This window comes from Papaver somniferum, chromosome 1, assembly GCF_003573695.1.
Source record: "Papaver somniferum cultivar HN1 chromosome 1, ASM357369v1, whole genome shotgun sequence".
In the NCBI taxonomy this organism is placed as follows: Eukaryota; Viridiplantae; Streptophyta; class Magnoliopsida; order Ranunculales; family Papaveraceae; genus Papaver; species Papaver somniferum.
In genome coordinates, this window is record NC_039358.1 from 238,686,215 (window position 1) to 238,789,978 (window position 103,764).

The 103,764-nt window shown below is 36.8% G+C and overlaps 4 protein-coding genes, 1 non-coding gene and 3 pseudogenes across 7 annotated transcripts; 5 read left to right on the forward strand and 3 right to left on the reverse strand.

The window, feature by feature from the left end:
- The first annotated feature begins 1,237 nt into the window (after positions 1 to 1,237).
- On the forward strand, positions 1,238 to 13,795 carry LOC113320866 (probable mediator of RNA polymerase II transcription subunit 37e). The gene is made up of 3 exons (XM_026568762.1): positions 1,238 to 1,254; positions 11,847 to 12,037; positions 12,168 to 13,795. Exons 1-3 carry the CDS (start codon positions 1,238 to 1,240, stop codon positions 13,793 to 13,795), a joined length of 1,836 nt encoding a protein of 611 aa, XP_026424547.1.
- A 925-nt stretch (positions 13,796 to 14,720) lies between these two features.
- On the reverse strand, positions 14,721 to 18,077 carry LOC113320894 (E3 ubiquitin-protein ligase RGLG2-like). 3 transcript variants are annotated; one of them, XM_026568806.1, is made up of 11 exons: positions 17,887 to 18,077; positions 17,023 to 17,091; positions 16,679 to 16,910; positions 16,470 to 16,583; positions 16,287 to 16,384; positions 15,912 to 15,991; positions 15,711 to 15,816; positions 15,453 to 15,580; positions 15,218 to 15,365; positions 15,058 to 15,117; positions 14,721 to 14,949 (listed from the first exon to the last, which is right to left on the reverse strand). In XM_026568806.1, the coding sequence occupies exons 2-11, from the start codon at positions 17,080 to 17,082 to the stop codon at positions 14,866 to 14,868; spliced, it is 1,110 nt and encodes a 369-aa protein (XP_026424591.1). In that variant the 5' UTR covers positions 17,083 to 17,091; positions 17,887 to 18,077; the 3' UTR covers positions 14,721 to 14,865. The 3 variants fall into 3 exon arrangements, with proteins under 3 accessions (XP_026424591.1, XP_026424579.1, XP_026424584.1); XM_026568794.1 differs by having other exon boundaries at positions 17,023 to 17,117; XM_026568799.1 differs by having other exon boundaries at positions 17,023 to 17,272.
- Positions 18,078 to 19,619: 1,542 nt separating this feature from the next.
- On the reverse strand, positions 19,620 to 20,654 carry LOC113273766 (uncharacterized mitochondrial protein AtMg00810-like). The gene has a single exon (XM_026523383.1). The coding sequence runs from the start codon at positions 20,652 to 20,654 to the stop codon at positions 19,620 to 19,622; it is 1,035 nt and encodes a 344-aa protein (XP_026379168.1).
- Positions 20,655 to 26,477: 5,823 nt separating this feature from the next.
- Positions 26,478 to 44,433, forward strand: LOC113273777 (annotated as a pseudogene).
- Positions 37,756 to 37,838, reverse strand: LOC113342145. Its single transcript, XR_003356429.1, has one exon. It is a non-coding gene; the product is annotated as a small nucleolar RNA R11/Z151 (small nucleolar RNA).
- A 24,859-nt stretch (positions 44,434 to 69,292) lies between the features above and the next one.
- On the forward strand, positions 69,293 to 77,425 carry LOC113320952 (heat shock 70 kDa protein 18-like). Its single transcript, XM_026568857.1, has 4 exons — positions 69,293 to 69,571; positions 69,980 to 70,987; positions 75,217 to 75,405; positions 75,815 to 77,425. The coding sequence occupies exons 1-4, from the start codon at positions 69,364 to 69,366 to the stop codon at positions 77,239 to 77,241; spliced, it is 2,832 nt and encodes a 943-aa protein (XP_026424642.1). The 5' UTR covers positions 69,293 to 69,363; the 3' UTR covers positions 77,242 to 77,425.
- A 2,558-nt stretch (positions 77,426 to 79,983) lies between these two features.
- Positions 79,984 to 87,443, forward strand: LOC113320975 (annotated as a pseudogene).
- A 3,104-nt stretch (positions 87,444 to 90,547) lies between these two features.
- LOC113320963 lies at positions 90,548 to 100,352 on the forward strand (annotated as a pseudogene).
- Positions 100,353 to 103,764: the final 3,412 nt, after the last annotated feature.

Here is a 103,764-nt window from a genome sequence, read left to right on the forward strand (position 1 = left end):
TAGTTGTGCTAAGATAGAGTCGATTCTCCTTTAAACTTTGGTTTCTTCTTCTAAACCAGGTTAACGACTTAAAGACTTCATTGGGATTGTGAAGCCATACCGATACTACTTTCTCGTAGTTGTGTGATATGATCTTGTTGTTTCTATCGTACGAGTACAATTGTAATAATTTGCTTGAGATTGATATCTACGATAGGCAAGATATAAAAGTAATCACAAACACTTCGTATCATCGTTTGTGATTCTACAATATCTTTTTTCGCTGCGTCGATTAGGATTATTGTGAGGTGATTGATAATACTAGGATGTTCTTCGGGAATATAAGTCTGTTTTATCAATTGTTCGTGTTCACCTTGATTTATCAAAAGACGGAACAAAACTCGTATGTATATTCGTGGGAGACAAATTTATCTATTACAATAGACTTTTTTTGTGTGATACAAATTTTTTTATTAAAGTCTTCGACTTTGGGTCGTAGCAACTCTTAGCTGTGGGTGAGATCAACTAAGGGAATCAAGTGTGTAGTATCCTGATGGGATCAGATACGTAGGAGCATAACTGTACTTTGGATCAGTGTGAGATTGATTGGGGTTCAACTACAGTCCAGACCGAAGTTAATTTGGAGTAGGCTAGTGTCTGTAGCAGCTTAATACAGTGTGTGTTCAATCTGGACTAGGTCCCGGGGTTTTTCTGCATTTGCGGTTTCCTCGTTAACAAAATTCTGCTGTCTGTGTTATTTCTTTTCCGCATTATATTTTGTTATATAATTGAAATATCACAGGTTGTGCGTTGTTCAATCAATTAGAATATCCGACCTTTTGGTTGTTGATTTAAATTGATTGACACTTGGATATTGGTCTTTGGTACCATCCAAGTTATCTCTCTAGTATTTGATAAAGACTCGCAGATTTCTATTTTCTTGAGTATATATCAAATAGAGAGATTGAGATATAAACTCTTTGATATACTTTTTTATCTAGATTGAGTCTGACTGTCTAGTTGATTCTCTAGAAAGTATATTGGATTTTTTCCATAAAGATTGCTAAGCGAAATATTGGGTGTGGTTGTTGTACCCCCACTTTTTCAATTGGTACCAGAGCAGGCAAACACTCCAAACCTGATAAGTTTGTGATTGTTCGTTCCTTAAAAATTGTTCCATGGGAAATTTCTTTGGAAAACTTGCTCTTGGCATCTGTAACGCACGCCAGAAGTCCTTAAAGATTACTCAAGAATTATTATGGCTAAAACATCTGGGTTCACATGATAATCTCATCTCATCTAAAAAGGAAAATTTAGATGATGAGAACCAATCTAAAGGAAAAAATAAAAAGAAGGAAAAATTGAGCAAACGTTCGTCACCCTCAAGGATATGGACCCTCAACAAGTTAACTCTTGATCTCTTTGAGCAATACTATCGTAATGGATCAATTGATAAAGATCTATTTAGAGCGTTCGAAGGCGTTTTTAATCTCTTAGAAAAACTTAATTCTGTTAAGTCTAAGAATCCTTCCAAAAAAAGTTCTGTACATGTTAAATCTTCGAATAATATTGTATAGATCGGAAATCAGAAGAATTTTCCTTCTAGCCAGATCAAACGAAGGATAGGAAGCTCTGACTGCCCTGATTATCATCATTACGTTGATTAGATCACGGGGACTGTTCACGCATATAAACCAAAAATGTTGCATGAGAATTCCTTTGCACATTATGCCTCTTGGTAACAAGCCTGGCACTACTCCATTTGTATATATCTTGGAATGGGGCAAGAATGGGGCAAGAAATGTTTTTTACATCCATAATCTCTCACAAAAGTGTATTGTCACGTGATGCATAACCTTTGATGTGCAAATGGATAAGAAAATCCCATCTTCCTTATGTGGGTCGTGGTTCACAAACGGGTCCAAGCCCATTTTTGGTCTTAAAAAGAAGAAGTTCGCGCACCCTCTTCTTCATCATCCGTCCGCGTACGTGAACCTCTAGGGTTTTGTGTGCTTCCTCCATTGAAGCCTTCTTGAAGAAATTGAAAGAAAGGGTGTTCAAGATTCACTCCAAGTAAGTAAATTCCTCTTGTTCATTTAAATTTCTTAGATCTCATGACGAATTCTAAGGGCTCAAAAAGAAGCTCCAAAAGGCCAAATACCTCTAGCATGGATTCTCCTTGTGACCAAAACTCTCTTAGCATTAGGTTTGTGGATAATTCTTGTGATAAAATTTTTGAAAAGATTTCATCTAAAGGTTTTATCCTAGAAAAAAAATTGGATCTCTCTAATGGGCATGAATAGGATTTACCTTTCTTTAAAAAATTTAAGCTCGGAAATATCTTTGATGGTCATGGTAAAGGATTTGATTCTCTCACAAGAATTTTCTATGCCAACATTCATGATGTTGATCTTAATAAGATGGAATTCAAATCCATGATAAATAGAAAAAGATTTCTTGTTGATAGAGAATTAATTTCAAAGATTACCAACATTTCGTTGGGAAACGTGCGTCTTCCTAGACCAAGTGATGAACGACCATCATGTGATGAAATATCTCTTGGGCTTTGTGGCAAGAAGGTAGCTTGGAATCAAGGGAAGTTTCTTACCAATGATCTTAGTATTGGGATGATGGTATTTGGAAAACTTGGTATCTCAAATCTTTGTCCCTCCATAATTGAGAATTCTTGGTGGAGTCATGAGTTTGCGGAATTGGTCTATTTCCTTGAATCGGGTGTTCAAAGTCTCGATATTTTTGGTTTTATCATCTTTCAAATGACTTCGATGACTTCACCTATCAAGATGTTAGGTTACCCTTGCTTGATTAGTCAAATTTTCCTTGATCGTGGTTTTGATCCAATTGGAAACTCTCTCGGGGTTCCCAAACCGATTCACCCCTGTACCTTCATATGCATAAGGGAGAATGTGTACAAAAGACAAAGAGATGCTTCACTTAACGATTGTGACCCTACCACCTTGAGCCTTCTTCAAAAAATCCACAAGGGCGTGTGTAAGGTCGATTCAAGGGTGAAGTGTGTACAAGAACAATTGTCATTGATTGCAACTAAGTTTCCCGAGCTCAAGGAAGAGTTGAAAACAATTCAAGCATCTTAGAGTATTTCCGATGAGGAAGACAATGAGTAAAAGATGATCTTATTGCCTAGTAGATCTTCTATTTTCTTTCTTTTGTTTAAAATAATAACTAAAGTTTGGAATAACCATTATTGTGATTACACATAGCTATGTCCAACGTTTTCATCTTCATGTTTTTAGATTTATTGGTTTAAATTCTAAATTTGTTGGAAAATGATTTTTGCAGTATTAATCTTTATGGTTTTATATATTTCAATATTGTTATGGGATATGTGTGTTTACGTCCGTGAACTATGATTGTCCTATACCTTGTCAAAAGTAAAGTCTTTCGTATGTCGATATGCATGTATTGATAAAAGAATGAATAGAATTTTGAAAAATACAAAAGTTAAGCCTATTATGTCAATTATTGATGGAAGATAGGTTAAAATATTTTATTTGAAAGGATTATGTCTATTGAATGTCGTTTTGCGAATAGTGATGGAAAATAGAATTAATCCTTGTGTATTCCACAATATTGATCTTCCCTGATCCATATTTTATATATTACCGTGAGGCTCCGTAAACTGTCTTATGTTGAGCATTGAACGACCAAGTTGATTATTTTTATGATTAGCTATGTTGTTGTTCCGTGAGGTACTTTATGTCGAGCATATTCAACTAAATTAATCATATTGTTTGGTTATTTAGTTGTTGCTCCGTAAGTTTTCTTATGTCGAGCATGACCAATTAAATTGATTACTTTTGTGATTAGTTTGGTTGTGTATTTCAATTAGATTAATTATGGGTTCTCTTGTGATTAATCAAATTATGTATTTTTAAGTCTCCATAAGTTCACTTATGTTTGAGCATTTTTCGATTAAAGTAATCATGGGTTCTCTTGTGGTTAGTTTAATTGATTATTTTGGATTCAAATTCATACTTGTATGTGATTTGTTATGTCCAAAGAAATCCTTCTTTTCTTTCGAAATTAAGGTCGCTCTTGTTGTTCTTTCGGGAATGACATTTTATGAGGGAGAGTTCTTAATTGAACTTGTGCTTAATTGCCAAATCTTTGTGGGGAGTGCGGCTGTGGAATATTATAGGGGTTATCTTGTATCTTTACAAACTCCTTGGTGAATGCATTTAGCTTCGGATTTATGATTGCATCTAAATAAAATGATATATCTTTCGTCAAGAAATGTCTCTTTCGGAAATTTCATTAGAATCCCATTCTTGTACCTTTACCAATTTCATTGACAAGAAGGGGGAGAATTAATATGTAGTTCACACTACAAATACATATGGTTTTCGGATCATTATATAAGGGGGAGTGATTTCCATGTGAGATGGAGTATTGACTAAGGGGGAGTGATACATATCACCATAGTATTGTTGTTGAAATTGTGATACAATTGAACTTTAACGTTGTGTAATGATACTATGACACTGTATAACAATGATTAAGAACTCTTGTTTTCTCGTTGTTATAGCTACAGATTTCAACAACGATGATGCTGAACTTGCAACCTTTGGGATTATTGGAGTACTTAGAAGTGACGAAGATTTCAAGTAATGTTGAAGATTAGGCGTACGGAATAGGATCTACAAAAGTTAATTTATTTATTTTTTGTATTCCATATGTATTGAAAGTTTTGTCACTAAAATTAACAAAGGGGGAGATTGTTAGAGCATTGCTCGGTCGAACTCGCATGCGTTGCTATCTCAAGCATGTTTGTCAATGTTAGTGATCAAAACTATAAGTCTTGATTTCTAGTCTACTATAGCTAAGGTCTCGAACTAGGATCGAAAGTGTAGTTGAGCTCAAGAACTCTATGGCAATTATCATATAAGATGAAGGATTACTCAAGGAACCGGTGGATCTTCATCGACTAAAAGGTACGTGGAGACTTGAACTTATCTATCACTCAAAAGTCTATTTATATCCTATCGTATGACAAAAGTCGTTTTGCTATATAGACTTAGATTATACATATTTTCTATTTCGAGCCGAGTTTATCTCGCCTATCTATTTCTCGAAATATGTGTTGGTAAACTTTCTCTTTAACCAAGTTCATCTTTACCTAGTGACGAAAGTCATGACAAGTTTCAATCACTTTCAAAATTGCTTGCTTTGACGAAACAAAGTTTGTAAATAACAACTATAAAATATCAACGTCCTCTAAGAACGTTTCAATGATTGAAATGAGAGTTTAAATTATATAACCATTGGAGGATATAAGCATTATTGTGGAAACACATATATGTATAAGTTCTTATTCCTTGAACCGAAGTTTGCGAACTTTGTTGATAAAGAGAACCGGCGTGGTGGCGTGAGCCAAGCCGCGAACTCCGTCCGCGAACTGGCGGAAGTTCTCGTCCCGAGAATTTCTGCTGGAGTTTGTGAACTCCGTCCAGGAACTTAACTCCGCGAACCCAGTCCGCGAACTTGAGTAGGTAATATCTAAAAACGATGTTTGTGAACTTATTCTTATATAAACTAAGGAATGCAAATTGCAAACCGTGGATATATAGTTCATGAACCGATTCCAGTAAATCAAATCGTTTTTGCTACGATTGTGTCTTGTGTAGTTACATAATATTTCCTTGCAATTGAACAACTCTCTAACTAGTTCATTTTAGTCTTTTGAACTAGTTATGGTGAAGAAGAATATGGTGGATATAAAAGTGATCATATGGCTAACCATTTGGTTGACTATTTTTGAACCAACAAATGTACAAGTTTTGGTACGGTTGACTATTTGAAAGACTATATAAGGGAGAACTCTAGCAACTGGGAAACCTAATCCCCATACCTTCTGTGTGATACTAGTTGTGCTAAGCTATTTTCGATTCTCCTTTAACCTTTGGTTTCTTCTTCTAAACTAGGTTAACGACTTAAATACTTCATTGGGATTGTGAAGCCAGACCGATACTACTTTCTCGTAGTTGTGTGATCTGATCTTCTTGTTTCTATCGTATGAGTACAATTGTAATAATTGGCTTGAGATTGATATCTCCGATAGGCGAGATATAAAAGTCATCACAAACAATTCGTCTCATCGTTTGTGATTCTACAATATCTTTTTTTCGTTGCGTCGATTAGGATTATTGTGAGGTGATTGATAATACTAGGTTGTTCTGCGGGAATATAAGTCCGGTATATCAATTGGTTCATGTTCACCTTGATTTATCAAAATACGGAACAAAACTTGTAGGTATATTCGTGGGAGACGGATTTATCTATTACCGTAGACTTTTTTGTGTGATACAGATTTTTTTATTAAAGTCTTCGACTTTGGGTCGTAGCAACTCTTAGTTGTGGGTGAGATCAGCTAAGGGAATCAAATACGTAGTATCCTGCTGGGATCAGAGACGTAAGAGCATAAATGTACCTTGGATCAGTGTGAGATTGATTGGGGTTCAACTACAGTCCAGACCGAAGTTAATTTGGAGTAAGCTAGTGCCTGTAGCGGCTTAATACAATGTGTGTTCAATCTGGACTAGGTCCCGGGGTTTTTCTGCATTTACGGTTTCCTCGTTAACAAAATTATGGTGTTTGTGTTATTTATTTTCCGTATTATATCACAGTTTGTGCGTTGTTCAATCAATTAGAATATCCGACCTTTTGGTTGTTGATTTAAATTGATTGACACTTGGATATTGGTCTTTGGTACCATCCAAGTTATCTCTCTAGTATTTGATAAAGACTCACAGATTTCTATTTGCTTGAGTATATATCAAATCGAGAGATTGAGATATAAACTCTTTGATATACTTTTTATCTAGATTGAGTCTTACTGTCTAGTTGATTTTCTAGAAAGTATATTGGAGTTTGTCCATACAGATTTCTAAGCGAAATATTGGGTGTGGTTGTTGTACCCCCCACTTTTTCAATATTGTTAGAGAATTTCTCGGTCGAACTTACAAGTGTTTCTATCTCAATCTTGTTGTAAAATTTTGTTGTCAAAACTATATCTTTATTTCTAGTCTATAATTAGTTAAGTCTCGGACTATGATAGAAATGTAGTTAAGAAACAGAGGATTATGGCAGTCATCATTGCAGTCTACCGTATGAAGGCGAAGATCAACTGAAGCTTTTAAAGAATTTCATTAATAAAAGGTAAGTGAAGACTGAACCACCTATACCTCAAGTTATATTCACTTTTCTATCATCTGAGACGATGTCGAATAACTATTTATAATAGTATGCATAAACAAGAATTTCGAGTCAAGTTTATCTTGATAATTTCTTGAAATATAATGACTAATCTTAATTGACATTTGTTCATGCTTGATGAATTTCGGTTAAGAACAATTTATTGTTCAAAATCAAAATCATGATTCAAGTTTTATCATTCGAAAATAGCCTGGAATACTGATATGTGTCATTGATGTTATTCGGGAATGCTTTGAATCGATTTAGAGAGAAATATAGTACTACTATAGATTCAGATACAAGACAATGGTATCAGTCTTACAAACTGGAAAAACTGTTACACGTCTGAACCCGTTTTAGATGTACTCGTACACGTAGCGGAGTACCTATATATATCGACTTACAGATTTGTGATATGCATATTCTTATGCACATCATATGGAAATCTTTTTAACTCGTGAACCGGATTGGTATGAATACTCGTATGCGAACCATTCTTGAATTGTTGTTACGGAATCGGAGTGAATATCCAAACCGGTACGCGAACTAAAACAATTCTGTGTTCCTGAACTTGGTAGCGTTTCCAAACCAGTACCCAAACCGATTTAGTTCTGTATACTCCGGAACCGGCGACAGTCTTAAGATCCAACTAGATCTTGTTTATCTTTGATAGACTTTTTATTATCCAATTGATAATATCAGCATCACTTTATAGTTACTCTTTGAGTTCTATACGGATTGATTGCGAATATGGAAATTGGTTATTTAGGTAATCAAGTTTTTGACTGATCTAACCAGAAAAAGGAGTTTATTAGTTTAAACGAAAGAGCCTTTGTCAACAATTCAAAATTATCTTTCATCAAATATTGAATAGAGTGGTTACCAAACAGATTCATTCTTTTTCTATTTGGAATACGATCAAAAGGAGTAGTGGTTCACATGCGTGACTCTGGAAGTTGAAGGCGCAGGGATACTGAGGAAACTATGTAGTTAGGGTAGTCTACTTGGTCTCAACTATACGAAGTTGGCATTAGATTTTCTATAACGACTTAATTTTGAGAGCATTCAAAATAGCACTAGGTCCCAGAATTTTTCTACATTTGCGGTTTTCCCGTTAACAAAGTCTTGCTTACTTTACTTCAACGTTATAATTGTCTTATTATAATAAAGTAAATTACACTTGTACGTTAATCCGAGTTACTTGACATTGATCCTAATAGTCAATCGGTTTTATTATCGTAACTATTGTCAAGTAAATATCTTGTTGTTGTATTGACTCAACCTCGTCCGTAGACAATCACACAAGGTAGTCTGTAGACAATCACACAAGGTATAAGACTTATAGGTTGATATTTAAAAGATTATGGTGTATTTGGGCATCCTCGACTTTTCAAAATGAATCGATAAAACATAACATAATTGAAATTGAGTTCCAGGGCAACAAAACTAAACCAAAACTCTGCTCAAATCAGTTTCAAATTCCGGCAAAAACTTTTTATAGCTCAATTAGATTACTTTCAAACTGCTGATATAACTTGGAATAACTTTGAATAGATCGAATGAGATCAATTTTTTCTTACTGAGTAACCTTTCTTTGTGCCTCTTCCTTCTTCACCATCTTCTCTTATTTTTCTAAAACAATAAGTTAATACTACCTCCGTTTAAAAAAAAAATAGGCTGGTTTCATTTAAAAAAGGTAAGTTGAAACGGAGGGAGTGAATTTTAATTTTTATCCTTCAATACGACTAACATGGGGATAAACAAAAGAATTTTTCTTTTTGACCCACAAAGAAAGGCTTTGTGAAGAAAAGATAGTGAAACTGGGGTTCTAGTAGTAGTTTGCTAAAGCTTTTAGGGTTTATAAGTGTAGTTTATTGGTAAACATTGATTATATTCGAGATAAGCATTGATAGATAATAAGATTAATTCTGTTTGTGACAACTAGCGATTTTCTATCTATATAATCTAAGACGTTGAGTTTTTCTAAGATATGGACTATTGTCAGATCAGACATCATTAACCTTACACGTGTATAAGGGTAAAATGTTCATCATTATATCATATCTTTTGAGGAGAAATTGACCTAATTGACCGGGAAATTAAAAAAAAATTAACGGTTTTGGATGAAAACATGGATGCAGGCCTAGGTTTGTCTTTCGGGTTGAAAACTAGGCCTATTTTTATATATATCTCTTCAAAAATCGTGAAGGTTGTATTCAAAAGTTGATGATCGTGCGGCATTTTGAGCTGTCCTTCTGTTTATATTTGATCTTTTGTCACTCGATCCATCATGTCTTTCTTCATTTCCATTAACTTTAAGAATAAAATTCCCATATGGTGATGGTCAGTGCTGGGATGAAGATGTGAATTTGTTTGTGATGAAGAAGAATAAGGATACCTAAGCTATTAAGAACATTTGTTTCATAAGGTGATTCCTTTAGTACTTGATATCCATTCAATATAACAACATTATATTAATTTATCTTTTCGAAGATGTGGAAACATGCTTCGTTCTTGAAACTCAAACAGTATTTTCTTTAGGAACAATCGTAGGCCGATACTTGTTAACCAATTTTTCTGGATTTTTTATAGGATACAATCGATATGTATACTAACCAATATATGTTGATTTTCTCGTGTTTTTGGCGAATGAAGAACATCAAACTTGAGTTGCCATATGTAGGCGAACATATTAGCCGATTCTGATTTGATGTTCTTTAAAAAATCAAAAAATTTCATGTTTTGACAATTAGTTAACACTAGTTAATTTTATAACTAATATGATTAAACAACTATGAATTGAGTTATTTAACACTAATTAATCAGATATAAATTAGACATTAACAAAAAAATAGTTGAATATGAGGTTTTTTATTCCCACTTTGAAATGATCCTATTTTGTAATGGTAACCTCAAATAGAACGGGTATATCTCAGATTAACCAGATAAAATTTTGAGAGATTGGATAATAAGCTGGTGTGACACTGGAGAACAGACAAGTTATGGCAATTACTGCAGGATTTACTCTTTGGCACATATAAAAACTGAGGTGTGCTGTTACATTTCATAATGCGAATGTGCAGGTGGATAATTTAGTGCATCAGGTTAGAAAGGCTATTGTAGAGTGGAAGGAGAACAACATAATTAAGACTGGCTTTAAGGATAAGCTAGAATAATAATATTCCAGTTGTGCCACTATGGAGTGTCCCACAAACAAATTTCATAAAAGTAAATTTTTATACACCCTTTTCTAAGGTAACTAAATGTATGGGACTTGGATTAATTGCTTTTAATGATGTAGGAAAATTCCAAAAAGCCTGGTGTATCCCAGTAATAACAGACGATGAGGAGCAGGCAGAAGCATTAGCTGCATATGAGGCTACAAAGCTCGCTAGGAGGAAGCTGATTCCAAACATTCAACTGGAAGAAGATGACCTAAACGTTGTTAATGCTTTGAACGGCAAAGAAGGATCCTTGAAGTAGACAAGTAACTCTATTATAGAGGGATTGTCTTGAACTTCTTAAATATTTCAATAAGTGGTATGTTTCTTATGTTCCCATGAGAAACAAACAGTGTAGCTCACGAACTAGATAAAGAAAGCTAGCGGTAACCAGCTTTCTTACCATGTATTGATACTCTGTTGCTCCAGTTTGGTTAGAGTCTCTTAGTAGAGAAGAACTCTATATTAACAATTGAACTCGATATCAGTTTCCTTTCCTAGTAAAAAAAATTTATTTATTTCGTGCCTCAATTGTGACACCAAATTTGATCAATGACCCACATGGCCTAATATTTCCATTGACCTAAAATCTGCGACGTGAGCCTAATTTACTAACGTGCGCTACGTTTCTGAGCCTGCGTGGCTTGAGAATTAACTTGTGACCCAAAATCTACAGCTCCCAAAACTTCCAAGTCTGAAATTCTGCTTAGTTCCCCAAAATTGACCATGTGACCGAAATTTCCTCACTGAAAATCTTTTTCAGGCTAATTAATTAAAAACTACAGTATATACCTTCTAGTGATCCAAGATCCGTCTCGTGGCCTTAAATTTATCCGGAGACCAAAAATCTGTTACCCAAAACTAATCTGCATATAAAAACTATATTTGTCTGTGAAGCTGCTCGCCATGGGCGTGACCGAACTTGAAATAAGAAAAACAGAAATAATAACAAAGAGAACTGGTCATTACTAGATAGCTGAGAGATTAGCAGAAATTGTCAACTTGTAGAAATATATGGACAACATCGTTTTTTTTTTTTTTTTTTGATCGGTATTAACGGTATTGGACAACATCTTTCATGCTTAAAAAAAACTGAAGTGGGTAAGGGGCGGGTTTAAGTCGTGCCCATGTAATTCTGTATAATATCTTAGTAAAGAGTCTAAAGACCAAGCAATGTTGGGGATATTGAATGAATTGTTGGCTGCATAATCTAAAACAACTTGGATAATATATTTGTTCAATTATCGGGTTTTGTCTTCAAGGGTTGGACTTTAGATGCTAAACCAACCGTTGACCTGTTTATATAAGCTGGTCAACCTTTCTCCTATCTAATTTCAAGTGTTGATTTTAATTTTCTAATACTAGTTTGTAATTTTGAGTACTTGATTGAGCTATTATTTTCATAATGGTTGGGAGAGCAATAGGGATAGATTTAGGAACAACATATTCATGTGTTGCAATATGGCAAAATGACCGTGTTGAAATCATTGCTAACGATCAAGGAAATCGTACTACTCCTTCTCATGTTGCTTTTACTGATACAGAACGTATGATTGGTGATCCTGCTAAGAATCAGGTTGCTTTAAATCCTACCAACTCCATTTTTGGTAAGCCTCTTTTTAACTCCTTTCCATCAAGTTTGATAGTTTGGATAGTTCTAAATGTTGGTTATTACACAATTTTTCAGTATCAAGAATTCTCAAGATTATAGTTAGCATCCCGTTTCTTGTTTTATAGATGTGAAACGGTTAATTGGGAGGAAAATCAATGATGACTCTGTTCAGAGTGATATGAAGCTATGGCCCTTCAAAGTCATCGCTGGGGTAGACGAGAAGCCCATGATCGAAGTCAAATACAAGGGCAAGGAAAAAATGTTTTCAGCTGAGGAAATATCATCCATGGTTCTCATTAAGATGAGAGAAATTGCGGAAGATTATCTTGGTCCATGTGTCAGGGATGCTGTTGTTACAGTCCCTGCTTACTTTAACGATTCTCAGCGTCAAGCTACTAAGGATGCTGGAACCATTGCTGGCCTTAATGTGCTGAAAATCCTGAATGAACCAACCGCAGCTGGAATTGCTTACGATCTTGATAAGAAGGCGACCAGTTCTGGTGTAAACAATGTTCTCATCTTTGATCTAGGCGGTGGGACCATAGATGTTTCCATACTCACCATTAATGGAGGTACCTTTGAAGTCAAGGCTACAGCTGGAAATACACATCTAGGAGGAGAGGATTTTGATAACAGAATGGTGAATCACTTTGTGCAAGAGTTCAATAAGATATACAAAAAGGACGTCAGTGGAAACCCAAAGGCTCTTAGGAGGTTGAGAACGTCATGTGAGAGGGCAAAAAGAACCCTCTCATCTACTGCTAGGACTTCCATTGTCGAGGATTCTTTGCATGAAGGATTCGATTTTAATATGTCCATTACTCGTGCTAAATTCGAAGAGTTGAACATGGATTTGTTCAAGAAATGTATGGAACCTGTTGAGAAGTGTTTAACGGTTGCTAAGATAGACAAGAACATGGTTAATGAAGTTGTTCTTGTTGGAGGGTCCACTAGAATTCCCAAAGTGCAGTCTCTATTGCAGGATTTATTTAATGGGAAAGAACTCTGCAAGAGCATCAACCCTGATGAGGCTGTGGCTTATGGTGCTGCCGTGCAAGCTGCTGTTTTGAATGGTGAGGGTAATGAGAAGGTGAAGGGCTTGGTGTTGTTGGATGTCACCCCTCTTTCTCTTGGTATTGAGATATATGGAGGTGCTATGAATGTGGTTATCCCCAGGAACACAATTATTCCCATCAAGAAGGAAAAAGTTTACCCTACAGGCAGGGACAATCAACACACCGTGGCCTTTAAAGTGTATGCAGGTGAGAGAACTAGAGCCAGTGGCAATAACTTGTTGGGTGAGTTCTTCTTAAGAGGAATTCCTCCGGCTCCTCGCGGTGCTATTGAGTTCACAGTATGCTTTGATATCGATGTGAATGGTATACTAAATGTGTCCGCCGAAGAGAAGACAACAGGGAACAAAAATACGATCACGAATAACAAAGGGAGGTTGTCTAATGCTGAGATTCAGAGGTTGGTTCGAGAGGCTGAGATATACAAGTTAGAAGATGAAGAACACAAGAGGAAGGTGGAGTCTAGGAATTTGTTCGAAAATTATGCATACAACATGAAGGACACTATCAATAGTACCGACTGGACGCTGGCACAAGTTGATAAACAAAAGATCGAGGACGCAGTCAACAATGCCATTGAGTGGTTGGGCATTAACGAACTAGCCGACATAGAATATATCAATGACAAGATGAAGGACTTGGAGATTGTTTGCAACCCTATAATTACTAAGATGCACTAGCAAACTGTCATGAACTGAAATACTTTTGGTAAAACTGAATTCTTGTCTTAGTAATGTTGATTCTTTCTTTCGATCACATTTTATATTCGATATACTAGTCAAATAGTGGTTGGATACACTTTGAGAATTTGTTTTTCGACTTAATTAAGAGCAAGTCTTATGGTGAAATCCAAGTTATTCCAAGTGTGGAAAAATCATGAAATGTCAAGTCTAGTGGCTTCTAAGTTGGGGTCTTCCACAGAGAATCCAAACAGGGTTCCATGATTTGGCGGAAGGTTCCGTAGAATCCATGGAAACGCTAATAAGAATAGCATAAAACGCTATCAAGAATAGCGCTAAAAGACAAAAAACGCTAATAAGAATAGGGTTGAGCTCTATTCTTAATAGCACTGGGCGCTATTAAGAGTAGAGTTTTTTTTTATCCGTAGATTTAAGATGAGTTGTTGAAAATCTAACGGCTGAAAAAAATCTCTATTCTTAATAGCACAAGGTAGCGCTAATCTTAATAGCTCTACTTAGCGCTATTAAGAATAGCACTTAGCGCTATTAAGAATAGCGTTTCTACTATTCCACCCCTATACTTGCACTTCCGTCTACAATTCCAAGTGCTGAGGTGGCGTGAAAGATGGAAGATGGATGAATTCCACCATAAGACTTGCTCTAAGTAGTAAAAAACAAGAAGTCAGCAAAGTAAACTTTCGCTTTTAATTTCTGGGATCTGACTTATTGCGTGGAAATGCAAATATCTTCTACTTTTAGGATCCAAACATGCTATATCAAGGCATCACTTTTTGTAGTTGCTCAGCGCAGTTTTTAGTTCGTTTAAGAATTTTTTCTTCCTTTCTTCTGATCAGCCTCCATTTTTATTTCTTTTATCAGTTTCCACTGGCTTTCAATTTTCTCTTTAGAAATTACTGGATGAAGCTTGTGAAAACAATAGACATATTTTGTTGCACCGTCACAGTATCATCCTTATAGTATAGTCTATGTATATAATCGTTAAGGAATTGAAGTGCATAAATCACCAAATTGTGTCAATATGTATATACAAACAGATCGAGAGTGATTGCTCATGAGTGAAGTTTGATCCTGATAGTTATTTCGGTTCGACAGATGGGACATAGTGATAATTCCTTTCCGCATTCTTGGCATGTCTGCAAAACAAAATAAAAATAAAATTCAATCAAACATACATGTAAACCAACAATGGCAATTTCAAAATTTGAGCTTCATTCTAAGTCATTGTTGGAAATTTAAGTTACCCGATGCCCACATCCAAAAACGAAATCCCTAGGATTCTCAAGACAAATAGGACAGGCAACCTGTAAAGCAAACAAATTGCATCCATATATAGTAGTTTCAATATAAATAGTTAGAATGCTTCGCAAATGAAAACGTCACCATACTTATCATGTCATTTACCTCTTCATGTATGTCTTCTGCCAAGCGAGAATTATAAGAAGCAGCAGCATGGATAGAATCATCAAGTGGTTTTTGATCAGTGGGACAAGGTGATTGCTGGAAATTACTGGGAGGAGGTAGTGGACTCCGCCACCACTCGTGCGTGCGGCTGCAAGAAATGCGCATTCGACATTGAAATTCTTTTCCAAAATTAACTTTAAACTGATTAAATAATTTCACTCTGTCAAACCCTTACCCAGAACTCCGAAGATCTAAAGTTGCAAGATACTGTGAAGGTATTTTCTTTAATGCTGCTAGAGCAATTTCTGAGTGCATTTTCTCTATAGATATATCTCGCCTCAAGATTTCTGTTAAATTCACAAACTGCAAGGGACAAACACAAGCAAAAATTGAATGAATTGAAAGCATCATTTTTGAAAGAAGGAAAAATAAAGCAGTTGGCAATTGAGATCATAGAAGTGCTTCTTCTGTAGTTCAATTTCACTTTACAAACCTGAAAATTATCGAATGTTCGACGTGGAATAATATTATCAAATTCACGCATAATATCCCAGGGACCATCACCAACACCAACTAAAACAATTGATAATGGATATTCACTACACATGTAGAGGATATTAGCTTCAGCAGAAGAAGTTCGTAAATGATAATGTACATGGCAGAAATAGTCTAATATTCTGAGTCAAATTTGTACCTTGCTTTAACAATCGCGTCAACTGTTTCCTGTTCCTGTTGGCCTAACTGACCCACTTCTGTGTCTGAATTTCTTGTCACCTATATCACCAATTTCGCATCAAGAATCAAAATCAGTTACATAGTACCAATTGTTAAGAGCCTGTGCCAAAGCACTAAATTGATCTAGAGGATGTTGAGGCCCTGAACTTTCTAAATTGGAATTTGTAACTTGGATCTTTTTACTCTGCATTAATGGTAAAACTGATGGTGGAACAAGCAGAATTAAGAAAGGCCACAAGCACCATTAAACTCGGTAAACTCATTGTCACTGACTCTCTAGCTTATGAGTGACCTTCAAAGAGAGAATTTTATGGTCTGTAAATATAAGACTAACCTGACCATCTGCAATAATGAGCAGAACATGATATCGACGCCCACTCTTCTCCACAATATCTATAGCCGTTTCAATTATGGGAGCAAAAGATGTTGGCCCTGTCACATTTATAGAAGAAAACGAAGCTCGTTGTAAATCTGTATGAAAACTTCAACATAATTTAAAGGGACAATTTGAACAAACCAGCTAAGCGAACATGGGGAACAAGTTCCCTATAGCGCTCCAGTGCTTCCTCGATACCGTTACACGATCTTTGATCCGAATAAAAACTAAATACATCCTTATCATGCGTTGATGCTGCAAGACAAAAGGGATACCTTTGTAAATAAAATTTAACAATTAGGTCCATGAGAAACTATGTAAATGACAATAAGATTATGTAGTTCACTAACCATCTCCGAACCCAAAACAAGGGATAAGATTATCATCCTCGTTGTTCAAAGATGAAAGAGTTCCTCCAATAACCGTAACCGCTACCTCATAAGGGTTTGAAATTTCACTGATGTGATGCAGAGACTTGTTGTTAAATGATTTAGCACCTGTCCACTCATTACTCTTTGTGAAATCAATCCCAACAATCATACTTGTAGACTCTAGACTAGCTTCAATAAGAGCTTCTATCACCTAAGATACAAAGAAAACAAACATGTTTTTGATGTAAACTGTAATTAAAACACTATAATTTTGAATAGCCTTTTACAGCTATAGGTTTGAACTAATAATCGTAGTAACATACCTGATCTAAAGTGTTGTAGTTATCACCAATACGTACGTATCTTGACATGGATCCACTCATGATTTATGGCTGTGCAGTATTGGCAGAAGAATATGCTGTGAACTTGTGTTTGGTTAATTCCCTTAAATTTGTTTCACACCACATATGCAATTGAAACAACCCTCTCTAAAACTCAATCTAAAACTTGGAAAGCCATTGAAATTCTATGAACATGTCTCAGTTACCAATCAAATGTATTTTTGTATACATTCTGTTAGTCAATATTCAACAAGATGATGTGTCAGAGAATCAAACATGACATTTCTTTTAGGATATTCCACAAACAAGGAAAGTTCACAAAATTAATTAAATCTGTCAATGAGAAGCTATAACAAGAAAAACATAAATAAATGAGAAGATAATTGACTGGTCATTACTAAAATCAGCCGGCCATAAAATAATAGTTTGATTAAGACAAATTAGCAGTAATTGTCAACTTAGAGAGGTCAGGAACATGGATAACATCGTCTTAACTTTTGTCTGGTTTGCTTGTATCACACACACCACATATGCACATAAGAAACAAAGCTCCCCCTTTCTAGAAACTCAGTCTAAATCTTGGAGGGACATATACCACCTCATAAGTGAAGCCAATGAAGCTCTAAAAACATGTCTGCTCACACTTACCAATCAAATGATCATTATTAGAAACTCAAAGACAGATTCTTAGTAGACGAATTCGCTATGCATCATTTGCAGACTTTTCAAAATTATCATTTTAGTCAGCATTTCTTAGGACAAGTGCACTTTATAGGTTAGTTTTAGTCAAGATAATTTATGTATCAAAAAAAAAAAAAAGATAATTTGGGAAATTTTATTGCTTACCTCAATTGAAACACCAACTTTATCCACGAAATCTTATAGATCGACGATAATAATTACTAGAAGTAACTGAAATCAGCCATTTCCAGATAATTACACGATCGAATTTTGTCACTCTTAGATTTCAGACAAAGATCCCCTTTGCAGTTTGCAGTCGCTCTAAGAAAGAGAAGAGAAGAAACCCTACACCAGAAGAAAAAACTCGATTTTGTGTTAATGTGTGAAATAAGAATTTGATCACACACGTTTTAAATCTCAGCCGTGCATTTATGGGTTATTTGGAACCATACACGTGTCAAACATAAAATTTGACCTTTAATCGGAAATGCTTTTCTGAGCCGGAAATGATTAGCTAACGGTTGGTTAGATCCCACTGTCTATTCCGACCGAGATAGTGGGATGAGTTTCCATCCTAAACACACCCCGTGTTAAACCATCGGGTGTGGGAGGGATCCCTCCCACTGGTTCTACTGAGATGAAATCCGTCGTCAGTGTAACATTCTGTGAGCCCTACTCTGCGCCCATACCTATGTGTTTCATAAGTGGCTTGCTTAGTTCTACATCACGTCATTCTATCTTCTTCTCTTTTAATTTTTTTTATTTCTCAAACTTCTAGGTGCTCTGTCTTTCCTACTCTTCATCTTAAATCTTTCTTCTTTTGTTGCAAGACCCAATCTTTTATCAAAAATTAAAATGAAGCTTGGATTCGTAGAATCAACATCTCAAGGTTAACAAGTGCAAAACTAGTAGAGGATTATGGTGAAAGTTCACGAAGAAGCCCTATTTGGAAATAAGTTATTAAATCTCATGGATTCAACTAGTTTTACATGAAATTTTCAAAAATCCACCTTTTATTTCATCCATTACAACAAATCCATATTTCAAATCTTTTTTTAAGTTCTTAAATCAGTAAATTCTAACCCACTCAACCTTACGTTTTAACGCAAAAAATCTTTCTCATGGGAACTTGAATTAAAGGGGATCATTTTGATTCGAGTCTAGTTATATCAAAATTTCTCACAAGTATGCTTTTGTTCCGAGACTTTTGCAGCAAAGGAACTAAAAAAAAAAGGTGAAATTTCGTGCAACATCCCTGCGTACACAGAAATTCCAAAATAGGTAAGTATGATCAAAAGGGCAAAAAATGACGGTAAATATACGTTCATGTCCCTGAAATGATGACGCACACGACTGCACGATGAATGTACTAAGAACATTTTTTGGAGTGCACTAATAGTGGGTTCGATATACTGACTAGTCAACTGGACTCATTTTCACTGGTCAACGCTGCCTAGTCAAACGATCAACAGTACATTTTTAGAGTGTCCAATGGGAGTGCTCTCGTGTCCTTAACTGGTCAACAATACGCAGTCAACAAGATTCAAAATGTTGGTAGAATAAAGTAGTTAGAAGATGTAGAAAGTTGTTTTAAGTGGTTTTGAGATATTGATTTGTGATAAAAAAAAGAGATAAATTTGTGTTGGTCTGCGTTGGTTAACAAACAAAAGGATTAATGTTCCTTATTGGGTAACTGTGAAATATCAGAGCAAGAAAATAGAGAAGAAAAGTATTCTTATTATTACAATAATTGTTCAAGATACAAACACTATTAATACTCAACACATATACTAAAAATAATATAAGACATTGACCTTGATTAATAGTGATAAGACCGATGAGACTAATACTGACCAAGTTTATATAGGCAGACATAGATATGAACTTGAGGAACAATCTTAAAAAACAACATTAAGGAAATCTAAACCAATAAAGGGAGAACTAAAAACAGAGTCTGCAACAGCACCAGTAGATGACTGACACTGTTCAACATCTTCAGCAGCAACGGTAGTTCCCGGTAGTTGAAGAAGAAAATGCTGGAAAACGGAGTCCTTTGGTGAAAAGATCAGCCAGTTGATGTTGAGAGGCAATATGTTGAACTTTAATAAAACCTTCCAAGACCAAATCTCTACAACATGATACCACACCTCTATGTGTTTTTCCCTGGCATGAAACACATGGTTTGAAGCTAAGCAAATTGCTAAAGTATTATCACAGTAGACTGTAATAGGATAAGTGACTGAAACATGTAGTTCTTTAAAAAGATCAGAAGCAGTGACTAGCAAGCATTTGTACTCTGCCTCAGCAGATGATCTTGACACAGTGGGTTGTTTCTTACTGGACCAAGAAATGAAAGATTTGCACATAAAAACTGCATTGCCTGATGTAGATCTTCTTGTATCAAGGGAACCATCCCAATCAGAATCAGTAAAAGTTGTGATTGATGAAATATCACCTTTTCTCAAAGTAATTCCTAATCCAATAATACCTTTCAAATATCTAAGAATTCTTTTGATTAACAAAAAATGTACATCTGTTGGAGCATGCATAAACCAGGAAACATAATTCACCCCAATTGCAATATCAGGTCTTGTCATTGTTAAGTATTGTAAACTCCCAACTAAAGTCCTATATTCAACAACATTTTCAAGTAAAACTCCATCATGTATAGAAGCTCTTGATTCTTTCACAACTGGAGTATTAGCAGGTTTACATTCTAACATATCTGCCTTAGTAAGCAATTCTAAAATATACTTTTTCTGTGTTAAGACCATAGTATCCTTTGTTCTAGTTACTTCAATCCCCAAAAAATAATTCAGATCACCTAATTGCTTACTTTCAAATTCATCACTCAAAGATGTAACTAATATATGCATAAGAGTATCATCATTGCCAGTTAAAATTATATCATCTATATTAAGTAGCAGAATCATCACATAAGAATTTGAAGTATATATAAACATTGAATAGTCACAAATAGACCTGACAAAGCCAAACTTGACTAAAAATTGCTAAATCTATCAAACCAGGCTCTTGGTGCCTGTTTCAAGCCATGCAAACTCTTCTTCAATTTACACACGTAATCTGGATGAACAGGATCAATGAAACCCCGTGGTTGAGCCGTATATACATCTTCATTCAAATAATGATGTCAAAAAGCATTGGACACATCCAATTGTTTGATACTCCAATTATGTGTAACAACCAACACCAAAACTACTCTTACTGTTGTAAACTTGACTACAAGACTGAAAGTCTCAGTGTAATCAACTCCATCTTGTTGATTATATCATAAAGCCACTAATCTTGACTTAAATCTATCAATAGTACCATCTTCTTTCAATTTAATCCGATACACCCATTTGCAGCCTATAATATTCATATGTGGCTCAGGTTTTAACAAGATCCCAAGTGTCATTGTCTTTCAATGCTTTATGTTCTTCTTTCACTGAAACTTCCCACTTAGGATTTGTAATTGCTGTTCTAAATGTTTTTGGCTCAGGAGGAATATCCATAAAAGAAGTAAAAGCACAAGGACTTGGATGCATGATATATAGAAGTATGCATAACATGATTAGGGTAAAGTTTTGGTTTTGAAATGCCTTTCATAGATCTTGTAGTAATAGTGGATGCAAGTACTGGAAGAATTTTCAACAGTAGGAAATTCAGTTATGACAAGAGATGAAGTAATGAGAGAAGAAGATGACAAAGAATTATTAGAAAAGTAAAATTCATTTTCTGAAAAGACAACATTCCTAGAAATGTGAAGTTTCCTAAGAACTGGATCATAACACTTATAATCCTTATGCAAAGACCTATAACCAAGAAAAACACATCTGGCAGACTTAGGAGAAAGTTTATCTTGTCTAGATTGACCCAAAAATGGATAGCATACAGTTCTAAAAACTCTTAGAAAAGCATAATCAGGTACAGTTTTGTAAAGAACCTCAAAAGGAGATTTATGTTGAAGAAAAGGAGTTGAAGTTCTATTAATTAGATAAGTGGCAGTTAAGAAAGCATCAAACCAGAAATTTTTTGGACAAGATGGATTAAAAAGAATAGTATTACCATTTCTGTAATGTTCCCGTGCTTTCTCTCAGCAAGGCCATTTTTTTCTGGGGTTTTGGGACAAGACACTCTAAGACTAATACCATTAGTAGCAAGATAAGTGCTTAAAGAACCTTTGATAAGTTCACTAGACCCATCAGTTTGAAAGGATTGAATTTTGGTAGAAAATAAATTTCTAGTTAAATTTTTAAAATGAATAAAGCATTCTAAATCATCATACTTCAGCTTCATTGGATAAATCCAATGAAACCTACTAAAGTCATCTATAAAAAGAATATAATATGCAAAGAAGATACAGGGGATGGTCCCCATTCATCACGATGAATCAAAGATAAAGGAATAGATGTATGAGATAAAGAAGTGGAAAAAAGCAATCTTTTACTCTTAGGAAGCTGACATGGATGACACACTTTAGAAGATTTAGAAGAATCTATAACAATGTGTTTAGAAGAATGAAGTTGATGAATGATTTTAGATGAGGGGTGACCTAACAGGACTTGAAAAACCGGAACCTAACATGGGATGATGCACTGGACAGGCAGACGTGAAGAGCAGCGATTCACGTGGAAGAGGTAGGATTTCTATTCCCAGTGTGAGTTGGCCCGTGTTTTTGCTAAAACTTCTACATACACTTCTACATGCAGGAGATGGATAAGATCCATCAACAAATCAAAGAAGATTAGTGCTCATTAGAGTAGATTCAAACTGATGTCGCCAAAAAAGAAAATTTGTAGAATCAAGTTTAAAGAAACAAAATTATAGATATTCTGAAAAGGTAATTGAAATTGTGATTGTGAATATGATTTCATCATTGAAATTTGATCGAGAATTACTAAATGTTGGAGAAGAAACATGAGTTACCATTCTTAAAGGATTGTGGGAAGTAAAAATGATTGAGGATTAGTAGGATTTATGAATGATTGGTATATGAGTTCAGAAATTAGAGTTAGGATCTATAAGAAAATCTCGTGAGAGAGGAGAAAACTGATACCATGAAAGATTTGAGAGAGAGGTTTCAAAAAAAAAAAAGGATATTCAAATTATTATTTCTGAACTAACTATTACAGGGAGAGGCGGGTAGCATATAAAGGATGCTTAGGCTTATCCCTATGGGCTAGATACCTAGCTGCTAGATTGGCCATCCACGTCAGCATGGGCAACCTCCTAAGTCCTATGGGATGGCTAATCGAACGGTTCGGCGCTTTAAATCTCAGCCGTTAGATCAAAAAATTTTCTCCCAACGCTGAATGGTTCGTCGTTTATGTCACTTTTTGAGCGCCGAACGGTTCAGCGTTTCAATCTCGCTGATAGTTGGACCGCGAGCACTTGCTAGGTGAGAGAACTATTAACTTTTTTCCAACACTTATTTTTTGATTTGCAACACTTTTTGGCCAATCTAGCACTCCAATCTAGCCCATAGGGGTTAGCCTTAGGAACACCTGGAACAAGCTATATCTCACACATGCAAGCCACACAAGTAACCGACTCAAGTGCCACACACATGTGATAAAAAATAGAAAAATTCAGTTGTGACACAACTAAAACAAAGCAGAAAAATAAACTGAATTAGATCTCCTTACAAAGTTAAAAGAATTTGGACTGAAATATTTATTATATGCTCTCGTACTAAACGTCCCATACTATTTATCTTCGTTATCATATGGACTTAGTAAGGATGGTAATCACAGAGGAAGACAATCTGGAAAACTTGAAAAAATAATATTAAGATTTGAGGAAAATAAAAGAAGAAAGAGAATAAATCACGTGAATTTATAGTTTGTTGACAAATTTATCCTAATCAGCTAGCCACTTCAATATGGGCGGTAAGTAGCGCGCAGTGTCGGCGCTATGTAGTATTGTTATTCTTTAATCCATAAAAAAATATTAATTAAAATCTAACCAAATAAAAATTGGATTAGAAAATGAGTTTTGTTCGGACGAAAACCAAGTTTCCATGTTCTAAGAAAAATGAGTTTCATATTTTGTCTTAATAAGCTAAGAAATATTATCCTTCATAGTGAGGTTCTTTTTATTAACTCTTGGCTTGACTATATCGAAACTATAGGCAAGCAAATGAGATGGCCAACCATAGTCTAAAATATATGCCCCAAAACATGCTTGGCCTAAACGCTAAAATATATGTCACAAACTAAATCCAAAGCTCATCTAGTCGCTCTGACAATTTCCGATCCGATTAGGGGTAGTCCTGGGATCTAGTCCATATGTTGACCAATACCCCTCCATTATTGTATTAGCAGGAGACCTAATAGGCATGTGAGCGCGATTTCACTGGCCCGCATTTGATGTACCTTAATTGGTCTATTTTCGGTGTTTTCGAAATATTTCAATACGACCCAAAATTTATTCGGTGAACAAATTTAGAATGGTGACATAAATTTGTCATTCCGAGTCCATAACCCAAAACATGTCCATTGACAAATTAGCAGTGTTGTAACTTGTAAATTTCTATGTGAGTTGAATTTTATGTGTGATACGAAATTCTGCTGTCGTCATCTAAGATCTGTAAGGCATGCTCCTCCCATTGCGGTGGTAGGCGTTCGAATCCTGTAATTGGTGAAATCCAGTCCAATTTAAGGACCATTGGTTTAGGGCATCGGGAAAAAAAAAAGAAAAAAAAAGGCAAGTAGAAATCTATAGCTACAGTCCAAAAACAGTCCAAAAATAAATGTGGAAATTTCCAAGGAACCCAAGTTTGAACCTTCTTTCTTCAAGAAACACATCAATAAAATGACATATATGCCTAGTCCAAAACATAAGATCTACGGTCTAGATAAATAGTTTTAAATTGAATTTGTATTTTCAAGTTTTCAACAAGACTAAATTAACCTTTTATCAATAACAAACTCTTAACAAAAAAGAAATTTAATTTTTTTTACTTTAATTAATTTGTGGTCAAATAGTTGTGGGCGTACTTATAGGTGTTATTAGTAGGCTTAGATAAGGATAATCGAGATTTGACCTTTCATTAGGCTGGCTGCCGTGATTTTCTTTTTCTTCTCTCTTCTCTTATTTTTCCTATTTCTTCTCTGCTCCCATTAATATTGGTGTGTGTTTGACTCTTTGGTAGGGTTATGAATGGTTTGTTTCTTCGGCTGTTTGGTCGATTAGTAATGAAATTAGTGGGGAGGTGCAAGTGCAACTGTTAAAGAGATTATGTTTTTGTCTTTCTTGACTCTTTGTTGCATTTATAATTAATGGTCGATTAGTAATGAAATTAGTGGGGAGGTGCAAGTGCAACTGTTAAAGAGATTATGTTTTTGTCTTTCTTGACTCTTTGTTGCATTTATAATTAATGATACGATTTTCTCATGAGATGTTAGAAAAAAAGAGAGAAAGCTCTGAGAAAACGACATTAACCCACACATACGAGACAAATTTTGAACGATGTTCATGAGCTCTCGAGATACATTGATTTTCCTTTGGAAGATGTAATCGTGGTGGTACTGCTCATCTAAGCCATATGATAACATTTTCATTGTCAAATCTCATCGCACATGCGTCCAGTTAAAAGTGAAGATTTGAAACTTCCGTTTGATCCTTTGGGATGCAATGAAAACATGAAATCACATGGTTACCCAGTACAATTGTTTCATATGAAATACTAATTCATAAGTTACGCGTGAAAAGTAGGTGATACGTACTCTTCCGTACCTATTATATAGGCGGGATTTTCATTTTTCCTTGTACCACTATATAGGCGGGGTGTAAATTTCAAAACGATATTTTACTTCTACTACCCCTATTTAATTGCTTGGGAATCATCATAATTGGGTATATGTCTCTAACATTGGAAATACAATTAAGGGCAAAACAGAAAAAAAAACATAGATATTTGTGAAATCAAAAAAAGTTTCTTAATCTAAGAGAATTGGTCCCTCCGTCTATATATGTGGTACGGAGGGAGTAGAATTTTTGAGTGAAAATTTATGTTTTCATTTGCAAAGAATGTGAAAATTTCCGTTTTCACGCAAAAAGGTGATTTTGTATTAAAAGTTGATTTTCAACTAACGTGGAGACAAAAAAGAGTTAAAGACTTAAAGTCCGTTTTAAAGAGATAAGTTTGAATTGAGAATTATTTAAGGAGATAATTAAATTTGAACGGGTATATGAAAGAGAGAATTTAGGGAGTCAAACAAAAAAGAATAAGGAGTAATAATAGGAATTCTTTTTTTTTTTGATGATAATTGCTAAAACTATGTTTTGTTAATTAAAGGATTTGAAATTTATTTTCCATATTCAAAAGGAAGGTTAGTTTTGTAAACAACTTCATAATAGTTAAATTATGGGTTTCTAATATATGTTATCTTATTTATGGGTTTTTAATGTTTTGGACATCTATAAATCTGTCATATACCCCAAAATTGACCATGTTGCTTAAAGTCTTGCTCTGCGAAGATCTTATAAAATTATATCGTTTTCTTGATCAAAAAATACAAAATAAAAATAAACATGCTGGGATGAACGAATTGTTGACACAATAATGACTAACAACTTGGAATATTGTAAGAATCAAAGGTTGAAGATGCTTGATCATCGTTGACCTTTTGGACCATCCATGTAACTTCATTTAAGGGGGAAAACACAGGAGCCTCGACCTTTCTGCTATCTTCTAAGTGTTGATTTTTCTTTCTTTTCTGAGTTTGTGTCTGAGTATACTTGATCGAGATATGATTACAAGTACAACAACGGTTTGGAGAGCCATAGGGATAGATTTAGGAACAACATATTCATGTGTTGCAGTATGGCAGAATGGCCGAGTTGAGATTATTAATGATCAAGGGAATAGGACTACTCCTTCTTATGTTGCTTTTACTGATGATCAACGTTTGATTGGTGATGCTGCTAAGAATCAAGTTGCTTTGAATCCTACCAACTCCATTTTCGGTAAGCCTCTTTTGACTCATTTTTAGTAACCTGTTCAATTTTGCATTATGTTGGCAATTTCACCATCGAAGATTTGATAAAAAAACAAAATAATTTGCTCTCCAATTGCTAGATGATATTCTAATGTTAAATGTTTCGTGACATTAATAATGTCATGAAGAGCTCATCATTATTGTCAGCATCTCGAGATCATTTCTGAATCTGTTTTATGTTTTAAATATAGATGTGAAACGGTTAATTGGTAGGAAAATGAATGATAGGTTTGTTCAGAGTGATATCAAGCTATGGCCCTTCAAAGTCATTGCTGGTGTAGACGAGAAGCCCATGATCCAAGTCACCTATAAGGGCAAGGATAAATTGTTTTCAGCTGAGGAGATATCATCCATGGTTCTCATTAAGATGAGGGAAATTGCCGAAGCTTATCTTGGTCCAAATGTCAAGGATGCTGTTGTTACAGTCCCTGCTTACTTTAATGATTCTCAACGTCAAGCTACTAAGGATCCTGAATGAACCAACGGCAGCTGGAATTGCTTATGGTCTTGATAAGATGGCGACTAGTGTTGGGGCAAAGAATGTTCTTATCTTTGATCTTGGCGGTGGTACTACTGATGTTTCGATTCTCACCATCAATGGAGGTATCTTTGAAGTCAAGGCTACATCCGGGGATACACATCTTGGAGGAGAGGATTTTGATAACAGAATACTTGATCACTTTGTTCAAGAGTTTAATAAGAAATACAAAATGGACGTCAGCGGGGACCCAAGGGCTCTTAGAATGTTGAGAACATCATGTGAGAGGGCAAAGAGGACCCTCTCATTTACAACCCGGACATCCATTGCCGTGGATTCCTTCCATGAAGGAGTCGATTTTTATATGTTCCTTTCTCGTTCTAAATTTGAAGAGTTGAACATGGATTTGTTTAATAAATGTATGGAACCTGTTGAGAAGTGTTTAGCAGATGCTAAGATAGGCAAGAGCATGGTTAATGAAGTTGTGCTAGTAGGTGGATCCACAAGAATTCCAAAGATTCAATGTCTATTGCAAGATTTCTTTGATGGAAAGGTGCTCTGCAAGAACATCAACCCTGACGAGGCTGTGGCGTATGGTGCTGCCGTTCAAGCTGCTATTTTGAGTGGTCAGGATAATGAGGAAGTGCAGGACTTGGTGCTATTAGATGTCACCCCTCTTTCTCTTGGCATCGAAGTAGATCTAGATATTATGAGTGTGGTTATCCCAAGGAACACAACCATTCCCATCAAGAAGGAAAGTATATATTTTACGCGCAAGGACAATCAAACTATTGTAGTGTTTCCGGTGTATGAGGGCGAGAGAACTAAAACTGATGACAATAACTTATTGGGTGTGTTCAAGTTAACAGGAATTCCTCCAGCCCCTCGTGGTGCTATTAAGTTCACAGTATGCTTTCATATCGATGCAAATGGTATATTAAATGTATCTGCCGAAGAGAAGACAACAGGAAACAAAAATATGATCAGAATTACAAATAACAAGGGGAGGTTGTCTACTGCTGAGATTCAGAGGTTAGTTCGAGAAGCTGAGACATACAAGGTAGAAGATGAAGAATATAAGAGGAAGGTGGAGTTAAGGAACAAACTTCAGAATTATGCATACAACATGAGGGACGCGATGAATAGTATCGAATGGACACGGGCGCCGGTTGATAAATTAAAGATGCAGGAGGCAGTAAACAATGTCATTGAGTGGTTGGGCATGAATGAACTAGCCGACCTAAACTATATCAATGACAAGATGAAGGACTTGGAATTTGTATGCCACCCTATCATCACTAAAACGCACCAGCAGGATGGTGCCGGTGGTCGTTTAATAAATTGGCGCCGGTGGTCGTTCAATAGGTAGCGTTGCTGGACCCAAAATGGAGGAAGTCGGTGATTTTTTTTTTTTTTTTTTTTTACTTCTGGTAAAAACTAAATTCGGTTGATCCTGCTTTCTTCTGCGCACATTTTATGTTTCGATATACTTAAAAATAATTTAGGTATCTCATTTTGTATTTTGAAATAGCTGCTTGGCTCAGTTTTTAGTTCTCTTGAGAAATTGTTTTTCTGTTTTTTTTTGAAGCAAAACTTGCTTATTTACTTAAAATTCATCGTGTAACTAGTTTTTTTACAACAACACAGCAACACACAACATAAAATCTGCCTATAAAAACCCTATTTTGATATGAATGCAGCTGGCTATGGTGTGAATAAGAAAAACAGAAATAATACTCTTAAAAGAAAACTGGTCATTACTACATAGCTGCAGACAGATCCTCCCTACTTTCGTTTATGATAAGAAAAACTATCAGAAATTGTCAACTCGTAGAGATATGCACAACATCTCTGAAGCTTAAACAATTGGCCGTTTCACCAGGTCAGCGGCCTAAGACACCGCCATCAGTATCACTTATGCATAACTTTCTAAAGATCAGGCAATGAAAACAATATTGTCAAGCAATCATGTTTGGATGAATGATTTGTTGTAAGATTCAAGGGGTAGACTTTAGGTGCTTGACCATCCATATAACTTCTGTTGAGGGGAAACATTATGTAACATGGTCTGTCTATGCCCGCGCACATTGCGCGGGCTAGTTATATTAAAAATGTCTATCCTTTTTGTTTTATACGACTTGCAGCAACAGACCAAGTACAATAATATGTTCGTTGTCTACTTCTCCAAGTTTCACCACCTCTACTGGCAAAGTTGGTGGTGGCAGGGCTCGGATAATTTCTACCACTGAAGTAGATATTTCCCAATATGGCAATATGGATATAGCTAAAAGAGGCTTACCCAATGTGGCTGCTGCCTGGTATGCCATATGCCTCTCCCTCTGATAGAACATAAAGTAATTAGACCCCATAATTAGACCCTATAAAACATTACTCCGAGAAGAATGTTAACAAATTATCAAGTAGATCACAATCAAAATATTATTGATAAGAATATCATAGAGATTGAAGCGATGTTCATTTTTGAGTGGATGCTATTACCTGGAAGCCCATTTAGACGTAAAAGGGAGTGCTTTGGTATGTCTTGATGTGGTACACTTAAGGAGTTAAACCACCAACCAAGGCAGAACAAATTCAAACTTTTCTTCACAAACTTCAATTCCGATGCGACATCCGATTTAGTATGATTTTTGGACAATGGACCGTTCTTATGAATTCGACGACAACGGACCAACACCTATAGCGTACAAATTTAAGCTTCATAACTTTCAAGGAAATGAAAAGGATGGACAGTTATCAACACGATTTGCAAAATAAGGATGAGGAAGCAATTCGGGGAAAATAACTTCAGAAACAAATTAAAGGACTATTTCTCTCTTCACTACGTTCTCTTCGTTGTCTCCTTCGCCGCTCTCCTCCACCGTCCTCGCGGGCGTATTTCCTCCGTCGCGTCTCTTCTTCTCCCGACGATATCGTGTTTCCTTCCAAGTCCATGGAGTCTCCCGCTGTTTCCTCGTTAAGTTGCCGATTTTGTAGCGCCAACAAAGCGTTTTGCCAGACTATAACCATGTAGTTTCCGACTATAACTATTTTACTGCTTCCATAGGGTTTTATAAATCTATTTTCGTTACCAATCTAATTTTCTGTTATTTTTTCAATTTAGTAATTATGTTTTCTGTATAAGACTTTCAGATGAAGGTGGAGTTCTTAATCAACAATTCTCATTTTCAAATTTCACCAGGTAAATGGTTTTTACAAATTGGATGTTCTATTTTTTTTTCAATTTCTTTGATGTTAGGGTTTTAATTATTTTGTGTTTATTTGATGTAGAAGACTTTCAAGATAAGTTGGATCTACAGGTATAACATCTATATTACTTCTATCTGATTTGATTTGTAATTATTAATATTGGGTATCTATTCCCAGTTAGAATTTTTGTTTTAATTTTTATTTTAATTTTTGTTCTTTTAAGTTAAGGTTTCACGTCTTTGTTGAGTATTGGTCGCGATGTTATATCTTATTAAGGTTTTGGGGCTGATCTTGTTTGGAGAAATATTTGTAGATCAGTTTTTCTAAATCCCAAAACTTTTCAACTTGAATGTCCCTTTAAATTCCTACTTTTTATGTTTCTAAGTTTGCATTTGTAACAACAAAAGTAGTAGCCAATAAGTCTGGTTTTTGTATACTCTGTACTCGATAATAGTTATGAACTGTGTATTTTATTTGCGTCTTAATAGCTTTATATACTCATTTTTTTAAACTTTAAACCTTCACTCAGATTGTTATCAAGTGCTGGCCATTTTTAGGCATTGGCGAGTCTTCTAAGTCAATTTCTTTAGCCTACTACAATTGATTTTTAACGCATTGAACTGATTTATAATTGTCATATTCTTTAAATTTCTCTTTATGATTTTTTTATGTGCTACTAGACAACCCTCAATTTAAGTCGTCCTTGGGTATATAACGGTTATATTTCGGTCTCTATGATGTAGGATTGGGCGGGTGTCGGAGATGGTGAATGCAGTGATTTTTAATAGTAATGAGCAGGAAATGGAGATGATGGTGGTAGTATCTTTTTTTTAGTATGGAGAAGGTACTATATAGTGGTGGTAGATGAGGCTGGTACGAGTAATATGATGAACGGGTAGTACTATCGGTGATGGTGGTGGTGGTGACTTGTACTAGCAGTAGCACTGGTGGCGCTGGTGGTGATTTTTAGTAGTAGCAGTAGTACTGGTGAAGGTGTTGGCAGTGACTTGTAGTTGAAAAGGTTGGTATCCGAGATGGCAGAGGTGGTGTCTTTGTAGTAGTATGTAAGGTGTATGAGATGGTGATGTAGTCAATTTTGTAGTAGTGGATATAAAGCTGGTACTGAAGATGGTGGAGGCGGAGACAGAGATTCATAGTAGTATGGGTGAGTGGATATGTACTGTAGATAGATACAATGAATATGTTTTGTACACTACCTGTCAAATAAACTATCTTGTGCATTTGCAGGTAAAAACCTACGTCGTACATTTACAGGTAAAAACCTATGTCGGACCCTTTATCTTATTCACTTTACTCATAGCACTCTTAATAATCTTTCTTACTTGATTATTTCCCACTGAACTTGAAGCTGCAACTCAAGATGAAGAAAAAACCATTAAGTTACTGAACTCAGTTGTTTGGTAAAACTCTATGTCAAGCTTATAAAGTATGTACTAGTGATTTTAATTTCCAGCAGTTAATTACATAAAAATGATGTTTACTTTACGTCCCTGAACAGATCTGAGGATGATAAAGAAATGTTGAGCTTCTTGAAGGTTATGTTTGAAGATGATGGGACATCAACGACAAAGCTTCTCAGTCACCTCGGTTCTGTTGCACAGATTGGTGAAGTTGTAGAGAAACTCTCTATATCAGTGTATTTCCGCCATGGTGAATAATGATCTCACGATCCTCGTAAACCACAAGCCATTGGAATCCTGAGAAAGAAACACATTTGCTCTCCTATGCAATGTAAGTTCTTCAATTTGTCCGTCTTATTAATTATGTGCTTCCGTATATTTAGTCTATATACACCTCAACGGAGTCTGGAAAATCGACTTTATCATTTATATACTAACTGTAACTCGCATTAAATCACCCCTGTTTTTGCATTTATTTTTATAACTCTACACTAGGACAGAGAAAGATAAGGTACAACAACTTGGTTGATATATTTTCCTGATACAATTTTATCACCAAACTTGAAATTAATGGAGTCATCTTGTATAAGTGATATCACTTAAATGGTTGATATCATGGCAAAAAGTTTAAAGCCCTGGTTTAATCTCGGGTGTCTGAGTCATTGTGATATGACTAGTTTAGAGTGTACTAGTTTGTTGTTGTTTTGTTAATGTGACTAGTTTTGAGTTTGAATTTTCACTAACTGTTGAATCGTTGACCCTTGAGAACTTTTTTGAATAACATATTAGCGGTATAAGATCTGGAGGAAAAATATACATACAAAAGCTTTTAGATGTTGATATACTTTGATGAACTGAAATAACCCTTCTGAAACTAGGATGTCCATCATCTATCATATGTAGCTGTCAACGAAGTTTAGCAATCTTTGTTTTGATCTTTACTTTCTATGTCTATAGGGAGGTTCAAATTTATTCTTAGATGTTATTCTCCTTCACTTAATCACTAAGTATGCCGTTTTCTTTACTGCTTGGCTGAGTTGATCTGTCCACTTCACTTTTTTGTTTAAAGGTATTGAACAGAGGATTGAATTTATTCTCTATAAGGACTTTCATTTGCAAAGAGAAAATAGAACTTATGGATATGCAAAAACATTTTCTGGATATTTTCCCGCAAGTAAATCCCTCCAACTGCAATTTTTTCGACATCATTGTCTACATTATTGGAACTTCTTCTGAAAAAAATTTCTAAGATCATTTCATACTTATTTTCTTTTGTTAGTTTTCTTCATGAAGACCATTTACTGTTTACGAACACTGCTGTTTAAGAGTTAGCCTTAGTGGATTCATGTTAAAATTGTTACTTATCATATTTTAAAACTATGTGTAGGTGTTGCAAACAACAAACACAGTGCGTATGTACACTCTTACCATAATTGGGATAAAGAACCACATCATTTGGAGGTTTGCATTGTTCTTCTGACAATTTGGATGTTGAAATTGAAAATCAGGTAACATAGTTTGTATTTTTTCTTAATTCTTGTTTATTTAGCTGTTTTTGTTGACCTACGTCATCCGCTAAATTTTTGTTTTTCTTATTCTCCAGAAACCAGTTGAACAGAAAGTATATTGTCAAAATTGGTAACTCCATGTTAACAAGATATCGAGAACAAAAAATATATCTTATGGAAGCATCTTGCACCTGAATTGAGCTAGTATGTCAGATAATGGGGTGGTGGTCTGTTGATGTAGTGGTGGTTCATCAGTTTGTAATTTTTTTGAGTTGTAAAATGGATTCCATGTTCAGTATTAGACTTGAGTGATTGTAATTTGTTGAAATTGTAAAATGAGTTTAGTTATTAATATTATCTTCTTTTAATTTCAGTTTTAGTTTCAGTTATTTTTTTCCGACCATATTTGATTCTAGCTCTAGGTTCAGGTGAATCAGTTGAATCAAATCATATTTTTTTTTTGTAAATTATAATCAAAATAAACTACTGTTTCTACCAAAGATATCGGGTGACTGTTGAAAGAAGTGGTTCTTTTAAAGAATTAAACGTATGTGAGAAACAGTCGTTTCGCAAAAAACTACTTCTATAATACAGCTGATGGACACAGTCGTTTTTAGCGATATTCCCACTTGTACTGGCAGTGGTTTAACTTCCATTTTCCACTTTAGTCTTGTCTACGAATAAATCGTTTAAGATCTAAAAAACCCTAATTTTAAAACAACTCGCCAAAATCTCTAACTTCTACAATTTTAAAACAACTTCAGCCTTTCTCAAACTCTTAGATGAGGATGAATCCCCGAACTAAGTCCATGTTTCTGGACGCCAAAATGTAACTACAGGAAATCCAGTAGCACACCCAAGTAAGAGAAGAAACAGATCTAAGACATGATAAAGGTTTTTTATAAGAAGATCTTTATTGATTAACCATTCCAAGTAGTAAAGAATACAAGTTTTTTGAGTACAAGGAAACCCTAATCTCTCTCTCTCTCTCTCAACAGAACTCTCCCTCACCAAAGAATCATCCCCTTATACATTGCCTAAGGACCCCTATTTATAGACCAATTAACCCTAATGGTGTACAACTCATTTTTCTTCGCCTGGATCTTGTAGAGATGCTTTATATTTCGCCTAGATCATTTTCCATGAAGTTTTCCCCTTTCTTTCGCTGTCACCTTTGGGTGTTTGTTGGGACAACCGTCTCTTTTCTTGCTCCATAATTTACTTACTTCGCAAGTTATCTTTCTAGAAAAGTAACCTTACTTCGTCCATTTCTATTTCGTGGCTGGTGTCTTGCCGGGTACTCCAACTGACTCTTTGTAGTTTAGGTTCCTTATGCGAGGTACTTCGTTTTTTCGGGATGCTTCGCGCTTTGTGTTATTAGTTAATGGCGAGGTAATTCTGAAATTTGACTTGACAAGTCACTGACCGGGATCTTTAAGTGAGATTCTTTAGTCCTATTTCGTGCCTTCCTATGTGGCCACGTGGCGAGCCTATTTTGTATACTTAGACCTCACATAAAAGTAATTCTTGTTAGCATCAGACCTCTTCCGGAGTTGCTCAATGGTATAATCTTCAGGGTTGATCTCCAATATCATCCCACCCATGCCCGAGTCCCTTAGGAAACAACTAGAGGAAGAAGATACATCACGGTCAGAGACAATAACATCCTCTACCATAGAACCTAGCACTTCCTTCATCACCTTGCACAGACGCTGAAACTTTTCCTTCCTCCGTATATCTTCCCATTCAAGTTTCACACTCCTATGATCCCTCCCCTTGATATGCGATTCCCACCGAGCACATGATGCCGTTAATTTACTGACTAAATTCTGCACGCTCGACAACACTTCTAACGAACTTACGTACAGATTCCTTAGCACCAACTGCCTTTCCATGTTACTCAACAGTACGTCAAGCAATCCCTCGAGATTTGCTTCAGCATCAACAGTGTCTGGCCGTGGAATCCCACCATCCATCAGTTTATATTGCAGAGTTACATCAATACGATATTTATCGACTTTGGATAATCGGTTATATGCTTCCGTGCTTTGGACTCCAGGAAACTGATCAGCAATTTGATGAAAAGTCTTTTCGATTGCCTGATCAAGTGATTCCAATTTGCAGATGTGACGAAGAGTATAGTCCTTCAGGTGAAAAGATACTTGTAGAAGCTTTCCCAGTTTTAGTTTCAGATCCTCATAATCAAACCTGGATGAAAACTCAGAATACATTGTCTGATCAGTGTCTAAGTCCTTCATTGTTACCCATGTAGTATTTAGATTTTCATATTGTTTAAATGGAAAAAAATTTAAAAATAGCCCGGATGTAAACAGATTCATCCTACCCATTTTCAAATACTTTTTCTTATTTTTTTTTTTATATCAGGATGCATCTAGTTTCATCCTTCCTAGTTTCTAAGTTTAAGTCGGGATGAATCCAGTTTCATCCTTGCTATTTTTTTGGTGTCCATTTCACCAGTACAAATTTTTACTCGTCCATTTGAACCATGTTTTAAATATATTAGGACAAATGACCCATTTTCCGTATATTTGCACACACTAGCCATGATTTCATCAAATTCTTCTTCTCCTTCAGATCGGTTTGATGAAGGCCTCATAATTCCTGTTTGTGATTGATTCATAATTAGCAAAATCTTTCGTTTTATATATATATATATAAAGGACTAACTTAACCGATTTCGTAATTTTACCGTATTTCCAAAATTTTAATTACCAATTTCGTAATTTTACCGTATTTCCAAATGGGAAAATTAGGCTAAGGCCCCACCCATGGATAACCCATAATATTAGGCCCTTAATTAAAATAAGTTTAAATCTAGGCCCAGAGTTATTAAAAGACATCCATACCCTTTCATATATTGTCAGCCCATAATTAAATAAAATTTAAATTTAAGCCCAAAATTATTAAAATATAGTCAATCACCTCTGACCACCACAACCACCGCCAACCACCTCCGACCACCAGTGCCACGAACCACCTCCGACCACCACCGTCAAATCACCTCTGACCACCACCATAAACCACCACCACCACCCTCCGCCACCAACCTCTGCCACCACCACCAACCACCGCCACAAACCACCACCAACCGCCGCCGCCGCCGACGGCGGCCACCACCACCGATACTATATGGATGTGTAATCTGAAGTTACACATGCAAAAACCATGTGTATCCAGAAGTTACACATGGGTATGGCATGAAAAGGTTTCACATGCGTACGACACGTGTAAGCAAAAGTTACACATGCATTTGACATGTGTAAGCAGAGGTTACACATCCATATGGCATGTGTAATGAGAAGTTACACATAAAAATATAGACATCATAAAAAAATTACATGTATTACTTTAAGATTTGTTTACAATAATTTCTTAGCACGTGTAACTTTTGTTTACAATAAAACATAAAAATGAACAGTACATACAACAATGTATAGTTTCACATGAATCTGACTAGTGTAGCTAGCAGTTACACATGAAAATGACTAGTGTCTAATGAAATGCCGTGTCTGGATTATCATATGCACCATTCCAACAATATTGATATTCATGAAATGATTCAGACGCACTTTTACAAGCTACATTTGGCGTTGATGAATCTGATAGAGCATCTTTTGTTCAGTTGGATACATTCTGTTGACATCAACAAGGCATCGAGTAGTATTGCAATTACCAGTACCAACATACCCACCTTTAGAAACCACTAACATCTGAAGGTTGTAACCATTACAATAAACATACCTATACCACCTTCCCAGTCTCTTCAATTAATTAGTGTAACTAGGAGTTACATATGCGTCTGACGGGTACAAATGAGAGTTACATATGCGTCTGACTGGTACAAATGAGAGTTACACGTTCCTAACCTTTATATCCCATCAATTAGCATGTGTAACTAGAAACTACACATCTCATTAGCATGTGTAACTGGTAGCTACACATCTAATTAGCATGTGTAATTACTAGTTACACATGCATCTAACTTGCGTAATTAAGAGTTACACATGTACAAATGGGTGAAATACCAATGGAGGAAATCTGAATAATACAATTGGAAATTGTTAGTTGTTTCCTATTAAGATCATAATAAACGCCTGCAATATCCGCTCCATCGAAGCTCAATCCGTTGGGTCCATAAACTGTAGCTTCAGCTCTCTCTGAATCTGTTGGGTCAATAAACTATAGCTTCAGCTATCTCTGAATCTGCTAGGTCCATAACCTGCAGCTTTAGCTATAGAAAATTTCACATATAGGAAAACTCTATTACAAAGCACACAAAACAACACAAACAATAGTCAATAAGATATAGAGTAAACTCTATTCAAAGCCACTAAATATTTGGGAGGAGATCAGTTTTAAAGTAACTTAAAGAAATAGCCAGTAAGAACATATTTAGGCTTCAGTGTATGTAATAATCAGATCATTGATAAATCTTACTGAAATCCGCTAAGATATAGAGTTTTATCATCATTAGCCAACTTAATATGATTTATTGACATAGCGCATACTACTGAGAAATGATGACAGAGTTAATCCATAAGTACAGGTCTAGCTAAGGTTTCAGTGCACGCTGGAGGCAAATACACAATATGAATACTGAAAAGCAAAAAACTGTGAATTATTATGTATAACATACCATATCCAGAGTGAAAACCCCTCAATCTGGCATTTGTCATTCTTCGTGCATTAGATCGAGAGTGAATTTGGTTTGGTTTGCAGCTGATGAATTCATCTTTACCAACTTCCTAATGTGTTTCTCTGCACAAGACAACACAAAACTAGTAAATTCAACCAAAAATAAGCATAACGTAGATACAAACCAGTAGATCCAGCATGTGAAACTAGCAGTTACACATTCTATTAGCATGTACACATGCTAACTTGCATATACACATGCTAATTGAATGTGTAACTTATAGTTACACATGCATCTGATTGTGTAACTAGGAGTTACACATTCATCATATACCAAAATGATGTTCAGCTATTATCCATTTAACAAAGCTTGCAATTCATTCTACGCGGCTATACCTCGTTTATAATAATGAACCTATATAAGTAATCTTGGGGAAAAAATTGGTTACCATCAAAAAGTTCAGGTACCAGGGCAGAAGATCATCGAATCCATCTGAGATGAAGACACATATGACGTATAACTTCAAGTTGGAATTGTTAGCATTGTAGTAACTCCCATACAGATCATGAGGAGCCTTTGGAGGAACAAAAAGAACAGCCTTGAACTCAACATCACCTTCAGCTGTGAAATGACTCCAATACATCGTCTTGTCCTCACTAAATTAACATGTGTCGCTGGAAGTTACACATCTAAATAGGAGTTACACATTCATATTGGTATGTGTACCCAATAGTTACACATACATATTTGCATCTAAAAGATGAAACATACAGTGGCTTATTCATTTGTACATACATAAAGAAAAAAACTAAATCAAAAGACAAATAAGATCTAAACTATGACACTCATAACAAGAACAACATGTAAAAAAAATATGTAAAATGACAACGATGTTTGCAACACAAAAAAAGAGAGAGCAAAAGTATTTAACCGCCACCAGAAGTCTCAACAAACCAAAACCTGGTAGTATGCATGATCAGACCACAAATCATTTCAATTCAATCACTAAAACCAGAAAATACACATTCAATCAGTATGTGTAAGTAAAAGGTACACATCTAATTAGCATGTGTAACCATAAATTACACATCTGTTTAGCTTGTGTAACTAGAAGTTACACATCTAATTATCCATTAGATGATCTGGTAGTTTCCTAAATGTATGATCCATTAGACAAACATCACTGGTGTCAACCTCCATGAATCCAATTAAAGTATTTTTTTACTTTTCAATGAAAATTAAGAATCAAAACAAGAAATTGCAAGGAACAATCACTGTGAAACTCATAAAACAAACACGACGATGAAGACAAATTGTAAGAGAGATCAATACCCAAAAGCTTTCTCCTCTTTACCTAACTGCAATCATTAATTAAAAAACTCAGCTGCATCTTTCTTATCTTTACCTGCAACATTGCTTCCAATCTACAATATCACCACCACGTCTCCATCTATAACTCACACAAACATAGGCATTCACATCCAATGCTAGCCTTCATTTACACCTCAGTCACCAACACATTTCCACTCTTTTCTTCTGCGAATTCCATCAACATTACACCTCCTTGTTTCATCTCCAACAATTTAGTTCAAAAATAACCCTGCAATTTCAGTTCCAAAACCATATAATTAGCATATGTAACTAGTTCAGGCATATATGCAACTAATAGACTGAATTACATATTCATTTCAGATTTACTCAAACTTTTACACATATAATTAGCATATGTAACTAGCATTTATACATTCAATTAGCATGTGTAACTCGCAGTTACACATCCAATTAGCATGTGTAACTCGCTGTTACATATGCAATTAGCTTAAGCAATCACATAACTACTTCTTACCATGACCAGAACCATATACAACATCGAAATTGTACATATAGTAGTTCATAAAAACAATAACCACAACGAAATAACACAGATCACATTCCATATAACCTGTTTCAATTTCAAATTAAATTGTTAACTTCTCCATTACCTCCGGTCACTGTTCTGCACAAATAAATAAATAAAATCGAACTATCAAAACCTAAAAATCAATTCAGAAATTAGAACAAAGAAAAGAAAGAATCGGACCGGATATTCTCCATTAACTATCAAAATAGAAAGTTCCAATCAAAGGAACAACTGATGGAAAACATTTATGAGTTCAAACCATATCGAATTTTGATGTATAAGAAAGTAAAATCTACGGGTAACGGAGATTAAGATGCTTTGAGTTCAAAAATAAACTTGGATTTTCAACCGGAAATACAGATTAAAAGATAGATCTTTCAAACCGAAACTCTAGAAAATTTATTGATGAAATTTTTCAAAAATTTCAATCTCGAAAGAGAGATCAAGATGAAATACTTACAGATCTATGTTCTAATCATGTTTTGAATAAGGATTTCTAGATGAAATCATATTGATTAGGTTTTCAAAACACACCGGAAATACTTTCTATGAAATTAATCGATTTGGAAATCAACAAGTCAACAGTTTTAATCAAATGAAACGATTAGGAACATTAAACTTATCTTTCTGATCGTGATTTGATGATTAAATCCTCATTTCCAGTCGTTGATAGAGGTTTTCATAAGGTTTTCTTCATCGATGCAGTGAAGCATCAAGAACAAGTGACGTTGTTGTTTTGTTTAGGAATTCTCCGATACTCAGATCGATTCTCTTCTTCAGAAACTAAAAATCAGTCTCTAAAATTATTTTCGCGAAGCCTAGAGAGAAGAGATATTGGAGAAGAGAGAGAAAGAGAATGTAGAAATGAAAATATATTCTGTTTTTACTCTTGTATATATACAAAAGGATAGTTTTGTCAATAGCAAAAAAAGAAGAAAAAAATTATGGGCCAAATCTGAAGAAAAATTGATCTTTTGGGCCTAGCAATATCATTTTCTGAAAGTATGGAGTTGACAATGTTTGATTCACTAAATGGGACTTCTATATATTGAACCCATATAGTAGGGGTTCTAGTATTTTTCACTTTCCAAATTTTAACTATGTAAGACGAAAAAAAGGAAATCATGCTAGAAGAGAACTGGTCATTGACTTCCAAGAGTTAACAAAACTTCTGAAATTGTCAGCTTAGAGAGATATGCCCAACACATCTCAATGCTTAAACAATAGAAACGCAATAAGTCAGAGGCTTAAGACGCGCTTATCACTTCTACATAAGTTGGTAAAGACCTAGCAATGAAAACAATATTGTGAAGTTATCATGCTGTGGATGAATGATTGGTTGACTGAATAATGTACGGTAACTTGAATAGTTTCATTTGTCCCTTTTTTCAAGACTCGATCAAGGGGTTGCCTTATTTAGATGCTGATTATACAAATACTTCTATTAAAAGAAAAACTGCATAAAAGTTCAACCCTTCTCCTATCTAATTTCAATTCTTGAGTTTTCTCGTTCTTTAAGTTTCTCTTTCGATTGAAGTATCATCATAGCCATGGATGGAAAAGCAGTAGGAATTGATTTAGGAACAACATATTCATGTATTGGAGTATGGCTATTACAAGAGAGTCGTGTAGAAATCATCGCTAATGATCAAGGGAATCGCACTACTCCTTCATACGTTGCTTTCAATGATACTGGACGTATGGTTGGGGATGCGGCTAAAAATCAAGCTGCCGTGAATCCCAGCAACACGATTTTTGGTAAGCTGCTTTTTGACATTTTTTCGTCAAGTTTGATAACTGGATTTCATGAACATGTTGTATTAGAATACGGGCATCCAACTCAAAATCAATTGGAAATGAGTGGAGGGGTCAAACTTGATTTCATGAACATGTTGTATTAGAATACGGGCATCCAACTCAAAATCAATTGGAAATGAGTGGAGGGGTCCTTAGAGATTATTAATCGTAGGATCTTAGATTGCCCAACAATATGGGATCAATAGTCTCAACACGCGCCCTCACGTGTAGTAAAGGTGACGCGGAGTAAAGGTGCGGTCAAATGCCCCCTGACGTGTAGCCTCGTAGGATGTAACACGTGGACAACAATAAATCGGGTGACGCGGAATAAAGGTGCGGTCAAATGACTCGACACAAATAGCCTGCTCTGATACAATATTAGAATACGGGCATCCAACTCAAAACCAATTGGCAATGAGTGGAGGGGCCCTTAGAGATTATTAATCGCAGGATCTTAGATTGCCCAACAATATGGGACTAATAGTCTCGACACGTTGGTTACAGTACAATTTATACTCTTGTATACATCTAATATTATCAACAGTAGAGTAATTATGTTCTTGGATTTTCCATTATGCTGTTTAAGGTTAATTGGTTTCATGATCATAAAGAAATGTATATATATTTTTTTTAACTTCGAGCCCGGGTTGGTAGTGCCGATTAGGCAAATTACTCTGGCCATATTCCGTGGTTATAGATAGAACACAAATGAGGTGCGAGTCATGTTTCTTGTATTTTGATTCGGAAGATATCAAGTATGGAGGAGTCCAGGTCTTTCTTTAACTTCCTTGTCATTAATGTGTTCTTTTAATTAGTTATTTTCAAGTTAACGCGGTCTAATTTTCTAGATCGAGATTGTGCGTATTTATGATATCTGTGTAATGAGATATCTTGAATCTGATGAGATGTTTTCCAGTTTCATTTCATAATTGCTAGATATTATTAGTTGTTTCATGGGAATAATAATATCAAAAGTTCATTGATCTTAAAGTTAGCATCTCAAGATGGTTTCCTGAAGTTTTTTCCTGCTTTGTAGATGCGAAACGTTTAATTGGTAAAAAGATGAGTGATAGCTTTGTTCAGAGTGATATGGTACTATGGCCCTTCAAAGTCATTTCTGGGCCAGACAAGAAACCAATGATTCAAGTCAGTTACAAAGGCAAGGATACACAGTTTTCAGCCGAGGAAATTTCATCCATGATTCTCATTAAGATGCGAGAAACTGCTGAAGCGTACCTTGGTTCAAAAGTAAAGAACGCTGTTATTACCGTCCCTGCTTACTTTAATGATTCGCAGAGACAAGCTACAAAGGATGCTGGTAAAATTGCTGGCCTTAATGTACTGCGTATCTTGAATGAACCAACGGCAGCTGGAATCGCTTACGGTCTTGATAAGAAAGAGTCCAGTGGTGGTGCGAAGAATGTTCTTATCTTCGATCTTGGTGGTGGTACATTTGATGTTTCAATTCTTACAATTAATGGGGAGGTACTTGAAGTTAAGGCTACATCTGGAGACACACATCTTGGAGGAGATGATTTTGATAACCGGATGTTAAATCACTTTGTGCAAGAGTTCAGGAGGAAGTACAGCATGGATATTAGTGAAAACCCGAAGGCTCTTAGGAGGTTGAGAACTTCATGTGAGAGTGCAAAAAGGATCCTGTCATCTGCTGCTGGGACAACCATTGAGATTGATGCTTTGTATGAAGGGGTAGATTTTCATACATCCATTAGTCGTGCTAAATTCGAAAACCTGAACAAGGATTTATTTACGAAATGTATGGGAACTGTAGAGAAGTGTTTGATGGATGCAGAGATGGCTAGTAGTGTCATTCACGAAGTTGTCCTTGTTGGCGGGTCCTCTAGAATTCCAAAGGTTCAGTCTCTACTGCAGGATTTCTTTAATGGGAAGGAACTTTGCAAGAGCATCAACCCTGACGAGGCTGTAGCTTATGGTGCTGCAGTGCTAGCTGCTAAATTGAGTGGCGAAGGTAATGAGAAAGTGCAGGACTTGGTGTTGTTGGATGTTACCCCTCTTTCCCTTGGTATTGAGACAAGTGGAGGTGTTATGGATGTATTGATCCCAAGGAACACAACTATTCCTACCAAGAAGGAAGAAGTCTACAGTACCTATGTGGATAATCAAAGTAGTGTGTTGATTCAAGTGTACGAGGGTGAGAGAACTAGAACTAGTGACAATAACTTGTTGGGTCGGTTCAGGTTACAAGGAATTCCTCCAGCACCCCGTCATGTTCCTAGGCTTACAGTATGTTTCGATATAGATGCAAACGGTATATTAACTGTGTCTTGCGAACACAATATGACAGGTAGTAAAAATATGATCAAAATTACAGATAACAAAGGGAGGTTGTCGGATGCTGAGATTAAGAGGTTGGTTCATGAGGCTGAGAAATACAAGTCAGAAGATGAGCAACACAAGATCAATGTGGAGGCAAAGAACTCCTTCGAAAATTACACATACGGCACGATGGACAAGATCAAGATCATTGAAGGGAAGCTATCAACGGATGATATTAAGAAGATGAACGATGCACTTGACAAAGCCATTCAGTGGTTGGATGACGAAGAACCATCTGACGCAAATGATGTTTACAACCAGATGAGGGAGTTGGAGAGTCTGTGCAGTCCTATTATCAATAAGGCGAACCAGAAGGATCGTGCAGGTCCTTCAAAAGGAGCCAGCAGCGTTTTGTTCGAAATCGAGGAAGTCGACGACTAAAGTGGGATGATCTTTCTTCTACTTTGGTTGAATGAAATTCTTGTCTTTGCAATCTTGAAGCCTCTATATTCCCTTATTCAAATCATGTTTTACACAACTATGGACTAACCGTCGCATTCTGTATTATTAATTCATAATACACTAATACATAATCACTCAATTCAGTTCCTCTGAGAAAAAACTTTTAATTTAACCAATCTAGATTATTGAATACTGGGTGCTTTGCCCGTGCGCTGCACGGGCCTGAGTTTATATTTTTGGGATATTTAAGTGCTCTGTGTTGTACTATATTTACATCTTAGTTTTTGTACTTGTTGGCAAGGTCCTTCTGCCAATTGTTGAAGAATTGATCTTTGCAGGATAAATTAGGAGTACCCAGAAAATAGTGAACACGGCAGTCTGTCTTGTGCTTCGATTTCAGTTAATTTTGTTATCCTATTTCTATTTTTATTTTCCGTTCCTTGTAAAATATAACGGTCCACCAAATAAATTCATGAACTTAACTTCAAATGGAAAGCAATAATGTTACGCATAAAGTTAAAGATAAGTATGTTGTTGCTAAACAAATTCTACTGTTATTTTAAGCTCTTTGGAGCAGGGAGGGAGAGCTCTTTTGTTAGTTGTTGTTAAGGCTTGTAGGCCTTAGTTTAGTTCCCTTATGCGGTACTTGATTAGTGCTTTCTACTTTTATAATTCTTTTTTTTCTTTTTTTAATAAATTTTTAACCTTTTAAGTCAAAAAAATAAAAAAATAAACAAATTCTACTGCACATGTCAATTGTGCAAAAGATCGGAATTACTATAACCTTTCAAGGATACCACATAAAAGAATTTAGAAACTAAGTAAGACTCAACATGTTCACTGAGAAGGATCTACAAACTACAAATTTCATTAAGTAGTTTAATGTAGAAGTAAATTGAATTCCTACAGGAACTCTAGTTAATTCCATCTCAACTCACCGTAGTTTGAGATATTTGTGTATGGTTCTAGTCGTAGCTTCTTCATCTTCACGGATGGATCCTCCTCAAGTATGTTAACCCGAACACCTGCCATCTTACAACCTCCACCTACTTCCTCTAAGACAGTCTCTTTAACTCCTTTTTCTGAAAATGGGTTAGTATTGACATATCTTATCATAAATGCTTCAAAAAGCAGTAAATATTAGATGTCGAAACAGTAACCCAATTCAGTTAGGTGTATATTGCATTAGAAGCCAGCACTCCATTTATCTCTGCCATTTTCCAATAGAGTTTACATGAATCTAATTGTCAACCAAATAAATAATGAAGAAGAGATCATTATTTTCTTCCACTTTCAAAAATACAAAAAAATAATCTGTGAACATTTCAGTATAGTTAATAATGTATATTCTCTGGACATTTCCAAGGATGATCAACTGGGAATAGGTCTAAACATTCATTGAACTAAATTCTCTTTTTTTTTTCCGAAGAAAAGGTTATATTAAAAGAGAAAAAGAGAAATACAAATGACAAAGATAATCACTCTCTCATGAGAGTTTCTCAATTGCTCCAAATGAGGCTAGGAGGAACAAATTTAAAAGAATCTGAGTCACAAGACCATAAGACAACAAGTTGCTTAACAAGATCAATATTCTCCGCAATACTTTTCTGGCGACCACCAAATACTCTCCCATTTATCTCCTTCCATAATCCCTCTTCCTTTAAGCACATTGGTATTCCAAGCTTCAAACAATTGTAACAAAGTTCTTGGCATCGGCCATGATATCTTAAAAGCCTTGATAAAAATCCCATATCGCAAAAGTATACGGACAGTGTAGAAACATATGATCAGAAGTTTCTCTTTCATCATTGCAAAAAACACACAAATCAGTTTGAATGCTTATACCACGATGAACTAACATGTCTCTAGTAGGGAGAGAGTCATGAACTAAATTCTCTTTAATCTCTTTAACTCTATACAAACGTTGAAGTGGAAATAGAAATAAAGGGTTCGAGATATATTTTAGGATTTTAGATATTTTGTAACTTTTCCTTGCATTAGAATGAGGTCTAACGCTATGGGTTTACATATCAGGGAACATAAATTTCAATAACAAATTATGTTGAATAGGTAAGTCGGTTGGTATTGAGGAAATTTCAATTACAACCAAGTGTTAATTGATATGTACCAAATTAGCAGGTCTTTGAGTTGAATACTTATAGATAAATTTTTTATCTAATTGATATCTTGAAATTTATAGCTGGTTCTCGTTGTACTTAAAGAAAAATAAATTATAACCCTACTAATTAAGATATGTGGTCGGTTGTCATTTTGCTAAAAATCGGCCGTGGTCCTCATGGAACAGTGCAGCTTGTAAGACACTTAAAAAGATTCTAATAATTTAGATGACAAGTTTTCTATTAGTAAGCCTGCTCGATAATTAACAATACTACTATGCAAATAGCAACCGTTAAGTTTCGAGAAATGAGCACCATAATGATACGAGATGTTAGATTTCGAAGCATTTATCAGTGAAGGAACTTAATACTTTCTCCGTCCTAGTTTACTTGTCTAAATTGGTTTTTGCACAAAGATTAAGGAAAACAGAGAGAGGATTTTTTTTCCAAAATTACCCCAAGCTAGCATTTAAGATGCATAATTTTTACATATCTAATTTTTTGGTCTTTCCTCGGAGAAATCATCAAAAAAAAAAAATCTTAACTCACGAGAATAAAAGATATGTCGAGAGAGGACTATTTAAGATTGTGTATAGGAAATATAATTAAAGATATGTAGAGAGAGGACTATTTAAGATTGTGTATAGGAAGTAGAATTACACAATTCTCGGTATCATGACCTGATTCCAAGATAAGAGAAGATTAGGATAAAATGGCAAAAAATATGAAACCTAGCAACTAAATTAGGACAAAAAAAATCCCCAATTTAAACAAGTAAACTAGGACGGAGGGAGTAGCATCTTAAGTTTGGGTGAACGGAACTACGTACCTCTCCATAGATTTACTTCAATTGTTATATTTTTAAATTTATCCTTAATTGAAGTTCCCTGATCTTAAATTTACTCTATTTGTTGAATCTCGAGCAAAATATATAATCCAAAGTTAAGACATAAAAAAAAACTTCAATTATTTTAATACACAACTTCATTTATTTCCAGATCGTTAATATAGCAGTACCACAATGTGCTATAAAATCACTTCAAGCAATTGACTTAGACACCACTTTTGAGGTTTCGTCAATACATCCTATTATGTTAAAAATTATAATAGCTTGAAAAGGCCTCATGAAAGCATCGTCTTATGCATCCTCTCCCTAACCTCAACTTTACTACCGGACTCTTTCCAGGATACTCTTCAGCTTTGTACTTACGCTAAATCTGCTTGCCAAACAGTACCTTGATTTTGTCAATTAAGTGAAGATAGGTTTCCCAAGGCTTCAAATTTCATCAAATGGGAAACAGGGTACATCATGAATTGTTTTGATGGTATTCAAGAATGTTTTCCGCTAAATATATCGAGAAATACACAAAAAATTGAGCTAGACGTTAAATTGATTTTTTTTATACCCGAAAAAAAGACACTACAAAGAAAGAGAGTTCCAAAAGACTCACTTGATGGGAACATATTACAATGTTGTAGGTCATTGTATTCTTGGAAGTTTGTGCATTTGCAAAATGCTCTAATGACTTCTAGCTTTATTTTTGGAACAACCTGCAAAAAGAGCAACATTGAGCTAGCATTAGCATTGTTAAGGATATCATCATATCAATTTGCAACTTCGTGGCAAATGATTTTTGAATGCATTTTTTCGAATTCTAATAGAGATATTTTAACAGAAAAAGAGTTCTAATTTTCTTACATGTTTTATACAATTAACATATTCGACACTGCCACTTAAAAACATAATTAAGTTCTATAATTTTTTTCTAATATTATACGATGAGGAAAAGTCTGATCTACTTCCCTAACTAACATAACCAATTCCTCAAAATTCGATGATCCATCCACTATTCGTATTTTTTTCTCCACCTTACCGGAAAAAGTAAAAAAGAAAAAGAAAAATAACAATGAGTCCATCATCAATATCTTGATAAGAAAAGCAGCTTTTAAAACTAATTCCTGACACTGCAAATGGCATGATTGTTATTTTCCTAAATGAGATGATCCCCCAAATGCAACCTATTTTCCGCTCTCAACACACCAATCCCAGAAACATGTAAAGTGTGCACAATTTTTTAAATGAATCCAGGATAGACCATATAGGTCACTGCTGCATGTTTGAAATGTTTACACAAAATCACTACCCACTATCAGCGACACTAAAAGGCCTGGTCCTATGCAGAACTCAAAGAATAGTACTTGTAGTAACAATCGAAAACAACTGCACTTATTTGTCACCATGACCAATCTGTTAATTGAAAAATGCACAAAGAACGAAAAACTGCTTCATTCTCTTGAGCTTTATTAGATGTATTTTGGTAGTTTAACATAATGTATTTGAAGTTTTCTTAAGGAATTAATAAGCATAGCACCAATATCATGATAGTACTATCTTCAAAAAGATTTTACATGTGCAGACTTCTTAAGTATGAAACTTGATCCATAGATCTAAAGCGTACGTTGATGAACTTTAAGAAATGTACCTACAACTTATCAGAGTAAAACCCCACTCCAAAGTTCCCATTAAGATCGAGGTCAATTTCTCCACAAAGGTTGCATAAGAACCAATGTCACCTATAGTTATTCACCATTCATTTACCAAAAGGAGGAAAATGTAAATAAAAAAGCTATAGTTGTGAACCACAATTTAGGAAACCTAAGTCTTCATAACAAACAGTACTTACAGAAGCATTAGAAATTAGCTTCCTCAAGAAAATATTTAGCTATACCTATATTTCCATGGTATGTTCCGTTAAGAGAAGAGAGCTACATCTTCCGGCTACGAATAACATTTACCAAAATAAGACAACAAAGAAACCAATCAAAATATATCCATGCCTTCCAAAACCCTCTAAACACCAACTAAGAAACCCATACTAAAAAAAAATGAAAACAACAACCTATAATCACCTGATGTTGTAGCTAGAGAGGCATATGGTGGACCAAAATCAAATTCCACCTGCAGAAGTAAAAATTCAAAATCGGGTTTTTGATAACTATAGCTATTGTATATATAATAGAAACTTTAAGTGATCGATTCCATAATCAATAATAACCTCAAAACGAATTGATATAATAAACTAAATTGAATTGAGCGAAGAAACAAATCGTGTTTGCTATCAAGTACATATCGATTATGATGTTTATTCACCATTGAGGGAAGAGAATAGAATTAGGGTTCGGGGCCTTTTTTTTCCAGTGAATGGGGAAGAGAGGATGGAACGAAAGAGAGGAGAATTAGGGCTTGGTTGTGTGCAGTGAGTACTGTTCACCATATGGGTTGATGTGTAGTTGAAATCACTAACTCGAAGGAAACCCAGGATTCCTATTGGTCGGGAGCAGGAGCTCTAGAATTTAAGTTTTTGGGCCTAACTTTCAATGTGAGCCCAGCAATTTCTCCTCAAGTCTTCCTCCATGGAGCATCTCCAATAGCGGGTGTTAAAAATCATACGTGGAATTTTCTTTAAGACCCTTATTTAGGAGGACTAGTTCCCACCCTTGTGATGCACGGGTCTATTTCCTGTTGATGGGATATTAGAAGCTTGTTATATAAAGGGGTAACAAAGTAAGCTCTTCTTAAAAATACTAGATTTTGTGCCCGTGCTACGCAACGGGATATTATGCACGGGTCTATTTCCCAAAACCAACCCTGTTTCGATGCATGTTTAGGATTTTTGAATTGGTGGGAGGGCGCATGCTTAGGATTTCTAATTTGGTGTATCTCGGCTTCTCCTCGCCCAGTTCCGTCCCGATGCATTCTTGGCTCGGCTTCACCTCGCCCCGTCCTAATGCATGCTAGGTTGATTGGGTCTGCCATTCATATCAATCCTAGCACACATCTAACCATTTACCTTCACACAATCATTTATCTACAACCGTAAATCCCTTAAGCCAACACCAAACCCTTCATCTCAGATAACACAATCTCATGACAGCAGCAACATTAACAGCTAATATCCCTGCCAAGTCTAAATTTCACCATTGCAACATCTTCTCATCCACCTCAATCATTCTGGCTTCATATCACCACCCAAAGCTCCGTTTCCTGTCTGGAGAAACTCATATCACAACAGCATACTCAAACCTCCATGGTTTCCTGCTTAAAGCATTTCACCAGGAAATCAAATGTAACTTGGACGTACGGATGACATAAGACCTTAACCTGAACATCAAACACAAAAACGAAGATGAAGAATTAATCAATTTTTGTAAACAATAGTAATTTAACTATTTATTGGTTGAGATCGAGATCTTTTATTACGGGGACATTAACATATATCACAGTACCTGGTGACTATCAATTAAGGGGCAATATACTGGATTACCATCTCTCAGAAGTCCTCATATGTATGTTGTAGTGGACCTTGTGCGGCTATGATGCGTGGATGCTTTCACAGGAATTAACATACATTGTTGAGAGGCGCTCCTTATTTTCAAGCAGGTGTTGTGGAAGTGGTGGAGACGGCTGTATGCAGCCGGAAGAAAGAGCTTCGAAATGTTGGTATTGATATGGAGTGGTATGCAAGTAGACTGGTGGTGGATGGAAGGGTTTCAAGAGCTGTTGGAGGTGAAAACAGTTGTCGAGCGGGTATTGGATCTCTCCATAATTTATCTTCTCGGCCATCCAAAACTCGAAACCCAACCAAACTATCTTTCTTTCCTGGCTTCAAAAATCTGTCCAAACCCTTGGCAAAGACTCATCATACTGGCTAGCCGGAACTGAGATGTAGTGAGGTGAACCATTGGCAACTGAACTTGAGCCTGTGTTAACTGGTGTCTCAGGCATTTCTTCAAATGTGTTGTACGCGTTTTCTTGTTGATAACATGATATCTCTCCTATCGTTCCTTCCCTGCACAATTCCAATTCAAAACAAACCCACTGTTCATAAACCTTTTGGAACTTCACTAATACTTCAAATCGTAACATATTTATACCTCGAGAAAACTTGCATTAATATAATCACTCCCTGGCGTAATAGAATCCTCGAATGACTTTAGAAAAACCATGTTTTTGTCAACTGAAAATCAATGAGGTGTAAAGAACTAATTGAGGTTAGAAATTACCATCCCTGCTAAGTTTTGTTCTAAATAATAAGAAAGCATGAAACCACAATAAGTGTGGATGAGTTTCTTCTTCGCCAACAAAAACCACATACTCGCTCACAGATTCGTTATGGTTCCTTTCAGGATATTCGATCACAACCATTTTTAATAAAGAAGAAAACTAAACGGATAAGCTAAAATAAACCCTATACTGTATGCGAATAAGAATATCGCAGTTGGGTATAGTTTTTCACGGGTGTATTGTACACTTCACTGGCGTTAGTAACATCCACTTAAGTTTTCGGTGTAAACCAAGTGTACAAATTTATTAGATGTAAATCCTCACATAAGTGTGTATACCCACGTTAACGGTGTTACAAACGGCCAGTTAAATACAGGGTGTAAACAGAGTGTAATCCAAGTTTTAATGTCCCGACCAATAGAGAATCGCCAAGTGTCTCTCCAGAGTTACTAATGCCCAAAGCTTTTATCTAATTTAATTTGAGGGGGCTGTCACACTCACCGTGCGACATGGAAGCTCATATGACTTAGTGTTTTAAAGGAGGGGAGATTTACAATAGCTTGGTATTCTTAAAAATAAGCCAGAGACACACCCGAATTCTGTCTTTAGAAATAGCTTGGTGTTCGTATGCAGGCATCGACAATTCTTTTTTTTCTTATAAGAGAAAGCAAGCATCGATTTGCCACTAAGTATCTACAACTCTTTTTATTTAAACTAGATTTTGTGCCCGTGCTACGCACCGGACGGATCCATTTTTTTTTTCTTTTGAACCATATTTTTGATTCGGTGTGATTTGGCTTCACCTCGTCCCGTCGTGCGTTTTTGGGTTCGCCCCGTCCCGTCGTGCATTTTTGATGTGTCACGGGGCGAACATCGCTTAAGGTTTTTGGTTTGGTATGGTTCGGCTTTGCCTCGCCCCTATTAAAAGGAAATTACCTCTTCTAGGAATTAAAAGGGAGTCAAATTTTGACAACAAAAGTGGGAAAAGGGATAAAGTTTTGATGCAATTATTGGTTCCAAATGTCTCTCAACTTTCTATATATCTTGCATCATAGTCCTTGACAACGAAGATGGAATTGTAGCGGCAGTTAATGGAATTGCAGCTGCATTAACCATGCACCAAGATGTTTGCTTTCACTTGATAACATAATCTGTTCCAGCATATGAATCAACAATGGATTGTTAAATTAGAATCACATACAACTACAAAAACCTTAGCTTTTCCATCTCAACATGGTCGTAGACGAAAACTGGTTAGCCATATAGGTTTCTGCAACAATATCAAACAAAACCAAAACTTCACAAAAACTATCTTAGTATTAACATCATTTGTTCAAGGAAAATTATAAACATTTCCGGCATCTCGATGCCATGAAGAAGTGCAAACAGAAAACAAATAGACCAACTATCAACTTGTAAAAACATAAAAATTGCAGAGCTGGCTATTTTTTGTAATCAATTTTTGAGGCTTGCGTCACATTCTATGAACTCTACTAATACTTATGTTGTCTGTTGGAATTTTTGAAAGCAGAAACCAACTATATTTAGCATACATCATGATGGTTTATGACTTCACCAGCAAGCCATGAAATCTCTTCAACAGTCCCCGAGCAAAACTATGGCATTTTAATAGATCACCGAACTTACTTTTCTGATGGTGAAATGTTACGAAAAACTATTACAAAGGAAACTATATGTCCTACAATTAATGCTTCGGGGAGCCCTTACCCAACCACAACATCACTAAAGACTGCATTGCAGAGAGCCACTTCAAGTAGAGGGGAACGTACGTCATAGTTCAAACTGAAAATATTGGAAAACGCACCATGGTGCTGGCTACAAAACATGTTCTTTAGAAAATTTCCATGCCTTCTTCGCGGCAAAAACATCCGTACCTTCCACCAATTAACAAATACAAACCTAAGTTTAGGCCAGTGGCATGAAGTCCAATATAAACATAGAGGGAGAAAATTAACTACATTATGGAAATACAAAACTGTAATGAATCAATCTGCAATAAGAATATGAAAGAACTTAATAATATAAGTCAGGATTTGCAGTTACTAACTTTACCCATTTCAGAAAAATCAACACTCTGCTGGAAAATTAAAACATGATGACATAAATCAAAAGCGTTTCACAAACTGCTCTATGCAATGTGCGACTTCACTTGAGCGGCTTACACCGTGGTCTAATTTAAGAGAACCAAAAACTCACAAAAACCAAGGAAATCCAATCAACTACCTCGGTCCATGATCACCCACGGAAGAAAAAAATATCATATATGTTCAATCAAAAATCGTGAGAAGAAAAGTAACCATGGGAAACCCAATTTTTGAATTAAGCTATTATCCCCCGCAAAAGTATCAATGAAATTTAGAATGCAGGTGAAAATATGAAGTATGGTTTTAAGATGCTTTAATGCAGAGCTCCATATCCCAATCTCACTCATACACCTAAACTAAAAAATACTTGCCCGGAAGATAATCTAGGGTTTATGTATGTAAAAGTTAAACACCAAAGGATTTTGATGGAGTACCCATGTTGTATGGGGTGAATACAAAAATGTTAATAATTACAAATCTTAGAAGGCACAAAAATAGTCATCTTCACATGGAGATTTATTCTTTCTACCCATTACTAATTAACTTTCTGATTCAATTCACAAAAACCTTAACTTAAGAAGATGTTGGGATCCTAGTCCCACAGTGGTTAGATGGAGCTTAATTGGTAGTTTATAAGTCAATGGGTTCCCTCATCTACTCAAACGGTTTTCGAGTTGAGTTGTACCCATCGGCTTATGACGAGTTTAGGGTCGGTACCCTAACATTTGGTATCAGAGCCAACCACCACGACCCAGGCCCGCTCCACGGAAGGGGTGACCTATATGCTAGATTAAAGTGTTGGGGCACCTATGTATGGACGTAGTTTTCACCCGCATTATATACTGATAGGGCAGTGAAGCCGCCATAAGAGAAAGGGCTACCTTCGGGTCAGTGTCGATAGAGTGGGCCAACGAGGACGTTGGGTCTGGAAGCATGGTGGGATGTTGGGATCCTAGTCCCACATTGGTTAGATGGGGCTTCATTGGTAGTTTATAAGTCAATGGGTTCCCTCATCTAGTCAACCGGTTTTCGAGTTGAGTTCTACCCATGGGCTTATGACGAGTTTAGGGTTGGTACCCTAACAGAAGAATTTAAAATGAAACCCTATAAATTCTCTATTTTTCAATTAACAACAAACTCATCACTAAATTACTCAGTTTATAATTCAATTTCACATGTATTTAAGAGATAATTGACAAACCCTAATTTATGTATTCTGATTTACCTTTCCATGAGTTTGAGTGAACCAAAAAAATGAATACAACCATCATCATCCCTTTCTTAAGCTTTATCCTCATCCCTCGATCTAAAAATGCTCTTAATACAAAACCCGAACTCTATCTCTTGGACTCAAACTCAATTCCTTCACCATCACTGGTTCTCATAAAACCCTAATTCACTTATTCATCCATGTGAGTTGAGAATCAATAGCTAAATCTCCTCCCTTACTCTCAACCCACAATACCCATTTCTAATCTCCATCTGCATATTCTAAATCGAACCCCTCGTCCAACTATACAACTTATTCAATTCTAGCAAAAACCCTAATCTCTATTTCTTCTGATTTCTTCATCTTTCAGAGCTCAATTAGCTTTCAAGTTCATCACCCTCTTCTTCGATTTATCTGGATCTCAAGATTTACACGAATGAATCACAAAAAGAAGCTATTCATGGGAATTGATTTCGATAGGGAGAGAGACACTAAGAACACAGAAGAAAGAAAAGAAGAAGAAGAAGAAGAAGAGAATAAAACTCTCTTCCATATATCGGTGTCTCGGTTGGCTTTAAGCCTAGTTTTTTGACGTAGGTACTGTCTACACTAACATCGTCAATTAACGTGCATTTAAGATTCGGTGTAAACGAAGTGTAATGGATTATTTAGGCACAAAAGCTGATTGAAGTATTGTATACCCACGTTTTCGCTAACGGTATTATAAACAGGAAGTTAAATATAGGGTGTAAACAGAGTGTAATCCATGTTTTAATGTCTCGACAAATAGAGTCCCGCCACTTTTCCTCTCCAGAATAGCTCTTCCTCAAAATTTTTATCTAATTTAATTTGAGGAGGGTGTCACACTCACCATGCGATGTGGGAGCTTATATGACTTAGCATTTTAAAGGAGGGGAGATTTTTTTTAATCAATTCCTTTAATTTGTAGGAACTCCAGGGCCGCAGCCCCCATTATCAGGCGTTATTGTAATGCTGGAGAATCTAGTCACATTGAATAAGGCGTGAAGCAAAGAAACATCCATTGTCACATAGGTTCTTTTGTAGTACTTCTGATAATGTAGATCCTTTAAAACAATAGCCCTAATGTTGCCGATAATGAAAAACAAAGATATTAGAGAATCCCATCAGTCAGATGCAACCTCCAATTAATGAAACTATCGATGAAAATGTCGGATCTCTCAATGAAGAATGTGATACACCCTCTTGGAGGGTGGAGAATCAGGTAACCAATACAATCTGTTGTTCTCTTGTTAATTGATGACTATGGATATTTGTAGAATTGTGTAAGATTTTGAGATTAATTTGTATCATTTATTTTTGGATTGACGCCAATTTGACATTGGTGGGAACAGGAAGAGACAGGCCTTTTAAGGACAGGTGACCCGGAGCCTAAACAAAGATATTAGATGAAAAATTGATATAGTTGACTGTGTTAAAAAGAATCAGATAAAAAATGTTTATCTAACTAAAATGCTATACCATTTTTCGATACATGGTCTACATAATCCTAAAAGAAAAATAGCTAAAATTCCAAATACTAAGTACTGCACTTACATTTATTGAAATCTATATATATATGGTCATCGGGTACATCCAAATTATCAACGGAAAATGGGTCATTTGTCCAAATATTTTTAAATCACGGTTCAAATGGACGAGTAGAAAATAGTTTGGATGAAATGGCAAAAAAAAAAATAGTAAGGACCCTAGCTTAAATTTAAAAAATGGCAAGGATGAAACTGGATACATCCTGGGCAGGATGAAACTGGTTACATCCTGACTATTTTTACATTTTTGTCCATTTAAACAGTATCAAAATCTAACTGTCCATTTCACCCAGTAATTGTTAATTTTGATCTTTTTAACCAATTTTATGAATTATCAAATATGTTTGACGCGGGTGATGGAGCAAGTAAAGTTTTTACCTATTAGTCCACGTAGGTGTTAGATAGACACACTATCATTACTATGGACGACGGATCTCACAAGGATTTAATATTCAGAGTATTTACCTTTGTGTTCCCATACAAATGTTCCCATAACTATGACAATTATTCGATCAGCATTATCACTTCCTATCATCTCGTTCTATATTACGTTGGTCAACTCAACCAAAGACATTCACACAACCGTCGTAGCAAAGATTTTTGTAACAATGTACTGCATTACCCTGCATTTTCGACCATTATTTCTCTCGTTGGGACTTCTTCGATTTCTCCTGATTCTCAACTTGTTTCATCACGAAAGCTGACGCAGCCTTTAACTTCCCAATAACAGCCGCAATAAATTATTTAATAGATTCAAATTTTATTTACTAACATATATAATTTCAAGCATGTAGGCATGAGCAGCAGGCCTTACCTAAATAGTGATGAACATGAGCATAGAGATTCTAATGTAGTTGTGAGAATAATTCTTTATATCTTCATTGATAGGCAAAGTCTGATTTATACATGTTTACACAACTAGATAAGGCAAATAAAAGATACACCTAACAATTAGATAATACAAATAAAAGACACCTAACAATATCTAGGATATATACAGAAAGAATATATATGTAGTTACAACCAAATAACAAACACAATAATGTCAAGATATATCATATCTTGACCATATCTTAACACCCCCCCTTAGACTCAAGGTGGTGGAGTACACATCTTGAGTCTGGAAATTAAGAATCGAAGACGAGCTGCAGAGTGAGTCTTGGTGAAAAGATCATCCACTTGAAATTATGATTTAACATGTGGAAGAGTGATTGTACCTTTCTTGAAATAATGACGAGTAAAATGACAATCTATCTCTATATGTTTTGTACGCTCATGAAAGACATCATTGTGTGTAATTTGAATAGAAGCCTTGTTATCACAATACAGTGGTGTAGGAGCAGAAATTAGAACTCCCATATCACGAAGTAGCCACCGTAACCAAATGTGTTCAGATGTGGTGTGAGCAAGTGCTCTATACTCTGCTTCAGCACTTGAACGAGAAACCAGACTTTGTTTCTTACTTCTCCATGAAATCAACGAGTCTCCCAAGAACACACAATAGCCTGTAATAGATTTTCTATTTGTAATATCCCCAGCCCAATCGGAATCTGAGTAAGCTTGAAGAGTGAGATCAGAGTTTGATGAGAAACACAGACCTTGATGAAGAGACCCCTTGATATATCTTAGAATTTTGAGAACAGCTCCATAATGAGTAGATCTTGGAGCAGACATAAACTGACTGACTATGTGAACTGCATGACTTATGTCTGGTCTCGTAATGGTCAAGTAATTTAGACTCCCTACTAGTTAACGATAACGTGTTGGATTAGACAATAGAGTCTCATCAGTAGGACTGTATTTTACATTCAATTCAAGAGGTGTGTCAGTTACCTTATTGCCAGATAGCCCTGCACGCTGTAGAATCTCAGATGCATATTTGACTTGTGATATGAAATAACCAGTGGGTGACACGCCAACTTCAATGCCAAGAAAGTAACTTAAAGATCCAAGATCTTTCATCTTAAAACAATCACTGAGATATGATTTGAGTTCAGTAATACCTTGTAGATCACTGCCAGTAATAACCATGTCGTCAACATATAAGAGAAGAATGACAATTCCTTTTTCTGACGATCTGACAAACATAGCTGAATCATAGAAGCTTTGTGTAAATCCAGACTGGAGAATTTCATTGCTAAACTTCTCAAACCAAGCACGAGGTGCTTGTTTGAGTCCATATAATGCCCGTCGAAGCTTACGTACTTGATTAGGTTCATGAGGAAAACCAGGAGGAGGTTGCATGTAAACCTCTTCTTGTAACTCACCATGAAGAAACGCATTTTTCACGTCCATTTGATGAACCCCCATTGTCGTGCTGCACAACAACAAGTAATGTACGAACTGTAACCATTCTGGCCACTGGTGCAAATGTTTCTTCATAGTCAACACCATATCTTGTGTATAACCTTTTGCAACAACTCGTGATTTACATCGTTCAAACTCACCATCTGACTGGTCTTAACTTTATAGACCCATCTGCTTCCAACAACTGATTTTCCAGGAGGAAGGTCCATTTCCCATGTGCCTGCCTCTGCATGTGCTTCCAATTCATCATCCATTGAATCTTGCCATTCTGGAATGGCTGCAGCTTCTCTGTATGTTTTTGGTTCATAAAATGACAAAATAGAAGACAAGGAACTGATAGTCTGCATACTTAGCTGGTGGTCTTCGATTGCGAGGTGGCAAAGAATTTTCTTCAGAATCAGGATCTCGTTCCTGAGTTGCACTGTTAGGTTGAGTCGTAGAGTGGTCTTGGTCATCCGTATTTGGTGGATCAACAACTAGAGGAGATGGACTTTCAGGAGTAGATATAGGAAAAGTGCTAGGATTGGATTCACTAGGAAATGGAAGAATAAGTGAAAGACTCAAAAGATGATGATTTGCTGCTTGGAAGTGACCAGAATGGAACTTTCTCCCAGAATGTGACATGACGAGAGACACGAAGCTTTCTATTAACTGGATCATAACAACGTACCCTTTTTGTTCAATACCATAACCAAGGAAGACACACAAGACATTCTTTTGACCAAGTTTATGACGTTCACGTTCTGGAAGGAGTACAAAACAAGTTGAACCAAAGACTCGAAGCTCATAGTTTGGTTTCTTACCATAGAGACGCTCATAAGGTGACATTCCTCCTATGACAGTTGTTGGGACTCTATTGATGGTGTAGACTGCAGTAAGGACTGATTCTCCCCAGAAATTTGAAGGAACTGAGCCAGAAATTAACTGAGTTCTAGCTGTCTCTATAATATGACGGTGTTTACGTTCTGCAACTCCATTTTGTTCTGGAGTTTCAGTACATGACAGTTGAAGAATGGTGCCTTGGGTTTTAAGAAATTCTTTGAATGGATTGGAAATATATTCCCCTCCTTGATCAGCACGAAAAACTTTGATCACTTTACCAAACTGAGTTTTTATCATGGTTGAGAAATCAACATATAACTTAAGAAAATCTGCTCTAGAGCTGAATAGATATACCCATGTATAACGCGAATAATCATCAATAAAACTGACATAATACAAAGCACCTCCCTTTGACATAATTGGAGATTTACCCCAGACATCAGAATGTATAAGAGCAAAAGGTTCAGTTGAGACAGAAGTGCTAAGATTAAAAGAAAGAGCTGGTTGTTTTGCCAGTTTACAAGAGATGCAATTTGGTTCTTTATCTAACCGAGTATATCCTAGTAAACCCTTATTGATCATATATGAAAGACGAGAAAAGGAAGCATGACCTAACCTAGAATGCCAAGACATGAAGGGAGATATTGACACAGGTGCAGTGGGAGTAGCAGCTACGACATGACTTTTAGATTCCGCTGAGAGAGCAAGAGATTGAAGGAGATACAACCGACCAACTCTACGGCCTATCCCAACTAGCTTCCCGGTTTTGAGATCCTGTATAGCACAACCAAAAGGAAAACAATATGTGTTATAACCTTGATCACACAGTTGACCAACTGAAATAAGATTCATTGTAATATTTGGAACAAGAAGCACATCTGGTACATAGAAGTTATTTGAATTGTTGACCAAGACAATATGACTTGCAGTTATTGTTGATCCATCAGAAGTATGAATCTTAGGGTTGATGAAAGGATGAAGACTTTCAAAAAACTTTTGATTAAAAGTCATATGGTTTGATGCTCCTGAGTCGAGAAACAATTCTGTTGAATAAATACCTGAGGAGATAGAGAAGGCAGATGCATCTTTAGGGTTGTTACCAATTGAGAGTGCTTGTTTAATCATCTCTTGAATATCAGCAAGGTTTGGTGCTGAACCACCACCAGGTACAACTAATGCAGATGAGGTTGTCGATGTTGCATATGGATCTGTTGCAGATGAAACTGGAGCTGTCGTAAATCTGGTAGGTGTATTGAATTTGTTTCCTCCATTAGCATTGATCCTTCTCATGTTTCTTGAGGTTGGTAACGTGCAGAATCTAGATGAGTGACCAAATTCCTTACAATACCCACACTGTGTTGTGGGTGTGTCAGGATTGTGGCAGCAGGTGATGTATTGGCCGATGGGAGATTGCAGTTCCTTGCCAAGTGTCCAAAGGTCTTGCAGTTATGACACTGTACTTGAGACATATCACGTTGCACTTGAGCATTTGAGTTTCTTGGAAAATTGTTAGGGCTGGATCGTGAGGTCACAGCAAATACTCCTGATATCTCCGGTGTGATTCTTTTCCTTGTTTCTTCTGTAATAAGTTCAGAGAAAGCAACTTCCACCGTGGGAAGAGGTGAACGATGAAGGAATAATGCCCTAACAGACTCAAACTCATCACGCAAAGCCATTAGAAACTGAACTAAACGTGTTTCCTTTCTATACTTCTGCCACAATTCCAAATCTACGGTTCATATTGGTTCCATGAGTGCTAATTGATTCCAGATTAAAGACATCTCAGAATGAAAAACAGAAATAGACTGATCATGCGATTGTTTCATAGATCCAATATCTTGTTCGAGTTTATACCTCTGAGCAAAGTTTATTTGGGTGTACCTTTTCGAAAGAAAATCCCATGCATCTTTGGCTACCTCAAAACTTGTGATTTGCATGCTTATGGAAGGAACGACTGTGTTTCCAATCCAAGTGAGAATCCTGTGATTGTTAATCTCACATTCTTCTTTTGGATCCTTTTTCTGTGTTTCATTTTCTTTCCCTTTTTCAACAGAACTGCTTGTTGTAGGTTTCTTTTCTATACCATCGACATACTTCCACGTACTATTTCCTTTAAGAAAAATCCTCATGAGGAATGACCAGTGATTGTAATTGGTTCCATAAAAACGGACAGTGATAGGTTGAGAATCTTCTCTTGACATGATTACTATGTTTTCTCTGAGTTGTATTTTTTCTGGATTGTATTGCAGCGGAAACTGGTTCTCAGATCTTTCCTAGCTCTGATGCCATGATGACATGAGCATAGAGATTCTAATGTAGTTGTGAGAATAATTCTCTGTATCTTCATTGATAGGCAAAATCCTGATTTATATATGTTTACACAACTAGATAAGGCAAATAAAAGATACACCTAACAACTAGATAAGGCAAATAAAAGATACAACTAACAATATCTAGGATATATACAGAAAGAATATATATGCAGTTACAACCAAATAACAAACACAAAAAGTACTAGGATATATCATATCTTAGCACATCGTGTTGTCCATTTTTTTTTAAATGCAGTTCCGAAATTAATGGATTCAAGCGTTTGTGCTGAAAAACTCGAATGATCACCATTTAATGAACGAACTTTAGTGAATATATTGAACCGCAAAGTGTGTTCGTGCTCAACAATTTTATAATTTCCCTTTGTTTCTATAAGAGTGAATCTTTCATGGTGGGTTGGATGTAGAATTTTAAAAATGGGATTTATGGGTCCAGGAGATTTGGTGAAATTACGTTTACCTCGTTACATTTGGTTGCCCAAATCCCTGGAATTACGTTTCCAACGGGATTCATTTTTACAGCAAATCCTCCATATGGAGTCCGACCCCTCCCCCTAAAATTTACTGGGAAACTTATCAAGGGATTTATGGACCCATTTTTTTTTTACTCCAGAACCCATATATATACAATTTTATATAAGATTCTTAGGGCAATGCCAAATAATACATGGACTTTAACACAAAAGTTTTTTATGAATCCTACCAATCTCAACTGAGTTACCAAACATACGAGGGATTTACACGATCCCAGAATTTGTAATCCCGTGGGATTACAAATTCTTGGAAATTGTGAATTCTGCAACCAAACCCGCCATCAGTGGAAAATACTTTTCCTTCGTATAGTTGGACCTCAAACAATCTCATATTCCCTTAGTGTACCTTGTATTTGAGCTCGCTGAAAGCATAAAAAAAAAAAGAAAAAAAGAAAAATCGGTATTACACAGAAAATCCGCTGACAAAAAACTAACTCATAAATTGTAGAAGTCACCTGTTCGTCCGTCAAATTAATTTCTAGTCCATATATTTCACCTGTCTTTTGATTTCCAGAGTCGGACTTCCAAAATTTCAAGGTTGTCACCTTGCTTACCTTCTGATGGGCATTGTCTTTATTAAGATCCTCCAACGGAGTATATGTAATTCTCATCTCTCATGCAATGATTTAAAGTACGCATCCTATATATAGGCATGTGAACAGAAAACACCTTAGCATGACAATGAACAAATTAGGTTTTGTGTTGTAGACAATCTAATCTAATAATTTATGAATAATAAAAACTCAAAAAAATAGCTAAAGAATAATACAAAGCTAACAATGAATAATTCCAGTTTTCACTACAATCTACAAACCTGAGCTATTCTTTTGGCTGTTATCAGGCGACATGGTAAACATTGCAAGAGAACCAAAAAACAGTTGTGTTAGAGCATAGTTCGGTTGAACCCACCAAGCGTTGGTATGTCAAGTTTGGTTGTCATATTTTAGTGAACCAAAACTCATTTAAGAGTCGCTTGATTAAATGTACTAGAGTCAACTTCGTATAGGTTAGCTTGAAAGTATTAGGATATGAGACATTACAAGTATTGCGAAGACTTGAAGAAGTGAAGAAGTACGGATCTATAACCACAACAGCATCCTTCCACTTGAGGTTAGTGATATTTGACTTGAACTGTTTCATTCCATAACGTATCTTTCAAGTCGTGCATATTGAAAACAAAACTGCGAATCATGAACACTCTAGATAGACATAGTATTAAGGAATTCAAGACGAGGTTTATTGCTTAACCATTAAAGTTTGTAGATAAGACATCAACATAATCGTATGAATGCTATTGTGATTATGTATGGGTATGAGGTGAGGATTTCATCATAGGAAACATTGTTGTTACATGTGTTTTAAGGAAGTTAGTTCATGAACCGAAAAGAAAATCGCCAGGCGTTATTTGGGTTGTTCTTCATTGCATATCTTATGAACGACCAATATGTGTGATTAGTATAACCGCTCATGACTTGTTTGTGTTGTTGGTAAAACTATTCACATGAGGCCTGAATTTTGTATTGGTATGACTGTTATTAGTGTAACCGATCTTAAGTAATCACCTGTTGGAATGATCGAGTTTGTGTAGTTTGTAGGACCTAACACTGGGTAAAGGGGAACCGATCCTAGTAAGAGGTGCAACACATCACAAAGGGGAATCGATCCTTGTATGGGGTGCAACAAGGTTTATAGCAGAAAGGGGAACCGATCCTATGGACATGTGCAACACGTTTTTAGGCAAAGGGGTACCGATCCTATGGACATGTGCAACACATATGAGTTAAATACCATATATATGTGGGGAACCTATCCTAGTACCTAGTCAACCGAATTTTGGGAAGCTAGTGTGACTATGCACAGTACTCACATGGATGTAGAACCAAAACCTTTTTTTGTAGAACCGTTAAACCCATGATTTGTGATTGACAAGTTCTTAATCAATCGCATAGCTCTTGAAAGTCAGATGAACTAATTCTAAACTTGTTTGGAAGTGTGGTAAATCGGTTTCAGGTAAGTAAGTATGAAAGAGGACTTACAAAGAAAAGGATGTCGACAGACTTTGAACACATGCAGTAATGCGTATATTTTTTATTGTTCAAAGATATTCCTTAATGGCTAATAAGGAAGTAAATGCCAGGATCAAAATTAAATAAGTTAAGAAAATTATTATAGAATATCTTGAGAATATTTTCGATTTTGAAAATTCCTTGGTGTCCAAACTTCCTTGTCCATAAATACTTGAAGTTTTCCTTTCTAGCAAACTAATCCTTCGTGACAGTAAACTTCTTCTATTGTACTGTTACTGGTGAAGCCTCCTATTCGGAGAGGAGAGTAACCTAATTAGGAGAAATCTCTTACGACCGCTCAGTTTAAAGTCTTCTTTGGGATTGAGAAGCTCTAGCGCATACCGTCGGTGGGAAACTAGATAATTGAGGTTTATCTTTTGTTTTCATATTGATTTTATTGACTAACGGTGGTTGAACTTTGATTGCACCTAGTTTGTTTATGCTTGAGAATCTTCTCTTCTGATATAAGATTCACTCAAACTAGTTCAAGGTTTCGACAGGGATGTTTAGACTGTTGTTAGTGCTAAAGACGATCTTGTGATAATCCATTGTTAACAGACTCCGTTCTGTGTGTGATTGATCACAAGAGATTCAAGTAGTTGTGTGCAGGTGTTTATTGAAGATCTAAGAAGATTTGAAGACACAGAAGAGATAGAAGATTTCTGACTTGGTTATATAAATCTTTGTGTGTGCATAATACTTGTTTCGGTAAAAGAGGATCCAACTATAATCGATCTATCTTTGTGGTATTTTGATAGAATATTTGTGTAGATCGGCATCAATACGTTTCCTTGGGATTAAAGGTATTGATTGCAAAATCTTAATGATTACCTTTTGGTGATTGTTCATAAGATAGTTCTTGGAACCTGGCAAAGGAGTTTATGTTAAGATAAAAAGAAAAGCCTTTGTCCAACTCATATCACTTGGTTGAAGAGAGTTGATAACAAACAAATTTGTTGTTCCTTTACTGTATGGAATACGAACCAAAGGAATTGGTCCAAGTACGTGACTTGTTTACAGGTCGGAGGCGTGGGAAAACTGACGGAACTAGGTGAACTGTAGGTTTAGTTGCTTGGTCTCAACTATACGAAGTTGGTTTATTTTGTATAGCGGCTTAATCCTGAGAGTATTCAATTCTGGACAAGGTCCCAGGATTTTTCTGCATTTGCGGTTTTCCTCGTTAACAAAATCTTGCTGTGTCATTTACTTTATATTTCCGCATTATAATTGTTTTATTATAATTAAAGTATATTACACAGATGTTAATTCTTATTTACTTGATAAGCAATCTTATTGTGTTTGGTTAAGTCCGAACCTTTGTATCAAGTAAACATACTTTGTTGTTGTATTGTCTCGATCTCGTATCCATAGATGATCACACGAAGTGTGAAACGATTTGTTGTATTGTCTCGACTCAGTCCATAGACACTCACTTTCGGAGAAAAGACTTATAGGAAGGAAAAGTTTTAGATTGAGGTACATTTGGGTACCCTCGCCTTTTCAAGTTGAGTATGGAGATGTTGCTTGATTTGCGTTAATATTACCTTTTATTTCAACTTAAGATGGGGAAAAATATCCATAAACTCATCATATGCGTTTTTTTTCCATATGAGAACAGTTGCAATCGAATTTTGTTGCCGGTGGTGGTAAAGAGGAAGATGAGAATCCGAAGAGTCTACATACTTCTTATTCAATTTAAAGTGTTTTTGTTGTTTATGTCCATTCATAGTCGACGAAAAGAGATCGACAGAGAAAATTTTATGCTCCGAGTGCAAAAAAAGAGCGGGATGCAGAAAAGAAAATATACCTTATTTGTGTGATTATGGTAATCTGGTATGTAAAAGACTTTGTAGAGAGATACAACAACATCTTGCAAGTACGTTTCCAGAAAATAACCTTCCTAGAGAAGAAATATCAAGAGTTTTCCATTTAAATTTTATTAGTTACTTGAATACAAAGACAAACATTTATGGGAACACTTGTATAAAAGATTATCCAAGATGAATCACTTTCAATAACACAAACACAAACACAAACAAAAAGAATATAAAAGTGTAGGGGAAAAATATCACACAAGAACAACTCACATCCTCGCCATCACTAAAATGATCGCTGATATAAGCGAAGAAAGAAATTAGGCGAAGGAATATAATGCGACAAAAGGAACCAACACGAGAACACCTACACGACGGATGTAACACGAAGAGCACGAAGCTGCAACGCGAGAGATAGTGACATCTTCCCAAAGCCTGGCGAATATGACAAGATAAACAGAGAACAACTAACAAAGATCTGCACGTGAACTCATTTGTCTTCTACCATGATGACCATCTATATAAGGGTTCAAATAATGAAGAGAGAGGCAGGTAAAAAAGAGTTCAGTCAAGAACAAGAGTAGAAAATCACCACTAGAAAAGAGATAAACACTAGAGTTATCTTATTATCATCATCTTCCTTATATGTATAAATCTTCATGATATCAACAAGAACACCACTTTACTCCATACAAAGCTCGTGTATAGATCATATCTAGTTTCAAGGGATGAATAATATCATTAATATTTGAGTTTACTTGCATGACTTAGACTTAGTGTTCTTATCATTTCTTTGGGTGTAGTTGTGGAATTTTCCGCAACTACAAAGAGATTACCCAAGTTGTTCTCGAAGGAGATCAGACACAACATGGATCAGGTGCACACCTTTTTGTGATCATCTGTAAACAAAAACCGAAAACACAACCACGCATCAAAAAAGAAACAACTGTAAACAAAAACAGAAAATACAACCATGCATCAAAATAGAAAAACTAATAGTATAAGCATGCAGACAACAAAACCCTAGGAAAAAACCCTCAAATGTTCTTGAAGGAGAGACGCGCCGAAACAGTGAGATTGATTCGGCTTGGAAGTTTTATAGCGAGAAGCCGAGCCAAAAAAAAAGTATTTTTAATATGATAGGAAACTACATCGAGCTATTCGGAACTAATGTTACATTTTCCAAAAAAAAACTCCAGAAAGATAATTTTGTGCATTACACATAAATTCTCCTTTTAAGAAAGGGCCTTCCTTTATGTACCCCTAAAAACACTAATGGTACCCCTTTATTTCTATATCCATAGAACTATTCTATCCACCCATCAAATTTCCTAGAAACTTGTGCCCCAAAATATATTTATTTCCTCCAAGCTTTTCTAGGGCAGCAAAAATTGAGATGATGATTAAATATCTCAAATCGAATCAATCTCACAAATTGTTCCCGATTCTCGACATATTTACTCCAAAATATGTTCCACTGACGCTCATCGGCTACCATTTGGTCTTTGAGGATGCCTTCTTTGGAGGAGTTTACACGACAAGTTTTCAACTGACCAATTGTTTCGCCAGCTTAGTTTCAACATTAAAACTTCAAAATTTGATCTTGCACAAGGTAAATAAGAGCAATATAACTCTTCACTAATACTTTTCCTAAATTTATGTACACTCATTACAATACAGAAATAAAAAATGCATCGACACGGGACGGGACGGAGCCCCACGCATAGCCAATCAAAAATGCGTTTCCATGGGGCAAAACGAAAACCCTCGCACACCAAGTTAACCGTCACTTTTCATTGTCCGAAACAATTTTTTTTTGAGTTTTGTGAAACGAGAGTTCTGGTGAGGGCACTTAATTAGCAACGTATGATTGATTTAAAAATTACAAACTCAAAAGGAAAACTTAACTTACCGTATTTGGAGTTCTATGGAAGTCCAAATTCAATTCGCAAGTCGAGTGCCTATCACATTAGGACTCCCTTTTCCAAAATTATACGTAAAGGGAAAAAACCTCACATATTTCTGCGAAAATAAAAGGAAAAAAATAAATAAAATCTGCACAAATTTCATATTTTCTTCCACTTTTTAAATGCAGAACGGGGCGGGATGACACTAAATAAAAAATACATCTCCGCGCACACCACATCTTAAAAATGGTAAAAGGAAAAAAAATACCCGGTGCGTAGCACGGACACTAATCTAGTTATATATGCAAACCAACGCAAATTACGTGCCTAAAGCATTCTTTCGCAACAGAACAAATGTAAGTGTTTCAAAGTTACGGCCAGAACAAAAGTTGGCACCACGTGATTCAATGGCCGAATTTTCAAATGGAGGGGAGGCAGTGTACATCGCATTGTTTCGTGCGGGTAAGATAAATCAGTTATGGACTCTAGCTTCAGTAATCGATAAATAAATACCTCATCAGATTTCCCTTTCCATGAAGTCATAAGCTCTCTTCTTTGGTTACAAAATGGAGGGTAAAAACAGAAACAATTTTAAATGGTTGTTTATCATCTTCCAATGTTACAATTTAATCCTCACAACCATTGTCCCGGCAGTTGCTGAAATTTACTAAGCAACCAATATAATTAAATCAGTAACGATCCTAAAAGAAGAAAAAAAAATGATATGAGAAGAGAAAATGTCAGCTTAGAGATAAGGACAACTTTTTCGACATTAAACAAATGAATTGCAATAGGTAAGGGGCATCACTTCTACATAGTTGTGTGTGTAATCATGCAGTGGATGAATCATTGTTGGCTGAATAATCTACTGCAACTTGGATTATTCAATTATTCATTTTTTATATAACTAAAGTCTAAAGGATTAACTTAACTAGCTGGACCATCCATCCATAGAAGTCCGTTAACGAAAAGCTGAATTAGCTCAACCCTTCTCTTATCTAATTTCAATTGTTGAGTTTTCTTCTTCTTTGAGTTCTTTGTTTGATCGAACTATTATTATAAAAAATGGCTGGAAAAGCAATAGGGATAGATTTAGGAACAACATATTCATGTGTTGGAGTATGGTTATCACAAGAGAATCGTGTGGAGATCATTACTAATGATCAGGGAAATCGCACTACTCCTTCCTATGTTGCTTTTAATGGGTATGAACGTATGGTTGGTGATGCGGCTAAAAATCAAGTTGCTGTGAATCCTAGCAACTCCATTTTTGGTAATCTGTTTGACATCTTTAATTTCGTAATTATTTTAACTTGATATCTAGATTTTCCATTATGCTTTTAAGGTTGGTTTTATGATCATAAAGGTTGGTAGTGTGGATTAGTCAGATTACTCTGGCCTCATGCCGTGGTTATATATAGATAGACCACAAATGACTCGACTTGTGAGTCATTTTTCTAGGTATTGGTTTCGAAATCCATAGTCAAGTATGGGGGTTCTTGTAGCGCCCTGGAATGAACCATATGCACTAGGCGTGTGATTACAATAAAAGAACACATCAATGAGTCTGAACTGTTTTCTATTTTCTTCACTGCATGATAATAGTAGTTGTTTTATCAGTTCACTGCTCTTAAAGTTAGCATCTTAAGGTCGTTTCCGGAATTTGTTTTCTGCTTTGTAGATGCGAAACGCTTGATTGGTAGGAAAATGAGTGATAGCTTTGCTCAGAGTGATATGAAGCTATGGCCCTTCAAAGTCATTCCTGGCGTCAACGAGAAACCCATGATTCAAGTCAGTTACAAGGGCAAGGATATACATTTTTCAGCCGAGGAAATTTCAGCCATGATTCTGAGTAAGATGCGAGAAACTGCTGAAGCGTACCTTGGTTCAATCGTTAAGAACGCTGTTATAACCGTCCCAGCTTACTTTAGTGATTCTCAGAGACAAGCTACAAAGGATGCTGGTAAAATTGCTGGTCTTAATGTACTTCGAATCTTGAATGAACCAACGGCGGCTGGAATTGCTTATGGTCTTGATAAGAAAGTGGCCGGTGTTGGTGCGAAGAATGTTCTTATCTTCGATCTTGGTGGTGGTACTTTTGATGTTTCAATACTTACCATTCATGGGGATATCCTTGAAGTCAAGGCAACATCTGGAGATACACATCTTGGAGGAGAGGATTTTGATAACAGGTTGTTGCATCACTTTGTTCAGGAGTTCAATATGAAGTACAAAATGGATGTTAGTGGAAACCCAAAGGCTCTTACGAAGTTGAGAGCATCATGTGAGAGAGCCAAACGAACCCTCTCATCTACTGCTAGGACAACCATTGAGATTGATGCTTTGTATGAAGGAGTCGATTTTCATACATCCATTACTCGTGCTAAATTCGAACACCTGAACATGGATGTGTTTATGAGATGTATGGAACCTATTGAAAAGTGTTTGAAAGATGCAAAGATGGATAAGAGTGCCATTGACGAAGTTGTCCTCGTAGGTGGGTCCACTAGAATTCCCAAAGTTCAGTCTCTATTGCAGGATTTATTTAACGGGAAGGAACTCTGCAAGAGCATCAACCCTGACGAGGCTGTAGCTTATGGTGCTGCAGTGCTAGCTGCTCAGTTGACTGGTGATGGTAATGAGAAGGTGCAAGACTTGGTGTTGTTGGATGTTACCTCTCTTTCTCTTGGTATTGAGACATCTGGAGGTGTTATGGATATATTGATCCCAAGGAACACAACCATTCCTACCAGGATAGAAGAATTCTACAGTACCCATGTGGATAACCAAAGTAGTGTGTTGATTCAGGTGTATGAGGGCGAGAGAACTAGAACTATTGACAATAACTTGTTGGGTCAGTTCAGGCTACAAGGAATTCCACCAGCACGTCGTCAAGTTCCTAGGCTCACAGTATGTTTCGATATGGATGCTAATGGCATATTGAGCGTGTCTTGCGAGCACAATATGACAGGGAACAAAAATATGATCAAAATTACGGATAACAAAGTGAGGTTGTCAGATGCTGAGATCAAGAGGTTGGTTCAAGAAGCTGATAAGTACAAAGCAGAAGATGAACATCACAAGAAGAGAGTGGAGGCAAGGAACTCTTTTGAGAATTACACATACGGCATGTTGGAAAAGATCAATAGCATCAAATGGATGCTAACAACGGATGACAATAAGAAGATAAATGCTGCAGTCAACAAAGCCATTCAGTGGTTGGATAGCAAAGAACTAGCTGATGCAGAGGATGTTTACAACGAGAAGTGGGAGTTGGAGAGTGTGTGTAATCCTATCATCCATAAGTGTGGAGGTGCAGGATCTTTCAATAGGAGCTAGCAGCGGTTTGATTAACATCGAGGAGGACTACTAAAATGGGATCTCTCCTTTAGTTTGGTTCAATGAAACACTTGTCTTTGCAGTTTTGCAACCTCTATATCCACTTATAAGTGGGATCTCTCGTGTAAGTTGTTATCTTTGTGTTTTGTGAATGTAGTTGCAGGAATTTGTACAACACACCCCTTATCATATCTTGATACCAATTTCTAGATCTAATCATCCTTATCACCTAATTATCAATATAAATGCTATAAATATAAATAGACACAGGGATTTTTTACATGGTTCGATCAATGTGATCTACATTCATGGTTCTTCACTATAATTGGTTTTGATGTTTACGTAAGATTCCATTAATGGAGTTTGGAGAGTTCTAGATCTAGTTTTAGTTTTAGGTGATGGAGGAAGAAGATGGTGTGCCTCCCTTTACAAAATGTGTATTGTCTCCTCTCTCTCCTGCTCTCTTTTCTTTATATATGCTAAGGGTAACTAGATGGGAAATTACAAATATAACCTTGCTAACAAATGAAGGAAACTTGGGTAAGATAATATGTATGCGATCATATCTTGCTAACTGGCTTCCACTCTAGAATAGCGCCACGCGGTGAGTGTCATTTTTTGTATCTACATTTTGCCTCTTTTTCTTGAATATCGCTTGAAGAGCGGTCTTTAAGGAAAAATTCACCTTGTTGAAGTTGTTGGAGCGAGACGCGTGGTGTTGGAGTAGCCTTTGATCTTTGTTGATTAAAGAACTACGCGAAAGAATACTTTTCTTGAAAAGTACGTACTTGCCTCTATTCTTTTGTGAAGTTCCGAAGAATTGTTGTGCGAAGTATGCATAAAGTATCCGACCTCGAATGCGAATAAGAAGTATGCGCTCAAATCAAATGAAACTACTACTCCATGCTCTCTGCCTCATGCTATGTTGTAATGCAAATAAGAATTTAAATTAGTATTCAATATTTCAAATGTCAAAAAATTTCATTTATGTGCGATTTCAAATCGTTTTGTTTGTCTCATTTCCTTTGTATGACTTGTTTCGTCTCATTTGGTAAATACTTCCCATGGAAATGATCCTAATGAGGTCTGATTTTGCCTATTGTATAGGTTTTATTATGCCTCCTACTACTCCCCATGTTAAATACCATATCATTTGAAGCAAAGCAAATATGCAAGAGAAATATTAAAAACTGAGATATGCGAGACTTTTCTCGAATCTTTGTAATTGTGCGATTGTATCGCATTTTGTAAACCAAATCAAAAACTTTTTATTTGTTCTAAGTAAAGTAAAACGTTCAAGGAAATGACACTTAGCTTTTATGTGAGTTGTTGTTGTTGTCAAAGAAGTGAATAAATGCCTTGAAATGTATGAACGTCGCGTAGCAAATAAAAGTGTGAGAAGCGGGACTTGAACCCTTGACCTGCCTCTTGCTTTTTCTCGCACCATACCAACTGTGCTAACCCTCTCATGAAAGACTGTGCGAAATAATCAAAGACCAACTGTGCGAACCGTGCTAACCCTCTCTTGCGAAATAATCAAAGACCAAGTGTGCGAACCCTCTCATGCGAAATAATCAAAGACCAACTGTGCGAGAGGCAATTCTGTATAAATTTCGCGTAACAAAAACAAATGTGCGAAATTCTGTATAAATTTCGCGTAACAAAAACAAATGTCCGAGAGGCAAGAATTGATCCCATGACCTACTCCTTGCGATGTACCGCACTGAACCATCTGTGACAACTCTGCTATGCGAAATAACTAAACAACTGCAGACCTTTATCCTCATCTTCACCCTTAATAGCTTAAATATTAATACGCGAAAAAAGACATGGGTGAGGTGGGAATCAAACATGCGACCTCGGAGGCACATACTGTTTTCTTAACCAACTGTTCAAGCATCTCTATGCGAAGCAAATGCATAACATTTTTATCTTATTTTTTTATTCTCCCTTGGAGCAAACGTATGTGCGACAAAAAACATGTGAGAGGTGAGATTCAAACGCGCAGTGTGCAACTCACAATCTAAACTTCTGACCATTTGTATTGATTTCATTTGTGCGAAGGAAACTACTATGTTTTATCCTTATCTTTCATACGCCTTTGAAAATGAGAAGAATATGAAAAAAATATGTATGTGCACGAATCCGAACACGTGACCTATTGTTTGTTCATCCCAACTTGAATCCTTTGTACTAATATTCGCTTATGAACTTTGTAGATCCAGTATGATTTGTTGCAGGTAGGATAAAATCCTTTACTCTCTCCCTAATTCTGGACGCCAAAATATAGTTGCAAGAAATCCTACAACCACATCCATTCAAGATTAAGTAATTGTCTAGAAAATCATGGTGAAAATCATTTGTTTATTCCTCAAGATCTTAAGATTGAATACAAAATATTACAAAGACTTTACTTGCTCTCCAAATAAACTTTCTCTCTCCTAATTTCTTATATGACACTCACCTTAGAGACCCCCCCAATACACAATTTCCTTCCCTTTATATAGGGTAACACACAGTGATTCCGTAAATAGGGATCTATTAACTGTCATCCACTATGTATTACCCTATATAAAGGGAAGGAAACTGTGTATTGGGGGGGGGGGGGGGGGGGGGGGGTTCTCTAAGGTGAGTGTTATACAAGAAATTAGGATAGAGAAAGTTTATTTGGAAAGCAAGTAAAGTCTTTGTAATATTTTGTATTCAATCTTAAGATTTTATGAAATAACCAAATGATTTTCACCATAATTTTTTAGAGAATTACTTAATCTTGAATGGACGTGGTTGTAGGATTTCTTGCAACTACGGTGAAAGTGGAAAAACTCTTTTGGTTTGCTTTGTAAACATGTCTCAGACTCAGTGACCAACCAAATGAACATATTTTATTTTCTCTAAATCTCACCACCTCCAAACTTGTCCTAGTCATGACAGACTCATACTTTTCTCCTGTCAACAAAATGTTACATGAGAAAAATATCATCAGTTTTTCTCTTAGGGAAATTGCATAAATGTTACTAACTTAAATACCTAATGATTAGTTATAGAACAATCATAAGTATCATCATACTAGTATTTAAAACCAGTTTCGAATTGGCTTTCCGCAGTTGTGCATGGTTTAAGAAAAGAAAACCGATGATTCAATCAAATCGTAGGTAATAAAAACAAATTTGAAGCAATGTCTCTTAAGGAATTCGCAATATATAGTTGTATTTAGGAATCTGGGATAGTAACGTTAGTTTAATGATAAAATCTAATTGATTTAAAATCCAAAGACCGGGCAATGAATGAACCAATTTGTGAAGTAATCGTGCTGGGATGAATAAATTGATTGCCGAATAATTTAAAACAACTTGTACTACTTATTCATATATTCTTCGAGGGTTAGACTTTTGGTGCTGTACTAGGACCATCCTATTTAGTTTGGTAAGGGAAAAAAGCTACATAATTAAGCTCAACCTTGCTCCTTTCTAATTTCAACTATTGATTTTTTTTTTTCTTTTCTAAATTTTTGTTTTTAGTACTTTTGTTTCGGATTGGGTTGTTTTTTGAGTACTTGAGCAACTAAAATGGTTGGAAGAGCAATAGGAATAGATTTAGGAACAACATATTCATGTGTAGGAGTATGGCAGAATGACCGTATTGAGATTATTGCTAATGATCAAGGAAATCGTATTACACCTTCTTATGTTGCTTTTTCTGATAATGAACGTATGATTGGCGATGCTGCTAGAAATCAAGTCGCTATGAATCCTACCAACACAATTTTCGGTAAGCCTTTTGGGGCCTTAATTTACACCATGTATGATATCCGAATACTTCATTACCAGTTTTTGTATTTACACCATGTAAGAAGCCTTTTGTTGGCTTCTTGGTTATTGAACAGTTTTTGTATCTTTTAGTATGATAGTATTTATGTTTGGTTACCCAATCGAGGATATGATGAACTCTTTATTGTTCAGTGATAATTGCGTGAACTCAATTTTGCTTTATAATTATTAGCATCTCGAGATATTGAGCTACCAGGTTCAAGTGATTTTTTTGTTTTATTTTCTTTGGTGCACTTCTCTTTGAAGTGCCTTTTGCTCTGTAAATAACTTTGCTTTTCGATACATACGGACTTATCCAAAAAAAATTAGCATCTCGAGATTAGTGTCTGAATATGTTTTCTGTTTTGTAGATGCAAAACGTTTAATTGGTAGGAAATTCAGCGACAGCTTTGTTCAGAGTGATATGAAGCTATGGCCCTTCAAAATCATTCCTGGCTTAGACAACAAACCCATGATACAAGTCAATTACAAGGGCGAGGATGTAAAGTTTTCAGCTGAAGAAATATCATCTATGGTTCTCACAAAGATGAAAGAAACTGCCGAACTTTATCTTGGTTCAACTGTTACGGATGCTGTTGTTACAGTTCCTGCCTACTTTAATGATTCTCAGCGTCAAGCTACAAAGGATGCTGGTACAATTGCTGGACTTAATGTACTGCAAATCCTAAATGAACCAACAGCAGCTGGAATTGCTTATGGTCTTAATAAAGCGACAACTATTGGTCCAAACAATGTTCTTATCTTTGATTTTGGTGGTGGTACTGTTGATGTTTCGATACTCAGCATTAATGGGGGTATTTTCAAAGTCAAGGCTACATCTGGAGATACACATCTTGGAGGGGAGGATTTGGATAACCGGTTGCTAAATCATTTTGTGCAAGAATTTAAGAAGAAGTACGAAAAGGACATTAGTGGAAACCCAAGGTCCCTTAGGAGGCTGAGAACATCATGTGAGAGAGCCAAACGAACCCTCTCATCTACTCCTAGGACAACCATTGAGGTTGATGCTTTGTACGAAGGAATAGATTTTCATACTCCTATTACTCGGGCTAAATTCGAAGAGCTGAATATAGATTTGTTCAGGAAAAGCATGGAACCTGTTGAGAAATGTCTGGCTGACGCAAAAATGGATAAGAAAGCCATTCATGAAGTTGTCCTCGTTGGTGGGTCCACTAGAATTCCGAAGGTTCAGGTTATTTTGCAGGAATTCTTCAATGGAAAGAAACTCTGCAACAGCATCAACCCTGATGAGGCTGTGGCTTGTGGTGCTGCCGTGCAAGCTGCTATTTTGAGTGGTCGAGGTAAAGAAAAGGTGCAGGACTTGGTGTTGTTGGATGTTACCCCTCTTTCTCTTGGTGTTGAGACATTCGGAGGTCTTATGAGTGTAATTATCCCAAGGAACACAAGCATTCCCGTCAAGAAGGAAAAGATCTACACTACCACCTTAGACAATCAAAGCAATGTATTGTTTCCGGTGTACCAAGGTGAGAGAGCTAGAGCCCGTGACAATAACTTGTTGGGTGAGTTCGTCTTGCAAGGAATTCGTCCAGCACCTCGTGGTGTTCCTAAATTTACTGTATGTTTTCATATGGATGAAGATGGTATATTGAATGTGTACGCTGAGGAGAAGACAACAGGAAACAAAAACAAGATCATTGTTACAAATAACAAAGGGAGGTTTTCGAAGGCTGAAATTGAGAGGTTAGTTCAAGAGGCTGAAAAATACAAATTGGAAGATGAAGAACTACGCAGAAGGCGTGCTGAAGGTGATCAATGAAATGCTAGCAGCAAGATGAATAGATTCATCACTAAGATGTACTTTCAACCGGTCCTCCCACTATCTAAGCAGTCATTTTGAGTTCGTTTTAATTGGTAGGGGTTTGTTGTATTGGTTTGCATTTGGTGTTATTTAAATTTGCTCTGTATAAAAGTTGGTTTCCTCAAACGTTTATTAAGTTAAAAATTTAAGTTCAAAGAGAAGTGATCGTCAGTTGAAATATAACATGAACTTGGCAATGAGTAAAAACAACAATCAAAGACCGAAAGTGCTTCCTAGCTATCACCAAACCAGTACACAATAATGAGTTACCCACTAACAAGACAACCAATTAAACCCTAAATTTGTGGGTTTTTTTGTTGCATAAGTTCGGGTGAAAAAAAACTTCACCGTAAAGTACCCCTATATTTCACTTTACACTAAAAAAGTGTATCCATCACGGCCTGGGGAGTTGATGAATGATTTTTTCTCCCCCAATCTAAATTGTAAAAATGTCTTTTAAACATATATAGGGAGGGATAGTTGGTTGAAGGTACATATGCGGACCATGTACCAAGTAAGCTTCATAGCTTAGCCGAAAGAGTATAAATGATTCCTAGGCCTCATTTATAGATATGTATTCTTACCAATAGAGCGTGTTAAGCATGGGCATCACTATGCCATGCCGCAGACCAAGTATTCATCACTTGGATGCATTTTTATGGAACGGTATATATGGACTAGGCTAATACCATTATTGCTTGGCCACGACCATGCAAACGAGTTGTCTTAAGCTTCCGTCCTTTCGTGGATGAACTAAGGTCTTTGCTTGATCCCTTTAGAGTAGGAAAGGGTACGTAGGCAGCCGCAATGAGTTGTAGCATTGACGGTCCAGCATTTTGTCGCTCATATCATCTAATTGTGAGATGATTGCAACATTCTGGTCTCTCACATCATCTGGATCGGTAGCTAGACGCAAGAGATGATTGTGGCCAAACTTGATGAGGTAAGTTGAATTCCATTCACTGGATGCTCATACTTCCTAGCGATGCGTTCGACATGGGCTAAAAACACGAGTGTCGTAATTTAGCTCAAGAGGAGTCCATTTTTATGGGAAACTTCCCAAAGATCAAGACATGTGATCCATAGATCCACATGATCAACAAAATTTAGCCAAATTCCATCGTTTAGGGCCTCAAAAGGCCGATTTTGCCGTTTTAGGAAAGTTTTTGTTTTCTTAATAAACCCTTCGCGGAACAAGGGTAAGTTGGAACGACGTAGAAGCTAAGTTAGCTGCATCATGCTCCACGAGCATGCTTGCAAGGGAAAATGGACGTGCATTTTCCTAGCTTTGAGGCCGAATCGTAGCTTCATTATGGCGCATCGGGGAAGTTATGGCCTGCGCGCCAGGCGTAATTTTCCGGTCCGTCACATATATCTACTTGCCGTGGAGGGTAAATGATCCGACAATCCTGAAAATTGTCTAACGATCCTGAACCGGGCTCGATGAACCTTAAAAATGTTGTAGGAGGTCGATTTTCCACCAACCAAAAACCCCAAAAACTTGAAATGACGAACCCTTTTTGGGAAATGATGTAACGAACCTGAAAGCGGTGTCACGATCCTGAACCAAAATCGACGAACCTGAAAATTGATGTAGAAAATCAATGTGGCAATAAGTAAAGGGTAAATATGTAAAGTAAATTACTCATAACTAAAATTAGATGGAAAAACTAACGTGAGGGTACTTTAAGAAATTTCAAAATAAGGGGGCCATTTTTTTTTGGATTTCTGAGAGAGGGGTACTTTATCAAAAATCTCAAAAAAAATAACTCGAGATTATACAAGGGAGACAAATCGTGTTTTCGACTGATATCATCATTTTTTTACCCAATGGATGGGAGTCCGTTAGTCTCATCGTGTTCGTGGTCTGATAGAATATAGATCAGACAGTGAGAAAATAACCCTTAAGACTTTTCAATGTCAACTAATGTGTTGCTTTCGCATACAAGAAAATATGTACCAGTGGTAATCCGAAGACCAGGCAATGAAAAGAATATTGTGAAATAATAATCATGCTGGGGATGAATGAATTGATGGCTTAAGCTTGAATTATTTAAAACAACTTGGACCATTCAACTATCAATTTTTGTACGATCAAAGGTTGAACTTTTAGGTATTGGACCAGGCAATTTGTGAAGCAACCGTGCAGTGTATGAATGCATGAATTGATGCCTGAATTATTTATCCGATTTTCCATTTTCTACGATTCCATGATTGAACTTTCGGTCTAAACCGCTCGTTGACTTGTTCGGCCATTGGAAGCGTGTTATGGGGATAAGCTATAAGAAATAATAGCTCAACCATTCTCCTATCCAAAACGATTTGCGTTTCTGAGTTTCTATTTTGTTACCTTGATTGAGCTGTCTGTTGATATTGTTATCATGGTTGGAAGAGCAATAGGGATCGATTTAGGGACAACATATTCATGTGTTGGAGTATGGCAAAATGACCGTGTTGAGATTATTGCTAATGATCAAGGAAATAGAACTACACCTTCTTACGTTGCCTTCACTGATACCGAACGCATGATTGCGATGCCGCTAAAAATGAAGTCGCTACGAATCCTACCAACTCGGTTTTCGTATCTTATAGTATATGAAAAGTATTTTGATGCAGCGAGCTTTTCATTTTTGTGGACCAGATAAGCTGTTTTTTGTTCTTTCAATTGATAGATAATATTGTAGGTAATACTAAATGTTTCAAGAAAAGGATAATGATATGAATGCTTCTAAATAATTCTTTTCACAGTCTGCTTTCTGTTTTTGTAGATGCAAAACGTTTAATTGGTAGGAAATTCAGCGACGGCTTTGTTCAGAGTGACATGAAGCTATGGCCTTTTATAGTCATCGCTGGGATGGACGAAAAACCCATGATTGAAGTCAATTACAAGGAAAAGTTATACAGTTTTCAGCTGAGGAAATATCATCTATGGTTCTTACTAAGATGAAATATATCGCCGAACTTTATCTTGGTTCTACTGTTAAGGATGCTGTTCTTACAGTCCCTGCTTATTTTAATGATTCTCAGCGTCAAGCCACTAAAGATGCTGGTACGATTGCTGGCCTTAATGTACTGCAAATCCTTAATGAACCAACGGCTGTTGGAATCGCTTATGGCCTTGATAAGAAGATGACCAGTGACGGTGCCAACAGTGTTCTTGTCTTGGATCTTGGTGGTGGTACAATTGATGTTCCGATACTCGCCATTAATGGGCGTATCTTTGAAGTCAAGGCTACAGCTGGAGATACACATCTTGGAGGAGAGGATTTCGATAATAGGATGTTGAATCACTTTGTGAAAGAGTTCAAGAAAACATACAAAAAGGACATTAGTGGAAACCCAAGGACTCTTAGAAGACTGAGAACTTCATGTGAGAGGGCAAAGAGGACTCTCTCATCAACTGCTCGCACAACCATTGAGGTTGATGCTTTTTACGAAGGAATAGATTTTTATACTCCCATTTGTCGTGCCAAATTCGAAGAGTTGAACATGGATTTGTTCAAGAAATGCATGGAATCTGTTGAGAGGTGTTTGGCTGATGCAAAGATGGAAAAAAGAGCCATCAACGAAGTTCTCATGGTTGGTGGATCCACTAGAATTCCCAAGGTTCAGGCTGTTTTGCAGGAATTGTTTAATGGAAAGAAACTCTGCAATAGCATCAACCCTGAGGAAGCTGTGGCTTGTGGTGCTGCTGTGCAAGCTGCTATTTTGAGTGGGGCGCGTACTGAAAAGGTACAGGACTTGATTTTCTTGGATGTTACCCCTCTTTCTCTTGGTCTTTGGAAAAGTGGAGGTGTTATGGATGTGATCATCCCCAGGAACACAGTTATCCCCTTCAAGAAGGAAAAGGTCTACACTACCATTGAGGACAATCAAACTACTGCAGTGTTCCCGGTGTACCAAGATGAGAGTGCCAGAACCCGTGACAATATTTTGCTAGCTGGGTTCGCGTTAAAAGGAATTTTTCCAGCACGTCGTGGTGTTCCTGAGTTCATAGTATGCTTTGATATGGACGCGAATGGTATATTGAATGTGTTTGCCGAAGATAAGACCACTGGGAACAAAAATATGATCACTGTTTACGGATAACAAAGGCAGCTTGTCAAAGGCTGAGATTGAGAAGTTAGTTCAAGAGGCTGAAATTTACAAATTAGATGATGAAGCATTACGCAAACAGCGGGCGGAGGAAGACGATCAATAAAATTTGAGATAATAAATTGACGTAGACGATGTGACTGGCTAGATGAAGAAGTTAGAGAATGTCCATCATCACTATCTAAGATTTGCTAGTGTGTATTTTCCTTCACGCTTTAATTTTCACGTTTATGTATGACAATATTTAAGATATCATTGATAAGTAAAAGAGAAAGTTTTCTTAAAAATGTAATTTTATACTACACAGCGATCATGGCCAACAACATATCCACGATTTGCAGTACATAAATTGTTCTTCACTGCAGGCCAACAATATATGCAAGTTCCAACATTTAAGTTCTACGTCAGACGTGCCACCAATTAGTAGATAATATTGAAAAATAGAAAAAAAAAAATTTGTCAACTTAAGAGAGATGCAGGATAGCACCTTTCAAGCTTAAACAATTGAATTATACCAACACTCCCATCATTTCTACATTATGAATAGAAGAACTTTTCTAAAGACCAGGCAATCAATGACCAATGTAATGTCTAGTTGCAACTTGCTAAGTCAAACCATATTTGGCTGTTCCTGGCTATGTTTCAGGGCAGTGAAAGAGTCCATTGATCAGTTTTGACAGCCGCGATGTCACTGAAATACAGTGGTACAAAAAAAAAATAACGGGAAGGAGATGTTAATAATGACGTTGGTGATAGTCTGTCAGTCTCGTGTTCTTCTGTCTGCTTGAGATATGTATAGGAAACCAGTAAGCTATGTTGACAAAGGCGAGCGCCTTTGGCGCTTAAGCTCCAAAGGCGCACTAAGCGCATCACCAGCGCCCGAGGAATCAAATTCTACAATACATTCCACTCTGGCGCCTTAGGCGAGCATGGCGCATTAGGCGCCTCGAGGAAGTCTAAGGCGCTAGACTAAGCTCCAAAGGCGCCATGGGTTGGTGATAAATATGTCCTTCTCCGTCTCCTTTTCCTTGTTATTTCGTCCATACTTCTTCATCATCTCTGCCTCCATTCTTCTTCATCATCTCGCCAATATCAAAGTATGGAAACTTTAATACAGAGAAATATCAACATTAATGAAACATCAATCAACATTGACAATCAATGATAAAAATATGGAAACAAATAGTAATCAAATTGGAATAACGTGATTAATGATCAAGATTTAAGGAAATAACGTGATTGAATATATTTTCTTTCTTTGGCAGAAAGTCTCGACTTTTCTCATTCCTTTTTCTTCTCAAGTGGTTTTCTATTTCGATACAAACTCTCCTATTATTCCTCCGCCAGCAAATCCTGGATTGGTACTGCGTATAACTTCCATATTGAGCCAAACATGACCGAGATTCTTCCATTTGTCCGTGAATATCTTCTTCTTCCCTTTTTAGTCGACAATCACTTTAAGTCTCCTATGTTTTTTTTGGATCTTGAAGACTTTGTTGGAGTTTGAACTAAACTCAAACTACATTGTGCGACAAGGTCTTAGGACCTGGACGTTGGGTTAAGCATAAATTTGATGTTTACTGAGTTGTTTGTGACCAAGTCACAAGTTAGTGGTATTAGTTGGGTTTGTTAGTACTAGTCTGTAGGAGAGTTTAGTGTGGTAACGTTGGCTGTAGTGCCTATTCTCTAGTATATCAGTTGAATCTGTTAAGTCTATATAAAGGCAATTCTTGTAATCAGTAAAGTGTGTAGGATGAATACAATGTAGTTATTCAAAGACTTTCATTATTCGCATCTGATTACTCTTATAACTTTTAATGTCACCAATCTGCGAAGCAACCCTTGCAAACAGCATGCAGTAACACCACTGAACCAACATACAGAGAATATATACGGTCCACACAGAAGCTCATTGCCGAACAGACGACACCAATTTTAAAATCCTTGATAACAATTTAGCCACAGAAAATCATATATTGACAGATTAAGAAAAAAAACAGTTTCACCTAGGAACGAGAACGACCATCACCAAAAGGAAAAGAATAATAACCACGCATTTTTCAGATCCATGATGACCCATTTCACACTACTCGGCACTTACACACTTTGAACTATATACCTTGGCACAAACTGTATGAACACAGATTTTCCCATCACATGATGCATGACTTCTATCTCTTCATGGATCTTAACGATGCCACCAACCACAAATTACAAAACACCACAAACTGACTACACATGGATTTCGTAAGGAAAAGAAACTCACCTATCCCAGCATCATCATACAAGATTAAATTCAAGGACTGCAAACCAGCATTACAATCCCAACACTGGCAGAGCCCACACCACACGATTGAGATGCTATAAATTAATCACTGTTGTGGTCCAAAACACTTCACATGGGCGACATAAAAATACCTTATCACCAAACCTCGTCTTTCACCGACTCACAAAACTCTTGCAAGTCGTACTTGAACATGACTTATCCTACAGACTTATCTTCCCTGTTTATCTCCACTAACTAATCCGAAGTCATCAATCCCATGAAAACCTCCAACTAAATCTCGTCCAAAATCTGAAAACAAGCAGACTAGAGCTGTCAAACGGGCAAGCTAGGGTCAACCCGGCCCTAGCTTGCTAACCCGTACTAGGGTTAGGGTCAATCCTAACCTAGTACTATTCACGAACAAGCTCAAAACCCCAACCCTAGCCCTAGACGGGTCTACCCTGAAGGGTTGGCGGGTTGGCTTGTTAATGTTATCAATTTAAAAATTAAATTTAAAATTTATGATTGTTTAGGATTATTCATTTAGTAAAGGTCGAACCTAGGTCAATTTGGTGTTTAACTAGAAGCCCCACCACTGAGTTGTAAAGTGGACGTTTTTATTGCCACTTAATCAACGATATAGCCGGTTACGGCGCTTTAGTTTTCTTAGGCAGAGAACCCTAACATCAACTAAGCATTTTACTTTTTTTTTTATCATTTTATAAGTTTAAATTAATGTGAGTAAGACTAACTCACTGTTTAAATTATGCTGGTCCTTTTATCAATTTAGGACATCCCGAATAAATATGTGATTGATGAATCTAAGTTGTAATGTAATTTATTGATTGATTATTTAAAATCTAAAAATTGTTATATTTGTTTGGGTAGATCCAAAATTAGCTTTATTTATTGATTTAAAATTAACTAATTCTAATATATGTTTGCAAATCATGGATTTTAAAGAGTTGGTGGGATTGAGGGATATATTTATTAATTTTGACGGGTAACCCGCGGATTGGCCCTAGCCCGGCTTGTTTTCTAGTAGGGTTGTATATGCCAACCCTAACCCGGCCCGTTTAGACAACAAGCCAAGCCGGGTTGAAACAAGCCGGGTTAGGGTCAACCCGCAAGCCGGGTTATAAATTGACAGCTCTAAAGCAGACGAACAAACTTCTCCCTCTATATTTTAGTTCTAAAAAAGTCGGTTATGATGATAGTGGTAGTGGATTCTCTTGGGACTGTATTCTTTTCGTTATTTAACAATGCAGTGGTATAGGAATCTAAAACAGCATATATTGTATTAGTGATCCCCTATGGCGCCTTAGGCGCGCCTAGGCGCTAGGCTTGGCGCCTCGCCTAGCGCCTAATGCAACATAGCCAGTAAGACAATGAATCTTACGACTTTTCAATCTAAAACAGAGAAAATGCATAGTAAACTAATGTGTTGCTTTCACAAAATATTGAATATCTGAATATGAACTAGAAATCGGAAGACCAGGCAACAAAAACAACATTGTGAAGAAATCATGCTGGGATGAATCAATTGTTTGGCTGAATATTTTATAGCAACTTGGATTATTCAGTTATCCATGTTTGTAAGATTCAAAGGTTAGACTATCGTGCTGAACCAACAACTTTTGACATGTTTGGCCATCCATTTAATGTCTGTTAAGGGGAAAAGACTAATATATAAGCTCAAGTACCCTTCTCCTATCTAATTTCAAGTGTTGATTTTCTTTTTTAAGTTTGTGTTTTGAGTTGTTTTTTTTTTTCTTTTTTTGATTGTGTTTTGAATATCTGATTGATAAAATGGTTGGAAAAGCGATAGGGATAGATTTAGGAACAACATATTCATGTGTAGGAATATGGCAAAATGACCGTGTTGAGATTATTGCTAATGATCAAGGAAATCGCACTACTCCGTCTTATGTTGCCTTTACTGATTCTGAACGTATGATTGGCGATGCTGCTAAGAATCAAGTTGCCATGAATCCTACCAACTCAGTTTTCGGTAAGTCTTTTGATGTCTTTTCATTAAGTTTGGTAATCTGGGTTTCATGAACATTTTGGTTAATAGAAAGTCTTTTGTATCTCATAGTATAAAGTATTTTCATGTACTAAGTTGTCTAATTTCACGCTGCGGATTCAATAACATGATGGTAAATGGTAAAATGTTTTTGATACCTAATTGTTAGATAATTTTGTTGGTAAAATGTTTCATGAGAATGATACAGTCATACGCACATCTTTTTTTTATTAGCATCTCCAAATTGTTTTCATTTTTGCAGATGCAAAACGTTTAATTGGTAGGAAATTCAACGACAGCGTTGTTCAGAGTGATATGAGGCTATGGCCCTTCAAAGTTATTGCTGGGAAGGACGACAAACCCATGATTGAAGTCAACTACAAGGAAAAGGTTATACAGTTTTCAGCTGAAGAAATATCTTCCATGGTTCTCTCTAAGATGAGAGAAATTGCGGAAGCTTATCTTGGTCCTAGTGTTAAGGATGCTGTTATTACAGTCCCTGCTTACTTTAATGATTCTCAGCGACAAGCTACTAAGGATGCTGGTACAATTGCTGGACTTAATGTACTGCAAATCCTTAATGAACCAACGGCGGCTGGAATTGCTTATGGTCTTGATAAGAAGGAGACCAGTCATGGGCCAAAGAATGTTCTTATATTTGATCTTGGAGGTGGTACTGTTGATGTTTCGATACTCACCATTGATGGGGGTGTTTTTGAAGTCAAGGCTACAGCTGGAGATACACATCTTGGAGGAGAAGATTTCGATAACAGGTTGTTAAATCATTTCGTGCAAGAGTTCAACAAGAAGTACAAAAAGGACATTAGTGGAAATCCAAGGGCTCTTAGAAGGTTGAGAACATCATGCGAGAGGGCAAAGAGGACCCTGTCATCTACTGCTAGGACATCCATTGAAGTTGATGCTTTGTATGAAGGAGTAGATTTTCATACGCCCATTACTCGTGCTAAATTTGAAGAGTTGAACATGGATTTGTTCAAGAAATGCATGCATCCTGTTGAGAAGTGTTTGGAGGATGCGGGGATGAATAAGACCGCCATTGATGAAGTTGTCCTTGTTGGTGGGTCGACTAGAATTCCAAAGGTTCAGGTTGTATTGCAGGAGTTTTTTGATGGGAAGGAACTCTGCAAGAGCATCAACCCTGATGAGGCAGTGGCTTATGGTGCTGCAGTGCAGGCTGCTATTTTGAGCGGTGAGGGTACTGAGAAGGTGCAGGACTTGGTGCTGTTGGATGTGACCCCTCTTTCTCTTGGTATTGAGGTTGGTGATGGTGTTATGAGTACATTGATTCCCAGGAACACAATCATCCCCGTCAAGACGGAAAAGCTCTACACCACCTCCACTGATAATCAAACTACTGTAGTGTTTCCGGTGTATGAAGGTGAGAGAACTAGAACCCGTGACAATAACTTGTTGGGTGAGTTCGAGCTAAAAGGGATTCGTCCAGCACCTCGTGGTGTTGCTAGGTTCATTGTATGCTTTGATATGGATGCAAATGGTATATTGAATGTGTTTGCCCAAGACATGTCAACTGGTAACAAAAATACCATCACAGTTACAAACAACAAGGGTAGGTTGACAAAGGCTGAGATTGAGAGAATGGTTGGAGAGGCTGAGAAATACAAATTAGAAGATGAAGAACTACGTAGGCAGCAGCGTGAGGAAGATGATGAATATTGAGAATTCAGGAAGCAATGTCAATAATGGTTTTGAGTTCATTTTATTATGCACTTTCTTGTACGGTTTCAATTTGCACTCCACAAATGTTTTTTTTTTTTTCAAACAACTCGTCTCTAATTTTTTTTTTCTTTTTTCGCAAAAACATAACACAACCACCTCTATCTAGTGACTTCCTATCCAAATAATCCTAAAAACAACCACCACCATCAAACCATTAAAGCTCACAAAGTATGGCTGCAACCACCCTCATAATACTACCTTCCAGAAACCCCTAACAATACAGGAAGCAGCAACAAAATTCAGACCTTGAATCATCAACAGCACCATGATACAATCACCTTTGCCACAGGTAACACTACCTTACAGCGACACAATAGAAAAAACACCACCAGCACCAGCAACAAAACTTGCACCTTGACAGCGGTAGCCGAATCAAACATCATTCCAACCACAAGAACCGTCATATCATTACAGCATTAAAGCAAAAGATAACTCCGAAACATGACCACCAAGACATCTTCCAACCAACTAGATTTCATAAAAAAGTGGCACCGGCTCATGCTGTTTACCGCCAAAGTGATCTTTGCAGAGAATCTTCTTAAATCCATGTGAACACTTAAATTGCCACAACACCTCCATCCCGGCTGGTGCACCATTCTTCGCCAAATAATCCACTGCTTTGTTATAGTGTCTTGGACATTTCTGGATCATAAATGGCTGACGGAGCATAGGTACCATCTCTGCAAGCTTCTCTAGGAGAGGCAAGACGAAGTGATAATCCTCTTTTGCATAAAGCATTACACATTTCTTACAGATAGCATCAAAAGAATTGTCTTTGTTGAACAAATGAAATTTACATCCATCTCTTGTCGGAAGAACACTGTTAACCAGCCGAACAACATGCTTTACATTGCAAAACAATTCAATGCCGAGAAGAGAATACTCTACTGCAAGTTCAATGCCTCTAATCATACCCTGCAACTGGTGATAACGGCAAGATACTAATTCCGTAGATGCCACAGACACAGCTGAAGCAACAATTGCTTTACCAAGTTTGTTGCGAATAATAACCCCATATCCTCCTCTTCTTCCCTTTCGAAATTACCCATCTGTATGTAAACAGTGATACCCATTGGGCACTTCAACTCCCATACCCTTGGGCCAGGAAATTATCCACCGGCGATGTGCTTTGTTTTTTATCTTCTTCTTCCAAATCCTCCACTGGAAAACAACGCACATGCCTGAAACAGTCTTCCTTAGGTTTCTTTAAACTCAGGAGGATATATACTCCTCAAGGGATCATCACCACCCAGTAGCCTATCAGACATCTTATTATGATCAAATTCCCAAGAGATATAACAGAGATATGAAAGTGCTGGTGGTGGGTGTGAAGGGAGTGGCGGCTGATGGAGACTATAAAATGAAATCTAACTGGATATTTTCTACCGTTAGATCTAGGGTTCATGGGGAAATCTAACGATGTAAATTTGTTCCTTCACTCAGCAAATTAGCACTATACCTACAAATTTGGAAGTAATATTCCTATAAATTCTACATAATACCCGGAATACGAAACTGTACCAATCAACGTAAATTTGGTAACCCTATAAATTTTGCTTGATATAAATTTGGTGGCTCTACATAATATACTGTAATTGATAAAAGCATCCCTAAATCTGTTGGTCCCAAGAATTTCGTTAGATACCAACCAACTGATGATTCAAGGGGCACTTGGGGGTAACCCGACATACACGAGAGCATCCCAAGGAACTGCCATAAAAAAGGGAAAATTTATCAAAGAACATTCGGAGCCCTGGTTCAGATCAGAGTTGGAACCCTTTTCTAAATAAGAAAATCAATGCCAAACATCTCATGTTTTCAGGTTCTTGCAATTCTTCCTAAAGATGCTAACAGTAAACCATGTCAATTGAGTCATTATAGAACAGAAGAAACGGATCGAAATGAGAAGATGCACCTTTTCTTGATTCCTAGTCCGGTGAGTGCCAAAAACCACTGAAATTTCACAGTTTTTTTCCTTCTGTGCAGCTTAATTCAGCAATTTTTGCTTAAAATTACTTAACTTGGATGATTTGTATTAAATATGCTTTCTAATGGGTATAACTCGGAGGAGATTTCGTTAGAAATACTAGCGGAACAGGAATATTTAGAAAGACCATGGGCAAAACTAATTTTCTTTTGGGAGAAGTTAGAGTGTATATGGCATTCGATATGAAGAGTGACATTACACTATGGCATAGGTAGTGTAATTAGGCATTTTGCTTTACCGAATCGATAATGGCACAACAGAGCATGTTAAAATTGTACTACAAGATTTATTTTCTGAGGATATAGTTGAGAAATTAGCAAAAATGTGATTTAATTAAGAAACAAGTTGAAGGTGCCATGTTAATCAGAAACATCAACAGAAAGCGTCAACTTACTAGAGAGATAATGCAGGTTTCAACCATTGAGTTGTAGTAGGTAGACCGCGTAAGACATGCCATCTACTTCTACATAATGAATGAAACGAAGCTGAAGACCAGTCAATGACTAGTTTTTTAGTTGGAATTAGGATGGTTGACTAACAAATTTAATACATACTCAAATATATAGCCATCTACTTGAACTATCAAATGTTGCATTTTTGAAAATTAGCAACAAATCTACTTTTTCAGAGATGCAACATTTAACAGTTGAACAAATCTCATTTTTTATGGCTTGGGAGTTAAAGTCACACAATCGTAATTTGACAAAATCAGACTGCTGTGTTTTAGGGCTGTGAAAGGGAAAGTTAAGAGAAAATGATAATAGTGATGATGATGATAGTGTGTTAGTCTGGTGTTTCAGTTCTGATTGAGATATGTAGGGGAGGAGTCAAAAAAAAAAAAGTTTAACATTTTAACAAAAAATAAAATGCCTGATAACTTAATTCAACAAGTAACTAAGAAAACTATAGATTGGTCCGGTGTCGCTTTCAGATGAATAAATAATGTACCAGCAGAACATTATTTGGGTTGAAATTAAAGACCAAACAATAAAAAAACAACCGTGTGAAGTAATCATGGAGGGGATGAATGAATAATTTGCACCAACTTGAATTATTCAATAATCCATTTTTGTAAATCTCACGGTTTAGACTTAATTAGATGGTGGGTGAACTATCCATAAAAGTCCGTTAAAGTAAAAAACTAAATAGGTTTACCCTTTCTCCTATCTAATGTTGATTGTTCAATATTCTTCTTGTTCTTCTTTCTTTTGATTGAAATTATATTACAACAATGGCTGGAAAAGCAATAGGAATAGATTTGGGAACAACATATTCGTGTGTTGCGGTATGGGTACCACAAGAAAATCGTGTTGAGATCATTACTAATGACCAAGGAAATCGCACTACTCCTTCTTACGTTGCTTTTAATGAGACTGAACGTATGATAGGAGATGCTGCTAAACTTCAAGTTGCTGCCAATCCTAGCAACTCCATTTTCGGTAAGATATTTACGTCTCTTATCCAATTTTCATTTTCAATAAGTTTTTTGCTTTTTCATTATGCTTGTAGAGAATTGATTCGTTTGACCTTGAGGGGTAATTAAGTAGAGTGGGTTAATCGGATTATTTTCTGGCCTCACGATATGGTTATAGAACACAATTGAGTTTTGAGTATGTTTCTAGTTTTTTATTTCAAAGGGCATATCAAGTATGGAGGATTCCAGATCTTCAAGTCTAGAATGTTTAGCCATAAATCTGAAATGATTGTTTCTTTTAGTTATTTCAAGTTTACACGATCTAATTGTGTTAGGATTTTATGATATTGTGTTATGATATCTCTGGGATCTGAATTGTTATCTGCTATCTTAATTGCTAGCTAGATAATATTAGTTGTTTCATGAGAATAATAGTTTCACGAGTTAAGTCGCTCTTGTAGCATCTCCGTGTCGTTTTATCAGTTTGTTTTACGTTTTGTAGATGCGAAACGTCTGATAGGTAGAAAAATCGATGATAGCTTTGTTCAGAGTGATATGTTACTATGGCCCTTCAAAGTCGTTGCCAACCTAGACAAGAAACCCATGATACAAGTCCGTTACAAGGGAAAGGATATACGGTTTTCAGCCGAGGAAATCTCAGCCATGGTTCTCACTAAGATGCGAGAAACTGCTGAAGCTTACGTCGGTTCAATCGTTAAGAATTCTGTTATTACCGTTCCTGCTTACTTTAATGATTCTCAGCGTCAAGCTACCAAGGATGCTGGAAAAATTGCTGGCCTTGATGTACTGCGAGTTGTGAATGAACCAACAGCGGCTGGAATTGCTTATGGTCTTAATAAGCAAGAGACAGGCGTTGGTGCGAAGAATGTTCTAATCTTCGATCTTGGTGGTGGTACTTTTGATGTTTCAATACTTACTATGGAAGGAGGTATCCTTGAAACCAAGGCTACGTCTGGAGATACACATCTTGGAGGTGAGGATTTTGATGCCAGGTTGTTACATCACTTTATTCAAGAGTTCAATACAAAGCACAAGCTGGATGTTAGTGGTAACCCAAAGGCTCTAAGGAGGCTGAGAACATCATGTGAGAGAGCAAAGAGGACACTCTCGTCAGTTGTTCGGACAACCATTGAAATTGATGCTCTTTATGAAGGGGTCGATTTTAACACATCCATTACTCGTGCTAAATTCGAAAACATGAACATGGATTTATTTATGAAATGTATGGGAACTGTTGAGAAGTGTTTGATGGATGCACAAATGGATAGTAGTGCCATTGATGAAGTCGTCCTCGTTGGTGGGTCCTCTAGAATTCCAAAGGTTCAGTCTCTATTGCAGGATTTATTTAACGGGAAAGAACTTTGCAAGAGCATCAACCCTGATGAGGCTGTGGCTTATGGTGCTGCAGTGCTAGCTGCTCAGTTGAGCGGTGATGGTAATGAGAAGGTGCAAGACTTGGTGTTGTTAGATGTGACCCCTCTTTCTCTTGGTATCGAGACAACTGGAGGTGTTATGGATATATTGATCCCAAGGAACACCACCATTCCTACCAAGACGGAACATGTCTACAGTACCTATGTGGACAATCAAGATAGTGTGTTGATTAAGGTGTATGAGGGTGAGAGAAGGAGAACTAGTGACAACAACTTATTGGGTCAGTTCGAGTTAGAAGGAATTGCTCGAGCACCTCGTCGTGTCCCTAAGCTCACTGTATGTTTTGATATGGATGAAAATGGTATATTAAATGTTTTTGCTGAGGACAACACGACAGGGAACAAAAAGATGCTCAAAATTACAAATAACAAAGGGAGATTGTCAGAGGCTGATATTAGCAGGTTGGTTGAAGAGGCTGAGAAATACAAGGCAGAAGATGAACAACACATGAAGAAAGTGGAGTCAAGGAACTCCTTTGAGAATTATGCATACAGCATGAGGGACACGATCGATACTATTAAAAGGAACCTGTCATCGGATGATATGAAGAAGATGAATGATGCCGTCGACAAAGCCATTGTGTGGTTGGACAGCAATCAACTAGCTGATGTAAAGGATGTTTACAACCAGATGAGGGAGTTGGAGACTGTGTGCGTTCCTATCATCAATAAACCGAACCGGCAGGGTGGTGTGGTTGCTTTATATGGATCTAGCAGCCGTCAACCCAGAATGGAGGAAGTCGACGATTAAACTGAGATATCTGTCCTCCGGTTTATGGTTCGTTAAGATTGTTGTGTTTGCAGTCTTGAAGTCTTGTATTCTTTTATTCAGATCATGTCTTATATTTCGACTTACATGGACGGTTATTGAGTAAATTTCCATATTATGTGCTGTTAAGTTATATTTTTGCCTCTAAACCTCCATTGTGGGTGAAAATGGAAAGTTGCGATGCAAGATATTTTGGGCCTGCTTACGGGTTTTCAATGTGTTACTGCAAATCAAGAAAATTAGAAATTGTATAGTACAGAAATTGTATCAAAATTGAAAATAATAATAATGATAATATGATAATTTACCTACGTGGAAGTCGATTTTATTTCGAGATTATTGAATAAATATTGAAAATAATAATAATAGTAGTAATATATTAATTTACCCACAAAACCAAGGAAGACGATTTTATTTCGAGATTAAAATTTTGATTATTGAATCCAAATTGAAAAAAATAATAACAGTAGTAATATAATAATTTCACCCACAAAAAAGAGGAAGTCGATTTTATTCGAGATTAATATTTGCAAACAAATTTAGAAATCTAATATGTTTAACATATGGAGTTGAAGCATAAATTGAATTTTTTAGGTTTAACATATGGAGTTGAAGCCAAATCATCATCGCAAGGAAATACACAATACAAAGTATTTTCCACGAACCCATGCCTTATTTTCTTGCATTTGATTGTTATATTAGGTTTAAATCTAAACAACTAGGATTTTACGACAGTGTTTGTGGGTGAAAACCATTTCTGCTGATTTTGGTAATTTCGGGTGTGTGGATGATAAACGAATCTAAACCATAAAAAATGCACTACACGGGAGTACTTTTGATTCGAGAGATCAATCTGTACAATCCTTGCCTAAACCAAGAAATGGTCGTTCCAGGCTTGCTTCGGTCACAAGGTGATGGAGAAGGGTTGGTCTTAGGGAGGGAAACGAATAGAGTGTTGGGACCAGAATCGTTGATTCTGAAGGTGTGGTTGTTTATGACTTTTATCTGAAAGTAGAACTGGCTAGCAGAATGGAAAGCTATCAGGTGATTTCTAGATACTGTATTGTTGCCGATAAAAAACTTGTTGTTGAGTGAAAATAGGTGAAGCCTATTTATACAAGTCATATTGAAACGTACCCTGGTCTCATAGGAAGTGGAAACGATTGAGTGGTGGAAGAATAGATTAACGTGTAACCGTCAGACGTTATGTTTCCATGATTAGGGAAGTGAATTCGTGTAACCGTCAGTCATTACGCTTCCATGATGAAACAAATAAATTGTTTACACCGTTACTTTTCACCACCACTAATTGTCCTACTTTATGACACTTTCTTGTAACGGGCGCATTGCACGCCGCACGATGTAAACCGCCAGACAAATACCCTGATGAGTATCCCCCAGTTTGCGACATGTTTGATGTCTCGAATGTTTTCGTGGAAAATGTGTAGCAGGTTGTTATGTGTGGAAAGTCAAAGTCAAGAGACTTTGCCATAGGAAAATAGCATGTCATGCTGTTAGACTTGCCTTGGTCGTCCGCCTAAAACTTTCCACAAGTCCGTCAGGGTGGCGAACTTGAATGGTTGAGATTACATCTCATGAGGAAGGGTAGTCGTTGATTATGGCCACATCTTTGTTGTGTAACAAATTGGCGCCATAAGCATAGTGGCGCCTGGAGTAGCGGGTTGCCTAGGACTTGCCGCAAGTCCGTCATTTCAATGGTGAACTTGGATGGCTGAGATTGCATCTCATGAGGAAGAGTGGCCATTGATTATGGCCGCATATTGTTGTATAGCGAAGTGGTGCCATTGGCATAGTAGTGACTGGTGGAGCCATGGCATAGCGGCATATTAGCAGTCGTGGCATAGCGGCATGCCAGTGGCGTGGCATAGCGGCATATTAGTAGTCGCAGCAAAGCGGCATGCCAGTGGCGTTATGGCATGGCCACACCTGTGACATTGTAGCATGGCCAAAGCTAAGGTTTGGCTCCGTGGCCAAAATTAGGGCTTGGCGGCGTGGCCAAGGCTAGGATTTGGCGTCGTGGTAAGAATTAGGGCTTGGCGATGTGGCCAAGGCTAGGATTTGGCGTCGTGGTAAGAATTAGGGCTTGGCGGCGTGGCCAAGGCTAGGATTTGGCACCTTGGTAAGAATTAGGATTTGGCGGCGTGGCCAAGGCTAGGATTTGGCGTCGTGGTAAGAATTAGGACTTGACGGCGTCGCCATGGCTAGGATTTGGCGTCGTGGTAAGAATTAGGGCTTGGCGGCATGGCCAAGGCTAGGATTTGGCGTCGTGGTAAGAATTAGGGCTTGGCCGCGTGTCCAAGGATAAAGTGGCATGCTATCGCGGCAAAGTGGCATGTTGGCATGCCGATAAATATGTTGTTGTGGTAAGGCGCATTTGGCTTGTCGAATAGTATGGTGGAGCGACAGGGTGTGTTTGGCCTTTAATGTATGGTGGCAAGTTTGGAGCGACATGATTGGCCGAAGAAAGGGGCCGACCAAACGTAAGGCGCGGATACACTTCTGGTGAAAGTGTAGCGGCTTTAAAGCGACCAGATTGGTCGATTAAAAGAGGTTCAGCAAAGCATGGGCATGTCTACACTTCTGGTGAGAGTGTGGAGGCTTTAGAGCGACCTGATTGGTCGATGGGAAGTGGGGCCGGCAAGTATGGGCCCAGCCACAACTTATGTGCGCGTGGCTAATTTGAGACGACACGATTGGTCGAGAGAAATAGGGCCGGTTTAGGAAGGGGCGTGGCCAATGGCAAGTGGCGCCAGTTGGCCTAAGGCATGGCCACGCCTCCTTCTGCTGTTGTGGCTCCCTGTTTTCTGATTCTGGGAAAGGTTTTGCACTTGCTAATCCATGGTGGATTGATTACCTAGTTCGCCTAGGCTTAATTTCGACAAGCAAGGTATGATATACTGCGCGAGGCAAAAAACCCTAAAGTTCACGTGCAAGATCTCTGTTGATCGATACTCTTACTGTTTGTCTTATTCGCCAGGATTTTGAGAACTGTCCCTATCTGTCGCGTTGTTGCTTCGTACTTCTTTCGGTAAATATCGCGTCGTATTTATCTTGTGAATGCTTTTCGTGCTTCTCCCTCATTATTTTGTAATTACTCTTCGCCTTATTTCTTGGTAAGTGTTGTCTCTTCGTGCTTAAGGTTGTTTTGGTTAGGGAGATGTTGTAGATTTTCCTTGTGCGATATTTCGCCTATACTCTCTTCTTTTCTTTTAAGGCCGTGTCAGTTCGAAAACCTTTCATTTTTCTTTATTTTTTCTTGTGTTAATAGAATTTCTTTATGAACTTGAAAAAGAAAAAGAAAATGTACTTTGGTATTCCATTTAGATTCATAAGGGATATTTTTATAAGTATTTTCTGTTAATTCGAATTGAATTATTCTGATTGTTTTGGTTACTTTGTTAGTCATTCTTATTAGACGAATCCAGCATGGCAACCACTTGCAAGTATAATAAAAATATAATTACCAAGAGGATAATTTCACAAGTCTAATAACCACCTCTTGGCTTTTCCTTGAGACATATATAGGTCTCCACCGGAAGAAACTTTCATAGAATCATGCAAAATATCAATTTGCAGACTTTTCCTATCAACACTCCTTCCGGCCTGATAAAGTTTTTTTTTTTTTGTATCGAAAAGGAGAATATATTGAAAGAGTAAAGGATATACAAAGAATTCTACCAAAGGTAGCAGTAAAAAAGGAAAAACAAGATACAAAAACAAGCAAAGAATTACATAAAAATAGCCTGTCAATTAGCTATAACCGTATGGGAGAAGTTCAGGTGAACTATGAGGCCTGATGCCGCTGCCCAAGAAAGGATTGAATACTTGGCTTCAGAGATAAGGTCATCGTCAGTTTTGAAGAGATGATTAACATCAAGTCTTCTACAATTCCTTTCTTAACATTAACAATTGCCGCCGGTATCAAATCCCAGATGAAGTTGCCTGAAGAAGAAAAGTGATTTGTTTTCCATGTTTCCTAAAACAATCATTTTTTCAGGTAATATGTTGTGATGTACACTCTGTTCAGTCAATATTGCTGTATTTTCTAGCTCCTTGTCCTTGTCGAGACAGACTCATACTTTTCTGTCAACAACATGGTTGAGAAGAGTAACATTAGACAACATCATTTTGCCACTTTTACTTTTAGGCAATTCCACAAATTCACTGAGGACTTAGTTTAATTGGCATATACTCCCTCCGTTCCTTTTTAATAGGCTGGTTTCTATAAATAAATGTTTCAAAAAAATAGGTCGGTTTCCTAATTGGGAAAGTCAAATGTTACTTTAATTTTTGGGACCACTTTTCTTCACTTCTTTTATTGACAAGTGTCATGAGGACCACTTTTAATGATTAGTTCTCTTAACTTCCTTAAATTTCTCTAAAAACAAAACCAGCCTATTAAAAAAGAACGGAGAGAGTAATATGTTGCGATCAGAGTTAATGCGAAAATAAAAGTTTTGACTCGTGCTTATTATCATTTGAAATCAAGATTCTATGATATCAACTTGCTAGGTAAAGACCAAGCAATGAATAATATTTAGTTGCATTCAAGATCATATTTCAAGTAATTTCATGACACTAGAGTATTGACATCCGGAAGAACTGTTCAGAATAAAATCATATGGGAAATTTACAATCTGCAAGGAGTTTGACAAGACAACTCATGGACAGTGACTTTGGGTCGACCGGAGACAAATAAGTGCAGATATATTCAACCGTCCATCTCACCAAGAATTGTGGCTCCGCCACTCAGATACTCATGATTTGTATGGTAGGAATGTGGAGTGCCATTGCATTCACATAAACTAATATATGTGCCAGTAGGATTTTGTTTGATTTAAAATCCAAAGACCAGGCAATTAATGGACCAATTTGACAAGTGATCGTGCTGGGATGAATGAATTAATGGCTTAGTAATTTAAATCAACTTGGATTATTATTCTCTTATCCATTTCTGTAAGATTCCAGAGTTATTTTTGGTGCTGGATCAACCATGACCAGTTGACCATCCATATTATAACGTCCGTTGAAAGGTGGAAATTTATCAGCTCAATCCTTCTCCAATCTTTTTCAAATTTCTCTTCTCTCGATCATAAAAAAAGAAGAAGACAAAGTTCGATTCTTTCTGAGTGTGTTTTGAGTGCTTGATTGAACTGCTATTCACATAATGGTTGGAATAGCGATAGGGATAGATTTGGGAACAACATATTCATGTGTTGCTGTATGGCAAAATAACCGTGTTGAGATTATTACTAATGACCAAGGAAATAGAACTACACCCTCTTATGTTGCTTTTAATGATGTTGAACGCATGATTGGTGAAGGTGCTAAGAATCAAGTCGCCATGAATCCTACCAACAGCATTTTCGGTAAGCTTTAATTTGAACATCTTCACATAAGTTTGGTATCGGAGTTTCATCAACATATATGTTGGTTATCGAACAATTTTTCTCAATGGAGGATTACATTTTAGTATAGCACGCATGTTTTTGGTATAGTATTTTAATTTTGCATCATATATTTACGACTAATTTAACGACAGTGGATTTGATAATGTTATGATAATTTCTGAACCGGTTTTTTCTGTTTTATATATAGATGCAAAACGTTTACTAGGCAGGAAATTCAGCGATAGCTTTGTTCAGAGCGATATGAAGCTATGGCCCTTCAAAGTCATTTCTGGCCTAAATGAAAAACCCATGATTCAAGTCAATTACAAAGGCAGGAAGAATATACAGTTTTCGGCTGAAGAAATATCATCCATGGTTCTCACTAAGATGAGAGAAATTGCCGAAGCATATCTTGGTTCGGTTGTTAAGGATGCTGTTGTTACAGTCCCTGCTTACTTCAATGATTCCCAGCGTCAAGCTACTAAGGATGCTGCTAAAATCGCTGGTCTAAATGTACTGAAAATTCTTAATGAACCAACGGCCGCTGGCTTTGCTTACGGTCTAGATAAAAAGGCGACCCGTATTGGTGCAAACAATGTTCTAATCTTTGATCTTGGTGGTGGTACTTTTGATGTTTCTATACTCACCATTACGGGAGGCAAGTTCGAAGTCAAGGCTACAACTGGAGACACCCATCTCGGAGGAGAGGATTTTGAAAACAGGATGGTGGATTACTTTATAAAAGAGTTCAAGAAGAAGCACAAAAAGGACATCAGTGGAGATGCAAGGGCCGTTAGGAGGTTAAAAACAGCTTGTGAGAAAGCAAAGAGGGCCCTCTCATCGAATGTACGGTCAACCATTGAACTTGAAGCACTGTATAAAGGAATAGATTTTTATACTCCCATTACTCGTGCTAAATTTGAAGAGTTGAACTTGGATTTGTTCATGAAATGCATGGAACCTGTTGAGAAGTGTTTGTGGGATGCAAAGATGGATAAGAGCCACATTCACGAAATTGTCCTCATCGGTGGGTCTACTAGAATACCAAAGGTTCAGTCTCTATTGCAGGATTTCTTTAATGGGAAGAAACTCAACAAGAGCATCAACCCTGATGAGGCTGTGGCTTATGGTGCTGCGGTGCAAGCTGCTATTTTGAGTGGTGAGGATGATGAGGAGGTGCAGGACTTGGTTTTGTTGGATGTAACCCCTCTTTCTCTTGGTGTGGAGGTTGGTGATGGAATTATGAGTACATTGATCCCCAGGAACACGGTCATCCCCGTCAAGAAGGAAAAGATCTATACTACGACCGCGGACAATCAAACTTTTGTGGTATTTCCGGTGTATGAGGGTGAGAGAGATAGAACCCGTGACAATAACTTGCTGGGTGAATTTGAGTTAGGAGGAATTCCTCCCGCACCTCGTGGTGTTCCTAGGATCGTAGTATGCTTTGATTTGGACGCAAATGGTATACTGAATGTGTCTGCGCAGGATAAGACTACTGGGAACAAAAATAGGATCACTGTTGTAAATAACAAAGGAAGATTGTCGAGTACTGAAATTGAGAAGATGGTCCGAGACGCAGAGAAATACAGGTCAGAAGATGAAGCATTACGCATACAACGTGAAGAAGAGGATGAATGAAAACAGAGTGAAGCTAGCGTAGTATGATAAGAAGAAAATCGTTGATGCAGTCCCCAATGCCATTCAGTTGTTGGATAGTGAAGATCAAGTTGGCATTGACGATGCTAATAGCAAGATGAAGGAATTAGCACCAGGGTGGTGCTGGGTCCTTCGACAGAAGCTAGCAGTGCTGGATCTCTGAAATTGAGGGAGTCGACTAATACATATGTGAATTTTCTTTTGGTGTGCATTTTCTTTTGAGCTTTCAATTTGCCGTGTACAAATGTTAGTTTTTTCTATCAACTCCATTTATCACATTTATTTGTGGGTGCCTTCAGGGCATCTAATAATTTTGTAATACTCAAATATCAAATATCGTAGATCCTACTATCCGTTTGCAAGTATATGCCTCTTATTATCAAAGAATTACTTTACATTGTTCTCCATGATATATTGATATGTTATGTTTGTAGGATATTTTTCAAATGCTTTAGAAAATATAATTGTTTTGCAAACATAAAGAAAATGCTGTTGTAATGGTGAAACTCAATCGTTGGTTTGATTATTCACCAGTGCCTAAACCTCCTGTCGGGGAGAATCACCTCTCAATAAGGACTTCAGCAGATGGTTACAAGCTATGTAATATCTAACCTGATTAATTGTTCATTTGATATTTGTATCTTCTTTTTTTTAAGCAAGAAAATTAACTAAACATACATACAAACTACATTCAAAATGAAATGATGACCATTTTTATTTACCTTACTACTTCAATATTATCCAATTGTGTTGCTGTGGAAATATGGAGAAAGTAAAGAGGCAAAGAGGGTTTTCTATTACATGGAACAATATCCTTTACATACATGTAGAAGGGAAATCCTAGATATCTAGTTGGGCCGCACATCTATTGGCCGTGGGCCCTATAACACTCCTCCTTGTGCGGTCCAATAGAACTTCATATGCAGTGCTTCACATTTAGTGCTTCGAATGTAGTTCTTCAAATTTCGTCCTCTCCTTGATGACTTGTGTCGTAATCAACTGCCTCATTAAAACTTTGACAAGGAAAAACCCATTGGGACAAAACCTTGGTACAATTCCTCACATGTAGTACTTCACATGTTGTATTTGGTACTTTACATGTAGTTCATCACATGGAATACAGTCTTCAAGGACCGCCAAGTCTAAGTTAATTGCCTCCTTAAAAATTCGACAGGAAAAACCCATAGGGAGAAAACCTAAACTAAATAAAAAGAATACAATATTAAGAAAACTTAGAACATACTTGGATGTGTATATGTTGCCTCATTAAAACCTTGACAAGGAAAACCCAGCGGGACAAAATCTTGATGAAGGGAAAAGAATACAACGTGAGTCGTGACAGATGCAAATAAAGGTGATCCATTGCAGATGATCACTTTCCTCCATTGAAGTTGACTAGTTATGTAACTACTGGAAATCCAATAGTACACCCAAAAGGACAGTAACCAAGATCTAAGACATGTTTAATTATATGAACCCCAAAAATCTTTATTGATGAATCATACAAAGAAATCAAAGTACAAGTTCTTAAACACAAGAAAACCCTAATCTCTTATAAGCAAAGCTCTCCCACTCAACTAAAATCGGATCTTCAAATCTTTCCCAAGGACCTCTACTTATAGGCCAACTAACCCTAATGGAGTACAGCTCATTTTACTTCGCTACATTCTCGCGAAGGTGCCCTTTGCTTCGCCCGGATCATTTTCTATAAAGTTTTCCCCTTTCTTTCGCTATCCTCACATGGGCTTGTCGGGACACCTGTCTCTTTTTTTGCCCCGTAATTTATCTACTTCGTGACTTATCTTTTCAACCAAGTTAGCTTATTTCGCCTATCTCCATTTCGCGGTTAGTGTCTTGTAGGGCACTCCATTGATCCTCCGTAACACATATTCCCCTTGGAGATTACTTCGTGATGAGATACTATCTCGCACAAAGATAATACTTCGTCGAATAGTCAATAATGGCGACTCTGACCTGATTTGACAAGTCACTGACGAAGATTTTCGGGGCACGGTATAGGATCTTTTGACCGGATTCTCGTGTCTTCCCTATGTTCACGTGGCGATCCATATTTTGGTATCCACATTTTTCCTTTTATTATTCTTCTTGATCGTGGGGAAAAGAGAATAAGAACCGTCTGAAGTTAGATAACCGTCACTCCTCCCCATCAATGCTCTCCACATGGTCCTTTTCCTCATGTAAACGTCAATCATAGGTTCGTATTCTCCGATCGTGGGTAATTAGGTTTGACCATTCGTCCCTATAAATAACCCTTTCTGACCTCTACCTTCTCCTCTTCCATTTTCTACCTTCTGTAAGTTCTGGTTTTGTTTTGTTTTCCTCCAATGGCTCCCAAGAAAGTACCCAGTCCTACTACATCCACGACTTATGAGGAATTAAAGTCGATCTGCAGAAGCTGGGTATTTGTCTATCTCCGGCGGTTGGTTCATCTGTTTCTCCTCCCATTACCGCAACCAAGTCCATGGAACTAAATTACCGATAGATTCAGATGGAAATTTGGACTTCTACAAGGATGTTGGTCACCGCCGGTCAACTGAGAGCAGGTCTTTCTTTTCCTCTATTTACCAATTGAGTGGAAACTCTATTCGCCTTGCCAATGATTTTGTCAAGAGATCTAACGACGACCCTTCCCAAATTCCTGACCTGGTTCAAAAATTCGAACCTGCGGATTATAATATGATTCTTTCTCCACGAATTACGTTGGCAAAGATATGACCACGAGAACCTATCAAGTGGGGTGTTAAGCTTTATCACAAATCCCCATCCGAGTCGTCCAAGGTTCTTCTTTTAGATGATGATACTATTGTCCTGTCGCGAAACAGATATCTTCGTCTTTCTAACGACGAAGACTGGATGATGTTTCCTCTGGTGGATGAAGGCCCATTGGTGTGGGGTGTTGAAGAGATGGTAGACTTTGCTGGCCTAAGAGGCCGAAGGAGGTTAGTTTCACTTTCTTTGGTTTCCTTGTTTTTGACTTGCACTGTTCCCTAATGTCCTTGTTCTTGTCTCAGTACCCGCTTCCCCCCCTGGTATTGAAGGACCGCTCCCGGAAACTGGTCCAAACACAGGTTTGTATCTCGTGGCCTCTTTTTGGCTGTTTTCCTTGTTAATTTCTAACTCTCTATCTTTCAGGAGGGTGAGCCTCAAGCAGCATACGGTCCTGCTAAGAATCTGAGGAAACGCCAACTCGCGCTGCGGGGTTCCTTCTACCATCGCCCAGGTATCTCTTTCTTCCCAATTTGCTTTCTTCCTCTCTCATCATCCCTTAACCTCGTGGATTTCAGGACGATCCTCCTACCTCTCCCTCCTCTCAACGTCGTTATGGATTGGATTTAGACGGCATGACTCAAATTCACTCCTCAATTTTACCTCAATCTGGTCCCCCACAACATTAACAACTCCACTCATCTCGCGAGAATATTCAGTTGCGAGTTGCTCCTTCTTCGTCTGATCATCAGACCAACGAAGCGGAGGAACCTGGTCTTCTTCCCAACTTGAATTTCTTAAGGGAGATATTTGTTTCAACTCGTGGAAATACCTCCTTAATATCTGAGGCTACCGAATCTTTGGTCAATCTTAGTTTTAATAATTTTTTGGCTTAAGATCAATCCTTTATTCTGA

What these genes read in the sequence shown, in the direction of transcription:
- LOC113320866 (XM_026568762.1), top strand. An exon ending in TCCTACCAACTCCATTTTTG is followed by an intron (nt 12,038 to 12,167) that starts GTAAGCCTCTTT and finishes CTTGTTTTATAG; the next exon opens with ATGTGAAACGGTTAATTGGG.
- LOC113320952 (XM_026568857.1), top strand. Translation starts at nt 69,364, where the DNA reads ATGGCTGGAAAAGCAATAGGGATAGATTTAGGAACAACATATTCATGT. An exon ending in TGTTACCTCTCTTTCTCTTG is followed by an intron (nt 70,988 to 75,216) that starts GTATTGAGACAT and finishes TGGTTGGAAGAG; the next exon opens with CAATAGGAATAGATTTAGGA. An exon ending in TCCTACCAACACAATTTTCG is followed by an intron (nt 75,406 to 75,814) that starts GTAAGCCTTTTG and finishes TCTGTTTTGTAG; the next exon opens with ATGCAAAACGTTTAATTGGT.
- LOC113273766 (XM_026523383.1), bottom strand. Translation starts at nt 20,654, where the DNA reads ATGATTCTGCTACTTAATATAGATGATATAATTTTAACTGGCAATGAT.
- LOC113320894 (XM_026568806.1), bottom strand. Translation starts at nt 17,082, where the DNA reads ATGAGTGGATCCATGTCAAGATACGTACGTATTGGTGATAACTACAAC. An exon ending in GACGCGATTGTTAAAGCAAG is followed by an intron (nt 15,817 to 15,911) that starts GTACAAATTTGA and finishes CTACATGTGTAG; the next exon opens with TGAATATCCATTATCAATTG. An exon ending in TTTTTGGATGTGGGCATCGG is followed by an intron (nt 14,950 to 15,057) that starts GTAACTTAAATT and finishes TTTGTTTTGCAG; the next exon opens with ACATGCCAAGAATGCGGAAA.